The sequence below is a fragment of the Hakea prostrata genome, chromosome 11, assembly GCF_041222555.1.
Source record: "Hakea prostrata isolate BN-2017 chromosome 11, UWA_Hpros_2, whole genome shotgun sequence".
In the NCBI taxonomy this organism is placed as follows: Eukaryota; Viridiplantae; Streptophyta; class Magnoliopsida; order Proteales; family Proteaceae; genus Hakea; species Hakea prostrata.
Genome location: NC_142610.1, coordinates 6,371,782 through 6,491,043, shown reverse-complemented (window position 1 = coordinate 6,491,043; position 119,262 = coordinate 6,371,782). Strand labels below are relative to the sequence as shown.

The following is a 119,262-nucleotide window of genomic DNA, read 5'->3' as shown; positions in this document are numbered from 1 at the left end:
CATTTGCACATTACAAAAATCACAAATGAATCCATAGATTTCATTCCATAAATTTAGATTAACCAAACAGTGATTGTATGCCACCTGGCAATTTACTATTGGATGTTAATAATGTATCCTTATATATAAATAGAAGGGAAAGTCCTTGTAGTGATTGTATGCCACCTGGCAATTTACTATTGGATGTTAATAATGTATCCTTATATATAAATAGAAGTAAAATCACTTCAGATATTATTATTGTTGGTGCAACCTAGAGGGGGTTGATTAGGTTGTACCTCGTGGATTTTACTAAATTCTCGGTTTAATTGCAATTTCAAGGTAAATTGATAATTTAAATGAAATTCAATAAGTCAAGCAATCACAACACAAAAATTTATAGTGGTTCGACTTTACGAGTCTACGTCCACTCCTCTCTTAGCCTCAAGAGAGTATTCCACTAATGAATCTCTTTCAATACGATGGGTAGAGAGTCAAACCCTTACAATCTTTGTTACGGGGCAAGAGTACCCTTTACAATCTTTGTTCACGAGCAAGAGCACCCAAGTAATCTTCGTTCACGGGCTAGAGCACCCAAGAGACAAATTCTAATCAACCTAGACTAGAATTCAATAACCAATTCAAATACAAGAAGTGTTAGATATTACCTAACAAGGAGAGTGACACTTTACCCCTTCTGTGTGAGTGATGCAATGAATGAATGCTTCAAGAACATCAATGCATCAATAGAGACTCTAATGGTCTTCAATAACTCCAAGCTTTGCTTCAATGAACTTTCTTATTAACTTTGGAATATCCCTCAAAGTTGAATGGAGTTGGGAAGACAATAATGGTGCTAAAACACCAAATATTGGCTCTTTCACTTGTGAGTGAGTATATGCTTGATGGGGGAGAGGAATAATTCTCAAATGGGGGTAGTTGAGCTTTTATAGACCTCAATTCAATGCCCTCCCCATTTCCCCAACGGATATAAAATCTCAATGAGATTTTACTCTAGACGGTCGTCCGTCTGCCTAGACGGTCAGCGTCTCAAAACTATCCGTTGAAACACAGCTGTTGAGAAATAGCCATTTAAAACTAGCCGTTACACTCAAGTCAAGGCCAGACGATCGTCCGTCTGGCTTGGACTAGCCCAAACGGAATTCCGTCTGGCCTTCTGTTTCTGAGAAACTCAGAAAACACATAACAGATGGTCGACCGTCTGAGCTCTGTTCTGCTGAACAACTTTGGGGCTGAGACATGGCTTGGGTTTTTGGACTTTTTGGTCAACCCTAAGCATTGTACACCTCACTAACATGTCCTAGGTCACTCTAGTAACATGAATTACATATTAGTGATGCATTTACATTAATGTGTATGTGAGAGTGTCCTAAGCCCTAATTTAGCCTAAGTCTTGATAGTCGACTTGACCTTCGGCTTGATCTTGAGCAACGGTCTTGATACTCATCTTGACTTTGGTTCTTTGTCTAAAATGGTTTGAATTGAGCTGGACTCTCTGGTAATTCTTTGATCCGGTTATTTTTCAACGAGATTCACTGTAGTGGTGAGCTAGACAAAACACATCTACATGGAATCATTAGTAGAGTGTTTGTCATCATCAAAACTGATTGGAGACCAATGTGGCAAATGCTGACATGGCATTTCCCAACAATTATGATGGGATAAATACTGTTGTCCCCTTGTATTCTGATTTTATTACTATATTATCCCATGTACTTTTTAAAATTGCTAATCTAACATTTAACTTTGTCTAAAATTACCATTGCCCCCTTGCCCCCTTGCCGTTAAGCTATGTTAGTTTATTGATGATATGGCATCAATATATATTTTTTCAAAATCCCAAAAATAACCTTGCAGTTATCTCTTTACACTTCAAGAAAACGGAACTACGGCAGCGTTTTTTGGAAATGCCGCTGTAAACCTTTCCTGGCACTTCGAAAACGCCGCAAAAAGAGCCAGCAAAAGCAGCCGCTGTATACATTTTTTGCCGGCATTTTTAGAAAACACCGTTAAGAGTCGCTTACTGAATTTTTATTAAATGCTGTCATATGTGACATATGCTGGCATTTACAAAACGCCGGGATAAGGTTTTTTTAATAAAAAAAAAAAATTGGTTCAAAAAAGCCAAATTCAATTTTACAAATGAATATTCAATTCCATCAATCCAAATTCAATTTTACAAATGTAAATGTGCCACTTTCCATTATACATATACCAACAATCCAAAATGTATAGTTGAATCATGTAATCAATAATCCAAAATGTACAGATTAACCATTAGAAGGAGGTAATAAGATAGCAGTAGGCTTCAATCACTCCTCTGACAGTAATCCAACTGCTTCTCTCTTTCATTCTTCATCACTTAAACTGTATAGTTCTGTTGAATTGTGTCAATGTAGATTCGCTTCAGCTTCACCATAGACTCAACGAATCAGACTTCGTTCACCTTCAAACACCTGGTAAACATCATAAATTACAAATCAAATCTGTATAAAATGAATGTTACATATGCAAAATTTCATGTTCCGCAGATAAAATCTGGGACAAAGAGGTCAACCCTTTTTCCAATCAACTCGATAGAATGATGAAAACCATTGCCAACATTCTAGTGTTGTGTAAACAAAGCAAGGTTAAATCCTAATACTTTTCCCATGTAGTGGTAAGAATGGAGGAAATCATGGTTACCTGAATGGAGACATTTGTCTGCTGGTCCTGGTAAGTGGTGAAAACCTGAGACTTCTTGGTTGGAATAACAGTGTTTCAATACCAAGAGTAAGGGGAGCAACATCCAAAAGAAGAATATCTGCACCTAAGAAGCAATTTGGTCAACTACAAAGGCAGAGGCTGACATTCATTCTTAATAAATCTTACTTTCAATTAAATTTTAACATTGATTGTTCACATATACTAAATTTAGTTTCAACAAGCATAACCATCTAACAACAGCTCAGGATTCATAACCATCAGCTCTCAGGAACCTAGACATAATATCTCGGGTAACAGAAATATCTAGGCTAACAGGAGCCTGTTCCTTAAGAAATTAAATCAAGTTCAGCAGGAAAAATTGCAAGTATCAGTCAACAAAAAAAATTCTCTTATTTCCCCCCCCTTTAATTCTCGATCATGAGCTTGCAACTTGAGGAATTTTACAGATTACAGGATTGTTTTAGGTACCTAGGTTCAATTATAAGTAAAAGAGGTGATTTAGAGGATGAGGTTTCCCAAAGAATTAAAATAGGGTGGATGAAGTGGGGGTGCATCGGGGTCTTATGTGATCTTAGTTAAAGGAAAATTTTACAAACTTGTGGTTCTTAAAAAGAATCATATAGATAAACTCAGTGGCAGAAATGAGGATGCTAAGATGGATGTGGCGAAATAGGATGGATAAGATAGAACGATATATTAGAGTTGATGGGGTTGTATAGTGATGTTAGAGAAAGTGTTGAGGTGGAGAATTCAAGGAGACTATAAATGCTCCTGCTCGGAGAAGTGATATAATCCATATTGAAGGAACTAGAAGAACTAGGGATAGACCTAAGATAACCTTAGGAGTAACTGGTCCATGTCTAGTTGATAGAACTCACAGTAATCAGTCCAAATGGCGGGGGGGGTTACAAACTTGGGTTCTAGAGAAAATTGAGGGCAATAAATGTTTACCAAGATTCATCAGAAGGAATTTAATAGATACATCATGACCATAGAGGAGTAACTGGTCCATGTCTAGTTTATAGAACTCACAGTAATCAGTCCAAATGGCCATGATTGTGACACCTAATTCCTTGGCTTTTATTGGTGCTCATTGTCTGCTCTCTACCTAACCACTGTTAATAAATAGCACTGATAAAATGCCCATTGTGCCTATCTCACCAGAAATTGAACCACCATTACCATCAGTTTTAAGGATTAGCTACAGAAGTAATGGAATGATGACCTTAGAACCATTTTCAATCCTTCTAGCTGCCAAGATTTTATAAGAAGAGGAACAGAATGAGTTACCAACTAGTAGAGAAGCTCTAGCATGAGTTGCGAATGTGATCTTCCTATTCTCCTAATTCTCTTAGTGCAACCCACCTCAGCAAGCCTTTCAGGTTCTGCGTTACTTATGGTGATTATTTTTGGGTCTCGTAGTTCAAGCAGAGGTGTACTAGATTCCATAGTCAGAAAAACACTGGCAGCTGAGATGCTCCTTTCTTTTCTTGTTCTAAAGCAATGTTCTGCCTTAAAAGTTGACACCAAGACACCTAGCTTATCAATCAGAAGCCTCTAGTAGCAGTTCAGTTGAAATCTAGACACAAGAATCTCTACCTCATGTAAGAAACACAACCTAGAACTGCAAATCTTCAACATAAGAAAAAATACAAAAAGGAAAAGGACACATGAACTAAACATATCTATCATCTGTGAAAGTTAAGTTAAAAACGGGTGCAACTTACAGAGCTGATCATAAGAGTCATGATCATCAACACCTATTCGGCACTTAACACTGACTGAGCATTGGAATTGGCAGCAATTGCTTGACATAGCCTCCCCAACAAACTACCCTTACAAACACCAGAATGCATCAAGGTTAACTAACAAAGACAAATTGACAATCTGAAACATCTAAAGTCATGACTGCAGTGTTCGAAATAGCAATTTAATCATATAAGTAATTTGCACCTTTGGATCAAGCATAAGACGCACACCAAAGCACCCATGACATGCCACTTTTCCACTAGGGCAACCACAGTTGTTTCATCAACTCTTAAGTGTTTCAAATCATGGACAAAAAAAGAAAAAATGTAAAAATCAATAAGTGGAAGGGTATGGGTACAAACTTGAGATTTATCTCATCATATACTGATATGCATTTGCAAGTTCAGCAGCTTTTGCCAAGTTACCCAAATTACTCCCACCAATCTGGAGGGCAATAGGGTGTTGCTCTGGAGGAAATGCCAAGAACCTGTTCTGAACAATCCCCCCAAATTGAGAAGGATAATCAGTCACATAAATTCGAAAATAGTTGTATACGAATCCAAATTACTAAAGAGAAGTATTACCAAATTATCTTTTTGTTAAACAATTGTTTCTGCAACAACCATCTCTGTGTAAAGCCATGCATGCTTAGATATTAGCCTCGCAAGAGTACGATAGTGATTATCTGTCCTTTCCATCATTGGAGCAACACTGCAGGACAATGTGACAGTAATGCTTAGATATTAGCCTCTAGTAGCTTATTAAAATCTATTGCTTATGTCTTAATGATTTGAACTGTTAATTCTCCAGTTAGGAATATGAGCAGACAACACTACAAAAGCAAATTTATAAGCACAATCCAACGTAATTTTACCAACAATCTGCAGCAGCAATACAATACAGCGACAACTAGTAGCACTGAAGTAAAGAATTTCCCAGGCATGACTTCTAATTAGCTTCTTTGCACATAATTCTTTAGTCAATTTACTTAGTAAGCTCTGTTAGACATAAGATCAAATAGATTGTGTTCAGTTTGAATTTAAATTCAAATCCCAAAACTAATCAAATCTTTCATAGCTGCCAATTCAGCACATAGATCTTCATCAGAGTACTTAGAAGCAACCATACTCGTCCCTCACTTACATTACGAGGCATTTCGATTTCTATGATTTATGACTTATAAATACCGGCGAAATCGCTGAAACTTCACCGGATTTAATTGCCTAAAACAGAGAGCATTGAGAGTCTCCAAGTATGTAATCTACTTGAAATTTCAACATCGAAGGAAGAATATATAGGCCATGAATTTCAGATAAACGACAGCAGAAAAAACGAAATTGCATAGAAAACGCCGCTATATCCTTATCCAAAGTGCCGCCGTAGGCCCGTTTTCTTGTAGTGTTACTTATTTACTCTTTTGTCAAGTTATAATACTACCCTTAATTAACCATGGAGAAATTGACGATAATTTAGTATTCAACAAAAAAAAAAACAGTATTTTGGAGTTTTATAATTTTATACAGTAATGATGCATGTGCATACGCATGTGAAATAATTTTAAAAAGGAAGATGCGTGAAGGAAATGACTCTAGAAGATCCTAGGATCGGTCTTGTTGAGCCTCGGGTGCCTCATGGGATATCTTTGGGTATGGGGAGTTTTTTCGTTCCTCCCTTCTCCTTGCGTGTTTCGCGGTTGTATCCGGATCGCTTCGTTTTTGTTGTTGGGGCTTTTGTCCTTGGTGTTGGGCTGTGGGTGTTGATTGTCTGGGGTGTTTTTCTTGGGGGGGTTTTCTCTTTCGTTTTGTGTTGCGGTGTGGTGGGTTTTGGTGTTGAGCTCTTGTTTTAGATGGGGGGTTTTATATCCCTCTCCTCAGTGTTGTTTCGATTTCCTCTTGGTTTGGATGGTGCTTCTTTCTTAGAAAATCTGTTGGGAGTTCTTGATGTTGCTGTTTGGTTCTTTGGTTTTGTTGTTTTGTTGTTGGAGTTTTTGTGTGGGTTGTTGGCTTGGGACTCTTCGTTTTTGTTTTCTTGGTTTTTGGGTGTTTTGAGAGGCCACCCGGGTCTTCTTGTGGTTTGCTTCATGATTCTGATGTTTGGTTCGCCTCTTCGTTCTAACCTCCGCGATTCCTTTGTGTGGGTTCGCGTGTGAGAGTGCGACTCCAGCTCACTCCAACATCGTTCGTGTGGCTCTAGAGGTGGCGGGTTTGGAGGACTCTGTTTCATCCAATGAGGGTGCAGCAAATTCAATTTCAAATTTCAAATCTACAAGGTTGGTTCCCTCGTGTGGTGATCGCGTCTAGCGAGAACTCTTCTCTTGATCTTTCTCTCTCCAAAGTGATCCTTTTCAACTTCAAAAATTTTAGATAAAGGCAAGAGTTCGATGTTGGTTGGTAATCTTTCAAAGAATGTAGTTACCTCTGTTGGTCCCACGACTAACCAACTTCCACCTAATTCGGCCACTAAGGATATTGGCTCTTTTGACGGTTTGAAAAGCTTCATGAGAGGCCTTGTGGGGCCCCGAATGGTTAGAGTGGAAGACTCTTCTACGAATTTTGTGGAAGACTTTTCTACGCAACAAAATTCGATTAGATTGAAAGAAACCGCATTGGACGTGAACTCTAGTTTGGAGCTTCAAGTGGGGTCATGCGGGGCCCAACGGATTTGAATAATTTTGAAGCGCTTCTTTGGTCTGGACTCTAGTTTTGAAATTCAAAATTCCTTAGATCCGGCAAAGTGTTTTAATCCAATTGGTAAACTTCCTTTGGGGAATTCACTAGTGGGACCTGCGGATAAGCTCGAGTGGTGGTCGGCCACTCCTTTTGAATTTCAAAAGTGCTTGTTGCGTAGAGTTCTATGCAAATTGGAAACCCTTCTCGGGTGTTCATTGGTAGGACCCGGTTGCAAATATTATTAGAAGTTTAGCCATTGAAGGAACTACGGAGGATGATTTGGACTATTGTGGGCCCGATCGAATTCGGCCGTGAGAGTTCGGCCAATGATGAAACTTTGCAATTGAAAGTAGTTCTTCCAATTTCGTCTTCGTCTATATCGGCTGCGGCTGAAGGTTCTCCTCGTCGAAACCCGGTCGTCCGAAGAAGAAGGCTCACGCAATGAAGAAGTAGTAACAAGTAAAAGGTTTCTATAGCGAGGAATTCGAGAGGTAGATGCGGCTTAGCGGAAGTATCCGCAGCTCGAGCCTCCCATTGGGAGAGGATAGTGCTGCTATGTAACTATTGTTATGAAGCTTTTCTTAAAGATTTTGATTTGGATGCATCTAGACGTTCTACATTTCGTTTCTGATGACTTAGTTGTTGTCAATTATGAGTAGGAACCAGTGAGGAAGGGTGTTTGGGGGCAACTGTTGTTGCGGGTGAGCAAGGTAGGTACTAATTGCTGTATTTCTCTTTTTTTTTCTTCTTATTTTCGTTATAAAATGACCCTTTTAGCGAAAAAAAAACTATGGAGAAAAAATTAACTTTAAATTAATTTCTCTTCTAAAAAGAAGCCATCGAATCAAGGAAATATTTGATTTTTCTTCTCTAAAAAGAAATCACCGAATAAAGGAAATATGTGATTAAATACAACTTAAAATAGCAACTAAATTAGGAAATATCAAATGTAATTCAAAGTTGGAAATTGAAAATCACCTAATATATGCTGAACATTATACATGTTACCAAATTTCTTATCAATTAGCATCATATATGCTAATTTGTTTGTAAAACTTCCATCATTGTGATTGTGAAAGTTTTAAGTAGAGCATGAGAGTTTCAACAACCATAAGTGTGTGGTCCCGCCAAAGTCAAAATTGATTTTAAAATATAAGATTTTTAGGATATAATTGACATTCAATATAGTTTCAATAAATGAGGGTAATGTCATTTTTTTTAACTTCTTAATTTTAATGAATGGCAAAATAGACATTACATATTTGATGTTAACAGCCACTTAAAAAAAAAAAAAAAAAGAAAAAAGTTTGACTTGTAATAAAACCAAAGTACAAGGGCAATAGTAATTATCCCTATTATGATCTGCAAATTTCTACATATATGTAGGGGTGCAAGTTTGGCCATAGCAGCCCTGACCTGCCCTAAGCCCACCTTGAGCCCGAATAGGGCTTGGCCTAAAGATTTTGGCCTTAAGAACGGGTTAGGGCCAAAATATTCTGGCCCTAAACTAGGGCCAAGGGCGGGCCCGGGATTACTCTCTGGCCTGCCCTGCCCATCCTAGCCCGTCCCTGATTTTGGCCCTAATCTTGACCCTGATCTTGACCTTGATCTTGGCTCTAATGTTGACTCTGATCTTGGCCCTGATTCTAGCTTTGATTCTGGCCTGATTTTGGCCCTAATCTTGGCCCATGATTTTAACCCTGATCTTGGCCTTTATTTGAGTCTGGACCCTCCACCCATATGGAGAGGAATTAATTCTAATCCACATGGGTGAATACTTGACACGTGTCAAATTTTAAAAACATGATCATGTTTTTTATAAAAATAAATTATATCCTCATTACCAATGTAGTAAGCATCCATCTGATTTTGGCCCTGATCCTAACCCTAATTTTGGCTCTAGTCTTAATGTTAATTTGACCCTAATCATGTACTAGATTTTTACCATAATCTTCATATTAACATTGATATAACTATAAATCTCAATTTTGACCTTCTGCCATTTTGATCACTATGAGTTCACTTTTTATATTATTTTTAAGGTAACTTTATTTTTCGAACCAAATCATTTTTAGTTCCCAAAAAACATTGACATTTTTTTTGGACTAAGGCGAGATAATATATTATAAATAATAAAAACTAGTACATAGAGAATTATTATCTAACAAACCTACACCCCAACTTCTCATCATGAATGTTGACATCTTTCTTTGGCCTCCAATGTGATATTTCAGATAAACTTATTAAGGACAGATAGCTGTGTTTTTAACTAAAATATCATTTTCTTTAACTACAAAAAAAATACAAATACTAAATTATAGTTGATTTACTTGTTAACAAGGTTTTGAATATGGATTTTTTTTTGTTGAATAAGGATATCAATGGGAGAGGTTTTCAATTTCCATCACCAAAGTAATGGAAGAGGTTTTCAATTTCCATCACTAAAGCAATGAGAGACTTTCAAAGCTCAATATAGAATTATGGAGTGTGAATTTCTTTATGTTTAAAGCAACACTATCAACTTATTGAATATTTTATCATTTTGTAGAAACTTGAATCATCTTATATTTCTATAAATTTTATTTTTAGTTTACTTGTGATACTTTTAGGTGTTTTTTTTTAATGAATTTACATTTGATATTTTAGGTCCAAGGATAGGACCAATTAAGGCTAGGGACAAGGCCAATCACGTCCAGGGCCAAGATAGGGTCAATCAGGGCTAGGGAGAGGGCCAATCAGGGTCAGGGCTAGGGATAGGGCCAATCAGGGTTAGGGCCTGGGCAAATCAGGGCCAACCCATCCCGACTCGGCTCAATTAGGGCCAATCAGGGCCAAAATGGGCTTGGGTTTGCCTTGTAGGGCCTAGGGCTAGGGACAATAATCCTTGGCCCTAAACTAGGGTCAGGGCGGGAATGGGCTCAGATTAGAACATATAGGCCTGGGCTTGGGATTGCAAAAGCCCAGCCTAGCCCTGTTGCAGCCCTACATATATGGTATCATCGAGTCGGTTCGGTATATTGCGTTTTCTTGGGTTCTTGAGTTACTTGTTTGGTTTCTTGAACTTTCCTTTTCTTGCCTAGGTTTTCACTATTTCTTGTAAACAAAGTCTTTATGTTTTCTTCACATCCCGCCGAGATCTAACTTTTCCTTTGTAGTACTCCAATAGCATCTGATTCCTCCAGCGCCAAATGTTTCTCTTCCTCCTTCGACCTCTTCTTCTCTACCGTTGTCTTTTGTTCATCATATTCGGATGCTGATTGGGCTGGTTGTGTTGATGACCATAAATCCACTTGTGGGTATCTTATCTACTTGGGGTCTAATCTTATTTTGTGGCAATCTCGGAAGCAATCTATTGTTGCTCGATCAAGTATCGAGAGTGAGTTGCATGCTCTTGCTTTAGCCACCGCAGAGGTCGTTTGGATACAATATTTGTTGCGGGAATTACATCTTTCCTTATCATCTCCAACGGTATTATGGTGTGACAATATCGGAGCTACCTACTTATCTTCTAATCCCGTGTTTCATGCACGAACAAAGCATGTTGAAATTGATTTTCACTTTGTTCGGGACAAAGTTTCTCTAGGAGATCTCCATGTCCATTTTATTTCTACTATGGAGCAACTTGCTAATATTCTTACCAAGGCACTTCCCACTCCACATTTTCATTTGTTACGTGCCAAAATCAATCTCTTCAATGGCTTGAGTTTCCGGGGGGGGGTGGTTAAGGGAAAATCCTAGTAGTGTTTGTATGCCACCTGGCAATTTACTATTGGATGTTAATAATGTATCTTTATCTATAAATAGAAGTAAAATCACTTCAGATATTATTATGATCTAAAGATTTCTTACAGAGTTCTACTCTACATACACACACAGAGAATATCTTTGATACTGAAATGTGGTGTTTAGATTTATATTTAAATATTAGGAATTGAATGAACTTCTCAGCCAGATATCATGGAGGGGGAGAGAAAGCAGGGGTTGTGATTGGCTTCTTCTGGCATTTCAAGGGAAATCGAATTATTGTAAATCTTGTTAGTGAATATCACTTTAGTTTTATTGCCAAAAGAAAAAACAAAGAATATCAAAATATCACTTTACTTTGCTATTTATACTTGCTAATGAATATCATTTTTTTTTCAATTAATAATCACTTTAATGGTTAGTCAAAAATAAAAATAATGAGTCTAATGAATCTTTTCTCTTGGTCAAAGAAAATTCATTCAGATAGATGACATGGATTACACATCGGTTGGGTATAGTACACCAAACACCACGGAATTGAATATGGCAAAACTATTTTATATGTCAGTAGAGGTCAATGCCAGCCAGGGTAGGGGATGGTTGAAACCAACAAAAACCATGCAAACATTGTTGTAAACATAACAATCTATATCAAGCAGGGAGCTGCAAATTCAACTTCCTAATGAGGAAAGCACAATGTACCAAAAACTACGAAACAACCTTCTTCTCAATCATTTCATTGAACACTTCCTGTGCAATTTCAATTTCATCGAACATCATCTCTTTAGCCATTGTGACGCCCAATTTTTGTTGGATTTTTTTTTGGAACAGGCGATTTTTTATATATTGGGGATGGGGATATTGCATAATATACCATCAAACATAATTGAACCCACAAACTCTTCACTAAGAGGTGTTGGACTAACCAACCTAGCAGCCTTGCGATGGTATTTGTTGGAAGTTTTGACCTATGATAAGCGAAAATTTGCGTGCATATGTTCGAACTGAATATCATTTAACTTTGTAGTTAATTAATAAAAACTATTAAAGGATATGATAAAATTCAATATCAATTCCCAACAAACCATGACTATTAATAAAGGATATGATAAGATTCAATACCAATTCCCAACTAGATGGTTAACCCTCACCTTGATTATGAAGGAAGTTTGAAGGTTCAACTCCCCACAAATTTGTTTGGGAGGCAGACTATATTTCTACATTGTTTGACCCTAAAAGATCCTCACCATGAACAAGAATCTTAGAATAAGAAAGGTAATATTGGGAGAATAATAGGATCTTTAGGGGAGAATATTATTGATATATATTAACTCAAGGAAATGTGAGAGAGGGGGGGGGGGAAAAGCCTACTAAGATTGAGACGGCATTCAGACAAATATAGAATGGGATGCAGTTAACAATGAAGCCCCTTTATCACAGGGAGAGATCTCCATGTATTACCATGACCTCATTTTGTAAGTACAATCATTATACATTATCAACACGAATTTCCTGCGTAATCGGAAAGGAGTCCATGCATGAAAGAGGGAGAGATTGAATTGAATATGAGAGAGAGCGAGAGAGAGAGAGGGGGGAGGAAACCTTTGAATTGCAAGTAAGAAAATCAGTTTAAGAAAGATAAGGAAGAGCAACTAGAAGAAGGAAGAGGCATGAAGAAGAGAGACAATCAAAGTCAATAGTGAAGCCCCTGTGTTTCAGGGAGAACTTTCGTGCATTACAGTGACCACATCTGCAAGTAATATCATTATAGATTACCAACATGATTTTCATGCGTAATCGTTTCATATTTGATGTATTTTATATGAATTTATTTCTTGGATTAAGTTTTTATTATAGATTGATCAATATTGTATTATATTGGATTTTTTAGTCATGTTCTTATTGATTTGATTATAATCATACAATTTTTTTTAACTCGAAAACGCATTAATTTCTATGTGGTTTGATATATGCCATACATTGGTCGTTTTTATGGTTATATATTAATTAAAATGAGAATGTTGTTGGTATATTGCTTCTATGTATTTTATTGATGCATGCCATGGTCATGATCATATTGTTGTATACATACGATATAAGGCATTGATGTCTTAGATGACATGGATGTGTAGACCATGTAATGGCATGGAAGAGCCATTGAATCTAAGACAATTGGTTTAGAGCAAACGGATGTTGAGCTTTGTAAAATGTGCAGCTCATGTAACTGTATGGGACATCTTATTGACCCCAGATCAGTGGGATAGTGGCTGGCTTAAAGTGAAGTCATGGACTTTGGAAATTTACATCGTGATATGGATCTTCGCAGACATGGAAACTTTGATTGATTATGATAACTAAGGATCTCTACACATATGAGAAGTAATCACTCACTATTTTGGAATTCTGTTCCACATTATACTTTTGTCTCTCAAGTCTGATATGGACCCTCCTCTTATAGTTCACTATATATTATCTCCTTTTGTGGAGTGTCAAAAACTTAATGCAAAGAGATAGATTAGGCACCATGAACTTGTCAGCCTTTAAGAGGAGGAACATTTAGCAAATCCAAAACAACAAGGCTAAAGGAAAAAATGAAAGATACATGATGATGATCATTGGAATAAGCATTTACATTGAAGGTAAATGAAGTGATCAATAGAAAAAGTAAGACATTGAGTCTTAGAAGTATGTATCTACAAGTGAAAGGGACATATGTGTAGTGAGGCTGATAATTAAGATAGTGCTATCACTATGTAGTCAATGAAATAGTTTGACTAGAAGTTGTGTCAAGCCTCAAATTACTAATGTGATGTCACTTGGAGGAATAAACTATAAAAGCCTATCTAAGGTCATGTGATGGACACCCAACCTATGTGAAGAGGTTTTAATTCTGAATTAGGTTCAAAGGGTAAACCACGAAGTCACAGGATGACTTGAGGAGTACTACTACGTTTATTCCAACATTAAGGTAGTAGTCCACAACAGGAAGAGGTTGGCAGAGGTTCTTATTGTTGAAACCTCGAATGTGGGGGTGTGTTAATTGTGGTGCACACTTAACCTGTGGATGTAGGAAATAAGGTCGCTTTCCAATGAGAATTATATAGGCGAATTCTCTAGACATCCATGAGACTAAAATCTGGGACATGGCCTGTTCTCTTTTATTAGAGGAAAAATGTCCAAAAGAATAAATTTGATAAAATGGTTTATCATGTAAAGTCGACTAATACGATATGCCTGATGAGCTTGTTAGCTACACATTGAGGAAAGGTTCAAGAAGTCTGACTTCACCCATACTCTGTAGCGAGGTTCATTAGACCTAGTATAGGTTCAAGTCCGAAAGACACCTATAACGACGTGTCCTATTGTGTCTAATATGTTCACTAGTTTAGTGTTTTGTTTTCCCAAAATTCTTGAATTTTGCAGGGGAGGGGGGTTGTAATTTTCGTAGTTTTATTTGAAAATTCAAATAATTTATTTTTCTAAAGGTTAAGTCTTTTTCTAAAGAACACCTAAATGGCCAATAGGTGTCTTTGCTAACAAACATGCCTTAAGGGAAGAGGTTTGTTCTTTGAGAGATAACCTTTGGTGGTGTCTCTTACTCTTCTATATAAAGGTGGGGAGACATTTTGTTTATGATCACGCAAAACATGTTTTTGAGAAGCGTTACTTTCCTTTAAATTGTGTCAATTGGTGAATGTAGCTTTACAGATCCCTTAGTCCATCAATTACGGGGTGCACCGTCTATGATGGAGGGGTTGACTGATCTTGGAGGTGAAAACGCATTCAGACCCGTGTGCACTATTCGGGGCATTTAAATACCTTAAAGAAAGTGTTGTTCCTGGCACGTTTCAACTCTGTCAATTTTCATTTATCAAAATGGTAGATGAATGTACGTAAGAAAGGTTTCGAAAAGGGTTTTGTTCAGCCATTTGAATCAAGATAAGTTTTCTAATTCTGCTTTATTTGTCTTATATGATTGCCCTGTGGTAATATATTTCCAACAGTAGATTCCATCCCATCTCGGTAAGGTCTCTTGACCATGTTCATAGCTACTGTTCAGATATTCACAGTCATATATTCTACGAAGGAATGAAAACATATATTCCAAGCTGTCAATCCATAAGCCAACAAATCAGCAAAAAAGGAAGAATGCTTCTTCAGCGAATGGGTCGATACAGCAATAACTGTATCTGATCTTCGACGCTTGAAGCTTCACTGTCATATCCTTTCTGATAAATAACTTGGGCAGTCCTTGAGAGGTTCAATGATGCTTTGACGATTGATAAAGGCATTCCTTCTGGATCTGCGAGGTGCCCATTGAGTTCAATCCATAAGTTGTGAATGAGTTGCTGTATGTAGTCACATGCTTCATCTACTGATGAGATATTAATATGTTCTCTCATGGCACACTCTATGCTCGACGCCACATCCCCCCTTTGTTGCTCCTCCTGAAAATGTTCATAAGCAAGTATAACTTTAAAAAGCTTGATTTTGTCTAAGTATGTTTTCTTATTTAATATACCCTCAATCTTGACTTACCCTCCATGTCCCTAAATCATCCCAAAGCCGAAGGATCATTCCTGAATGGGAAAACATCTTGGGATAAGGCTCCATCATCCTTAGGGTTTCCTTTGTAACTCCTTCTCCCATAAGAAAAAAGGCATGCACCAAGGCCATATATGTTCCTGCTGTGGTAACTCCATTCATCAAATGCTCCTCTTGTGTTGGCACATATTTCTTGTCAAACCATCTGGCTTCAGTTAGAAATCCTTCAAACATATCTATCCACTGTATCAGAATCAAAACTATGTCAATTTGTTGGACAAACCTAATTGTTTTCAATTAACATTAAGGTGTCAGATTAAGAACATTACAGTTCGCTTCAAATGAGGGATAATGCTCCATCCATGTTCTTTAAGGACCCTATATCCAATCTCGTTGGTAGTGTTGAACAAGGCCATATAACATATCTTCATGTATTCAGGAAGTTGCTCAATTGCTTCAAGATCCCATCTAATAGTATTTGTGTTTTTGGTTAAGCCAACATACATGTTTGAAATAAAACAGTAAAGAAATTAGCTAAGATAAAATTTCAAACCTTTGAACCGCTTGGTTGAAGAGAACAAGTTCTTCCATTGTACCGTAGGAGTCGAAGATGTCATCAATTACTAACAAGATAGCAACTGTTTTTGTTAGCTCAATTCGACATTTCGAGTGCTTTGGGTTTGGAAATATTCCTACAACCCAAAGGAAACACTCCAATGGTCGGTTCCGCGCAAAGCTTAGCTTCTCAACAAGCCCTAGATCTTTCCACCACCTATTAAGAGTGAAGCATTGTACGACTATTCATTGGTAATGAACTTTAAATAAGAAATCCCTTTTTAGAGCTTTTACAAATTAAATATTTGATCAATCAATCAGGTTTAGTCTATCAGTGAAATAGTCGATTTCAAATTTTTCCATGGAAAAAGCTTTTTTATATATATGATCGTTTACAAATTACTAACCTGATTACTTCTGCAATCTCCATTTGGTGTAGCAATTGAATGTTGTTAAAATCCAACTTTGCAAGCTCTAGAAGAGTTTTGCTTCCTTTGGGTTTTAAGGCATATTCATCAATATAACTTCTAGCTTCTAACCTTTTCATCCTTAAGTGCCTTGGGAGCTTCAAGGCTGATCCAACTTCTTGAGCAAGAGGAAAGTTCAAATATGGCATTGAAGTTCTCAATTTATTTTTTGAGAACTCCATAGCCTCTGATAATATTTCCTCTCCTCTTGCACCTAAATATGAAGCTTCATATAAACTTAAAATCCCCATTGTATCATTGCCAAGAGCCTCCTTGAATTTTCCTTCCTTGTTGATGAAGTTGTGAAACACACCTTCTACTTATTATTAGCATAAAAGAATAAAAATAAATGAGCAATAAGAGACTAAAGAAAATCTTATGTATAAAATTTTGATAAGCTACTTTTAAGTCACGTCCGGAGGGTAAACCCAATACACAAAGCTCTTGCTACCATCAAATCTATACATGAAACCTCATGGTGTGGACAGGGCTGAGGTTCTAGGCTTGAAGTGCCAAAGTTGGGCTTAAATTTGTCATGGTCCATAAAGCTAGCTCAGTATTGAGTCTGGATCACCTCTCTACTTCCGTCAAATTTTGACCATAGAAATAGAGGTGGGGTTCACTGAATAAACCATTTTAATTAAAATATAATATTAATCTAGTGAGCCCACCCATATTTATGTGATCAAAAACCGGTCAAGAAAGCACAATTTGAGAGAAGTGATCTGGACTTTTCAGGGTCAGTCAGATCCAATAGGTCTGACAAAGCCATAGAGATTCTACTTAAAGTTGCTCCTTATTGTGTGGGTGGCACCTCACATGGTTAGAGAACCCAAACCAGATGATTCGAGGGTGTTTTTCTGGGTTGGTGTGTCTAACGTGGTGGTGCCTATAGTGTCCTGTGTTGGATAGATGCCACGCGGATTTCATTAAATCTCAGCCGAACAAAAGAACACATGTAGATACCAACTTAAATGAAATAAACCAATTTTTCTGCGATCTTAGTAAACCATTTTCTTATGCTGCTGAGATTTAATGGAGCCCATGCACGTAACTTCCATCCAATGTTAGGAACCCCAAGCACCACCATGTACAACATCCAATTCAAGGTGAACACATGAATAAACATAAATGGCTACTTGGGTTTTTACCTGGACATACACGGTACCCATTATCTCTGAGTAATCTAAAGCGAAGAGCAGTGACAAAGAGGTCATCTTCGTCGCTATTCCTTGTAGATGTCAGGTCTAACACTGCATTAACCTCCTTATCAAAATGATATTCAATGCCTAGCCTCTGAAGGGTGTCGACCAGCTCCAAGTTCCTCATAGGATCACCAGGGTTTGTAAACATGCCATTCCGCACCTGTTCGACCAGTTCTTCGATCCTTTTACCTCCATCACTACCAGCAAACCCCTACAACAACAACCCAGAAAACATGGAACATGAGCAAGCAAACCCACATTGATAAAACGAGAGAAAGTAACGTAGTAGTAGCAGCAGCAGAGTCATACAGTGTTGCTAAGGGATTCCTCAACTTTGTGTATGAGAGATTGTCTCGCTTGTGACTGCAGAGAAGATGAAGTAGTAGATGCCGAGTAGTTTATTTTCCATGGAGAGACCTTCAGGGAAGAACTAGAAGGCACAAAAAGAGAGAATAAAGGTGAGGGAGAAGAAAAACTTGGCATGAAAGCAGCCATTAGAGAGATATTTCCAGCCTGTGCTCTACCAGTAGGGATTTGCTAATGCCTCGATGAGCCTTGCAATATATAAATAAATTTATGGCTGTGCTTGCATTAATGGAATGCTGTTTGTAGTCTTCCTAGAATTGCTGGTAGATGGAAAAGAGACATAATCAAAGAGCAATCGTTAAGTGTTGCGTCATTCTAAATGGACCAGTAACGACTGTCTCCCATTCATGCTACATCGCAACAAGCCTGGAAAGATCGGGATAAGCATTCTATTTGAAGAAATTTATCTAGTTCATTTCGGCCAAGGAAATGGACTTGTAGATATGTATGACATGTGTCTCAACGTCACACCAAATAATTAAAACTTATTTATAAATCACATCAAAGAGTTGTGACTAAATTTATAAAAAAAATAATGTGATTTGTAAATCGACATCAACATTTTGATGTGATGTTGGGACACATGTCACACACCTACAAGGAAATGAATGTCATAAATGGATGGATGTATGAGAAATTAATTGAAATTATATAAACGAGTCTCACCTGATCACACTGTTCCACCTAACATCATTTCATATTCAATGCAAAACCAAGACTAAGAGGCTGCCGAATTTAACATGAAAAATCAAAGGGACTACTGACCAGGCTGTAATCTGTATGGGTTTCGACAAGACCAATATCCAGTCCACTTCTGACAAAGCTGCAAGCTGTATGGGTTCCTTGTAGATGTGTGACATGCATTCCAACATCACTTCAAAAGGTTGAACTCCACCACGTACAAATCATATCATTTTTTTTTTTTAAATTCAAGCACAACTCTTTGATGTGATTTATAAATGTATTCCAACCATTTGATGTAATGTTGGGACACATGTCATACATCTACAAGGAAATGGATAGATTGGATAAATTTTTGGTTCTGACACAGGACTAGAAGTCAATAAATGTTTAAAAATAAATAATAAATCAGGTAGGATGATTTTACCAAAAATAGAATGGTAGGATGATGGACTAGCTAGGAATGTAACATGATACAATTCATTTTCAATTCATGTTTTAATTATAACATAATTTCTCATTCATTACAACTTGTTGAATATACTCAAATTCACCCAAATACCCTCCCCTAATGGCTAGTGGGATGTATTTAACAATAATTTTGGTCTCGTTCATGTTGATTTCTCTACGATTTATGTCAAAAATATATAAATTTGCATGTTTTACCTCTCGCTTAAGCCTTTGACTAAAACTCAATGGGTAGCTGCTGATGTATCTTGAGGTCGTCAGACCAATTCTATAAATTTGGGAGTCAGTTTGTAATTTGATGACATTGAGTATAGAAATTCTTAAATTTACTACTTGAAACCCTCCCCTTTAATTTATGATGGAGCACTGATATAAAGAACTAGTGAGTGATCAGTGTATTGGGGCCAACTATTGTTGTGAATTTAAGTATTTCATGTTTGTTGTAATCTTCTTTTCCCTTTTTATATATTAAAGTTGATTTATTATTCAAAAATAAATAAATAAAAAGGAGAGTGGACTAGTCAAAACCAATACATTTGGTTTAAGGTTATAACTAAATTGGGCATTTCCTTTCCTTGAGGCCCATTTTCAAAACCCACAAAAACACAAAGATAGAGACAACCTCTAATTTGATCACCATTGTGTTCTATTTCAGTGGATACAAATCATACAATAGAGAAAAGAAATCATCCGGTTACCAAAAAAGAAAAAATTAGAGAAGAAATCATCCACATCAACATCTGTATCCGAAAGAAGCTTTTGATGGTCTGAAATAATTGAATGTTTGGCGCTGAACCTGAAATAAAAGTGAATGTTTGGCAAAAACACCCAAATAACTGAATGTTTGGCGCGCTGAACTTGAAATAAGTGAATGTTTGGCCAAAAACACCCAACACAACCAGTAAACAAACAGCTTCCCACGGCACCATCTTTCTCCTTCTACAATTATCCCCAAGTGTAATTCTTATCCTTGAAATCAACTTAGAGAATAACGATTACATCAAAATACAACAACAACAATAAGCCTTGTCCTAATTAAATGGGGTTGGCTACATAGATTTGCTTCCCAATCAGTTATGTTCGAGGCCATGCTAGATACTAGGCCTAGGCTATGCATATCATTTCTCACTACTTCTCTTAAGGTTATCTTAGGTCTACCCCTAGCTCTTCTAGTTCCTTCAATATGGATTATATCACTTCTCCATACAGGGGCATTTATAGGTCTCCGTTGAATGTAGTCGTGCTACCTTAAATACAAATCCATGTAGCCCTGCCACCTTAAATACAAATCCATGTAGCCCTGCCACCTTAAGTATAGGGGCATTTATAGGTCTCCGTTGAATGTAGTCGTGTCACCTCAAACAAATTTCTCAAAGCTTATCACTTATGGAAGCAACTCTCAAACCTTATTAGATCATATCTTATCTTATCAAAATACATTCATAATATTGAAAAAAACAAAAACACGAAACAAAAGAATGTAAGATCAATATTATATAAATGATAATGAAATTAGTATACCTCTTCATTTGAGATAAAGAAAAAATGATTGATGTATGGTATCAAATGTTAAGAAAATCCAACGTATCTCTCAAGTTGTTCAAAGGATATCTTTTGGGTTGGAACCTATCAAGGATTCAAGATGTTTGATTCTTTCTAACCCTCTTAATCTATCAAATACTCAAATTAATGACGGGGAGAAGGTAGGAGGTTTAAGGGTTTGAATAGAGTAAAGCTTTCTCAGTTTAGTTCTACTCTACATATACACAGACAGAGAATACCTCAGATATTGAACTGTAATATTCGAATTTATATTTAAATATTGGAAAATGAATGAAATCCCTAGTCAAATATCATGTAGGGGACAAGAAAAAGTAATCGTGCTTTAGTGTTGTGCAAGGGGGTTGTGATTGGCTTCTTCTGGCACTTCAAGGGAAATTCTAATCACTTAAATTTGGTTAGTGAACACCACTTCAATTATATTACCCAAAAAAAGACTATCACTTTACTTTTCTGTCTATACTTGCTAATGAACATCATTTTATTTTACAATTAATTATGACTTTAATGGTTAACCAAAAAAAAAATGACTAGTGAATATCACCTTCTTCTTTTTTTCTTCTTTCTTTCTTTTTCCTTTTTTTTTAGTTTTTTATTATTTTTTTTAAAGAACACTCATTCAAATGGACGACATGGATTGGATATAGTATACCAAACACCACGTAATGGAATATCGCTAATATGTCCTACATGTTAGTGGGGGTCAATTCCTTAAAGAGAGGGGAAGGTTCAAAACCAACAACAACCCTACAAACATTGTTGTAAACAGTAAACTTAACATTCTATACCAAGTAGGAAGTTCCAAATACAACTTTCTATGATAAAAACACAATGTACCAAACACTGCGAAACAATCTTCTTCTCAGTCATTTCATTGAACACTTCCTATGCAGTCTTCATGCAATGGAGAATGGTAAAAACACAAAGCACTAAACACCACAAAACCATAATGTTCTTAGTCATTTCATCGAACACCATTTGTTTAGTCTCCACAACGCCCAATTTTTGTTGGAAGTTTTGACCAATGATGAGTGAAGAGTTGTGTGCATATGTTCGAATGGATGTCACTTGACTTTGCAATTAATAATGACTATTAAAGGGTGCAATAGGACTCAATACCAATTCCCAACAAACCTAAGTAACTAGATGGTTAACCCTCACATTAATTAGAAAGGAGGGTTCAATGCTCCATAGATTTGTGAAGGAGGCATACTATATACACTGTGTTGACCCTATCCTTCACAACAACCTTAGAGACTATGCTATGAACCAATGAAAGAAGATCGTCAGGTAACCAAGAATCTTAGAATAAGAAAGAATATTGAGAGAATAAATGGATCCTAAGGGGAGAATATTATTGATATTAACTCAAGGAAATGTGAGAGAGGAGGGAAAGCCTACTTAGATTGAGAGGGCATTAAGATAAATATAGAATGGGATGTGATACCGGGAGATTTCTACCCGACTGGCTTAAGCCCGGTCTGGGGCTGATCGTGATTCTCGGTCAGGACTGTTGCCGACCGGCAAAGTCAAGGCGTTACATATGCTGGACTTATTTGGCAACAACACTCAAGATGGAAGGTCAACAGATGATGATTGTGTGGGATCAACGACAGGGAAGCACAATCTCAGGAACTTACCAAATACAGAAAAGGTAATACATACAATATAAAAGCAATGACTCACCCCTCCGATAAGCATCTAATACATTCTGAACATAGTCTAGTATTGCTCTAGCACGAGATCTTAATCTATTCACTGTCTAACTTAGCCATCGGAGGCGGCTGCCCAGCACACAAGCCGGCCAGCGTCTAACCTTTCTTGCAGGGCTCATCGTCCTAAGAATGAGATGAGGCTTAGTCGGAACCAGAAATATAACTGTAACGCATCAAGATGTAGTTAAGAGTGCAGCCCCTTATCATAGGGAGAAATTTCCGTGCATTACCATGAGCTCATCTATAAGTACAATCGTTATACATTATCAACATGAATTTCGTGTGTAATTGGAAAGGAGCCCATGCGTGAAAGAGCGGGAAATTGAAATAAGAGAGAGAGAGAGAGAGAGAGAGAGAGAGAGAGAGAGAGAGAGAGAGAGAGAGAGAGAGAGGAAAACTTTGAAGCAAGTAAATAATCAGTTTAAGAGAGATAAGGGAAAGCAAAGGGTAGAAGGAAGAGGAAAGAAGAGAGGCAATCAAAGTCAAAAATGAAGCCCCTTTGTCTTTAAGGATAAATTTTCGTGTATAATCGTGACCGCATCTGTTATGTATGAATTTATTTCTTGGATTAAGTTTTTGCTACGGATTGATTAATACCATACAATATTGGATATTGAGTCGTGTTCTTATTGATTTGATTATAATCATATAATCGTTTTAAGAGGTTTTTTTTCCATGGCACCCACCATTATGCGGTGAAACTGGTGACCACCTACTATTATGCCATAATACGCCATAAATTACATGACATCTACTTGAAAATTTTCAAGTTGCCCACAGTGAAATTTTCTGGTAATTAAGTGAAGGATAAAATGACATAAATGTCCTTATTCACATTTAACTCATTTAAATTTTGAAATTTAAATTACCCAAATGCCCTTTGTGCAGGAAATTTACAATATTGCCTCATTTTGAAATTCAAATTACCCAAATGCCATTTTTCTGCACCAACCTCATGTCAACCAGGTTCTTATGTAAGCGTTCCCATACTCGAGATCTCTGCCATGAACTCCCTTAGCTCCTACACTGAGTCATGGTTGATATACTTGACTGCAATTTTTGTGTTGTTTGCTAGAATCCCCTTGAATACCTCCCCAAACCCACCTGCACCTAGTAGTTCCTCCTTTGAGAACCCCTTTGTCGCTTCTCTGAGCTCCTTGTAATTAAGAGAATCTATGAGGCTGGTACTCAAGTTACCATTCCTTGAGTAATTAAAAATAGGGTCCCAATTAAATAAAGGAGAGAGATAATTGAAATCCGGGTATTACTTGAGCAGAAAACAAAGAGAATGACAAATTTGATGTTTGGAAAACTGGCAATTTGGACGTCACTATGTCTTTTGTGGTTCCTTCATCACTGAAACTCCAAGCTAAAATCCTATGTGCCTCTGCAGAGGTTTCTGTAGATGCCGAGAACTCAATAAACATTTGGGGTGGCAAGTAGTTAGCTATGGTTTGGTTACAACATAGAAAGTGAATAAAGCTGGGGTTGGTCGAGCTAACTCTGTAGCAACAATGGCGATGGTGATTTCGTTTCTGGGTCCAACGAAGTCAATCCGAGCACGAATGTTTTGACTGTCTCGCATATTGATGGAGACAAAATAGCCAGAATCCTAGTAGCCAGGCCTTTGGGCCTCGGTGGATTTGACACTACTGGGGTTGATGCCTACGTGATTGTTGTCTGGATCATAAATTTTTTTTGTTTAAGCTAGTATCGAATTCAATGGCTATAGAAGGAGAAACGGGAGGATTACTGGTGTCATAGAAGATGTAAAAGTATCGACCATGGGTTGAGGTGGAATTGGAGAGAACAAAGGCAAGGTCATAGCCAGTGTTGGCAGAGGATTTCTGGTTGAGAAGGATGGAGAAGATGAACGAGGTGTTGAAGGAGGAACAGATAGACTGGGTGGAAGTTATGTTCACGTCCAGTGGAATTCTGGGTGGAAGAATTGGTTAATTTGATGACATGCGAGTCATCTACTAGGGCATCACCCATGAGCTTTAGGTTGGTGGTGGAAGAGTTGGAAGAGAAAACCGAGGCCCAAAGTTGCAGGAGATACAAAAACCCACATGATCAAGAGAAAGAGATGATGAAAAGAAACCATTGGGCATTGGTTGTTGTTACTCGTTGTTTAATTTTCTTCTCTATCATTGAAGCTGCTAAAAGTAATACCTTTGATTTTCAGTTTTGAGGGTCTTTCTCTGGTGCTTCTTTGGTTCATCAGGATTAAATTAAACGAGTTAAATGGGGTTAGGGCATTTATGTATTTTGCCGATTACTTAACAGAAAAAAAAATAACTCTAGGTAACTTATAATTTTTCAAGTGGGTGTCATGCAATATAGGACATAATAGAGGGTGGTCACTAGCTCCGCCCTAATAATAGAGGGTTTTATGTAAAAAAACTCTTCCGTTAATCTTGAAACACATAGTTTATAGTGGTTTGATATATACATTGATCGCTTTTATGATTTTATGTTAAAATGAGAATGTCAATGGTATATTTGCTTCTATATATTATATTGATGCATGCCATGGTCATATTCACATTATTGTATGCATTTGATATGAAGCATTGGTGTCTTAGATGAGATGGGTGTCAAGGCTGTGTAAGGCCCCCGCAAACCATTTAACGGCATTGAACATCCATTGAATCTGAGACACTTGGTCTAGGGTTGAAGGATGTTGAGCTATGTAAAGTGCGCAGCTCATGTAATGATATGGGACATCTTATCGACCCTAGATCGATATAGAATAGCGGTTACCTAAATTGGAGTCATAGACTCATGGAAGTTTGGATCGTGACATGGATCTTTACAGACATGGAAACTTGAATTGATTGTGAGAAGGATCTTTGCACATATGAGAAGCAATCACTCACCATTCTGAATTCAGTTCCACGTTATATTTTTTATTTATATAGTCCGATATGGACCCTGGTCTTGTAGTTCTCTATGTATTGTCTCCCCTTGTGGAGAGTAAATCTCCTCTTGTGGAGAGTAAAATCTTTAATGCACTCGGAAAGATTACATACCATGAGCTTGTCAGCTTTTAAGAGGAGGAATGTTTAGCTTCTCTTATCCTTACTTAAGTTGGATATTCATAAACTTTTTTACTCTCAAATGGGAGTAAATTGATTCACTTTCAGTTTTTATGTACTAGTTGAAGGTGAGGTTTCGTTTCGTTTCCTTTTATATCTATCTTATATTCCTTAATTGTATTCATACCACTCAATCTCCCTGAGGTCTCGATCTCTTGCCATTTTCATAACTAGTGTTCATATATTCATGAATAGTGTTAATCGCAGTGGGTGGGACCCACTACACTTTGCACCTAAGGTGGCAGCAAAATAGTTACGTATTTCTAAATAACTATTCATCTATTTGGTTGAGTCTAAGCTAGGGGTGTCAATTTTCAACCCGAACCGTTGAAACCGAACCGAACCAGTCCGTTATAGCCCGAACCGGCCCGAACCGAACCTTAATGGGCTGTGTTTGGGCTGAAGACCCTCAGCCCGAACGGTTTCGGGCTGGGCTGGGCCAGCCAGTGTGCGGCCAGCTAGCCCGAACGGTTTCGGGCCCGAACCCCAGCCCGTTAACCCGTTTGAATAAATAAAAAAATTAAAAAAAAAACCCTTATTCCTTACGGTTATGGCGCATTAACTCATTGTTCAACTTCAACCCACCCCACGTTTCATATTCTTGAGAATTTAAATTTTAAATTTCAAAATTTTCATTATTTTAATTTTTAAATTTTACCAAAACGGTAGCAAACCCTGTTTGGCTATTTCATTTAATTTTAGAAACCTACCGCCTTAGTTTTCTACCAAAAACTAAAAATAACCTAATGCCTTAATTCCTTAATCGGTTAATCCTTATCGTTTCTGCCTTTCTGGTTTCACTTTTAGTTGCAGAATTTCTTTCACTGTTTCGTAAAGGATTTTCACTTTTACAATTCTACTTTCTCTGTTCAGCTACTTTCACATATTACCACTCTCTAGCAAATCTATTTCTTATCACAAGTGATTTTAAGTTGAACCTTCATATAAATCTAATTTCATTGGGTGAAGATTGTAAGGTTGACCTACACATGATAGAAGAATCTAAATTTTTTATTTTTTTGGGGTTGGGGGTGTTTGGATCAAGGCATCAAGCTAATGCCATCACTAGATTTACTTGGAGTCTTCTTCCTCTCTCTATCTTAGTTTTATGTGTAAAGAGTTGAGGAAAAATCTTTTCCTGACATGTGCTAGTACTTAGACCAAATGGTGTTGGTGAGAATAGTGACTTAATCCCCAGCCACAATATGATGTGACCTAATCCCATTGCTACGAAGAACCCAAAAAAAGTAACCAGTCCTTAAAGGAGAGTGACGAGACTACCCAAGAGGCTGGAGTTATGACTCAATGTGTGTCTACCATAGAGCCTACACTTAATAGAGTTTAGGAACATATTTGTATATTCATTATCTCATTATTTATTTATATATTGTTTATCGATGTACGTGACGGTTGCACGGTATATGATTATGTTGACCTCACTAAGTTCTTTGGAACTCATTCCTATATATATATATATATTCTTCTTAAATTATGTTACCAAGTTATGAGGACACCGTTACCTAGAGAGTTAGACAACGTCCGAGTCTTACAAGGGACCGCGAGCAAGGACACCGAGGTACTAGGAGAGTTATGTCCTTGCTCGAATTGTGCCTATGGAGTCCAGCCTTCCTGAGGCCATAGAGATTTTCCTTTGAGAAAGTAGTTGCCATACTTTTGATTAGTTACATTGTTTACTTATTTGTTAGGCAGTGGAACTACTTATACTCTTAACTTCATTCGAAAACATTTAGACTTCCACTGTTAAACAGTTTCTTCCGTTCATACTTTGATTTCGAATTCATTAACTTGATTAATACTTTGAGGATGACTATAATAACATTTGATATTTAGTACTTTAATAACTTTGCTTTTGGATTATGCTAGGTGTACATATTGTATTGTTATGGATTGGCCGAGAACCTGATCCAATAGTGTTATCACCCACATGGGTATTCAGGTGTGTCCAAAACCGGCTGGGTGGGGTGCAACATGTACCATAAGGATCCCAAACACACCATGCTTGAGCACCTAAGGATTATAAAAGACAAGATTAGGAAAGTGGATGATGTTGGGAACACCCTTACAAGATGAGCAACAAGTTCAAGTAGTCATTAAGACACTACCTGATTCTTGAGCCCAATAAAAATGATTCTCACACATAATAGTTACATTAAAATTTCAATGATGTCACCGTGGAACTAGAGGTAGAGCGCCAAGAGGCAACCCTAAAACAAATCCTTGTCTCCAAAAAGGGGCAGTGTAAGACATCTCAATCTAAATACAAGAGATAAGGTAGAGTAGAAAATCAGGTTAAGGCTTTGAACCCAACACTAATTGGTGGCAAATTTACCAAGCAGCAAAGAGGCAAGTGTGGTAGAAAGAGAGTCCTTGCAGAGTCAAGTGCTATAACTGTCAAAAGATGGGACATTCCACTCATGACTGCACTGAGCTGAAGAAGGTACCATTCTAATCCCTCTCACTGTATACTATTATGTGTATGTGATGCGTCCAAAAATTGTTCAGCCCTTGGATCGCTGATGAATGACCTGCAAAATAAAGTTAGACGTGGCCTGACCCTGGGGTCAGGAGGCCACCTCCGAAGGCTAAGTCAATAATTGGAACACCATAGAGCTCTGGCGAGTTGCAGAGCTTAACTGAGAAATATAATGGAAGAGGAACGATTGAGTTACCTCTATTGGGCATAAGGCTTTAGTTTATATAGGATTTACCTCTCTTCCTTGACCGTCAGATTAATTCATGATCCTTCTTGGTGGCCGTCCGATTGTAGGGTTTTCCCCCTTTTCTCGAGGGTGGAAGCGGTTTCCATGATCAACACGCTTGCCCACTCCTCAAGATAGTTGTAACCGTATATAACTCAATCACGTATCCCGAATTTCTCGGGATTGTGTTTATCCTTGGAACCATAAGGTTCCTTCCTCATCACGCTACCATGATGGTTGATCCTGACCGTGATGGCCGAACCCGACCGGGGTTAAAGACTGAACCGAAGATGGACCTGGTTCAGTAATATTTTATCCGCAACATAAGCCCCCCAAGCCAAGTGTTCGGGAGAAGCCCCTAGACCGAATGCTTGGCTTGCTTGATCAGATGGAAATGTCCTCTCATTCTTTGAAGAAATCATATTTATTGCCACTGCACCTCTGCTTCAATGCTGTGCTACCAAGTGTTAGGAGGTCTTATTTGGGCATGGTCGATGCCTATATGGGGTCTTATTCGGGAAATCCGAAGCCCTTGTAAAAGATCATTAGTCGATCGGAACCGAAGCCTTTGCTTTGGAAAGTCTTAGTCGATCGAAACCGAAGCCTTTGCTGGAAAGTCTCACTCGAGTTTTAAACCGATGCCTTGTAGAAGGTCTCACTCGGGTTTTAAACCGATGCCTTGTAGAATGTCTCACTAAGGTTTTAAACCGATGCCTTGTAGAAGGTCTCACTCGGGTTTTAAACCGATGCCTTGTAGAAGGCCTCACTCGGGTTTTAAACCGATGCCTTGTAGAAGGTCTCACTCGGGTTTTAAACCGATGCCTTGTTGAAGGACTCACTCGGGTTTTAAACCGATGCCTTGTTGAAGGACTCACTCGGGTTTTAAACCGATGCCTTGTTGAAGGATTCACTCGGGTTTTAAACCGATGCCTTGTTAAAGGTCTCACTCGGGTTTTAAACCGATGCCTTGTTGAAGGTCTCACTCGGGTTTTAAACCGATGCCTTGTTGAAGGACTCACTCGGGTTTTAAACCGATGCCTTGTTGAAGGTCTCACTCGGGTTTTAAACCGATGCCTTGTAGAAGGACTCACTCGGGTTTTAAACCGATGCCTTGTTGAAGGACTCACTCGGGTTTTAAACCGATGCCTTGTTGAAGGACTCACTCGGGTTTTAAACCGATGCCTTGTTGAAGGACTCACTCGGGTTTTAAACCGATGCCTTGTTAAAGGTCTCACTCGGGTTTTAAACCGATGCCTTGTAGAAGGACTCACTCGGGTTTTAAACCGATGCCTTGTTGAAGGACTCACTCGGGTTTTAAACCGATGCCTTGTTGAAGGACTCACTCGGGTTTTAAACCGTTGCCTTGTTGAAGGACTCACTCGGGTTTTAAACCGATGCCTTGTTGAAGGTCTCACTCGGGTTTTAAACTGATGCCTTGTTGAAGGACTCACTCGGGTTTTAAACCGATGCCTTGTTGAAGGACTCACTCGGGTTTTAAACCGATGCCTTACCAGCTAAGTTTTTGAAGGTAATAAATTCCCGATTCACTCGATCATTGTAAATTCCCGATCCACTCGATCATTGTAAATTCTCGATCCACTCGATCATTGTAAATTCTCGATCCACTCGATCATTGTAAATTCTCGATCCACTCGATCATTTTAAATTCTCGATCCACTCGATCATTTTAAATTCTCGATCCACTCGATCATTGTAAATTCTCGATCCACTCGATCATTGTAAATTCTCGATCCACTCGATCATTGTAAATTCTCGATCCAATCGATCATTGTAAATTCTCGATGCACTCGATCATTGTAAATTCTCGATCACTCGATCATTGTAAATTCTCGATCATTATCACGAGCAACACGATCATTATCACGAGCAACAAGATCATTATCACGAGCAACACGATCAACATGATCATTATCATGATCTTAGTCTTTTTTCCGCTCCCACTGATGATCTTGATCTTGATCACGAACATCGCGATCTCTGTTGTATTCTTTCTTAATTTTTTGTACAAATTCGCCACTGGGGATGCATCACCATCATTGTAGAATATCTTCTGAAGCTTTGAGGTCTCTTAACCTCACTTGACACTAGTTTGCTCGCGTTCGAACTTTCAAACTTGGCTTTGATTGCTCTGATTTTTCTTGTCCTCTTCTTATGTTTGAGAGAACATGATATAGATGGGCTCATCGGAGGCCATTAGATTCAATTCCAGCAAACTAGTTGCAGAAATATTGAATGCATTGTAATTGTAGAGAAGCTCTTGCAGCAAAAACTTCTTGTTTGAGGTGTTGAACATCCTCCGGAATTATCTCCTCAGTCTTGGCAAGCTTTTGCCATTTGTACACTTCATTAGAAGGACTCAATCGGTCAAAACCGAAACCTTTGGAATTGATTGTGTTGTACTGCTATACCCTTCATACGGCCCCTCATTCAAAAGAGGTTTGGTTTCTGGAACGTGAAGTGTATGGGTCAATAACCTCACCAATCTAGCATCTATAAAAGTTGCTGAAGATTCAGCTCATCATATCACAGCCGGATGAATAGTAGGTTCTATCATTGTGTATAAGAAGCTTTTTTCCTGTGTGCGCCTGAGTTTGATGAAATACCTCTAGGTTTGTTTACCCTGCACTCTGTCAGTTGTCAGTAATCACCTGAACCTTTTAAGTTGTACAGGTTCGTCATGAAAGATGTGTCACCACCGTTGCTAGAGTGGTGGAAACATATGAATGTGGTTGATTGCCCCATTGTTTTACCATCTGAAATCTTCCCTCTACAGAGAGGTTAGGCTGGATAATAGTCTGAGCACACAGTATATCGAAGTGAGCATCTTTTCCCCATATGGATGGCAAGAGCAGCCATCTTTGCAAGCAACAAGATGTAGGATATGTCGGGGGGGGGGGGGGGGCGGCGGCCGGGGGTGGGGGGGGGGGGGGGGAGCGGGCGCAAGCATATATGGAGAGGGGGGAGAGGGGTTGGACCATCCCCCCAGACACAGATGATGCACACACACGCACCCTCCGGCGGCTGGTTATATTGTTTGATAGTGCTGCCTTTCTCAATGTATCATAGAAAAGAAACAAAAACAAAAAAAGAAAAATGTGTGGGTGCGGTCGTTCTTGCTCTTAACACTACAACAAAAAGGGCATATAACCGCGGAATTTTCCGTAGTAAAATGTACCGAAATCCGTAGTTATAGCTTATAGCTACGGATTACATGCGGTTTATTATCTGTCGCAACAGGCTCCGTCGCAAACGCAGTAGCTACACATAAAATACTGCATGTACAAGGTTGTCCATAGCTATGGTTTTTTAGTTACAGTATTTCGTAGCTATATCTATAGCTACGGATTGTTAGTTGCAGATGTTTCCACATCCAACTTCTAGCTACACATATTGAAGCGATGGATATTTTTGTGGTTATATATCATCTAGCTGCGGATGTTTCCGCGACTACCCTATAGCTACGAAAAAAATATAACCGTGGATATTTCCGCATTTAACTTCTACCTACACATATAGTAACGACAGATAATTCCATGGTTATAAATCTTCTATCTGTGGAAAGTATAACTACATAAGTTACCGCGGCTACCCTATAGCTACGAAAACTATAATTGTGGATATTCTCCATGCTAACTTCTAACTACACATATTGTAGCGCCGAGATGTTTCCGTGGCTATATATCTTTTAGTCATGGATGTTTTTGCATCTCACTTTTTGGTATACACATTGTAGCGACTGATATTTCCGTGGCTAATCTATAGCTACGATATATTAACTACGAATGTTTCTGCTATAATGCTTTAGGTGTGGAAATTTATTTGTAGGTATTTCATCCACAATGAAGATGTGGCTACAGATTTTATTCTACAAATGTATTCACAGGTCATCTATTGGATATACATTTCTTCGCAACATATATAGGAACAAAATATATATTTACTGAATTCAGTATTATCTGAAATCCATACACATCAATTAAAAATAAAAAGAAAGTTACTTGTCATCCAACTGACTCAAACTAGAATAATTGCAAATTAAAACTTAATTTTAGATAAAGGGTCTGATGCTAAAGTTCCAAGTGTACTTGAAAAAAAAAACACTAGAATCAACTAGTCGATCCAAGCCTCTGTGCTTTATGTTATGTGGAACTCTGCAATGCTTGAATCAGCTTCTTAATAAATTATCCTGCAATCAATATAAAATTAAATAAATAAATAACAATTAACAATGTTATAACAAAATTTCATAAGAAGCCCATAGCTTAGAGTATCACATTACCTTCATGAGAACAAGATGCATCATTGCTCCTAGAAGAGTGATTTCCTTCATGACTATTAAATTGATTAAGCCCCTATCTCAGGGATACAATATTTGCAAAATTAATAACAAGAAGAATCATAAAATTTAGGAATAGAATAAGCTTTAGAGATTGATAAAATTTAGTAACATTACCCGTTCCTCAGTTGAAAAATCTTCTATCTGACAATCTGGATTTGATTGCTTAACAATCGAGAAAATCTTGGTGACTTGAGCTTCTAACATATTAACTTTATTTTTCAGGAAAGCAACTTGTTCAGGATCATCTTCTCTTCTGTTTTCCTTAGAGGCAAGCCTAGCTCCCAATCATAGCCCTTGAACGCGTCTACGTTTATCTTTCTTTAACACTTGAGAAAAGATGTCGGTGTCCCAATTATTACTCTCGCCATTACCTTGAGAGGCATCAATTTCTGCTTTCTTTTCCTTGATTTTTTCCTGCAATTAACATATAAAATATACATATCATACATATTTATTATGCTTAATTTTATTTAGAAACAAAAAAGTAGCTGACTGGTATTTTGATTCAAAAATAAATAAAAAATAAAGGAAAACATACAATTGTTTTTTGTGCAATCTCATCAATTGAACGTCCATCTGCATGTTCATGAGTGATTATGTACAAACCAAGACGGTCTAGTTGTACTCAGCTTTCTTTCAACTGCTTTAACATTGTAAATATCATAGTTAAATATTTGATACTATAACATTTATAAATATATAAAATGTAAGAGTTCTATAGTTAGCGTTTTCAAATATTACCTTTTCATGGCGAATTCGTGCAAAACTCTTCTGACCTGCAGTATGTGGTGTAATCAGACACATACAAAAACAAGCACGGTACTACTTACCATGACAAATGAAAGAAATGAAAATGAAAAGTGGGTGCAATCAGACACATATACCAATGATTAGAAATAGAAAACATTGAAGATATGTATGGTTGAGACTCCATGAAATGAAACACTAACAAAAACCAAAACAAAAAAGTGACCATTTTACCTTAAATATCACCGTATTTAAGAAAGTTTGTAAATGCAAATAAATGGTCTTGGAAAGTGAGCAATGTAGTGAATTTTGTCGAGATTCAATGGGATTAAGAACATATTATACATACACCTCCATGTTCTCTCGAAAAAGAATATAATAAAGGCAAAGTAAAAACAGGAAAACAATATTATATTTATACATATTAAAAAAAAACCTGTTCCTTTTGTGGGTTTTACCCAAACCTCAGATTAAACCCCCTATTTGGAACAAGCATGAAGATAGGATTTAAGCAGAGAGACACGACAGAGACAGAGACAAAGGGAGACGAGACAAAGGGAGACAGAGCAAAGAGAGAGAGAGAGAGAGAGAGAGAGAGAGAGAGAGAGAGAGAGAGAGAGAGAGAGAGAGAGAGAGAGAGAGAAGGGCTGAGAGGGCGTGTGCATTTGAGATAGAGGGGGGAAGGAGAGTTTTCTCTTCCTCTTCTTCGTCTCACTCTCTCACCTTTGGAAGTCACAATCACGACCTCCCCCATTTCCAACCTTTCTTGGAGCCGAATAATCGAAAAAATCTAGAACACATTGTTTCATTTTAATACATGTAGAGAGGATCAATTTACCAAAAAACAATGCAGGGATCAAAAAAGCACCTCGATCGATCTTCTGCTCTCCACATCAAACCTATGTTTCCCAACTATTGTTTACTTGTCTCATTGCCCATTCTATTCACAAGAGAAGAGATGCATATTGGGGAATTTTCTCGGTTTTTTTTTTTTTTGTGGGAGAAACGTGGTTTTTGGTGTGAAAATGTTGATCTTTTTCAAAGAAAACGATTTCTCAAAAAATCGTTAGAAACTAAATCCAAATATAACTTCTTCCATTTTTATTGGGTAGAAGAATCCAAATATACCACTTTAAATCCAAAATATTACATAAAATCCAGTTTTTCTTCTTTCCTTAATGTTTCAATAATTTTTCCTTATAAATATATTTTGTTTCTTTATTATAATTTCTTTCTCTAGCAGATTTAAGTTTATATTTTGGGGTTTTTGTTAAATAATTTAAATCATCAATATTTTCATTTTAGGGGAAACATTTTTCTAGAAAATTTTGTTTATTTTTTTGTTTAATTCGTTTGATGTTTCATGTTTTTCTCCTTTCATATGTCATTATAAAAATTTTAATTTAATACAATTCCATAATTCAAAAAATATAAGTTGATGTAGAAAGAAAGAGACTCTCAATACTTATAAACTCTAATTTTCGAATTTGATTATCATCCATTTTCGGAAAAAAATGTTGTATATTTTACTCTATCCGATATTATCCAATCCGTGCAATTATCCAAATCCATCCGGTTCTTCCACACCTTTTTTCGGATCGTACCCTTAAACATATGTCATTTAGGCGATTTCCTATCCATTTCGTCTGGAAAAAAGAAATTTCTATATCTCCATGGGTGAAGCTACTTGGGGCGGCCATCCCCCCCCCCCCCTGTTTGATTTTCTCCATCCTTATAAAATTTTTTTTCCTTTGACTTTTCATGTTGAATATGGGTTCATCTTACTCCCAACCCTAACCACCGGCTCCGTCCCCGTTGGGTTAGAATGATCCTGGATTGGATATACAGTATCCAATCCTTAGCAAACCGCTATCCAATCCGAATAATCCGATTTAGAGAGACATCGATTCAAATCCACTTTATTGAATATTCGATAATAATCGTCCGATAAACTATCGTTTTGTTGTGATTGTCTTCTTTTTTATTTGTTTTATCTACCGCTTAATCATTATCAACCCTTTTTAGAGAAAATTGCTAAATACTTTACTCCGATAATTTCATTTCCATTATCCATTACTAATTATCGTTTCAAATCGATTATCATCCATTTTTCAGAAAAATTTGATCTTTATTTTATTTTTATCCGAATATTATCCGATACGTTAAGCAATTATTTGAATCCGAATCTGGTTGCTTAACGGATGAATATGGATATTTTCCGGTAAGAAAATTTTCAAATACGGACACCCTTAAACGAATATGAATTTGAATTCGATGGCAAAATTTAGCTATCCATTTACAGGTCTATTACAAAATACTTGACCTTGGTAGGGTCTGGTTGGGCTTGGGTTCCACCCTCGAGCCTGCAGTTTTATTCTAGTATAAAGTTAAAAAACTCAATGTTGCTACATTATTAATTACCACATCAATATGTTTCTCATATTATTAGAATTCCTAATTTTAGTGTTGTTTCTGTAGTTATTATTTTTTTTATTTAATTGTTGTGGTTTAATACTATAATCTAAAATATCTTAAATTACAACAATACATAACTTTAATAATATTTCTAAAGTTAGAGGGAATATGTTTACTACCATTTTTAACCGCAGTTGTTTCCGCAACTAAAAAGAAATTGTTACTACATTTTTAAATATTACAGCTATTATATAAATTGTATTACTACAATTCCAAATTGCAGTTCTATTTTAGTAGCCAAAAAAGTTGACATTGTTACACTTTTAATTCCGTAGTAATAAGTTCCATTTATTACTACACTTTTTAGTTGTAGTTTTGTTTCTGTAGTTACAGTGTCTTTTTATTACTATGGTTTTAAATATCGTAGTTAAAAATATTTTAAATTACTACAATACATAATTGTAGTTGTATTTTAGTAGCCAAAAAAGTTGACATTGTTACACTTTTAATTCCATAGTAATAAGTTTCATATATTACTACACTTTTTAGTTTTAGTTTTGTTTCCGTAGTTACAGTGTCTTTTTATTACTATGGTATTGAATATCGTAGTTAAAAATATTTTAAATTACTACAATAGATAACTGTAGTTATATTTTTTGCAATTAAAGGTAATATATTAATGCGGTTTTGAATACTGTAGTAAAAGGTTGTTCATATTACTACACTTTTTAGTTATAATTTTACAAGCACATCTATAAATATATTTGTTAGTGTAGGTGCTACATGTTGCAGCAATAACTATTTAATATTACTACACATAGAAAAACTGTAGTTAGAAGAGACTAATAGCTTCGGTTAAAAAAAGTGTAGTTAATTATCTGTAACTATAAGGGGTTTTTGTTGTAGTGGAAAGTCCCTTGATCAGTAAGCGCCTTTCTTACAGCCAAGGCATTTATTATAAGCACATCTTGTAATGAATATAGTGAGTGTAATGAACTCAATGTATCCCTTTTTGGCGAACTGGCAGCATCATTTTTCAGCTTTTCAAGACTAGAGATAGTCGCAGCAGCAGGTAATGAAGTGGAGGACTCTCCACCTTTCATTACGAGTCTTTCGGAACATCACTCCCAAGACTCATGTTGTCAAATAAACATATGCTGTCTTTTTTCTCAAAACGAACATTCTCGTTAGCACATATAATTGAGTATCAAACATTTATGATCATTGTATCTCTTAGTAAATCTTCATTAACTTTTGATGTTGATCTAAGTGCTGTGCATTTAAGAATAACAAATATGCATGTTTGGAGAACTACTACCAAGTTATTTTTAGTCACAGCAATAACTGTAGGGTGATCAACCAGATACTTGGATCTTGGAGATGAATTAGAAATATCTAACCATTTTAACTTGGAAAAATAAGTATGCCTCAAAGCTTAGGATGAACATACTTGATTTAATTTGTCTCGCCTTTCCATCTACTTGTGGGCCAGAGCAAATCGATTTTCTCGAAATTGCAATTATAAAAATTATGCACAGCTTCCCCCTAGTTCAGTTCTAAAACGAAAGGTAATTAGAGGATCAAACTTTGAAATTAGCTAGACTTACCCGTCTATGTTGTGCACGCCCACCGGTACTGAAGATGATGCAGCAGCAGCAGTGTTTTCTCTAATTTCTTAGCTCTTGCACCACATACTTGTCTTTTTCACAGTCTTTCTTGAAGTAAATTACTTCAAGTATTAAGAAGCAATTTTGTCCCTTTCTTAGTGAAGAATCCACTACTGACAAATCTCCATGCTTTGGAAGTCATGCATGACTACCAAGCTATTCTAGGAACCACGTATTGAAATTGGAAGATACATAGCACGGTGGCCTTCTGATTTTATGAGTTTATTCCGGAACTTGTTGAGTTCTCCATTAATGAGAAACTAGATCAGGCACATCATTATCATGCTGGATAACCAGCTTCCTCTGCATTTTCAGGATCTGCAGAACGGAGAGCCCGATCGGAGAGGACTAGTAGCCAACATTAAACTCGGCGAGAATATCGGACAAACAACGGCAATAGTCGATCCACTGCGTCACTAGGCTTTTGATTCACAATGGGACCAATTCGCTGTTCCTGAATCTCGTAGCGTTCGAGCAATGCTTCACCATCGCGATATCATCGAGCATGGGCTTGGGAGCGACGCAGAGGTGGCGGAGCATAATCACAGGTGGAATGCGTGGAAAGCTAGCTTGAAGCATAATTACTTCAATAATCCCTGGGCCATCATCTCCATCCTTGCTGCCGTGTTCTTGTTGCTTCTCCTACGATCTCATCGTGATAAAATCGCTGCATCCTTATAGTAGGATCAAATGAGAACGATGAGAGTAAAATAGGTAATTATTGGAGCTGGGGTGATGGCGCTGCCTTCTTTTTACGACGGTCTTGAAGAGTATAAGATCATCTATATGCGCCATGGAAGATCAAAGATGTTGTATATGCTTCTCCATACTCGAACATGTTAATGGATGTCATTCCAACATCTTCTATCATGTTGTAATATTAGTCCCACATCGATTAATGTGGGAATATGTGGAGAGGAAGAGGCTATAAAAGAATGCCTCTTCCTTCTTCTTTAATCATCCCAAATATCTTCTCTCTTGGATATTTATTTATTTATAGTGGAGTTTTCTCTCTTGCCCATATATTATTGTGTCTTTCTTTTCTCTTAGTTGTTATTATTGTGTTCTTCTTTTCTCTTATTTGCTGATTGTTCTATTCGGTGGGTTCTTCATAACCCGACATATCATACACCATCTTTTGCCAAGAGTCCCTCTGATGGGGCGTCAATTTCGTATCTGAAGTTTCTTCTCCTTCATCTTCATTGGAAAGATTTGAAGATTTTGTAAGCATCGTTTGAGAAGAAGACAAAATGGAGAAGGATCTTTCCCAACAGCAGGCTTAATACGGTGCTAGTGTCCATTAATTGCTGCGTTCATACTCCATACAGCAGGCTTGATACGATTGAGAACCTCATCGTTGGAGCAATTTCTGGCAACTGCTTTAATGCCTACCTCAGCTATAATCATTTGATTCTTGCATTCGCAAGTATTAGACAGAAGCAAGATCTTTAGGATGTCGAAGCGTGTGAAGCTAGATGGAAGACTCTGAACTGGAAAGAATCTTGAAATAGCCAGAATCTCATGAAACACAAGCAGACTTTACGATTTAAGATTAGCTTCAGTTTGCATTTTTGCTCAATCCAAGCCAAAGAAAACAATAATAATCATATAAAATGCTCAATCAGATCATCTCCAGGCAAACATTACAATCTACGATTAGATTCAGCTTTCATGTCCACTTCATCTAAACAGAAGAATTAAACTAAAATCATACAGAACACTTGATCGATCCGATCTTCTCAAGCCATGCAAACATTATGACTTAAGGTTGGCTCAACATCTAAATCATATAAAATGCTTGACAGGATCATAACAAGTACTCATAATCCCAGAAGAGGACTAAGTACAGTGAACTTTTTAATTTGCTAAGCACTCGAGGATTTTCTCCGGTTTTGTTGAGGAGGGAAGAGCGTAACATTTCAACGCCGTGATCTGTGGTTTTAAGCGTTGCCTATCCTGGTAGTTGCAACCTCTAGAGAACTCAGTTCTTCCTTGGTTCCTTTTGTTTTTGTTTCAACCAAGTTTTGTATGGTCAGAATGAAAATTCGTAAATAAGAACGTTAAAACAAGATCGTAAAGAACCTTCATTAAGGATATTCAGTTCTCCTTTCTGTTGTTTTTATCAGATCATCGCTAGTTGAAATAACAGATCTTTCGATCAGAAAACTAAAGAACAAACTAGACCTTGCCTATGGTTTTGCGGATCAGAATTTATAAATATCAATACGAGCTATAATGATCATGCCAATCTCAAAAATCACTATAAAACCAAACAATTTTGTTGAATGCATTTGCTGTTTATGGCCATTGTTTCTTAATTGCATTAAAAGAAACCAACTAAGTTAATTGTGATTTTCGAATCATTAGGAAACACCTCAATGCACGTAAATTAATCATTGTTCTTGTGAATGAAAACATACCATATAGTTGAATTATCCATGAACGGGATTAAACGCATATATACTTGAATCACGCGAATTCATCAATTTGAAAATAAAATACCGTAAGTTGGTTTGTATTCCGATTTGATTTGCCATGACTTTTTGATCAAGATTCCCCGCGCCCCAAATGATGCGTCCAAAAATTGTTCAGCCCTTGATCGCGATGAATGCCGCAAAATAAAGTTAGCGTGCCCGCCCCCGGTCAGGCCCCTCGAAGGCTAAGTCAATAATTGGAACACCATAGAGCTCCGGTCAGCTACCGAGAAATATAATGGAAGAGGAACTTGATTACCTCTATTGGGCATAAGGCTTTAGTTTATATAGGATTTACCTCTCTTCCTTGACCGTCGATTAATTCATGATCCTTCTTGGTGGCCGTCCGATTGTAGGTTTCCCCTTTTCCGGTGGAGCGGTTTCCATGATCAACACGCTGCCCACCCTCAAGATAGTTGTAACCGTATATAACTCAATCCGTATCCCAATTCCGGGATTGTGTTATCCTTGGAACCATAAGGTCCTTCCTCATCACGCTACCATGATGGTTGACCCGCCGTGATGGCCGCCCCCGTAAGCCACCAAAGATGGCCTGGTTCGTTTTTACCCCATGCATGTTTTGGTTGCTCATATTCAGTCTGAATGGATTGTGTTTCCAGAAGCAACAAAACATATTGCTAGAGATCGAAGGGGACTTATAGATTACAGGATTTTTTTGGATAGCTCCCAAACTATCTACATGGGAATTAGCATGAATTAAGTAGAACAATGGGGGTGGTACCCTTAAACTCGCTTTGCACCCTAAGATGCACCTTACTTCTCCATGACATGTTGAAAACATCATAAATCCAATGTAATCTAGTTTCAGTTATAGCACTTTCTTTTGTCTTTGTTAAATTCTTTAATCTTTTATAGTTGTTTTGGAAATGTGTTCTAGTGGTAGTTTGTTTGGACATTGTGACTTTAGAATGGTTTCATCAAGTCAGGTTTATTTAATCTAGCAATTTCTACTTTATCTTTTGTGATCCATATTTATTGTGATCTTGTATATAGTTCAAACATGCTAGATTAGGACACACAAATCGTGACAGGATTGCCAACTATCTTGAGAAGGTCTTTTTAACTCACTCGCTAAGGCCAATCTTTCGATTTGTGGGCCTTGTTTAGCTAGCAAGGCTCGTTGGAACGGTTTAGAAAGGTATCTCAGTCCCTTGAGCTTATCCCTTATGGACATTGTAGACAATTAATGTGAAGGCAATTCGAAAATTCTTTCTAGCGTATAACAAAAATAATGTAGCAAGAATTCGAAAAATAATTTCACTTTCAAAGATGGTTAGGATGATGATGGCGCAGGCCTGGGGGGACTCTTTTGTGATTGTAGCCTGCATCCATAACAATGTGCAAACATAGACAATTTGCTCCACTCCCTATGAATTTTGAAAAGGCACAAAGCTCATCTTAGGGGATATGTAAGTGATAGTCATCAAACCTCCTACAAGTGTAGGAGACTTAGCCCTAGAGCCAAAAGAACTATCTTTATTAGATACTCTAATGGCTCAAGACGATATGTTTTAAGATGAATAAAAAGTGGGAGGAATAACACAGATAAATTCTTGCAATGCTCATTTTCTTGAGACTGATTTCCTTACATAAAAGATACTAGCATGGACCTTGAACATATGAGAAGAGATTAATGAAAGTATCTCACCTACTCTAGGCAAGTGTGGGAATTAAAACCCATTCTCGTAATCATCGAGAAGATGAGATTGATCATCAATCCAAAGGAAGTGCGCTACCACATGGGGACATACAACCAAATACTCAAGATCCCTTTGCCCGTAGAAGTACATAAGAACACATTCATATTTCATCCTTTTTAGGTTGAAAAGAATGCTATTAGTCGTGCTTGATGAGATGAGAAAGAGTCCGCTTCAATATGTGAAACGCGCCCTTTAAATTAAGGAAGTACGATAAGCTTCTATGGAAGATGAGGTCCATCTTCTAGTGCATGCCTTGCGGCATAGGGATATGCCCATATAGAGGGTGTAGACTACGGTGTAGGCTACAAAAGGGCAATCTCCTTTGTGTGAGAATGACCTCATTTTGCCTCATCCTTGTCACAAAATTGGATTTGGAAATCTACTAGATGGACATTGATAATATCTTTTCCTCAATGAAGACCTAGACAATCAGTCCTTTATGACTCGACCAATGGGTTTTGTGGTCAAGATATAAGAGCGCAAAGCATGCTGTCTCAAACATACCTTCTATGATCTTAAACACCGCCTAGGCGATGATACATGTATGAAGGAAGGTTTCCTTATCCAATTATGTTAAAAATATCCTATATGCTGGAGATAAAGGGCATGGGTTGGGCTAACTTCTTGTTGTGCCTGAATTTTGTAAAGGATTGCATTAGGAGAGTTTCCTTGGTATGGTAGGTCTTACCAGACTCATGTAAGGAAAATCCCTTGAGCGATTCCATATGAGCAACTTGAAACCCATAGACACTCCAATGGGCAATGCATGTAGTTTGAGCCTAAACCAATGTTTCGAGATTGATGAAGAGAAACATAAACCATATGTCCAAGGCATCCAATCCAATATGCAGTCTAATGCACGTGATGATGTGCGTGCATAGAGGTATATGTTGTGCAATTGGGATGGTTATTCATTACATATATGCTATGCAGTTGGGATGGTTATTCATTACATAGTATTTTAGGAATAGGGAGCAAAAAGGAGAATCCTATAACATCTTTGTAGAGCTATAGACCTCAAGCTCCCCTACAATGGTTCACATTTGAGACTGAGAGGTTAAGTATTTTGGCCGGTAAAAGTGATGGTGTAAGTCCATATTGGGATTGAATTTTGTCCTGAGAGACTAGATTGTTGCTTGATGTGGCAGGAAATAGACCCACATTGCCCTATCTGTGGTATAATCAAAGTATATTGCTAATTAGCAATGACTTCTGATACCATTTTACTTAATAGTTGGTCACTCGAGCAACACTATGCTTGTCACACCCCGCCCGCCAGGCCCGGTTAACCGCCCGACAACCCGCGGATGTGAACCGTCACAGGATCCATGGTTTTAGTCTATCAATAATAATAAATACAAATACAGATAATCAAGAGCAAGAATAGTGCAATAATTAATAAACAGGTTACAGGAGTCCAAATACTCCAATAAAAATCCAAGAACGAACGAAAGAAGGAAGATCAAGAATCAAAAGTAATATCGAGTTCAGCGGAAGCAAAATAAGTAACTAAATAGTCTTCATCTTCGGAGGCTTCATGCTCGCAAGTTCATGTATCACCGTCTGTGCCACATCGGCTTCAAACGAGAGGCTCTTTCATACGAATCATCTCCAACTTCGACGTTGTGCAACCATCTGTACAGCTTTATATAATACATACAATGAAAGGAATGAGTTCCAACGAACTCGAAGCAACAAGCAATTCTCATATATATGTCAATACAATCCACGAATGCACATATGAAATGATATGGATGATATGCGAATATGAATGCTACTAAGATTTAACTATGCAAGTCTCTAAATGGCTGACATGCTTTAAGATATACACCAGCCCTCCTCTGGGTAAGTCTCATCACTCGATCCGGCAAGGACTGGTTACCTCGTAGGGATCCGGGCAAAGGGGTAAGTCCACACCGCTCTCAAACCGTGGTGGGGGTTAAGTCAACACTCTCTCACCACGACCATTGGCAATGAGTACCGGCGCATGTCGGGGTTTCTAATCCAATGCAAGGTCATAATGGTAACATACTATATGAAGTCCAGATACTTCCCCTATGGCACCAACCAACTCGGTTCGGATCCTTCGCAACCTAGGAGTGAGAATCCTCACGGATCGGCTACCTCTCGTTGGACTCCACTCCTTAACCCTATGGTCATCCACATATTATTGGGGCGGATGCTCTCATGACTCCTCGCGACACCCGGTCCGCTCCTTGGACGTCCATGAGCCCAACCCTAACATATGCAACCCTACCATTACATGACCAATAGTGGACCACCGAGTCTCCGCACGGACTGGTTACCGCTGTTGGATGAAACATAGTCACGTCACCATTGTCACGGGTCACCCGGCTTCAATTCCCCTGCCGAAGGGTAATAGCATGTGGGGTACCTAGCCATGCAATTCTAGACTCCCTAAGTATGTCATCAAGTAATCATGATAGTGTTGGAGACATCAGCAGGCATGTGTCCCATTCCACAGTCCTTCGATATCCCAAGCCAAGATATCCCAATGGAATACCCCTTCCATCACAATCACACTACAACACTCTTTATCATACCATGAGCAGTTGTGCAATATCATGAAAGATGAAGTACATCAAGGAATACCACAAACAGCAAGTGTACAATAAGATTCACATACTTTATACAATTACAGCAAGTTACATGATCAAAGAATAGTAAATAGAACAACGAATCATCATGTATATGTAATTGCATATAAATAAGAATGCATGTCCTTACCTGTAATTTAGTAGAAGTCCTCTAACTTGCAATCCAAAAACTATTATAAGACTTTTATTTGAAACAGAGAACACCTAGGCATAGGGTTACAAGAATGTATAAGAGTCAAGAGTCAAAACAATTCAAAAATCAAACCTACACATTTCGGAAACCAGCCGGTTGCTTGTGGCGGTTGCTTGTTGCGACCTCCACAGCGACCGCCTGTTCTTGCATGTTTCCAACTCCGAAAATCAGACTTTTTATCATCCGATTTCAATCCGTTTTGGGATGATCTTAGTCCGAAATTCAAGCTTAATAAGTCTAGAACAAGGGGGTAACAAGAAACCCTAGAATTAACAAAGATTTATTACCCAAATCATTCCCTTGATGGGATCCATCCATTAAACAAATGCGGGGATTCGTTTCGACAGGATCTCATCAAGAACATTGAAAAGGGAGATACAACAAATCAATTGGGTAACCACTAACAAAATGGGGATGGGTTCATATCAATCGAGGTTAAAAGAAGAGAATAGAAGATGGAGATTCATTACCTTAATAAGAATCACCAAGAATAGAAGAGAAAATGTTTCATATCATTAACAAGACTTCTGGACCTGAATCCGACGATTCCATCGCTCGCCTAATCGCCCAAAATAGCAATCCCGAACATAATAATGCATTAATAGGGCGAGGGATGCTATTTATAACGAACGGGGGCAAAAGAGGGCATTTTCCCGCAAGCGAACCCGGTCGCTTAGCGTCGCTTGGTTTAATCAACCGCCACTAGTAACCGCCCCCAAGTATATTGCTATACAAGGGTGCTTTGCTCATGGGGTTGAAGACCAAGTACAACCTAACCCAAATGAAGACATGGGGGAGATCATAGTCCGAAAAATCAATCATAATAGGTTTGTAACAAAGAGGTTAGGGTTTCACCATAACATATGGCTCATGAAAAGGTTATGATCACGGAAAGAGAGGGAATGATTGTTATCAAGAAAATAACAAGAAATCATAGGAAATCTAGTTTATGTTAACAGAAACATTACCCATGAGGTTTCCCGCACATGGAAGGTTACAAGAGGTTTCCAGAAAGATCATTCAAGGGTTAGGGTTTCAAGGAATTTACAATCAAGAAAGGTTTTGGGGAGAGTCCAATGAATTAATAGAAAATAAAAGGGTTGCCAATTGTTCCAAGGAAAAACAAGGATCAACTCCTCAATCATGAGGACACAAGGGAAGGTCATGGTAATAATATGAGACTTTCCCCACAATAATAAAGATAGGTAGGAAATTAGGGAAAGTATCATTAAGAGCTTTGGTGGAATCAAATTCAAGGATCATCGCCATATGGCTTCAAGATCATAGAGTGAATTGGGGGATTCACTCTAGGGCTAAAAGAATTAAAGAAGAGGTCATTACGTGTAATACCTTTCTCAAAATCAGAATATCAGAAGTAGAGAAGAAAGAATGAATTAAAGAAGAAGCGAATTGAATACCAACCTTTTAGAAGAGGAATCGATGAAGAAATCTGAACAGATGCTTGAGGATCTTTCTTGGCTTCGAAGGAGAGGTTCTAGGGATCTTCCCACGTTCTCCAAGGCTTATAAACAGATTGAGAATGAAACACATGGAGTTCCCCCTTTTTAAAATGCACAAAGAGTTCAAGAGTTACTAGGGTTTCACCAAACTGACCAAACTGACCCTGTTGGTTGATTGGTTGCCAAAGAGGAAGTTCAAAGGTCGATCCCACACTATCTAGAGGTTTAGAAACATGGTGGGAATAGTTTACCACGAAATTAAAAGAAATAAAGCTTTTGAAAACCTTCAAAACAGATATTTACCAAAATGCCACTGCCTGGACAGCTTATTCAAAAATAGGGATTTAATGGGCTAAACTTCAATATTTTTGGATGGGCTTCTTTCAATACATCGTACTACTTACCTAGTATGGAGGGGTGTCTTCAAACTAGGTCCAACTAAGCTTTAGGTCCATCAACCAAGTTCTTCTTCACAAATAAATAGTTCAACACCAAATCAAATAAGGTTTCCATAAGGAAACACCATCATCAATATCCATGGGTTTTGGGTCAAACACCATATCTTCTACTGAGATGGCCCACAAAGACATCTTCCTAAGATTTTCAAAGATAGTAAAACTGAAATCACGGTCAAACTTCAAAGTCAACATTAAACAAAACCTACTTCACGCAAAACAGATCGGGTTTCCGGGCTAGATTTGGGCTAGGTGTTACAATGCTCATGCACTAAGGAAGCACAGCAACACTAACATGAGATCCATGAATTCTATAGGAAGGCCGAACATGTTTGACATCACCACATTCAAGATATGGTTGCACAAATATGAAGTGGTCCTAAAGTATATCTATGCTAGTAATGTGTTGCCTAAACCTCTTGATGAAGCCCATTGCTAGAGATGTTTTTCCCTATTCCCAAAAGGAACTTGGGATTGAAGAGAGTTAGATATGTATCTTCTTTATTGGACACTTCTATTGATGGATGGACATTTAATTGTTTCACATACATTGAACACATTCAAAGTGATATTGTTTGCACACATTTATTTATGTAAAGTTGTCACCAAGTATGGAATTAACCCATTCACATAGGTAATTGGCCTTGGCAATTACAGATAGCGAGCAAGATGAGCCTATAGATTTATGAGGCTTTAGGAGGCTTTCAAACCAATTAGGGGTGCCTTAGTAAGGATTAAGATGAGACATCTCTGGTCGAGCATAGAGAAACCACATGTCCATGTTACTTGTGTTGTAGAATGTGAATCTTTTACAATTAGTTATTGGACAACTAGTTGTAAAAGAATTAAGTCGGGTGCTTTAGGTAGTGGCTGAACCAAGATTCATATAGCATTTTTTTTCTTTTGTGACATGCCCAATTCAGTGGTACTGATGCCATAGCATGCATGTTTGTTGCATGTGTTGAAGTCAACCGACGATGAGAGTGAAAGAATGGATCCCTGATTCATCACTGTGTAAGCCATCAGGATCACATTAAATTGATCCTACTTGTTCCCTTCACCTTAGACTATACCATAAAGAGGACACCCAATGATGCTATTTTGGCTTGTTCTTTAGGATCAACGATGATGCAATCTCATAGGTCAAGACTGGGAAAGCAGTTGGGGATAATCCAAATGGCATGAGGCCTCTGGGAAAACTTTTTGTTACATACCCTATAGTGATATGACTCATTGCCCGGGCAACTTGTCATATTGACAAAGTCATAAGTACATCATATGAGATTGGTTCACACTACTCACTATGAGGGATCGAGAGTGTGGAACTGGGTATAGTTGAATTGTTTAGGGTATAATGAGCTAATTATGAGTGATGTGCTATATTGGTTAGATGGAGACTTGATATAGCACTCATGCCCTAGATACATCTCTTAGGTCGCACGTTCCATTTCCACATTGAAAGGATTAGAATTGATGAAAGCATTTGAATAGCTCTGCCACTCTGTGACGAGTGGGAGATGTTAATCATATAGGGTGGGGATCCACTACACTTTATGCCAAGGTGGCTGCAAAGCGGTTACATATTCCTACATAACTACTCCTCTATTTTGTTGAGTCTAAGTAGGACTCTAATATTATTTTCCCTCACTTAGTTGAGTCTAAGTGAAATTCCAATTAAGGAATTAGGGTTGAGGTAAAGAATATTATAAATAGACGGATGGAATACGAAATAGACAACTGGAAACAATTTGTATACTCTCCCTTGCTCTCTCTGTGACTTCTCTCTAAAAAGAAGTTAATCATGAACCTCAATCACTTTGGTTCACCGATTTGGAAGTGTAGAAATAACCTGCAGGAATACAAGAAGGCAGATCAAGGAAATGGGGACGCAAAGAGGCACCTCTTGTGTTCAAATCCATTGCAATCAAGATCACTAAGGTATATGGTCTTGAACCCATCTTCGCACTAATTGTTTAACATATAGTGTCAAGGAATGAAGACTATGTTCTAAGTTGTTAATGCATAAGCTAACAAATCAAAGAAAAAGAAAGAAGCTTCTTCAATGAATGGGTCGATATAGAAATAACTGTATCTGATCTCCAACGCTTGAAGCTTCATTGTCATATCCTTTCTGATAAAATACTTGGGCAATCCTTGAGAGGTTCAATGATATTTTGATGATTGATACAGGCAATCCTCCTGGATTTACTAGGTGCCCATTGGGTTCAATACATAAGTTGTGAATGAGTTGCCGTATGTAGTCACATCCTTCATGTACCAATGAAATATTAATGTGTTCTCTAATGGCACATTCTATGTTTGATGCCACATCTCCCCTTTGTTGCTCCTCCGGAAAATGTTCATAAGCAAGTATAACTTTAAAAAGCTTGATTTTGTCTCTAAGTATGTTTTCTTATTCAATATACACATAATCATATGACTTACCCTCCCTGTCCCTAAATCATCCCAAAGCCGAAGGATCATTCCAAAATGGGGGAATATCTTGGGATAAGGTTCCATCATCCTTAGGGTTTCCTTTGTAACTCCTTCTCCCATAAGAAAAAGGCATGAACTAAGGCCATATATGTTCCCGTTGTGGTAACTCCATTTATCAAATGCTCCTATGTGTTGGCACATATTTCTTGTTAAACCTTCAAGGTTCAATTAGAAATCGTTCAAACATATCTAACTAGTGCGTCATAATCAAAATTGTGTCAATTTGTTGGAAAAACCTATTTGTTTTCAATTAACAACAGAGTTTGAGGTTAAGAACATTACAGGTTCGCTTTAAAGGAGGGATGATGCTCCATCCATGTTTAAAGGACTCTATATCCAGTCTCGTTGGTAGTATTAAACAAGGCCATATAAACATATCTTCATGTATTCAAGAAGTTGCTCAATTGATTCAAGATCCCATCTAGTAGTTTTTTGCTTTTCAGCTTACGCCAAGATACATGTTTGGAATAAAACAAGAAAGAAGTTAGCTAAGATAAAATTTTGAACCTTTGAACCGCATTGTTGAAAAGTGTTTACAAAGAAGGGATCATGGATATGGAATAACATTACGAATATCATTCCTCAATTGAGGAGAATGATGATGAGAAAAGTCGGAATGGGTGGAGAACATCCTTTTGGTTCGATCCATGGGATCACCTACAAGCATACAAGATAACAACAGACCAAGAATTCACAAGATGGCATCGGCAGGTAATAGTGGTAGAAGAGTTACGAAGTCGAACAGGAGTTAATCTCAAATCCTATCACGGGGATAAATTCCCCAATCCCTCTTTTAGATCAAGAAGATTCTTGGTCCGCATTAATTTCTTCAAATGGAGATTTCTCGGTCAAAATGGCTTTCTGGGAAATTATTAAACAACGGTCACAAACCAAGAATACCAATTCACGAATTGGTAGAACCATATGTGGAAGTTACCAATACATCCAAAATTTAAAGTTTTCTTTTGGCCTGTCTTAAAAGCAGGATTGCCGGTCTGCACAAAACTTGCTCAATGGTCACAAATGCAGCCGGAATGTGCAATATGCCGAAAGGAGGAAGAAACAATTTGGCACATCTTAATCTCTTGTGACTGGAGAAAAAGAGTTCATGTGGCTGGACCTTTGGGGCTACGTACTGAAAATTGAGCAGATACATATCTTCTGAGATGGTGTCACGAGATGATCTCAAAATTAAACAAGGCTAATTTTCGGTGGTTCATGTCTGTCTTCATAATAACATGTTATTTCATCTGGAAAGAAAGAAATGAAAGGGTGTTTAACCAAAAAACATCCAACCTCTTGCGGGTGTTAGGAAGCATTAATCATTGGATTACGGCTTTAAAATTACAAAGGGAGGATGAAAACTTACCAATACCCAATCACGTAAATTGTGTAAATTATCATGAACTAGAAGAAAATTGGTGTAGAAATATACTACAATTTAACAAAAAATATTTTACTTTGTACAGGGGTATCTAACCAGTAGCTAGGAGCGACAAGATGGAGCATTGGGATATGCAGAGATGGACATCTACAGTCCATCAATTTTGGAAAAGGAAAAACTAAGGGTATTTGGAGGCAATGCTTTGTGGTCTACAACTAGGGATGGACAAAGCAGCAAGAAGTGGAAGAAGGATAGAAGAAATTTGGACTAACAATCAAGGTTTAGTAGATCTATTACCATGGCCTTCAAAAGCAAAATGGCCTCTTGTGGAATTACCTATGTTGATGGAATTTTCTATGATAACAAAACATGTGAAGTATGATAAATTCCCAAACCCAGTGCTCCTGATGTATTTTGAAAAATATGCAAACATAGCAGCGAATCAAACGGGTGACTGTAATAGTATAATATCTAGTACTTGTAAGTGCTTTCAGCACTAACACTTCTATTTCTAATTTGATGTTAACCACCAAAAATAAATAAAAAAATTTCTTCCACTGAACCATAAGAGTTGAGGATCTCATCAACGACTAAGGCTCTTTCTGGTATCAATTTTCATTCTCTATTATGCCTATTTAAAAATAATAATAAGTACAAGAATTCATTATTGGTCAAGAATAAAAAATGGTTTGGTGAATTTTGTTGAAAATAAATTATGAAATGAAAAATAAGTTTGGTGTCAAAATAAAAAATTGTTAAGAAATGATAGTAAGCAAGTGAGAAAAGAGGGAAAAGTATGATTTTTATAAAAGAATGTGTACTGACTATTTAACCCTCATCTTAACTATAAAACTTTAAGTAAACTTGAACATAAATGAAGAGAATGAAATCCTCACCATAATCCATAATAGACAAAAAGTCTATTATGGGTTTTGGAGGTTTTTCTATTATTTTAAATAAAAATAAAGCTGAGAATAGATGCCAAACAATTTGAAATAATGAAAAATTCTCATAATTGAGAATGATAATTGATACCAAAAAGAGCCTAACAAGATAGCAATTGTTTTGGTTATCTCAAATGGGCATTTCGAGTGCTTTGGATCTGTAAATATTCCTACAGCCCATAGGAAACACTCCAATGGTCGATATGCACAAAGCTTAGCTTCTCACCAAGCCCTAGCTAGTTTCACCACCTATTAAGAGGATGAAGCATTGTACAACTATTCAATCGTAATGAACTTTAAATTAGAAGTCCCTTTTTTAGGGCTTTTACAAACTAAATGTTTGATCAATCAATCGGGTTTAGTTTATCAGTGAAATAGTCGATTTTGAATTTTCCAATGGAATAAGCCTTTTCCCATATATGATGTCGATCAATTACTAATCTGATTACTTCTGCAATCTCCATTTGGTGTAACAATTGAATGTTGTTAAAATCCAACTTTGCAAGCTCTAGAAGTTTTCCTTTGGGTTTTAGCTAGGGCATATTCATCAGTATAACTTCTAGCTTCCAACCTTTTCATCCTTAAGTGCCTTGGGAGCTTTGAGGCTGATTCAACTTCTAGAGTAAGAGGAAACTTCAAATATGGCATTGATCTTCTCAATTTATTTTCGGAGAACTCCATGGCCTCTGATAATGTTTCCTCTCCTTTTGCACTCAAGTAGGAAGCTTCATATAAACTTAAAATCCCCATTGTATCATTGCCTAGTGCCTCCTTGAATTTTCCTTCCTTGTTGATGAAGTTGTAAAACTCACCTTCTACTTATTATTAGCCACACAAAAAAATGATGTCTTAGATGACGTGGATGAGAATGTTGTTGGTATATTGCTTCTATGTATTTTATTGATGCACGCCATGGTCATGTTCATATTGTTGTATACATACGATACAAGGCATTGTTGTCTTAGATGACATGGATGTTAATCATGTTACGGTTGTGTAAGGCGCGTAGACCATGTAATGGCATGGAAGATCCATTGAATCTGAGACAATTGGTTTAGAGCAGATGGATGTTGAGCTGTGTAAAATGTGCAGCTCATGTAATGGTATAAGACATCTTATTGACCCTAGGTTGGTGGGATAGTGGCTGGCCTAAAGTGAAGTCCTGGACGTTGGAAATTTACATCGTGATATGGATCTTTGCAGACATGGAAACTTAGATTGATTATGATAAGGATCTCTACACATATGAGAAGTAATCACTCACTATTTTGGAATTCTGTTCCACATTATAGTTTTGCCTTCTGAAGTCTGATAGGGACCCTCCTCTTAAAGTTCACTATATATTATCTCCTTTTGTAGAGTGTCGAAACTTAATGCACACAGATAGATTAGGCACCATGAACTTGTCAGCCTTTAAGAGAAGAAACATTTAGCTTTTCTACTTCTTAAGTTGGATATTAATAAAGTTTTTACCACCAGATGTGAGTAAATTGAGCCACTTTCAATTTTTATGGGTTTAGTTGAAGATTAGGTTTAGTTTTCTTTTATATCTATCTTATATTCTAAAAATATTGGAATCCAGATCTTTTCTCTCCTATCCTAAACAAGGGAATTTTTTTTAGACTAATACGTTATACGTGTCGAGCATCCAACCATTTGAATTGGAAATTTTCTTTTCCATGAGCATAGATGATGCAAATTCCATCCCATCCCGGTAAGGTCTCTTGACCATGTTCATAGCTACTGTTCATATATTCACACACATATATTCCACGAAGGAATGAAAACATATATTCCAAGCTATCAATCCATAAGCCAACAAATCAGCAAAAAAGGAAGAATGCTTCTTCAGCGAATGGGTCGATACAGCAATAACTGTATCTGATCTTCGACGCTTGAAGCTTCACTGTCATATCCTTTCTGATAAATAACTTGGGCAGTCCTTGAGAGGTTCAATGATGCTTTGATGATTGATAAAGGCATTCCTTCTGGATCTGCGAGGTGCCCATTGAGTTCAATCCATAAGTTGTGAATGAGTTGCTGTATGTAGTCACATGCTTCATCTACTGATGAGATATTACTGTGTTCTCTCATGGCACACTCTATGCTCGACGCCACATCCCCCCTTTGTTGCTCCTCCTGAAAATGTTCATAAGCAAGTATAACTTTAAAAACCTTGATTTTGTCTAAGTATGTTTTCTTATTTAATATAATACCCACAATCATGACTTACCCTCCATGTCCCTAAATCATCCCAAAGCCGAAGGATCATTCCTGAATGGGAAAATATCTTGGGATAAGGTTCCATCATCCTTAGGGTTTCCTTTGTAACTCCTTCTCCCATAAGAAAAAAGGCATGCACCAAGGCCATATATGTTCCTACTGTGGTAACTCCATTCATCAAATGCTCCTCTTGTGTTGGCACATATTTCTTGTCAAACCATCTGGCTTCAGTTAGAAATCCTTCAAACATATCTATCCACTGTATCAAAATCTAAACTATGTCAATTTGTTGGAAAAGCCTAATTGTTTTCAATTAACATTAAGGTGTCAGATTAAGAACATTACAGTTCGCTTCAAATGAGGGATAATGCTCCATCCATGTTCTTTAAGGACCCTATATCCAATCTCGTTGGTAGTATTAAACAATGCCATATAACATATCTTCATGTATTCAGGAAGTTGCTCAATTGCTTCAAGATCCCATCTAATAGTTTTTGTGTTTTCGGTTAAGCCAAGATACATGTTTGAAATAAAACAGTAAAGAAATTAGCTAAGATAAAATTTCAAACCTTTGAACCGCTTGGTTGAAGAGAACAAGTTCTTCCATTGTACCGTAAGAGTCGAAGATGTCATCAATTACGAACAAGATAGCAACTGTTTTGGTTAGCTCAATTCGACATTTCGAGTGCTTTGGGTATGGAAATATTCCTACAACCCAAAGGAAACTCTCCAATGGTCGGTTCCGCATAAAGCTTAGTTTCTCAACAAGCCCTAGCTCTTTCCACCACCTATTAAGAGTGTGAAGCATTGTACGAACATTCATTTGTAATGAACTTTAAATCTCCCTTTTTAGAGCTTTTTGACCAATTTAAATGTTTGATCAATCAATCAGGTTTAGTCTATCAGTGAAATAGTCGATTTCAAATTTTCCAATGGAAAAAGCTTTTTACCATATATGATGTTTACAAATTACTAACCTGATTACTTCTGCAATCTCCATTTGGTGTAGCAATTGAATGTTGTTAAAATCCAACTTTGCAAGCTCTAGAAGAGTTTTGCTTCCTTTGGGTTTTAAGGCATATTCATCAATATAACTTCTAGCTTCTAACCTTTTCATCCTTAAGTGCCTCGGGAGCTTCAAGGCTGATTCAACTTCTCGAGCAAGAGAAAAGTTCAAATATGGCATTGATGTTCTCAATTTATTTTTCGAGAACTCCATAGCCTCTGATAATATTTCCTCCCCTCTTGCACCTAAATACGAAGCTTCATATAAACTTAAAATCCCCATTGTATCATTGCCAAGTGCCTCCTTGAATTTTCCTTCCTTGTTGATGAAGTTGTGAAACACACCTTCTACTTATTATTAGCATAAAAGAATAAAAATAAATGAGCAATAAGAGACTAAAGAAAATCTTATGTATAAAATTTTGATAAGCTACTTTTAAGTCACGTCCGGAGGGTAAACCCAATACACAAAGCTCTTGCTACCATCAAATCCATACATGACACCTGGTGATGGTTTTTGCCCAGTTTTGCAAAACCCAATAAGCTAGAGATAAATATTCCAACAAACATCTAGATATATCATATATGTCCTGGTGTGGACAGGGCTGAGGTTCTAATCTTGAAGTGCCAAAGTTGGGCTTAAATTTGTCATGGTCCATAAAGCTAGCTCAGTATTGAGTCTGGATCACCTCTCTACCTCCGTCAGATTTTGATCATAGAAATAGAGGTGGGGTTCACTAAATAAACCATTTTAATTAAAGTATAATATTAATCTAGTGAGCCCACCCATATTTATGTGATCAAAAACCGTCAAGAAAGCACAATTTGAGAGAAGTAATCTGGACTTTTCAAGGTCAATCAAATCCAATAGGTCTGACAAAGCCATAGAGATTCTACTTAAAGTTGCTCCTTATTGTGTGGGTGGCACCTCACATGGTTAGAGAACCCAAACCAGATGATTCGAGGGTGTTTTTCTGGGTTGGTGTGTCTGACGTGGTGGTGCCTATAGTGTCCTGTGTTGGATAGACGCCACGCAAATTTCATTAAATCTCAGCCAAACAAAAAAAACACATGTAGATACCAACTTAAGTGAAATAAACCAATTTTTCCGATCTTAGTAACCCATTTTCTTATGCTGCTGAGATTTAATGGAGCCCATGCACGTACCTTCCATCCAATGTTAGGAACCCCAAGCACCACCACGTACAACATCCAATTCAAGGTGAACACATGAATAAACATAAATGGATACTTGGGTTTTTACCTGGAGATACACGATAGCCATTATCTCTGAGTAATCTAAAGCGAAGAGCAGTGACAAAGAGGTCATCTTCGTCGCTATTCCTTGTAGATGTCAGGTCTAACACTGCATTAACCTCCTTATCAAAATGATATTCAATGCCTAGCCTCTGAAGGGTGTCAACCAGCTCCAAGTTCCTCATAGGATCACCAGAGTTTGTAAACATGCCATTCCGCACCTGTTCGACCAGTTCTTCGATCCTTTTACCTCCATCACTACCAGCAAACCCCTACAACAACAACCCAGAAAACATGGAACATGAGCAAGCAAACCCACATTGATAAAACGAGAGAAAGTAACGTAGTAGTAGCAGCAGCAGAGTCATACAGTGTTGCTAAGGGATTCCTCAACTTTGTGTATGAGAGATTGTCTCGCTCGTGACTGCAGAGAAGATGAAGTAGTAGATGCCGAGTAGTTTATTTTCCATGGAGAGACCTTCAGGGAAGAACTAGAAGGCACAAAAAGAGAGAATAAAGGTGAGGGAGAAGAAAAACTTGGCATGAAAGCAGCCATTAGAGAGATATTTCCAGCCTGTGCTCTACCAGTAGGGATTTGCTAATGCCTCGATGAGCCTTGCAATATATAAATAAATTTATGGCTGTGCTTGCATTAATGGAATGCTGTTTGTAGTCTTCCTAGAATTGCTGGTAGATGGAAAAGAGACATAATCAAAGAGCAATCATTAAGTGTTGCGTCATTCTAAATGGACCAGTAACGACTGTCTCCCATTCATGCTACATCGCAACAAGCCTGGAAAGATCGGGATAAGCATTCTATTTGAAGAAATTTATCTAGTTCATTTCGGTCAAGGAAATGGACTTGTAGACGTATGACATGTGTCTCAACATCACACCAAATAATTGGAACTTATTTATAAATCACATCAAAGAGTCGTGACTAAATTTTAAAAAAAAATAATGTGATTTGTAAATCAGCATCAACATTTTGATGTGATGTTAGGACACATTTCACACACCTACAAGGAAATGAATAGTTCATTTCCATGTCATAAATGGATGGATGTTTGAGAAATCAATTGGAATTATATAAACGAGTCTCACCTGATCACACTGTTCCTAACATCATTTCATACTCAATGCAAAACCAAGACTAAGAGGCTGCCGAATTTAACATGAAAAAACAAAGGGACCATTGACCAGGCTGTAATCTATATGGTTTTTGACAAGACCAATATCCAGTCCATTTCTGACAAAGCTGCAAGCTGTATGGGTTCCTTGTAGATGTGTGACATGCATTCCAACATCATTTCAAAAGGTTGAATTCCACCACGTACAAATCATATCATTTTTTTTTTTTAATTCAAGCACAACTCTTTGATGTGATTTATAAATGTATTCCAACCATATGTGTAATGTTGGGACACATGTCATACATCTACAAGGAAATGGATATATTGGATAAATTTTCGGTTTGAGCACGGGACTAGAAGTCAATAAATGTTTAAAAATAAATAATAAATCAGGTAGGATGATTTTACCAAAAATAGAATGGTAGGATGATGGACTAGCTAGGAATGTAACATGATACAATTCATTTTCAATTCATGTTTTAATTATAACATAATTTCTCATTCATTACAACTTGTTGAATATACTCAAATTCACCCAAATACCCTCCCCTAATGGCTAGTGGGATGTATTTAACAATAATTTTGGTCTCGTTCATGTTGATTTCTCTACGATTTATGTCAAAAATATATAAATTTGCATGTTTTACCTCTCGCTTAAGCCTTTGACTAAAATTCAATGGGTAGTCAATGGTGGGTTAATAAAGCGGTTAAAAGCCCAGACTCCCATGGGGAGGTCTTGGGTCCGCACCCATTCGGCGACAAATTCTATAAATTTGGGAGTCAGTTTAGTCTACTTATGCATAACTTATAATGACTTGCTTGCTTAAAAAAAAGGAAAGAGTGGGGAATACACCACAAACATGTGAATTTATTTAGCTAAAAATAAAGAGAATTTCTTGTAGTTTAAAATAAAAAACTGGATTGAGCCAATGCTTCAAATCTGGACCAATTTAAGTTTGTAGTTGATTTAATACAAAATCCTCCCCTTAGACACCACCAACTATGTCAAAGCAAGGCAATGGTTTTAATAATTCAAGGCTCATATAACGTAGTTTACAAAGAATTTAGGCAAACTGGCCTATCTTGTAATCGAAATGCTCATTTCCTTCAAAAATGAACTCATCAATTGCTATTTATAATGATAGAAAAGCTTCGAAAAGTCCAAATTTTCTTAGGGTTTGGAATATCAATACCCAAAAGTCCTTCAAAAGGATCTTAGTTTAAGTAATTAATGCAAATTGAACCACGACCAAGAAAATCGCAGAAAATTCAGAACACTATGCTATACTCCCTCACCCTCCTCCCTCCCCTCCCAAAAGAAAATAAAAAGCCTTCCTTTTATTTCACCAATGAATTTTGTTCCTTGCTTTAGATTGATTTCTCAAGTACGTACAACTAAGTTCATCTATTTTGGCAAGTACTATTGTGTTGGTCAATAGTATTACAAATTCTTACAAATACAAAAAATGGAACAATCGGAAATTGAAGATCCTTAACTGAGCTAGAGCTTAATGTTGTAATCGAACGGACCACCAATGGATGAGATTGAGTCGCACTTTGATGCTGCCTTTAAGGTAATTGATGCACCTTGCTACCAAGGATTCTTCTGCACCACCTCCAATTAGAAGATGAAGCAATTCTTCTAGTCCCTCCAAGGAACCAAAAGGTAAAGTACATTCTTTGGACTAATACGTTATACGTGTTAAATTGTCACAATCGTTGAACTTTATTTTGATAAATTCCATCCAATCATATAAATTTGTCCCTAAGAAATCAAATGTATTAATCGGAGGGATGATAGTCTCCAACACTCCTTTGCATGAAAACAGAAATACAAAGCATTACATACATTCTTTGGACTTTGGCCGCCACAGATTAAACAGAGGGGTAAGTGAAACATTCCTTGAAAAGAGAGAGCTCCCAATTGCAATAAACTCATATAAAGATCACCACAAAAAAGGTAAACAATGATCAAGATCATGAAGGGCCTCCTAAAATCATAGATGCCTGATTACCATCCATAACTCACACACAAGCAAATCAATTAAAATATAAAAAAAAATACAAAAACAAATTTTTAAACTTAATATAAAATATTGAGATCTACTTCACTACCAAGGTAAATGTTATCATTGTTTGCGATTATTCAATGCATTCTTATGTGTTGGGAGTTGTCAAAATAAGTTATATACTAGTTTCAATTAATTTGGTAGGTTTACCAATGATTCGAAGATCTAAGTATATAATCGTAGTAATGGTTGGCAGTATGCTGAGTTGTTTTGTATGCCTTTGGTAACGTTTCGTTGGCTGTTCTTGCCGTTTTTGTTCGGCCGCGCTTGTGCTTTGATCCCTTTTTCACTTTGGTGTTGGTGTTTTTTTTTTGGGTTGTGTTGGTGTTTGATCTTGTTTGCTTCTTTGCCTTTTACCGTTCGTTCTTTGGTAAAAACATCTTTTTATGATCTGCAAAAAGCGTTATTTAGAACACTTTTCGACCGGTTCTCTTAAAGAACGAGGAGAATGAACCGTTTTATCAAACGCCTCTAACCCGTTCTTCCGTTCCCAAAGAACAGAAGAACGCCAAAAACGTTTCTTAAGAACGTTATCAAACGCACCCTTTATGATTTCCTGATGGTGATAGCAGATCCAACCCCTAATGAGGGCCTTCAAACTTGCCACCCTGCCCTTAGAAGCCTAGATGAAGGCCTAGGCTTGCTGCCTAGCTAGTAGCACTTCAAATTATTAATGTTTCTTTTATTTAGGTATTTCTCTTATTGTAATTTTTTATTCTAGGTAGTTCTCTCATTTATTGTAATATTCTATTCTAGGGTAGGTCTCTTTTCTTATGGAAAAAGTTTATCTCCCATTCTTGCACTTATGTGCATTCATTTCTCAATAACATACGCCCAATATTCAACAAATTCTAAAGTTAACAACATTCATATAGAATTCACCAGATTTGAGTCACATGTAATAGATTCCATCTGAATGTGTCACAACCATTCATGTAAGCAAGTGTGAATGAAAATAAGACACGCCAATGATTTTGTCAATGATGGGTTACTAAAGCGGTTAAATGCCCAATTTCCCTAGGGGAGGTATTGTGTTTTTTTTTTTTTTTTTTTTTTTTTTTTTTTTTTTTTTTTTTTTTTTTTTTTATTATCTCCTTGAGGATGTAATCGTGGTGCGCGTAAGCTGGCTTGGATGAACCTCATCCAAAAAAACATTCACTTTTATTTCAGGTTCAGCGCCAAACATTCAGTTATTTCAGACCATCAAAAGCTTCTTTCGGATACAGATGTTGATGTGGATGATTTCTTCTCTAAATTTTTTTTTTTTTTTTTGGTAACCAGATTATTTCTTTTCTCTATTGTATGATTTGTATCCACTGAAATAGAACACAATGGAGATCAAATTTGAGGTTGTCTCTATCTTTGTGTTTTCTGTCTTTGCAGATTTTATCATATATAGTCTGTGAGGTCAGTTTTCCTAAAGAGGGACATTGGGTTGGGAATCATTTTTTAGACTAAGTTTACCACTTGATAAAGAACTAGTGAGTGATCATTTATGTATTGGGGCCAACTATTGTTGCGAATTTAAGTGTTTCATGTTTCTTGTAAAATTCTTTTCCCTTTTTATATATTAAAGCTGATCTATTATTCAAAAATAAATAAATAACCAATACATTTGGTTTAAGGTTATAACTAAATTGGGCCTTTCCTTTCCTTGAGGCCCATTTTCAAAACCCACAAAAACACAAAGATATAGACAACCTCTAATTTGATCTCCATTGTGTTCTATTTCAGTGGATACAAATCATACAATAGAGAAAAGAAATCATCCGGTTACCAAAAAAAAAATTAGAGAAGAAATCATCCACATCAACATCTGTATCCGAAAGAAGCTTTTGATGGTCTGAAATAACTGAATGTTTGGTGCTGAACCTGAAATAAAAGTGAATGTTTGGCAAAAACACCCAAATAACTGAATGTTTGGCTCTAAACCTGAAATAAGTGAATGTTTGGCCAAAAACACCCAACACAACCAGTAAACAAACAAACTTCCCACGGCCCATCTTTCCCTTCCATGTCTCGGTTACCCACCGTCCTGCTTGTTGGGTATGGGTCGGTTCCTCCTTGTCGGGCTTTTGATGGTCGAATACGAATCTTTGGTGCTTGAACCTGAAATAAAGTGAATGTTTGGCAAAACACCCAAATAACTGAATGTTTGGCTCACCTGAATAAGTGAATGTTTGGCCAAAAACACCCAACACAACCAGTAAACAAACAGCTTCCCACGGCACCATCTTTCTCCTTCTACAATGATTCTCAAGTGTAATTCTTATCCCTGAAATCAACTTAGAGAATAACGATTACATCAAAATACAACAACAACAATAAGCCTTGTCCCAATTAAATGGGGTCAGCTACATGGATTTGCTTCCCAATCAGTTATGTTCGAGGTCATGCTAGATATTAGGCCTAGGCTATGCATATCCTTTCTCACTACTTCTCTTAAGGTTATCTTAGGTCTACCCCTAGCTCTTCTAGTTCCTTCAATCTGAATTATATCACTTCTCCATACAGGGGCATTTATAGGTCTCCGTTGAATGTAGTCGTGCAACCTTAAATACAAATCCATGTAGCCCTGCCACCTTAAGTATAGGGGCATTTATAGGTCTCCATTGAATGTAGTCGTGTCACCTCAAACAAATTTCTCAAAGCTTATCACTTATGGAAGCAACTCTCAAACCTTATTAGATCATTTCTTATCTTATCAAAATACATTCATAATATTGAAAAAAACAAAAACACGAAACAAAAGAATGTAAGATCAATATTATATAAATGATAATGAAATTAGTATACCTCTTCATTTGAGATAAAGAAAAAATGATTGATGTATGGTATCAAATGTTAAGAAAATCCAACGTATCTCTCAAGTTGTTCAAAGGATATCTTTTGGGTTGGAACCTATCAAGGATTCAAGATGTTTGATTCTTTCTAACCCTCTTAATCTATCAAATACTCAAATTAATGACGGGTAGAAGGTAGGAGGTTTAAGGGTTTGAATAGAGTAAAGCTTTCTCAGTTTAGTTCTACTCTACATATACACAGACAGAGAATACCTCAGATATTGAACTGTAATATTCGAATTTATATTTAAATATTGGAAAATGAATGAAATCCCTAGTCAAATATCATGTAGGGGACAAGAAAAAGTAATCGTGCTTTAGTGTTGTGCAAGGGGGTTGTGATTGGCTTCTTCTGGCACTTCAAGGGAAATTCTAATCACTTAAATTTGGTTAGTGAACACCACTTCAATTATATTACCCAAAAAAAAACTATCACTTTACTTTTCTGTCTATACTTGCTAATGAACATCATTTTATTTTACAATTAATTATGACTTTAATGGTTAACCAAAAAAAAAATGAATAGTGAATATCACCTTCTTCTTTTTTTCTTCTTTCTTTTTCCTTTTTTTTTGTTTTATTATTTTTTTTAAAGAACACTCATTCAAATGGATGACATGGATTGGATATAGTATACCAAACACCACGTAATGGAATATCGCTAATATGTCCTACATGTCAGTGGGGGTCAATTCATTAGAGAGAGGGGAAGGTTCAAAACCAACAACAACCCTACAAACATTGTTGTAAACAGTAAACTTAACATTCTATACCAAGTAGGAAGTTCCAAATACAACTTTCTATGATAAAAACACAATGTACCAAACACTGCGAAACAATCTTCTTCTCAGTCATTTCATTGAACACTTCCTATGCAGTCTTCATGCAATGGAGAATGGTAAAAACACAAAGCACTAAACACCACAAAACCATAATGTTCTTAGTCATTTCATCGAACACCATTTGTTTAGTCTCCACAACGCCCAATTTTTGTTGGAAGTTTTGACCAATGATGAGTGAAGAGTTGTGTGCATATGTTCGAATGGATGTCACTTGACTTTGCAATTAATAATGACTATTAAAGGGTGCAATAGGACTCAATACCAATTCCCAACAAACCTAAGTAACTAGATGGTTAACCCTCACATTAATTAGAAAGGAGGGGTCAATGCCCCATAGATTTGTGAAGGAGGCATACTATATACACTGTGTTGACCCTATCCTTCACAACAACCTTAGAGACTATGCTATGAACCAATGAAAGAAGATCGTCATGTAACCAAGAATCTTAGATTAAGAAAGATAATATTGAGAGAATAAATGGATCCTAAGGGGAGAATATTATTGATATGAGAGAGGAGGGATAAGCCTACTTAGATTGAGAGGGCATTAAGATAAATATAGAATGGGATGTGATACCGGGAGATTTCTACCCGGCTGGCTTAAGCCCAGTCTGGGGCTGATCGTGATCCTCGGTCAGGACTGTCACCAACCGGCAGAGTCAAGGTGTTACATATGCTGGACTTATTTGGCAACAACACTCAAGATGGAAGGTCAACAGATGATGATTGTGTGGGATCAACGACAGGGAAGCACAATCTCAGGAACTTACCAAATCCAGAAAAGGTAATACATACAGTATAAAAGCAATGACTCACCCCTCCGATAAGCATCTAATACATTCTGAACATAGTCTAGTATTGCTCTAGCACAAGATCTTAATCTATTCACTGTCTAACTTAGCCATCGGAGGCGGCTGCCCAGCACACAAGCCGGCCAGCGTCTAACCTTTCTTGCAGGGCTCATCGTCCTAAGAATGAGATGAGGCTTAGTCGGAACCAGAAATATAACTGTGACGCATCAAGATGTAGTTAAGAGTGCAGCCCCTTATCATAGGGAGAAATTTCCGTGCATTACCATGAGCTCATCTATAAGTACAATCGTTATACATTATTAACATGAATTTCATGCATATTTGGAAAGGAGCCCATGCGTGAAAGAGCGGGAAATTGAAATAAGAGAGAGAGAGAGAGAGAGAGGAAAACTTTGAAGCAAGTAAATAATCAGTTTAAGAGAGATAAGGGAAAGCAAAGGGTAGAAGGAAGAGGAAAGAAGAGAGGCAATCAAAGTCAAAAATGAAGCCCCTTTGTCTTAAGGATAAATTTTCGTGTATAATCGTGACCACATCTGTATGTATGAATTTATTTCTTGGATTAAGTTTTTGCTACGGATTGATTAATACCATACAATATTGGATATTGAGTCGTGTTATTATTGATTTGATTATAATTATATAATCATTTTAAGAGGGTTTTTTTCCATGGCACCCACCATTATGCGGTGAAACTGGTGACCACCTACTATTATGCCATAATACCCATAAATTACATGACATCTACTTGAAAATTTTCAAGTTGCCCACACTTAAATTTTCTATTAAATGAAGGGTAAAATGATATAAATGTCCTTATTCACATTTAACTCATTTAAATTTTGAAATTTAAATTATCCAAATGCCCTTTGTGCAGAAAATTTACAATATTGCCTCATTTTGAAATTCAAATTACCCAAATGCCCTTTTTCTGCACCAACCTCATGTCAACCAGGTTCTTATGTAAGCGTTCCCATACTCGAGATCTCTGCCATGAACTCCCTTAGCTCCTACACTGAGTCATGGTTGATATACTTGACTGCAATTTTTGTGTTGTTTGCTAGAATCCCCTTGAATACCTCCCCAAACCCTCCTGCACCTAGTAGTTCCTCCTTTGAGAACCCCTTTGTCGCTTCTCTGAGCTCCTTTGTAAGAGAATCTATGAGGCTGGTACTCAAGTTACCATTCCTTGAGTAATTAAAAATAGGGTCCCAATTAAACAAAGGAGAGAGGTAATTGAAATCCGGGTATTACTTGAGCAGAAAACAAAGAGAATGACAAATTTGATGTTTGGAAAACTGGCAATTTGGACGTCACTATGTCTTTTGTGGTTCCTTCATCACTGAAACTCCAAGCTAAAATCCTATGTGCCTCTGCAGAGGTTTCTGTAGATGCCGAGAACTCAATAAACATTTGGGGTGGCAAGTAGTTAGCTATGGTTACAACATAGAAAGTGAATAAAGCTGGGGTTGGTCGAGCTAACTCTGTAGCAACAATGGCGATGGTGATTTCGTTTCTGGGTCCAACGAAGTCAATCCGAGCACGAATGTTTTGACTGTCTCGCATATTGATGGAGACAAAATGGCCAGAATCCCAGTAGCCAGGCCTTTGGGCCTCGTTGGATTTGACACTACTGGGGTTGATGCCTACGTGATTGTTGTCTGGATCATAAAATTTTTTTGTTTAAGCTAGTATCGAATTCAATGGCTATAGAAGGAGAAACGGGAGGATTACTGGTGTCATAGAAGATGTAAAAGTATCGACCATGGGTTGAGGTGGAATTGGAGAGAACAAAGGCAAGGTCATAGCCAGTGTTGGAAGAGGATTTCTGGTTGAGAAGGATGGAGAAGACGAACGAGGTGTTGAAGGAGGAACAGATAGACTGGGTGGAAGTTATGTTCACGTCCAGTGGAATTCTGGGTGGAAGAATTGGTTAATTTGATGACATGCGAGTCATCTACTAGGGCATCACCCATGAGCTTTAGGTTGGTGGTGGAAGAGTTGGAAGAGAAAACCGAGGCCCAAAGTTGCAGGAGATACAAAAACCCACATGATCAAGAGAAAGAGATGATGAAAAGAAACCATTGGGCATTGGTTGTTGTTACTCGTTGTTTAATTTTCTTCTCTATCATTGAAGCTGCTAAAAGTAATACCTTTGATTTTCAGTTTTGAGGGTCTTTCTCTGGTGCTTCTTTGGTTCATCAGGATTAAATTAAACGAGTTAAATGGGGTTAGGGCATTTATGTATTTTGCCGATTACTTAACAGAAAAAAAATAACTCTAGGTAACTTATAATTTTTCAAGTGGGTGTCATGCAATATAGGACATAATAGAGGGTGGTCACTAGCTCCGCCCTAATAATAGAGGGTTTTATGTAAAAAAACTCTTCCGTTAATCTTGAAACACATAGTTTATAGTGGTTTGATATATACATTGATCGCTTTTATGATTTTATGTTAAAATGAGAATGTCAATGGTATATTTGCTTCTATATATTATATTGATGCATGCCATGGTCATATTCACATTATTGTATGCATTTGATATGAAGCATTGGTGTCTTAGATGAGATGGGTGTCAAGGCTGTGTAAGGCCCCCGCAAACCATTTAACGGCATTGAACATCCATTGAATCTGAGACACTTGGTCTAGGGTTGAAGGATGTTGAGCTATGTAAAGTGCGCAGCTCATGTAATGATATGGGACATCTTATCGACCCTAGATCGATATAGAATAGCGGTTACCTAAATTGGAGTCATAGACTCATGGAAGTTTGGATCATGACATGGATCTTTACAGACATGGAAACTTGAATTGATTGTGAGAAGGATCTTTGCACATATGAGAAGCAATCACTCACCATTCTGAATTCAGTTCCACGTTATATTTTTTATTTATATAGTCCGATATGGACCCTGGTCTTGTAGTTCTCTATGTATTGTCTCCCCTTGTGGAGAGTAAATCTCCTCTTGTGGAGAGTAAAATCTTTAATGCACTCGGAAAGATTACATACCATGAGCTTGTCAGCTTTTAAGAGGAGGAATGTTTAGCTTCTCTTATCCTTACTTAAGTTGGATATTCATAAACTTTTTTACTCTCAAATAGGAGTAAATTGATTCACTTTCAGTTTTTATGTACTAGTTGAAGGTGAGGTTTCGTTTCGTTTCCTTTTATATCTATCTTATATTCCTTAATTGTATTCATACCACTCAATCTCCCTGAGGTCTCGATCTCTTGCCATTTTCATAACTAGTGTTCATATATTCATGAATAGTGTTAATCGCAGTGGGTGGGACCCACTACACTTTGCACCTAAGGTGGCAGCAAAATAGTTACGTATTTCTAAATAACTATTCATCTATTTGGTTGAGTCTAAGCTAGGGGTGTCAATTTTCAACCCGAACCGTTGAAACCGAACCGAACCAATCCGTTATAGCCCGAACCGCCCGAACCGAACCTTAATGGGTTGTGTTTGGGCTGAAGACCTCAGTGAACGGTTTCGGTTGGCACTTGCGTCTAGGGTTGAACGGGGCCCGAACCCCAGCCGTTAACCCGTTTGAATAAATAAAAAAATTTAAAAAAAACCCTTATTCCTTACCGTTATGGGCATTAACTCATTGTTCAACTTCAACCCACCCCACGTTTCATATTCTTGAGAATTTAAATTTTAAATTTCAAAATTTTCATTATTTTAATTTTTAAATTTTACCAAAACGGTAGCAAACCCTGTTTGGCTATTTCATTTAATTTTAGAAACCTACCGCCTTAGTTTTCTACCAAAAACTAAAAAGAACCTAATGCCTTAATTCCTTAATCGGTTAATCCTTATCGTTTCTGCCTTTATGGTTTCACTTTTAGTTGCAGAATTTCTTTCACTATTACGTAAAGGATTTTCACTTTTACAATTCTACTTTCTCTGTTCAGCTACTTTCACATATTACCACTCTCTAGCAAATCTATTTCTTATCACAAGTGATTTTAAGTTGAACCTTCATATAAATCTAATTTCATTGGGTGAAGATTGTAAGGTTGACCTACACATGATAGAAGAATCTAAATTTTTTATTTTTTTGGGGTTGGGGGTGTTTGGATCAAGGCATCAAGCTAATGCCATCGCTAGATTTACTTGGAGTCTTCTTCCTCTCTCTATCTTAGTTTTATGTGTAAAGAGTTGAGGAAAAATAAAAATAAGTTTCAAGATTGATTTTTAATTTAGTCCAAACCGTTAGCCCAAACCGCTAACCAACCCGAACCCAAACTGCACCAAACCGAAACCGCACCGAAACCATTATCTTTTAAATATGTTGTGTTTGGGCTGGGGGGTTTTCAGCCCGAAACCGTTAAGCCCAGCCCGAAACCGCTCCAAACCGCACCGTTGACACCCCTAGTCTAAGCAGAACTCTAACATTGTTTTTTTCTCACTTATTTCAGTCTAGGTGAAACTCTAATTAAGGAATTAGGATTGAGGAAAAAAATATTATAAATAGAGGGATAGAATACGGAACAAACAACTGGAAACAATTCATATACTCTCCCTTACTCTCTCTGTGACTTCTCTCTAGAAATAAATTAATCATGAATCTCCATCACTGTGGTTCACCGATTTGGAAGCGCAGACCTAACTTGCAAAAATACGAGAAAGTAGATCACGAAAACGGGTACGCGAAGAGACAGCTCTGTGTGCCTAAATCTATTGCAATCAAAATCACTAAGATATATGATCTTGAACCCATCTTTGAACTGATTGTTTAACATTGGTACATATTGTGGTTAGGATCGCTGGCAATGGCTGACTTTTTATATAGATGTTGATTATATATGGTGAGATTCGTGGGGTGTTATTTGTCTTTTTTCACCCATTTGCTATTGGGCGCCAAAGTGTTGCTCAGCATGTCGTCAATGCCATAGAATGGTTGACTGATTGACTTTTTTTTTTTTATTTGGATCTCATTCAATCATTGCTAATTGTCTGACCTTAATCCGATCTAAATATGGAATTAATTTCATTGTTGATTGATTAGATCACTTTTTTTTTCCTCTTTCTTTTGACCGTGTTTAAATGTTGATGGAAAGAAAGGTTTTTTCTCATCTGTTTTTCTTTCTCCCACTATCAACAAAGAAAAATAAGTTTATTTGTTTAAGCAATTAAAAAAAGTTTAACTCATTTACGTCTGGTAACCTTTTTTCTTGAAATATTATTCATTAAAAAAGTGCATTGAAGAGACGTGACCGATTTCAATACAATGATGTGTTTATCTTGTAATCAGAAACATTATTAAATAAAAATAAAAATAAAAATAAAAATAAAAATAAAAAAACACCAAAACAGTTCTTTTGATGTTTTTTTTTTTATTTTTTTTTTTTTTTTTTTTTTTTTTTTATTTTAAAATTTTTTGTGTGTTTTTTTTTTTTTTTTTTTTTTTTTTTTTTTTTTTTTTTTTTTTTTAGGGGTTGTTTTTTTTTTTTTTTTTTTTTTATTATTTAAATTTTTATATATATTTATTATGGATGTCCATTACCCCAAAGAGATTGTACTTCAATTGAAGATCTCAATTACCTCAGATGAATATTGGTGAGATACAACCATCTCATTACACAATATTGGCTTATTTCCATTCTATGACCTTCTATCTTGGGTGGATCTATCTTTCCATATCAGAATATCTTATTGTGTGTGAATCATATATTGTATTTCATATCAGTAGATGCTCCTTCTACTATAAATATGTAATGCACTCAACTGAATGAATTAGTTTGATTGAATCATCTTGTCTTTCTTCTTTGTATCTAATATATTTTCTCTGTATTTTATAACACGTTATCGCGATTGTCGCTGTCGTTTGTGTTTTGGCGACTATGTATCATTATGTTTTTATTCCAAAGTGAAAAGAATGATCCTTGCTTTTTGTAACAATGGAGTTTACTTTGTCCATCTTGAAATGTAAGTGCATCATGATAAAAAGGTATGTGTTTTATTGAATCTAAGAATCAATCAAATAATAAGATATTATGTTGCTTTAACGATTGTGGTTTTATTTATTGTATATGGTGGTTGTAGCTTTGCACACAAATATTGTTAAATGACCTGTTGCAAGATGTTGCAAGATTTGAATGTAAATGAATACGTTCTGGATGCACATGAAGTTGAAGATTTGAAATCTGTTATGTTCTGATGCATTGAAGTTGAAGATTTAAATCAAATATCGTTTCGAGATGACTTGAAGTTGAAGATTTAAACGTGAATAATCGTTTCAGATGACATGAAGTTGCAAGATTTGAAATGCAAGATTTGAAATCGTAAATAAATACGGTTGTAGTTTTTGAAAATAATTTCTTTTGAAATTTTAAGGAGAAATATTATTCATGAAAATATCAAATTTTCAAGTTTAGATTTGTTGTTACAATAGTAATATTGTAAAGGAGTTTTAAGAAATACTCAATGATATCATGCCTATTTGTGGTGAATAAAATAATGGACTATTAATGAAAAGTCATGAGCTGTTTATTGGTTTGTTCCATTCCCTAGTGAATGCAACAATTCATGATATGTCTGAAAGAGGCAAATTAAAATTATGGTCATGATTGTGGAAGGGATGAGCAAAGACGGAATAATTCCGTCATTATTATGGAAATAAATAAGAGAATAATAAGGATTCTCAATATAACAATTCAAGGAGTGAAGATAATAATTCTTACCGATGTGGTATGAAGCTATTAGACATGTATCTGTTATACTACAATATTTAATTAAGTTTTGTCAGCCTTAATTAAAGAAATAAAAATAATGTGGAGATAAATTGGATTTTCCAAAATCATGATACTTGAGCAATTTTTGCCTATTAAAGTGATGATTTTAATGGCCTCACAAATACTACACATCTAGATGCTACAAACTCTTTTGAAGATAATAGTTGAAGATTTGATTATGTAATTCTTTTATCTTCAAATCTCATCTCATATGTTAGTTTATCTTAAATTTAATCTTTTTCTTCTATAATTTTTTTATTGACTTTTTATATATCTTTTAATATATTTTGTTTCATTTTGATGAAGAATGTGAATATTCTTTTATATGTCGTGACGCATATTATACTGGAGAAAATATACATATTTCTCTTATTTGATGATGGAGTCAATGTTCATATAAAATCGGTAGTACAACATTGATTGAAGTCAGAGCTAATCTATTATTATCTGGGAGATAAATTGGCTATGAATAATTCATTATTTTGTAGTAAGTCTCAAAGAAACTTATTAAGTTTCAAAGCTATTTGCCAAAATGATTATCGATTGAGACTACAAATAATGATATAAGTAAATATCTATACAAAGGTATTAGATATTTCTCCCAATTTGTACTAACTTAATATCGCATGGTTGAAACACATGCTTGGGTAAATCAAATGAACATTGATTCTAATAATTTTATTATTTGGCATGACCGGTTGGACCATACCGGATCAAGTATGATGCGAAAATTATTGAAAATTCAATTGTCATCCATTGAAGAACCCGAAGATTCTTCAATTAAGTGAATTTTCTTGTATTGTTTGTTCTCAAGAAATATTTATTATTAAATATTCACCAGCTAAAGTTGAGATTGAACATTCTACGCTTTTGAAACGATAGAGGGTGAAATGTATGGGCCCATTCACCCATCATGTGGACCATTCAGATAATATATGATTTTAATAGATGCATCTATAAAGTGGTCACATGTATGTTCATTATGAACTCGCAATTTGGTGTTTGCAGATTGTTTGCTCAAATAATGAGATTAAGAGCATAATTTATGAATTATAAGATAAAGACAGTTTGTCTTGATAATGCTCGTGAATTTACATCTCAAGCTTTATGATTATTGTATAACAACCGAGATCACGCTAAATAGCTCGTTACTCATGTTTATATCCAAAATGGTTTGGTAAAATTATTTATTAATTGTCTCCAATTAATTGCTAAACCATTGTTTATGAGAACAAAGCATCATTTGTATGCATGAGGCCAAAAGGTTGTCATAAATTCTCCCTATTACAATTGGCTTATGGTCGAAGCCAAATATTTCTCATCTTAAAATTTTTGGATGTACGGCTTACGCTCCAATTGCTCCACCACAACAGACAAAGATGAGTCCCAAAATAAAGTTGGGAATATATGTTGGATATAAATCTCCTTATATAATTCAATATATTGCTAAGGATAGGAGATTTATATAATGCAATACTTGCTAAGTATTATTTTGATGAATTAGTTTTTCCAACATGAGGGGGAGAGAATAAACAGTTGGAAAAAGAGATTGATTGTATGCATTATCATTATCTCATTAGATCCTCAGATCGAGCACCGTGAACTTGAAGTTCAAAGGATAATGCAATAAATATTATAAATCAACTCGCCGATTTGTGACTCGCTAAGAGTTACTAAATCTCATATTCCAGCTGTAAATGCTCCAATTAGAATTGATGTCCCAAAGAGGATAATCTATCGCGCAAATGAAATTAAACTACGCTTAAAACGTGGAAGATCAATCGGTTCCAAGGATAAAATCCTAGAAAATGAAAGGAGCAAATGATCAAGATGGTCATAATATGGAGACAATTGATTATGAAGATCCCGAAGACATAACTTTCATAAAACCCCGGAAGAGGTTCAGGTACCTGAAAATAATGAAGAGATCTCGATTAGTTATGTCATTGCAGGAAAAGATGGAACCAAAAGATAAAGTTGTCGACAACATTTTTGCATATTATGTTATTGTTGAAATAATACATCAAGACGAGGATCTTGAATATAAATTTGTTGATGAATATAAATCAAGAAATGATTGGCCAAAATGTAGAGACGCAATTCAAGCGATTGAATTTGCTTGCAAAATTAAAGTTTTTGGACCCGTAGTCCAACATCTCAAGGTATAAAGCCGTGGGGTACAATTGAGTTTTCTCGTAAAAATGAAATGAGAAAAATAATGAAATCGTGATATATAAAGTATGAGTTATGGCACAAGAATTTTCGCAGATGCCTGGCATTGATTACATGGAAACATGTTCTCTTGTGGTGGATGCAATCACCTTCGATATCTTATTAATCTGGCAAAGATATGAAAATTTTGACATGCGTCTAATGGATATTATTACAGCCTATTTATATGGCTCACTCGAGTGTGAAATATATATGAAAATCCTTGAAGGATTCAAAATGACTCAAGCATATAAAAATTCCTAGGAAGTTTGTTCAATAATGCTTCAAAGATTATCAAGGCATATATGGTAATCTCCTTAGTGGATATTTACTAAATGAAAAGCATAAAAATGATCCAATTTATTATTGTGCCTTTATTAAAGGATATGGATCTAATTTTAGTAAGTATATATGATGATGATTTAATATCATCGAAACTCCAAGAGTTTCCAAAAGTAGTAGATTATTTTAAGAAAGTTGAAATGAAAATCTTGAAAAGACAATGTTTTGTCTTGATTTATAAATTGAGCATTTGACGAATGAAATATTCGCTCATCAATCAACTTATATAGAGAATATTTTGAAGAGATTTTATCTAGATAAAATACATCCATTGAGTACCCCAATGGTTGTGAGATCGCTCAATATAAAGAAAGATTCATTTCGACCCCAAGAAAACGGAAGAATTTCTTGGTCCAAGTACCATATCTTAGTGCTATTGGGGCATTAATGTATCTTGCTGATAATACACAATCGGATGTAGCATTTTCTATAAGTGTATTAACAAGATTTATTTATTCTCCAATACGAAGACACCGAAATGTTATAAAACATATATTTCAGGATATTCGAGAAATTATTGACATGATATTAATTTTATGAATGTAGATATCAACTTACTAGTTTTGCAGATGCAGGATATTTATCTGATCTATATAAAACTAGATCTCAAACATGCTATTTATTTTCAAGTGAATGTTAGCTATTTTATATTTGGTTAAGATCAATGATACAATACATTCATGAAGCATGTAGTCTTCTACTAGAAGAAGGAATTTCGCAATATTATATGAAGATTATGCGCATGCAAAGCTCAATTGAAGGGATGATACATCAAAGAAGATAGAACGAAGCATATTTCACCAAATTCTTCTTCACTCTTGATTTTCAATGAAATGATGAAATATATGTTTATTGAATTCGCTCAAGTGATAACTTGACGGTTTATTTATTGAGGCGTTGCCTACTTCAAATGTTGAGAAGTTGGTATATGATAATGGAATGTACGTATTCAAAGATACTCAATGATGTTATCATCGGGGGAGTAATACGTGCGCACTCTTTTCCCTTAACCAAGGTTTTGTCCCACCGGGTTTTCCCGGTAGGTTTTTAATGAGGCAGCTACCAATCGTATTATTTAGATATGTATACTCTTTTCCTTCACTAAGATTTTTCCCACAGGTTTTTCTTAGTAAGGTTTTAACGAGGTACATTATCTATTGATGGACATCCAAGGGGGAGTGTTATAAATAATATTTATTATGGATGTCCATTACCCCAAAGAGATTGTACTTCCAATTGAAGATCTCAATTACCTCAGGATGCAATATTGGTGAAGATCACAACCATCTCATTACACAATATTGGCAGTCAATATTTCCATTCTATGCACCTTCTATCTTGGGTGGCAATCTATCTTTCCATATCAAGAATATCTTATTGTGTGTCGATCATATATTGTATTTCCATATCAAAGTAGATGCTCCTTCTACTATAAATATGTAATGCACTCAACTGAATGAATTAGTTCTGATTGAACTCATCTTGTCTTTCTTCTTTGTATCTAATATTTTTTTTTTTTTTAATAATTATTTTTTTTTTATAAAAAAAAACAAAAAAAAAGGATTTTTTTTTTTTTTTTTTTTTTTTTTTTTTTTTTTTTATTTTTTTTATAAAAAGATTATGGTGTGTTTTTTTTTTTTTTTTTTGAGGGGGGGGTTTTTTAAAAAAAAAAAAGGGGGGGGGGGATTGGTTTGGGGGGGATTTTTTTAATTTTTTTTGATATTTTTTTTTGTGGGGTGGTTTTTTTTAAGATTTGGATGTTATGTTGCCATGTTTATGTAAATTTATGTCGACAATATTATACCCTTCTATGACGATTTAGACCTTTGATTCACTCCATCTGTTGGATGCAAAATCGATCTCTTCCAAACAAACCATAAATATTTATTTAATTATTTTTTGAAAAAATCTTATTTTGTTGCTAGTGAAATGACAAATTCTTATTAGAATTTGTATTTGAAAGTGATGCAAAGTGTGGTACACACTAGTAGTGTTGTAATAGGATTTTATTTGATGTAATTAGAGGGTTGTAAATTTAAGATTTTTGAAAGTCATGTAAAAGGTTGTCACCACACTACATGTCACAATCTTATACTAACTCGATGTGTCATTTCAAGTACCAAATTTTGGGCTCCTCTAGTAGGACCCGTGCACAGCTGTATATATGGCACAATCTTGTGGTTGTGAAATCTTAATTTTCTACTTTTTTGCTCGAAACTAGTTGAAATTATATATTCTCAATTCACTCTTGTGAGATATGATTATGAGTTTAGCGAGTTTTTGGTTTCACTGTGTGGGTAGGTAACCATTAATTTTAATTAGGACTTCTTGAGCAACATCTATACTAAATGTCCTATTGTGCATTGGTGAACGTAGTGATGGCCAACCTGAATGAAATAGCAGACCTTGACAAATGTTGTAAGTTGGATGAGACCAACTATAACATATGGCATCGTAGGATTATATACATGCTCAATGAACAAGGTTACCTAAACTTCCTAATCTTTGAATTAAAGAAACCCGAAGAGGGTAATACTGTCCAACACTGTCAAGAAAAAGATGCCATGAAACTTGATTTAAAAATGATCAATGGAGACGCTATTTCATACTTAGCAGTAAGCAAGAAGACTTGATTAGTGTTGTTGAGAAACATTCTATTGCCAAGTCTATGTGGGACCATGCAAAATTAGAATATGGAGGTACATCAACTACTAGTTTAGCGGCCATGACCTTGAAGTTGGGCATGTACTATAAAATCTCCTAAAATCCTAACCCGATAACCATCGTTTCATGTCCGCAAACTTGGAGTGCTAGTAGAAGGCAACTTTGGACCATTCAAGTTGAGCCCAGAAGTTCAAAAATCAAACTTATGGACTCGGATGAACTTGAAGAAGACCCGGCCACCCTTTCTGACTTCAAGAGGAGAGAGACAATCAGTCCAAAAAGCATAAAAATGAGATTTTGGCATGCACAAAAAACAATGCTAGAGGACTCCAATGCCAAGGTAAAGTATACCATTGATTCAAGCATGTTTAAAGGAACCTACCCTCTGAAACCCGTCGAAAAAGGCTTTAGCATTTGAAAGATATAGGGCCGGTTGATTGGGGAGGGTGATTAGTTGACCGATCACCCCCAACCGAGAAAAGGGCAGTTTCAGGAATTTGAGTCAAAGAAACCCTATTGTATTGCTTTTTCACCTCATAAATGAATTGTTTATCTTAGTGGGAGGCTGAAACCTTGGAGAGAAGAAGAGTTGGGAGATTTGAGGAACCTTTGCTCAATTGACAGCACCGAAAAGCGAATCACAAGGATAGTCGGGTGTTGAAGTAAGAGGAATCTAAAAACCCTATTTACAACTATTCTATCATCGCATTTATGGTGAATGTTTGCAATAATGATGGTGTTTGTAGAAGTTGGGATGAATTGAATGTTCAGTCTTGTTCCACATTATGTTTCCCAACCCTATTAAGCGATGAATCATATTATCTTTTCCATTCCAACCCAATTCATCCTCTATGAGATGCCCACGAGCGGCTCTCTAAGAACTAAATTGGGGCTTTTGTATTGAGGACTAATTAAGTCGTTTAGAAGATGTTTTTGGGGCAATACTATTGTTCCATTGAAGTCCCCCCCCCCCCCCAAATGAGTTGAATTTGAAAAGAACTTGAGATAGGGCATTTTGGTCGCAACCAAGGGGTGGTCTGCCCAGGTGAGTCTGACTTGCCACCTCTGTACGGGTGAGCAAGTTGGGTCCATTGATATCTGGTTCGATTTTCCGACTTAAAACCTAACTTAGTCCTTATGTTTTCTAAGATTCTTTTGGATTGTTTGCACTCTTAAATTTGTAGATTCTTGTCCATTGAAAATCATTCTTGTCATTGACAGGTGAGGAAAGACATTATCATGTATATTGTATTTGATTTTATTCTATTTCTTGTGATTGCAAATGTTATTTCCTATGAACTGTTGTAGGACTTTACACGGATACAAGGTTATTTGATGTTTTATACTTATGCTATTATTCAATTCATTCAAATGATGTTTGAAAATGCGATGTGTGATGGAGTTGGGTGGTATGGTACTACCATGTATATATATATATATATATGTACCAACGCAACCCAGAATTGTGGGTTCACCCATTACCCCTGGTACCTATGCATTTACTTACGATCTACTTAGATTTATCATGTGCAAGTAAGTAGGTGTCTAAATGCATTGTCTAGTAAGCCCTGATGAGTGCTACTACCCATTCGGCATGGGTATTGAAGCCGAGTGACCCATGATTGGCAGTGGTTGGGTCTTGATGTCATTCAACATGATGTGTGATTTTCGTGGGGAGGCTCAGCCTCACTGTCATCATGCAATTGGGAAGGTTGCATATGTATAGTATTGGATTTGTGGTATTTTGAGCACGATGTGTGATTTTCGAAGGGAAGCCACGAGAGCGTCTACCTATGCACATATGGACAACCATAGGGTTACAAAATGTTAGTCCAGTACGATGTACAATTTTTGTGGGGAACAACATCCCTAGGTGAGAAGGATACGTGGACCAAAAGGACATTAGGCATGAAGGAAGGTATCCGGATCACATGTAGCATGAGACATAGCTGACTTTGCATTGGGTTAGACTTATTCCTGACATGTGCTAGTACTTAGACCAAATGGTGTTGGTGAGAATAGTGACTTAATCCCCAGCCACAATATGATGTGACCTAATCCCATTGCTACGAAGAACCCAAAAAAAGTAACCAGTCCTTAAAGGAGAGTGACGAGACTACCCAAGAGGCTGGAGTTATGACTCAATGTGTGTCTACCATAGAGCCTACACTTAATAGAGTTTAGGAACATATTTGTATATTCATTATCTCATTATTTATTTATATATTGTTTATCGATGTACGTGACGGTTGCACGGTATATGATTATGTTGACCTCACTAAGTTCTTTGGAACTCACTCCTATATATATATATTCTTCTTAAATTATGTTACCAAGTTATGAGGACACCGTTACCTAGAGAGTTAGACAACGTCCGAGTCTTACAAGGGACCGCGAGCAAGGACACCAAGGTACTAGGAGAGTTATGTCCTTGCTCGAATTGTGCCTATGGAGTCCAGCCTTCCTGAGGCCATAGAGATTTTCCTTTGAGAAAGTAGTTGCCATACTTTTGATTAGTTACATTGTTTACTTATTTGTTAGGCAGTGGAACTACTTATACTCTTAACTTCATTCGAAAACATTTAGACTTCCACTGTTAAACAATTTCTTCCGTTCATACTTTGATTTCGAATTCATTAACTTGATTAATACTTTGAGGATGACTATAATAACATTTGATATTTAGTACTTTAATAACTTTGCTTTTGGATTATGCTAGGTGTACATATTGTATTGTTATGGATTGGCCGAGAACCTGATCCAATAGTGTTATCACCCACATGGGTATTCAGGTGTGTCCAAAACCGGCTGGGTGGGGTGCAACATGTACCATAAGGATCCCAAACACACCATGCTTGAGCACCTAAGGATTATAAAAGACAAGATTAGGAAAGTGGATGATGTTGGGAACACCCTTACAAGATGAGCAACAAGTTCAAGTAGTCATTAAGACACTACCTGATTCTTGAGCCCAATAAAAATGATTCTCACACATAATAGTTACATTAAAATTTCAATGATGTCACCGTGGAACTAGAGGTAGAGCGCCAAGAGGCAACCCTAAAACAAATCCTTGTCTCCAAAAAGGGGCAGTGTAAGACATCTCAATCTAAATACAAGAGATAAGGTAGAGTAGAAAATCAGGTTAAGGCTTTGAACCCAACACTAATTGGTGGCAAATTTACCAAGCAGCAAAGAGGCAAGTGTGGTAGAAAGAGAGTCCTTGCAGAGTCAAGTGCTATAACTGTCAAAAGATGGGACATTCCACTCATGACTGCACTGAGCTGAAGAAGGTACCATTCTAATCCCTCTCATTGTATACTATTATGTGTATGCATGTTTTGGTTGCTCATATTCAGTCTGAATGGATTGTGTTTCCAGAAGCAACAAAACATATTGCTAGAGATCGAAGGGGACTTATAGATTACAGGATTTTTTTGGATAGCTCCCAAACTATCTACATGGGAATTAGCATGAATTAAGTAGAACAGTGGGGGTGGTACCCTTAAACTCGCTTTGCACCCTAAGATGCACCTTACTTCTCCATGACATGTTGAAAACATCATAAATCCAATGTAATCTAGTTTCAGTTATAGCACTTTCTTTTGTCTTTGTTAAATTCTTTAATCTTTTATAGTTGTTTTGGAAATGTGTTCTAGTGGTAGTTTGTTTGGACATTGTGACTTTAGAATGGTTTCATCAAGTCAGGTTTATTTAATCTAGCAATTTCTACTTTATCTTTTGTGATCCATATTTATTGTGATCTTGTATATAGTTCAAACATGCTAGATTAGGACACACAAATCGTGACAGGATTGCCAACTATCTTGAGAAGGTCTTTTTAACTCACTCGCTAAGGCCAATCTTTCGATTTGTGGGCCTTGTTTAGCTAGCAAGGCTCGTTGGAACGTTTTAGAAAGGTATCTCAGTCCCTTGAGCTTATCCCTTATGGACATTGTAGACAATTAATGTGAAGGCAATTCGAAAATTCTTTCTAGCGTATAACAAAAATAATGTAGCAAGAATTCGAAAAATAATTTCACTTTCAAAGATGGTTAGGATGATGATGGCGCAGGCCTGGGGGGACTCTTTTGTGATTGTAGCCTGCATCCATAACAATGTGCAAACATAGACAATTTGCTCCACTCCCTATGAATTTTGAAAAGGCACAAAGCTCATCTTAGGGGATATGTAAGTGATAGTCATCAAACCTCCTACAAGTGTAGGAGACTTAGCCCTAGAGCCAAAAGAACTATCTTTATTAGATACTCTAATGGCTCAAGACGATATGTTTTAAGATGAATAAAAAGTGGGAGGAATAACACAGATAAATTCTTGCAATGCTCATTTTCTTGAGACTGATTTCCTTACATAAAAGATACTAGCATGGACCTTGAACATATGAGAAGAGATTAATGAAAGTATCTCACCTACTCTAGGCAAGTGTGGGAATTAAAACCCATTCTGTAATCATCAGAGAAGATGAGATTGATCATCAATCCAGTGGAAGTGCGCTACCACATGGGGGCATACAACCAAATACTCAAGATCCCTTTGCCCGTAGAAGTACATAAGAACACATTCATATTTCATCCTTTTTAGGTTGAAAAGAATGCTATTAGTCGTGCTTGATGAGATGAGAAAGAGTCTGCTTCAATATGTGAAACGCGCCCTTTAAATTAAGGAAGTACGATAAGCTTCTATGGAAGATGAGGTCCATCTTCTAGTGCATGCCTTGCGGCATAGGGATATGCCCATATAGAGGGTGTAGACTACAGTGTAGGCTACAAAAGGGCAATCTCCTTTGTGTGAGAATGACCTCATTTTGCCTCATCCTTGTCACAAAATTGGATTTGGAAATCTACTAGATGGACATTGATAATATCTTTTCCTCAATGAAGACCTAGACAATCAGTCCTTTATGACTCGACCAATGGGTTTTGTGGTCAAGATATAAGAGCGCAAAGCATGCTGTCTCAAACATACCTTCTATGATCTTAAACACCGCCTAGGCGATGATACATGTATGAAGGAAGGTTTCCTTATCCAATTATGTTAAAAATATCCTATATGCTGGAGATAAAGGGCATGGGTTGGGCTAACTTCTTGTTGTGCCTGAATTTTGTAAAGGATTGCATTAGGAGAGTTTCCTTGGTATGGTAGGTCTTACCAGACTCATGTAAGGAAAATCCCTTGAGCGATTCCATATGAGCAACTTGAAACCCATAGACACTCCAATGGGCAATGCATGTAGTTTGAGCCTAAACCAATGTTTCTGAGATTGATGAAGAGAAACATAAACCATATGTCCAAGGCATCCAATCCAATATGCAGTCTAATGCACGTGATGATGTGCGTGCATAGAGGTATATGTTGTGCAATTGGGATGGTTATTCATTACATATATGCTATGCAGTTGGGATGGTTATTCATTACATAGTATTTTAGGAATAGGGAGCAAAAAGGAGAATCCTATAACATCTTTGTAGAGCTATAGACCTCAAGCTCCCCTACAATGGTTCACATTTGAGACTGAGAGGTTAAGTATTTTGGCCGGTAAAAGTGATGGTGTAAGTCCATATTGGGATTGAATTTTGTCCTGAGAGACTAGATTGTTGCTTGATGTGGCAGGAAATAGACCCACATTGCCCTATCTGTGGTATAATCAAAGTATATTGCTAATTAGCAATGACTTCTAATACCATTTTACTTAATAGTTGGTCACTCGAGCAACACTATGCTCATGCACTAAGGAAGCACAGCAACACTAACATGAGATCCATGAATTCTATAGGAAGGCCGAACATGTTTGACATCACCACATTCAAGATATGGTTGCACAAATATGAAGTGGTCCTAAAGTATATCTATGCTAGTAATGTGTTGCCTAAACCTCTTGATGAAGCCCATTGCTGGAGATGTTTTTCCCTATTCCCAAAAGGAACTTGGGATTGAAGAGAGTTAGATATGTATCTTCTTTATTGGACACTTCTATTGATGGATGGACATTTAATTGTTTCACATACATTGAACACATTCAAAGTGATATTGTTTGCACACATTTATTTATGTAAAGTTGTCACCAAGTATGGAATTAACCCATTCACATAGGTAATTGGCCTTGGCAATTACAGATAGCGAGCAAGATGAGCCTATAGATTTATGAGGCTTTAGGAGGCTTTCAAACCAATTAGGGGTGCCTTAGTAAGGATTAAGATGAGACATCTCTGGTCGAGCATAGAGAAACCACATGTCCATGTTACTTGTGTTGTAGAATGTGAATCTTTTACAATTAGTTATTGGACAACTAGTTGTAAAAGAATTAAGCTGGGTGCTTTAGGTAGTGGCTGAACCAAGATTCATATAGCATTTTTTTTCTTTTGTGACATGCCCAATTCAGTGGTACTGATGCCATAGCATGCATGTTTGTTGCATGTGTTGAAGTCAACCGACGATGAGAGTGAAAGAATGGATCCCTGATTCATCACTGTGTAAGCCATCAAGATCACATTAAATTGATCCTACTTGTTCCCTTCACCTTAGACTATACCATAAAGAGGACACCCAATGATGCTATTTTGGCTTGTTCTTTAGGATCAACGATGATGCAATCTCATAGGTCAAGACTGGGAAAGCAGTTGGGGATAATCCAAATGGCATGAGGCCTTCTGGGAAAACTTTTTGTTACATACCCTATAGTGATATGACTCATTGCCCGGGCAACTTGTCATATTGACAAAGTCATAAGTACATCATATGAGATTGGTTCACACTACTCACTATGAGGGATCGAGAGTGTGGAACTGGGTATAGTTGAATTGTTTAGGGTATAATGAGCTAATTATGAGTGATGTGCTATATTGGTTAGATGGAGACTTGATATAGCACTCATGCCCTAGATACATCTCTTAGGTCGCACGTTCCATTTCCACATTGAAAGGATTAGAATTGATGAAAGCATTTGAATAGCTCTGCCACTCTGTGACGAGTGGGAGATGTTAATCATATAGGGTGGGGATCCACTACACTTTATGCCAAGGTGGCTGCAAAGCGGTTACATATTCCTACATAACTACTCCTCTATTTTGTTGAGTCTAAGTAGGACTCTAATATTATTTTCCCTCACTTAGTTGAGTCTAAGTGAAATTCCAATTAAGGAATTAGGGTTGAGGTAAAGAATATTATAAATAGACGGATGGAATACGAAATAGACAACTGGAAACAATTTGTATACTCTCCCTTGCTCTCTCTGTGACTTCTCTCTAAAAAGAAGTTAATCATGAACCTCAATCACTTTGGTTCACCGATTTGGAAGTGTAGAAATAACCTGCAGGAATACGAGAAGGCAGATCAAGGAAATGGGGACGCAAAGAGGCACCTCTTGTGTTCAAATCCATTGCAATCAAGATCACTAAGGTATATGGTCTTGAACCCATCTTCGCACTAATTGTTTAACATATAGTGTCAAGGAATGAAGACTATGTTCTAAGTTGTTAATGCATAAGCTAACAAATCAAAGAAAAAGAAAGAAGCTTCTTCAATGAATGGGTCGATATAGAAATAACTGTATCTGATCTCCAACGCTTGAAGCTTCATTGTCATATCCTTTCTGATAAAATACTTGGGCAATCCTTGAGAGGTTCAATGATATTTTGATGATTGATACAGGCAATCCTCCTGGATTTACTAGGTGCCCATTGGGTTCAATACATAAGTTGTGAATGAGTTGCCGTATGTAGTCACATGCTTCATGTACCAATGAAATATTAATGTGTTCTCTAATGGCACATTCTATGTTTGATGCCACATCTCCCCTTTGTTGCTCCTCCGGAAAATGTTCATAAGCAAGTATAACTTTAAAAAGCTTGATTTTGTCTCTAAGTATGTTTTCTTATTCAATATACACATAATCATATGACTTACCCTCCCTGTCCCTAAATCATCCCAAAGCCGAAGGATCATTCCAAAATGGGGGAATATCTTGGGATAAGGTTCCATCATCCTTAGGGTTTCCTTTGTAACTCCTTCTCCCATAAGAAAAAGGCATGAACTAAGGCCATATATGTTCCTGTTGTGGTAACTCCATTTATCAAATGCTCCTATGTGTTGGCACATATTTCTTGTTAAACCTTCAAGGTTCAATTAGAAATCGTTCAAACATATCTAACTAGTGCGTCATAATCAAAATTGTGTCAATTTGTTGGAAAAACCTATTTGTTTTCAATTAACAACAGAGTTTGAGGTTAAGAACATTACAGTTCGCTTTAAAGGAGGGATGATGCTCCATCCATGTTTAAAGGACTCTATATCCAGTCTCGTTGGTAGTATTAAACAAGGCCATATAAACATATCTTCATGTATTCAAGAAGTTGCTCAATTGATTCAAGATCCCATCTAGTAGTTTTTTGCTTTTCAGTTACCCCAAGATACATGTTTGGAATAAAACAGTAAAGAAGTTAGCTAAGATAAAATTTTGAACCTTTGAACTGCATTGTTGAAAAGTGTTTACAAAGAAGGGATCATGGATATGGAATAACATTACGAATATCATTCCTCAATTGAGGAGAATGATGATGAGAAAAGTCGGGAATGGGTGGAGAACATCCTTTTGGTTCGATCCATGGGATCACCTACAAGCATACAGCATAACAACAGACCAAGAATTCACAAGATGGCATCGGCAGGTAATAGTGGTAGAAGAGTTACGAAGTCAGAACAGGGAGTTAATCTCAAATCCTATCACGGGGATAAATTCCCCAATCCCTCTTTTAGATCAAGAAGATTCTTGGTCCGCATTAATTTCTTCAAATGGAGATTTCTCGGTCAAAATGGCTTTCTGGGAAATTATTAAACAACGGTCACAAACCAAGAATACCAATTCACGAATTGGTAGAACCATATGTGGAAGTTACCAATACATCCAAAATTTAAAGTTTTCTTTTGGCCTGTCTTAAAAGCAGGATTGCCGGTCTGCACAAAACTTGCTCAATGGTCACAAATGCAGCCGGAATGTGCAATATGCCGAAAGGAGGAAGAAACAATTTGGCACATCTTAATCTCTTGTGACTGGAGAAAAAGAGTTCATGTGGCTGGACCTTTGGGGCTACGTACTGAAAATTGAGCAGATACATATCTTCTGAGATGGTGTCACGAGATGATCTCAAAATTAAACAAGGCTAATTTTCGGTGGTTCATGTCTGTCTTCATAATAACATGTTATTTCATCTGGAAAGAAAGAAATGAAAGGGTGTTTAACCAAAAAACATCCAACCTCTTGCAGGTGTTAGGAAGCATTAATCATTGGATTACGGCTTTAAAATTACAAAGGGAGGATGAAAACTTACCAATACCCAATCACGTAAATTGTGTAAATTATCATGAACTAGAAGAAAATTGGTGTAGAAATATACTACAATTTAACAAAAAATATTTTACTTTGTACAGGGGTATCTAACCAGTAGCTAGGAGCGACAAGATGGAGCATTGGGATATGCAGAGATGGACATCTACAGTCCATCAATTTTGGAAAAGGAAAAACTAAGGGTATTTGGAGGCAATGCTTTGTGGTCTACAACTAGGGATGGACAAAGCAGCAAGAAGTGGAAGAAGGATAGAAGAAATTTGGACTAACAATCAAGGTTTAGCAGATCTATTACCATGGCCTTCAAAAGCAAAATGGCCTCTTGTGGAATTACCTATGTTGATGGAATTTTCTATGATAACAAAACATGTGAAGTATGATAAATTCCCAAACCCAGTGCTCCTGATGTATTTTGAAAAATATGCAAACATAGCAACGAATCAAACGGGTGACTGTAATAGTATAATATCTAGTACTTGTAAGTGCTTTCAGCACTAACACTTCTATTTCTAATTTGATGTTAACCACCAAAAATAAATAAAAAAATTTCTTCCACTGAACCATAAGAGTTGAGGATCTCATCAACGACTAAGGCTCTTTCTGGTATCAATTTTCATTCTCTATTATGCCTATTTAAAAATAATAATAAGTACAAGAATTCATTATTGGTCAAGAATAAAAAATGGTTTGGTGAATTTTGTTGAAAATAAATTATGAAATGAAAAATAAGTTTGATGTCAAAATAAAAAATTGTTAAGAAATGATAGTAAGCAAGTGAGAAAAGAGGGAAAAGTATGATTTTTATAAAAGAATGTGTACTGACTATTTAACCCTCATCTTAACTATAAAACTTTAAGTAAACTTGAACATAAATGAAGAGAATGAAATCCTCACCATAATCCATAATAGACAAAAAGTCTATTATGGGTTTTGGAGGTTTTTCTATTATTTTAAATAAAAATAAAGCTGAGAATAGATGCCAAACAATTTGAAATAATGAAAAATTCTCATAATTGAGAATGATAATTGATACCAAAAAGAGCCTAACAAGATAGCAATTGTTTTGGTTATCTCAAATGGGCATTTCGAGTGCTTTGGATCTGTAAATATTCCTACAGCCCATAGGAAACACTCCAATGGTCGATATGCACAAAGCTTAGCTTCTCACCAAGCCCTAGCTAGTTTCACCACCTATTAAGAGGATGAAGCATTGTACAACTATTCAATCGTAATGAACTTTAAATTAGAAGTCCCTTTTTTAGGGCTTTTACAAACTAAATGTTTGATCAATCAATCGGGTTTAGTTTATCGGTGAAATAGTCGATTTTGAATTTTCCAATGGAATAAGCCTTTTCCCATATATGATGTCGATCAATTACTAATCTGATTACTTCTGCAATCTCCATTTGGTGTAACAATTGAATGTTGTTAAAATCCAACTTTGCAAGCTCTAGAAGTTTTCCTTTGGGTTTTAGCTAGGGCATATTCATCAGTATAACTTCTAGCTTCCAACCTTTTCATCCTTAAGTGCCTTGGGAGCTTTGAGGCTGATTCAACTTCTAGAGTAAGAGGAAACTTCAAATATGGCATTGATCTTCTCAATTTATTTTCGGAGAACTCCATGGCCTCCGATAATGTTTCCTCTCCTTTTGCACTCAAGTGGGAAGCTTCATATAAACTTAAAATCCCCATTGTATCATTGCCTAGTGCCTCCTTGAATTTTCCTTCCTTGTTGATGAAGTTGTAAAACTCACCTTCTACTTATTATTAGCCACACAAAAAAATGATGTCTTAGATGACGTGGATGAGAATGTTGTTGGTATATTGCTTCTATGTATTTTATTGATGCACGCCATGGTCATGTTCATATTGTTGTATACATACGATACAAGGCATTGTTGTCTTAGATGACATGGATGTTAATCATGTTACGGTTGTGTAAAGGCGCGTAGACCATGTAATGGCATGGAAGATCCATTGAATCTGAGACAATTGGTTTAGAGCAGATGGATGTTGAGCTGTGTAAAATGTGCAGCTCATGTAATGGTATAAGACATCTTATTGACCCTAGGTTGGTGGGATAGTGGCTGGCCTAAAGTGAAGTCCTGGACGTTGGAAATTTACATCGTGATATGGATCTTTGCAGACATGGAAACTTAGATTGATTATGATAAGGATCTCTACACATATGAGAAGTAATCACTCACTATTTTGGAATTCTGTTCCACATTATAGTTTTGCCTTCTGAAGTCTGATATGGACCCTCCTCTTATAGTTCACTATATATTATCTCCTTTTGTAGAGTGTCGAAACTTAATGCACACAGATAGATTAGGCACCATGAACTTGTCAGCCTTTAAGAGAAGGAACATTTAGCTTCTCTACTTCTTAAGTTGGATATTAATAAAGTTTTTACCACCAGATGTGAGTAAATTGAGCCACTTTCAATTTTTATGGGTTTAGTTGAAGATTAGGTTTAGTTTTCTTTTATATCTATCTTATATTCTAAAAATATTGGAATCCAGATCTTTTCTCTCCTATCCTAAACAAGGGAATTTTTTTTAGACTAATACGTTATACGTGTCGAGCATCCAACCATTTGAATTGGAAATTTTCTTTTCCATGAGCATAGATGATGCAAATTCCATCCCATCCCGGTAAGGTCTCTTGACCATGTTCATAGCTACTGTTCATATATTCACACACATATATTCCACGAAGGAATGAAAACATATATTCCAAGCTATCAATCCATAAGCCAACAAATCAGCAAAAAAGGAAGAATGCTTCTTCAGCGAATGGGTCGATACAGCAATAACTGTATCTGATCTTCGACGCTTGAAGCTTCACTGTCATATCCTTTCTGATAAATAACTTGGGCAGTCCTTGAGAGGTTCAATGATGCTTTGACGATTGATAAAGGCATTCCTTCTGGATCTGCGAGGTGCCCATTGAGTTCAATCCATAAGTTGTGAATGAGTTGCTGTATGTAGTCACATGCTTCATCTACTGATGAGATATTACTGTGTTCTCTCATGGCACACTCTATGCTCGACGCCACATCCCCCCTTTGTTGCTCCTCCTGAAAATGTTCATAAGCAAGTATAACTTTAAAAACCTTGATTTTGTCTAAGTATGTTTTCTTATTTAATATAATACCCACAATCATGACTTACCCTCCATGTCCCTAAATCATCCCAAAGCCGAAGGATCATTCCTGAATGGGAAAATATCTTGGGATAAGGTTCCATCATCCTTAGGGTTTCCTTTGTAACTCCTTCTCCCATAAGAAAAAAGGCATGCACCAAGGCCATATATGTTCCTACTGTGGTAACTCCATTCATCAAATGCTCCTCTTGTGTTGGCACATATTTCTTGTCAAACCATCTGGCTTCAGTTAGAAATCCTTCAAACATATCTATCCACTGTATCAAAATCTAAACTATGTCAATTTGTTGGAAAAGCCTAATTGTTTTCAATTAACATTAAGGTGTCAGATTAAGAACATTACAGTTCGCTTCAAATGAGGGATAATGCTCCATCCATGTTCTTTAAGGACCCTATATCCAATCTCGTTGGTAGTATTAAACAATGCCATATAACATATCTTCATGTATTCAGGAAGTTGCTGAATTGCTTCAAGATCCCATCTAATAGTTTTTGTGTTTTCGGTTAAGCCAAGATACATGTTTGAAATAAAACAGTAAAGAAATTAGCTAAGATAAAATTTCAAACCTTTGAACCGCTTGGTTGAAGAGAACAAGTTCTTCCATTGTACCGTAAGAGTCGAAGATGTCATCAATTACGAACAAGATAGCAACTGTTTTGGTTAGCTCAATTCGACATTTCGAGTGCTTTGGGTATGGAAATATTCCTACAACCCAAAGGAAACTCTCCAATGGTCGGTTCCGCGCAAAGCTTAGTTTCTCAACAAGCCCTAGCTCTTTCCACCACCTATTAAGAGTGTGAAGCATTGTACGAACATTCATTTGTAATGAACTTTAAATCTCCCTTTTTAGAGCTTTTTGACCAATTTAAATGTTTGATCAATCAATCAGGTTTACTCTATCAGTGAAATAGTCGATTTCAAATTTTCCAATGGAAAAAGCTTTTTACCATATATGATGTTTACAAATTACTAACCTGATTACTTCTGCAATCTCCATTTGGTGTAGCAATTGAATGTTGTTAAAATCCAACTTTGCAAGCTCTAGAAGAGTTTTGCTTCCTTTGGGTTTTAAGGCATATTCATCAATATAACTTCTAGCTTCTAACCTTTTCATCCTTAAGTGCCTCGGGAGCTTCAAGGCTGATTCAACTTCTCGAGCAAGAGAAAAGTTCAAATATGGCATTGATGTTCTCACTTTATTTTTCGAGAACTCCATAGCCTCTGATAATATTTCCTCCCCTCTTGCACCTAAATACGAAGCTTCATATAAACTTAAAATCCCCATTGTATCATTGCCAAGTGCCTCCTTGAATTTTCCTTCCTTGTTGATGAAGTTGTGAAACACACCTTCTACTTATTATTAGCATAAAAGAATAAAAATAAATGAGCAATAAGAGACTAAAGAAAATCTTATGTATAAAATTTTGATAAGCTACTTTTAAGTCACGTCCGGAGGGTAAACCCAATACACAAAGCTCTTGCTACCATCAAATCCATACATGACACCTCGTGATGGTTTTTGCCCAGTTTTGCAAAACCCAATAAGCTAGAGATAAATATTCCAACAAACATCTAGATATATCATATATGTCCTGGTGTGGACAGGGCTGAGGTTCTAATCTTGAAGTGCCAAAGTTGGGCTTAAATTTGTCATGGTCCATAAAGCTAGCTCAGTATTGAGTCTGGATCACCTCTCTACCTCCGTCAGATTTTGATCATAGAAATAGAGGTGGGGTTCACTAAATAAACCATTTTAATTAAAATATAATATTAATCTAGTGGGCCCACCCATATTTATATGATCAAAAAACCGTCAAGAAAGCACAATTTGAGAGAAGTGATCTGGCCTTTTCAGGGTCAGTCAGATCCAACGGGTCCGACAAAGCCATAGAGATTCTACTTAAAGTTATTCCTTATTGTGTGGGTGGCACCTCACATGGTTAGAGAACCCAAACCAGATGATTCGAGGGTGTTTTCCTGGGTTGGTGTGTCTGACGTGGTGGTGCATATAGTGTCCTGTGTTGGATAGACGCCACACAAATTTCATTAAATCTCAGCCGGACAAAAAAAACACATGTAGATACCAACTTAAGCGAAATAAACCAATTTTTCCGATCTTAGTAACCCATTTTCTTATGCTGCTGAGATTTGATGGAGCCCATGCACGTACCTTCCATCCAATGTTAGGAACCCCAAGCACCACCACGTACAACATCCAATTCAAGGTGAACACATGAATAAACATAAATGGATACTTGGGTTTTTACCTGGAGATACACGGTAGCCATTATCTCTGAGTAATCTAAAGCGAAGAGCAGTGACAAAGAGGTCATCTTCGTCGCTATTCCTTGTAGATGTCAGGTCTAACACTGCATTAACCTCCTTATCAAAATGATATTCAATGCCTAGCCTCTGAAGGGTGTCGACCAGCTCCAAGTTCCTCATAGGATCACCAGAGTTTGTAAACATGCCATTCCGCACCTGTTCGACCAGTTCTTCGATCCTTTTACCTCCATCACTACCAGCAAACCCCTACAACAACAACCCAGAAAACATGGAACATGAGCAAGCAAACCCACATTGATAAAACGAGAGAAAGTAACGTAGTAGTAGCAGCAGCAGAGTCATACAGTGTTGCTAAGGGATTCCTCAACTTTGTGTATGAGAGATTGTCTCGCTCGTGACTGCAGAGAAGATGAAGTAGTAGATGCCGAGTAGTTTATTTTCCATGGAGAGACCTTCAGGGAAGAACTAGAAGGCACAAAAAGAGAGAATAAAGGTGAGGGAGAAGAAAAACTTGGCATGAAAGCAGCCATTAGAGAGATATTTCCAGCCTGTGCTCTACCAGTAGGGATTTGCTAATGCCTCGATGAGCCTTGCAATATATAAATAAATTTATGGCTGTGCTTGCATTAATTGATTAGATTACGTTTATGGAATGCTGTTTTTAGTCTTCCTATAATTGCTGGTAGATGGAAAAGAGACATAATCAAAGAGCAATCATTAAGTGTTGCGTCATTCTAAATGGACCAGTAACGACTGTCTCCCATTTATGCTACATCGCAACAAGCCTGGAAAGATCGGGATAAGCATTCTATTTGAAGAAATTTATCTAGTTCATTTCGGTCAAGGAAATGGACTTGTAGACGTATGACATGTGTCTCAACATCACACCAAATAATTGGAACTTATTTATAAATCACATCAAAGAGTCGTGACTAAATTTAAAAAAAAAAAATAATGTGATTTGTAAATCAGCATCAACATTTTGATGTGATGTTAGGACACATTTCACACACCTACAAGGAAATGAATAGTTCATTTCCATGTCATAAATGGATGGATGTTTGAGAAATCAATTGGAATTATATAAACGAGTCTCACCTGATCACACTGTTCCACCTAACATCATTTCATACTCAATGCAAAACCAAGACTAAGAGGCTGCCGAATTTAACATGAAAAAACAAAGGGACCATTGACCAGGCTGTAATCTATATGGTTTTTGACAAGACCAATATCCAGTCCATTTCTGACAAAGCTGCAAGCTGTATGGGTTCCTTGTAGATGCGTGACATGCATTCCAACATCATTTCAAAAGGTTGAATTCCACCACGTACAAATCATATCATTTTTTTTTTAATTCAAGCACAACTCTTTGATGTGATTTATAAATGTATTCCAACCATATGTGTAATGTTGGGACACATGTCATACATCTACAAGGAAATGGATATATTGGATAAATTTTCGGTTTGAGCACGGGACTAGAAGTCAATAAATGTTTAAAAATAAATAATAAATCAGGTAGGATGATTTTACCAAAAATAGAATGGTAGGATGATGGACTAGCTAGGAATGTAACATGATACAATTCATTTTCAATTCATGTTTTAATTATAGCATAATTTCTCATTCATTACGACTTGTTGAATATACTCAAATTCACCCAAATACCCTCCCCTAATGGCTAGTGGGATGTATTTAACAATAATTTTGGTCTCGTTCATGTTGATTTCTCTACGATTTATGTCAAAAATATATAAATTTGCATGTTTTACCTCTCGCTTAAGCCTTTGACTAAAATTCAATGGGTAGTCAATGGTGGGTTAATAAAGCGGTTAAAAGCCCAGACTCCCATGGGGAGGTCTTGGGTCCGCACCCATTCGGCGACAAATTCTATAAATTTGGGAGTCAGTTTAGTCTACTTATGCATAACTTATAATGACTTGCTTGCTTAAAAAAAGGAAAGAGTGGGGAATACACCACAAACATGTGAATTTATTTAGCTAAAAATAAAGAGAATTTCTTGTAGTTTAAAATAAAAAACTGGATTGAGCCAATGCTTCAAATCTGGACCAATTTAAGTTTAATACAAAATCCTCCCCTTAGACACCACCAACTATGTCAAAGCAAGGCAATGGTTTTAATAATTCAAGGCTCATATAACGTAGTTTACAAAGAATTTAGGCGAACTGGCCTATCTTGTAATCGAAATGCTCATTTCCTTCAAAAATGAACTCATCAATTGCTATTTATAATGATAGAAAAGCTTCGAAAAGTCCAAATTTTCTTAGGGTTTGGAATATCAATACCCAAAAGTCCTTCAAAAGGATCTTAGTTTAAGTAATTAATGCAAATTGAACCACGACCAAGAAAATCGCAGAAAATTCAGAACACTATGCTATACTCCCTCACCCTCCTCCCTCCCCTCCCAAAAGAAAATAAAAAGCCTTCCTTTTATTTCACCAATGAATTTTGTTCCTTGCTTTAGATTGATTTCTCAAGTACGTACAACTAAGTTCATCTATTTTGGCAAGTACTATTGTGTTGGTCAATAGTATTACAAATTCTTACAAATACAAAAAATGGAACAATCGGAAATTGAAGATCCTTAACTGAGCTAGAGCTTAATGTTGTAATCGAACGGACCACCAATGGATGAGATTGTGTCGCACTTTGATGCTGCCTTTAAGGTAATTGATGCACCTTGCTACCAAGGATTCTTCTGCACCACCTCCAATTAGAAGATGAAGCAATTTTTCTAGTCCCTCCAAGGAACCAAAAGGTAAAGTACATTCTTTGGACTGATACGTTATACGTGTTAAATTGTCACAATCGTTGAACTTTATTTTGATGAATTCCATCCAATCATATAAATTTGTCCCTAAGAAATCAAATGTATTAATACGGAGGGATGATAGTCTCCAACACTCCTTTGCATGAAAACAGAAATACAAAGCATTACATACATTCTTTGGACTTTGGCCACAGATTAAACATAGGGGGTAAGTGAAACATTCCTTGAAAAGAGAGAGCTCCCAATTGCAATAAACTCATATAAAGATCACCACAAAAAAGGTAAACAATGATCAAGATCATGAAGGGCCTCCTAAAATCATAGATGCCTGATTACCATCCATAACTCACACACAAGCAAATCAATTAAAATATAAAAAAATACAAAAACAAATTTTTAAACTTAATATAAAATATTGAGATCTACTGCACTACCAAGGTAAATGTTATCATTGTTAGCGATTATTCAATGCATTCTTATGTGTTGGGAGTTGTCAAAATAAGTTATATACTAGTTTCAATTAATTTGGTAGGTTTACCAATGATTCGAAGATCTAAGTATATAATTGTAGTAATGGTTGGCAAGATGCTGAGTTGTTTTGTATGCCTTTGGTAACGTTTCTGGTTCGAGAAACTAGTTCTTATGCAAAACCGCTTTTTAATGTTTCTGTGCTAAAATACCGTTCTTTGCTTGAAAATGACGTTTGATAAATCCGTTCTAAAAATATTTTCAAAACACTAATAATGGAATAAGTTGGTGTTTTTTTTCTTTTTTGGGTTGAAAAATAAAGTTGGTGTTTGATAAACTTGTTTTAAAGCTTCAATTTGAACCAATTTTATCACGTTCGTTTCTGTTCTTTGGTAAAAACATCTTTTTTATGTTCTGCAAAAAGCGTTCTTTAGAACACTTTTCTGACCGGTTCGTTCTTAAAGAACAGAAGAATGAACCGTTTTATCAAACGCCTCTAACCCGTTCTTCCGTTCCCAAAGAACAGAAGAACGCCAAAAACGTTTCTTAAGAACGTTATCAAAAGCACCCTTTATGATTTCCTGATGGTGATAGCAGATCCAACCCCTAATGAGGGCCTTCAAACTTGCCACCATGCCCTTAGAAGCCCAGATGAAGGCCTAGGCTTGCTGCCTAGCTAGTAGCACTTCAAATTATTAATGTTCCTTTTATTTAGGTATTTCTCTTATTGTAATTTTTTATTCTAGGTAGTTCTCTCATTTAATATTGTAATATTCTATTCTAGGGTAGGTCTCTTTTCTTATGGAGAAAGTTTATCTCCCATTCTTGCACTTATGTGCATTCATTTCTCAATAACATACGCACCAATATTCAACAAATTCTAAAGTTAACAACATTCATATAGAATTCACCAGATTTGAGTCACATGTAATAGATGCCATCTGAATGTCTCACAACCATTCATGTAAGCAAGTGTGAATGAAAATAAGACACGCCAATGATTTTGTCAATGATGGGTTATTAAAGCGGTTAAATGCCCAATTTCCCTAGGGGAGGTATTGGGTTCGCACCCGTTCAATAGCATCCCTTGAGGATGTAATCGTGGTGCGCGTAAGCTGGCTTGGATGAACCTCATCCAAAAAAACATTAACTTTTATTTCAAGTTCAGCGCCAAACATTCAGTTATTTTAGACCATCAAAAGCTTCTTTCGGATATAGATGTTGATGTGGATGATTTCTTCTCTAAATTTTTTTTTTTTGGTAACCGGATTATTTCTTTTCTCTATTGTATGATTTGTATCCACTGAAATAGAACACAATGGAGATCAAATTAGAGGTTGTCTCTATCTTTGTGTTTTTGTGGGTTTTGAAAACGGGCGCAGTTCTATTTTTCTTTTGCTGCTGTCTTTGCAGATTTTATCATATATAGTCTGTGAGGTCAATTTTCCTAAAGAGGGACATTGGGTTGGGAATCATTTTTTAGACTAAGTTTACCACTTGATAAAGAACTAGTGAGTGATCAGTGTATACCAACTATTGTTGCGAATTTAAGTGTTTCATGTTTCTTGTAAAATTCTTTTCCCTTTTTATATATTAAAGCTGATCTATTATTCAAAAATAAATAAATAACCAATACATTTGGTTTAAGGTTATAACTAAATTGGGCCTTTCCTTTCCTTGAGGCCCATTTTCAAAACCCACAAAAACACAAAGATATAGATAGCCTCTAATTTGATCTCCATTGTGTTCTATTTCAGTGGATACAAATCATACAATAGAGAAAAGAAATCATCCGGTTACCAAAAAAAAAATTAGAGAAGAAATCATCCACATCAACATCTGTATCCGAAAGAAGCTTTTGATGGTCTGAAATAATTGAATGTTTGGCGCTGAACCTGAAATAAAAGTGAATGTTTGGCAAAAACACCCAAATAACTGAATGTTTGGCTCGCTGAACTTGAAATAAGTGAATGTTTGGCCAAAAACACCCAACACAACCAGTAAACAAACAGCTTCCCAAGGCACCATCTTTCTCCTTCTACAATTATCCCCAAGTGTAATTCTTATCCTTGAAATCAACTTAGAGAATAATGATTACATCAAAATACAACAACAACAATAAGCCTTGTCCCAATTAAATGGGGTCAGGTACATGGATTTGCTTCCCAATCAGTTATGTTCGAGGTCATGCTAGATATTAGGCCTAGGCTATGCATATCCTTTCTCACTACTTCTCTTAAGGTTATCTTAGGTCTACCCCTAGCTCTTCTAGTTCCTTCAATCTGAATTATATCACTTCTCCATACAGGGGCATTTATAAGTCTCCGTTGAATGTAGCCGTGTCCCTTAAATACAAATCCATGTAGCCCTGCCACCTTAAGTATAGGGGCATTTATAGGTCTCCATTGAATGTAGTCGTGTCACCTCAAACAAATTTCTCAAAGCTTATCACTTATGGAAGCAACTCTCAAACCTTATTAGATCATTTCTTATCTTATCAAAATACATTCATAATATTGAAAAAAAACAAAAACACGAAACAAAAGAATGTAAGATCAATATTATATAAATGATAATGAAATTAGTATACCTCTTCATTTGAGATAAAGAAAAAATGATTGATGTATGGTATCAAATGTTAAGAAAATCCAACGTACCTCTCAAGTTGTTCATGAAGGATATCTTTTGGGTTGGAACCTATCAAGGATTCAAGATGTTTGATTCTTTCTGACCCTCTTAATCTATCAAATACTCAAATTAATGACGGGTAGAAGGTAGGAGGTTTAAGGGTTTGAATAGAGTAAAGCTTTCTCAGTTTAGTTCTACTCTACATATATACGTCACGAGAATACCTCGGATATTGAACTGTAATATTCGAATTTATATTTAAATATTGGAAAATGAATGAAATCCCTAGTCAAATATCATGTAGGGGACAAGAAAAAGTAATCGTGCTTTAGTGTTGTGCAAGGGGGTTGTGATTGGCTTCTTCTGGCACTTCAAGGGAAATTCTAATCACTTAAATTTGGTTAGTGAACACCACTTCAATTATATTACCCAAAAAAAACTATCACTTTACTTTTCTGTCTATACTTGCTAATGAACATCATTTTATTTTACAATTAATTATGACTTTAATGGTTAACCAAAAAATAAAAAGTGACTAGTGGCTTCTTCTTCTTCTTCTTCTTTTGGAAGAACACTCATTCAAATGGATGACATGGATTGGATATAGTATACCAAACACCACGCAATGGAATATTGCTAATATGTCCTACATGTCAGTGGGGCTCAATTCATTACAGAGAGGGGAAGGTTCAAAACCAACAACAACCTACAAACATTGTTGTAAACAGTAAACTTAACATTCTATACCAAGCAGGAAGTTCCAAATACAACTTTCTATGGTAAAAACACAATGTACCAAACACTGCGAAACAATCTTCTTCTCAGTCATTTCATTGAACACTTCCTATGCAGTCTTCATGCAATGGAAAATGGTAAAAACACAAAGCACTAAGCACCACAAAACCATAATGTTCTTAGTCATTTCATCGAACACCATTTGTTTAGTCTCCACGACGCCCAATTTTTGTTGGAAGTTTTGACCAATGATGAGTGAAGAGTTGTGTGCACATGTTCGATTGGATGTCACTTGACTTTGCAATTAATAATGACTATTAAAGGGTGCAATAGGACTCAATACCAATTCCCAACAAACCTAAGTAACTAGATGGTTAACCCTCGCATTAATTAGAAAGGAGGGTTGAAGGTTCAATGCCCCATAGATTTGTGAAGGAGGCATACTATATACACTGTGTTGACCCTATCCTTCACAACAACCTTAGAGACTATGCTATGAACCAATGAAAGAAGATCGTCACGTAACTAAGAATCTTAGAATAAGAAAGATAATATTGAGAGAATAAATGGATCCTAAGGGGAGAATATTATTGATATTAACTCAAGGAAATGTGAGAGAGGAGGGAAAGCCTACTTAGATTGAGAGGGCATTAAGATAAATATAGAATGGGATGTGATACCGGGAGATTTCTACCCGACTGGCTTAAGCCCGGTCTGAGGCTGATCGTGATTCTTGGTCGGGACTGTTGCCAACCGGCAGAGTCAAGGCGTTACATACACTAGACTTATTTGGCAACAACACTCAAGATGGAAGGTCAACAGAGGATGATTGTGTGGGACCAACGACAGGGAAGCACAATCTCAGGAGAGACAACAGCCCTCGTCTGGAAAACTTACCAAATCCAGAAAAGGTAATACATACAGTATAAAAGCAATGACTCACCCCTCCGATTCACCCCCTCGATAAGCATCTAATACATTCTGAACATAGTCTTGTATTGCTCTAGCACGAGATCTTAATCTGTTCACTATCTAACTTAGCCATCAGAGGACGCTGCCCAGCACACGAGCCGGCCCGCGTCTAACCTTTCTTGCAAGGCTCATCGTCCTAAGAACGAGATGAGACTTAGTCAGAACCAGAAATATAACTGTGACGCATCAAGATGTAGTTAAGAGTGCAGCCCCTTATCATAGGGAGAAATTTCCGTGCATTACCATGAGCTCATCTATAAGTACAATCGTTATACATTATCAACATGAATTTCGTGCGTAATTGGAAAGGAGCCCATGCATGAAAGAGCGGGAAATTGAAATAATAGAGAGAGAGAGAGAGAGAGAGAGAGAGAGAGAGAGAGAGAGAGAGAGAGAGAGAGAGAGAGAGGAAACCTTTGAAGCAAGTAAATAATCAGTTTAAGAGAGATAAGGGAAAGCAACGAGTAGAAAGAAGAGAAAAGAGAGGCAATCAAAGTCAAGCGTGAAGCCCCTTTGTCTTAAGAATAAATTTTCGTGTATAATCGTGACCACATCTGTATGTATGAATTGATTTCTTGGATTAAGTTTTTGCTACGGATTGATTAATACCATACAATATTGGATATTGAGTCGTGTTCTTATTGATTTGATTATAATCATATAATCATTTTAAGAGTTTTTTTTTTACATGGCACCCACCATTATGCGGTGAAACTGGTGGCCACCTACTATTATGCCATAAATTACATGACATCTACTTAAAAATTTTCAAGTTGCCTACAGTTAAATTTTCTGTTAAATGAAGGGTAAAATGATACAAATGTCCTTATTCACATTTAACTCATTTAAATTTTGAAATTTAAATTATCCAAATGCCCTTTGTGCAGAAAATTTACAATATTGCCTCATTTTGAAATTCAAACTACCCAAATGCCCTTTTTCTGCACCAACCTCATGTCAACCAGGTTCTTATGTAAGCCTTCCCATACTCGAGATATCTGCCATGTAGGCCTGTAAACGGACCGGATTCGGCTCGGATACACCAGTATCCGAATCCGAATCCGATTAGCAAATCCGCTATCCGAATCCGAATCCGAATCCGGCAAAAATTTAGAGAAGGCATCCGAATCCGAATCTGAAACTTTATCGGATATCCGATAATAATCCGATCCGATAAAATATCCGATTATTGATTGATAATTGTCACTTTTTTACATTTTTTATTATAAATTTATAATTTCTGATTACCAAATACCGCTATCCGAATCCGATTACCGGTATCCGAATCCGATTATCATCTATTTTTAAAGGAAAAATGTTAATACTTACTCTATCCGGATAAAAATTTATCCGGATATTATCCGATCCGATAAGCAATTATCCGAATCCGAATCCGGTTACTTAGCGGACAGATACGGATATTTTCCGGTAAGAAAATTTACGGATTCGGATACCCTTAAACGAATACGAATGCGAATTCGGAGGCGGATTTCGGCTATCCATTTACAGGTCTACTGCCATGAACTCCCTTAGCTCCTACACTGAGTCATGGTTGATATACTTGACTGCAATTTTTGTGTTGTTTGCTAGAATCCCCTTGAATACCTCCCCAAACCCACCTGCACCTAGCTAGTAGTTCCTCCTTTGAGAACCCCTTTGTCGCTTCTCTGAGCTCCTTGTAATTAAGAGAATCTATGAGGCTGGTACTCAAGTTACCATTCCTTGAGTAATTAAAAATAGGGTCCCAATTAAATAAAGGAGAGAGATAATTGAAATCCGGGTATTACTTGAGCAGAAAACAAAGAGAATGACAAATTTGATGTTTGGAAAACTGGCAATTTGGACGTCACTATGTCTTTTGTGGTTCCTTCATCACTGAAACTCCAAGCTAAAATCCTATGTGCCTCTGCAGAGGTTTCTGTAGATGCCGAGAACTCAATAAACATTTGGGGTGGCAAGTAGTTAGCTATGGTTACAACATAGAAAGTGAATAAAGCTGGGGTTGGTCGAGCTAACTCTGTAGCAACAATGGCGATGGTGATTTCGTTTCTGGGTCCAACGAAGTCAATCCGAGCACGAATGTTTTGACTGTCTCGCATATTGATGGAGACAAAATGGCCAGAATCCTAGTAGCCAGGCCTTTGGGCCTCGGTGGATTTGACACTACTGGGGTTGATGCCTACGTGATTGTTGTCTGGATCATAAAATTTTTTTGTTTAAGCTAGTATCGAATTCAATGGCTATAGAAGGAGAAACGGGAGGATTACTGGTGTCATAGAAGATGTAAAAGTATCGACCATGGGTTGAGGTGGAATTGGAGAGAACAAAGGCAAGGTCATAGCCAGTGTTGGAAGAGGATTTCTGGTTGAGAAGGATGGAGAAGACGAACGAGGTGTTGAAGGAGGAACAGATAGACTGGGTGGAAATTATGTTCATGGTAATTGGAGAAAAGTAGAAAGCTCGTCCAGTGGAATTCTGGGTGGAAGAATTGGTTAATTTGAAGACAAGCGAGTCATCTACTAGGGCATCACCCATGAGCTTTAGGTTGGTGGTGGAATCGAAGGAGTTGGAAGAGAAAACCGAGGCCCAAAGTTGCAGGAGATACAAAAACCCACATGATCAAGAGAAAGAGATGATGAAAAGAAACCATTGGGCATTGGTTGTTGTTACTCGTTTAATTTTCTTCTCTATTATTGAAGCTGCTAAAAGTAATACCTTTGATTTTCAGTGTTGATTGTCTTCCTCGTTGCTTTCTTTGGTTCATCAGGATTAAATTAAATGAGTTAAATGAGGTTAAGGGCATTTATATCATTTTGCCCACTACTTAACAGAAAAAAAGTAACTCTAGGTAACTTATAATTTTTCGAGTGGGTGTCATGCAATATAGGACATAATAGAGGGTGGTCACTACTCACTAGTTCCACCCTAATAATAGAGGGTTTTATATAAAAAAAAAAAAAAAAAAAAAAAAAAAAAAAATCTTATGTTAATCTTGAAACACATAGTTTATAGTGGTTTGATATATACATTGATCGCTTTTATGATTTTATGTTAAAATGAGAATGTCAATGGTATATTTGCTTCTATATATTATATTGATGCATGCCATGGTCATATTCACATTATTGTATGCATTTGATATGAAGCATTGGTGTCTTAGATGAGATGGGTGTAAAGGCTGTGTAAGGCCCCCGCAAACCATTTAACGGCATTGAACATCCATTGAATCTGAGACACTTGGTCTAGGGTCGAAGGATGTTGAGCTATGTAAAATGCGCAGCTCATATAATGATATGAGACATCTTATCGACCCTAGATCGATGGAATAGTGGTTACCTAAATTGGAATCATAGACTCATGGAAGTTTGGATCGTGACATGGATCTTTACAGACATGGAAACTTGGATTGATTGTGAGAAGGATCTTTGCACATGTGAGAAGCAATCACTCACCATTCTGAATTCTGTTCAACGTTATATTTTTGCTTTATATAGTCCGATATGACTGGTCTTGTAGTTCTTCTCTATGTATTGTCTCTCCTTGTGGAGAGTAAATCTCCTCTTGTGGAGAGTAAAATCTTTAATGCACTCAGAAAGGGAATCACATCCTCTGTAATTCCTTTCCCTACAATTCCCTGTAATTCCCTCATAGGATTGTGCCATGTGGCATTTAAGTGATCCAACGGTTACTCAATTTAAACTAAATTTGAATTTTATTTAAACCCACTCATAATTTTGAATTTTATTTAAACTAAGGCCATATATGTTCCTCTTGTGGTAACTCCATTTATCAAATGCTCCTCTATGTTGGCATATATTTCTTGTTAAACCATCAAGCTTCAGTTAGAAATCGTTCAAACATATCTAACTAGTGTGTCATAATCAAAATTGTGTCAATTTGTTGGAAAAACCTATTTATTTTCAATTAACAACAGAGTTTGAGATCAAGAACATTATAGTTCGCTTTAAAAGGAGCGATGATGCTCCATCCATGTTTTTTAAGGACTCTATATCCAATCTCGTTGGTAGTATTAAACAAGGCCATATAAACATATCTTCATGTATTCAAGAAGTTGCTCAATTGACTCAAGATCCCATCTAGTAGTTTTTTGCTTTTCAGTTACGCCAAGATACATGTTTGAAATAAAACAATAAAGAAGTTAGCTAAGATAAAATTTCAAACCTTTGAACTGCATTGTTGAAAAGTGTTTACAAAGAAGGGATCATGGATATGGAATAACATTACGAATATCATTCCTCAATTGAGGAGAATGATGATGAGAAAAGTCGGGAATGGGTGGAGAACATCCTTTTGGTTCGATCCATGGGATCACCTACAAGCATACAGCCTAACAACAGACCAAGAATTCACAAGATGGCCTCGGCAGGTAATAGTGGCAAAAGAGTTACGAAGTCAGAACAAGGAGTTAATCTTAAATCCTATCCCTGAGATAAATTCCCCAATCCCTCTTTTAGATCAAGAAGATTCTTGGTCCTCATTAATTTCTTCAAATGGAGATTTCTCGGTCAAAATGGCTTTCTAGGAAATTATTAAACAACGGTCACAAACCAAGAATACCAATTCACGAATTGGTGGAACCATATGTGAAAGTTACCAATACATCCAAAATTTAAAGTTTTCTTTTGGCCTGTCTTAAATGCAGGATTGCCGGTCTGCACAAAACTTGCTCAATGGTCACAAATGCAGCCGGAATGTGCAATATACGGAAAGGAGGAAGAAACAATTTGGCACATCTTAATCTCTTGTGACTGGGGAAAAAGAGTTCATGTAGCTAGACCTTTGGGGCTACGTACTGAAAATTGGGCAGATACATATCTTCTGAGATGGTGTCATGAGATGATCTCAAAATTAAACAAGGCTATTTTCGGTGGTTCATGTCTGTCTTCATAATAACATGTTATTTCATCTGGAAAGAAAGAAATGAAAGGGTGTTTAACCAAAAAACATCCAACCTCCTGAAGGTGTTAGGAAGCATTAATCATTGGATTACGGCTTTAAAATTAAAAAGGGAGGATGAAAACTTACCAATACCAATCACATAAATTGTGTAAATTATCATGAACTAGAAGAAAATTGGTGTAGGAATACTACAATTTAACAAAAATATTTTACTTTGTACAGGGGTATCTAACCAGTAGCTAGGAGCGACAGGATGGAGCATTGGGATATGCAGAGATGGACATCTACAGTCCATCAATTTTGGAAAAGGAAAAACTAAGGGTATTTTGGAGGCAATGCTTTGTGGTCTACAACTAGGGATGGACAAAGCAGCAAGAAGTTGAAGAAGGATAGAAGAAATTTGGACTAACAATCAAGGTTTAGCAGATCTATTACCATGGCCTTCAAAAGCAAAATGGCCTCTTGTGGAATTACCTATGTTGATGGAATTGGCTATGATAACAAAACATGTGAAGTATGATAAATTCCCAAACCCAGTGCTCCTGATGTATTTTGAAAAATATGCAAACATAGCAGCGAATCAAACGGGTGACTGTAATAGTATAATATCTAGTACTTGTAAGTGCTTTCAGCACTAGCGCTTCTATTTCTAATTTGATGTTAACCACCAAAAATAAATAAAAAAATTTCTTCCACTGAACCATAAGAGTTAGGATGTCATCAATGACTAAGGCTCTTTCTGGTATCAATTTTCATTCTCTATTATGCCTATTTAAAAATAATAAGTACAAGAATTCATTATTGGTCAAGAATAAAAAATGGTTTGGTGAATTTTGTTGAAAATAAATTATGAAATGAAAAATAAGTTTGGTGTCAAAATAAAAAATTGTTAAAAAATGATAGTAAGCAAGTGAGAAAAGAGGGGAAAAGTATGATTTTTATAAAAGAATGTGTACTGACTATTTAACCCTCATCTTAACTATAAAGCTTTAAGTAAACTTGAACATAAATGAAGAGAATGAAATCCTCACCATAATCCATAATAGACAAAAAGTCTATTATGGGTTTTGGAGGTTTTTCTATTATTTTAAATAAAAATAAAGCTGAGAATAAATGCCAAACAATTTGAAATAATGAGAAATTCTCAAAATTGAGAATGATAATTGATACCAAAAAGAGCCTAACAAGATAGCAATTGTTTTGGTTATCTCAAATGGGCATTTCGAGTGCTTTGGATCTGTAAATATTCCTACAGCCCATAGGAAACACTCCAATGGTCAATATGCACAAGGCTTAGCTTCTCAACAAGCCCTATCTAGTTTCACCACCTATTAAGAGGATGAAGCATTGTACAACTATTCAATCGTAATGAACTTTAAATTTGAAGTCCCTTTTTAGGGCTTTTAAAAACTAAATGTTTGATCAATCAATCGGGTTTAGTTTATCAGTGAAATAGTTGATTTTGAATTTTCCAATGGAATAAGCCTTTTCCCATATATGATGTCGATCAATTGAATGTTGTTAAAATCCAACTTTGCAAGCTCTAGAAGTTTTCCTTTGGGTTTTAGGGCATATTCATCGTATAACTTCTAGCTTCCAACCTTTTCATCCTTAAGTGCCTTGGGAGCTTTGAGGCTGATTCAACTTCTCGAGTAAGCGGAAACTTCAAATATGGCATTGATCTTCTCAATTTATTTTCGGAGAACTCCATGGCCTCTGATAATGTTTCCTCTCCTTTTGCACTCAAGTGGGAAGCTTCATATAAACTTAAAATCCCCATTGTATCATTGCCTAGTGCCTCCTTGAATTTTCCTTCCTTGTTGATGAAGTTGTAAAACTCACCTTCTACTTATTATTAGCCACACACAAAAAATGATGTCTTAGATGACGTGGATGAGAGTGTTGTTGGTATATTGCTTCTATGTATTTTATTGATGCACGCCATGGTCATGTTCATATTGTTGTATACATACGATACAAGGCATTGATGTCTTAGATGACATGGATGTTAATCATGTTACGGTTGTGTAAGGCGCGTAGACCATTGAATCTGAGACAATTGGTTTAGAGCAGATGGATGTTGAGCTGTGTAAAATGTGCAGCTCATGTAATGGTATAAGACATCTTATTGACCCTAGGTTGGTGGGATAGTGGCTGGCCTAAAGTGAAGTCATGGACGTTGGAAATTTACATCGTGATATGGATCTTTGCAGACATGGAAACTTAGATAGATTAGGCACCATGAACTTGTGTCTTATGTACCATGAACTTGTCAGCCTTTAAGAGGAGGAACATTTAGCTTTTCTTCTTCTTAAGTTGGATATTAATAAAGTTTTTACCACCAGGTGTGAGTAAATTGAGTCACTTTCAATTTTTATGGGTTTAGTTGAAGATTAGGTTTAGTTTTCTTTTATATCTATCTTATATTCTAAAAATATTGGAATCCAGATCTTTTCTCTCCTATCCTAAACAAGGGAATTTTTTTTTTGACTAATACGTTTTATATACTTGTCAGGCATTCAACCATTTGGATTGGAATTTTTCCTTTCCATGAGCATAGATGATGCAAATTCCATCCCATCCCGGTAAGGTCTCTTGACCATGTTCATAGCTACCGTTCATATATTCACACATATATTCTACGAAGGAATGAAAACATATATTCCAAGCTGTCAATCCATAAGCCAACAAATCGGCAAAAAAGGAAGAATTCTTCTTCAGCGAATGGGTCGATACAGCAATAACTGTATCTGATCTTCGACGCTTGAAGCTTCACTGTCATATCCTTTCTGATAAATAACTTGGGCAGTCCTTGAGAGGTTCAATGATGCTTTAACGATTGATAAAGGCATTCCTTCTGGATCTGCGAGGTGCCCATTGAGTTCAATCCATAAGTTGTGAATGAGTTGCTGTATGTAGTCACATGCTTCATCCACTGATGAGATATTACTGTGTTCTCTCATGGCACACTCTATGCTCGACGCCACATCCCCCCTTTGTTGCTCCTCCTGAAAATGTTCATAAGCAAGTATAACTTTAAAAAGCTTGATTTTGTCTAAGTATGTTTTCTTATTTAAGACACCCACAATCATGACTTACTCTCCATGTCCCTAAATCATCCCAAAGCCGAAGGATCATTCCTGAATGGGAAAACATCTTGGGATAAGGCTCCATCATCCTTAGGGTTTCCTTTGTAACTCCTTCTCCCATAAGAAAAAAGGCATGCACCAAGGCCATATATGTTCCTGCTGTGGTAACTCCATTCATCAAATGCTCCTCTTGTGTCGGCACATATTTCTTGTCAAACCATCTGGCTTCAATTAGAAATCCTTCAAACATATCTATCCACTGTATCAGAATCAAAACTATGTCAATTTGTTGGACAAACCTAATTGTTTTCAATTAACATTAAGGTGTCAGATTAAGAACATTACAGTTCGCTTCAAATGAGGGATAATGCTCCATCCATGTTCTTTAAGGACCCTATATCCAATCTCGTTGGTAGTATTGAACAAGGCCATATAACATATCTTCATGTATTCAGGAAGTTGCTCAATTGCTTCGAGATCCCATCTAATAGTTTTTGTGTTTTCGGTTAAGCCAAGATACATATTTGAAATAAAACAGAAAAGAAATTAGCCAAGACAAAACTGCAAACCTTTGAACCGCATGGTTGAAGAGAACAAGTTCTTCCATTGTACCATAAGAGTCGAAGATGTCATCAATTACTAACAAGATAGCAACTGTTTTGGTTAGCTCAATTCGACATTTCGAGTGCTTTGGGTTTGGAAATATTCCTACAACCCAAAGGAAACACTCCAATGGTCGGTTCCGCGCAAAGCTTAGCTTCTCAACGAGCCCTAGATCTTTCCACCACCTATTAAGAGTGAAGCATTGTACGACTATTCATTGGTAACGAACTTTAAATAAGAAATCCCTTTTTAGAGCTTTTACAAATTAAATATTTGATCAATCAATCAGGTTTAGTTTATCAGTGAAATAGTCGATTTCAAATTTTCCCATGGAAAAAGCTTTTTATATATATGATCGTTTACAAATTACTAACCTGATTACTTCTGCAATCTCCATTTGGTGTAGCAATTGAATGTTGTTAAAATCCAACTTTGCAAGCTCTAGAAGAGCTTTGCTTCCTTTGGGTTTTAAGGCATATTCATCAATATAACTTCTAGCTTCTAACCTTTTCATCCTTAAGTGCCTCGGGAGCTTCAAGGCTGATTCAACTTCTCGAGCAAGAGAAAAGTTCAAATATGGCATTGATGTTCTCAATTTATTTTTCGAGAACTCCATAGCCTCTGATAATATTTCCTCCCCTCTTGCACCTAAATACGAAGCTTCATATAAACTTAAAATCCCCATTGTATCATTGCCAAGTGCCTCCTTGAATTTTCCTTCCTTGTTGATGAAGTTGTGAAACACACCTTCTACTTATTATTAGCATAAAATAACAAAAATAAATCAGCAATTAGAGACAAAAGAAAATCTTATAGGCATGTATAAAATTTTGATAAGCTATTTTTTGTCGTGTCCGGAGGGTATACCCAATACACAAAGCTCTTGCTACCATCAAATCTATGCATAACACCTCATGATGGTTTTGGCCCAGTTTTGCAAAACCCAATAAGCTAGAGAAAAATATGCCAACAAACTTCTAGATATATCATATATGTCCTGGTGTGGACAGGGCTGAGGTTCTAATCTTGAAGTGCCAAAGTTGGGCTTAAATTTGTCATGGTCCGTAAAGCTAGCTCAATATTGAGTCTGGATCACCTCTCTACCTCCGTCAGATTTTGACCATAGAAATAGAAGTGGGGTTCACTAAATAAACCATTTTAATTAAAATATTATATTAATCTAGTGGGCCCACCCATATTTATGTGATCAAAAAACCGTCAAGAAAGCACAATTTGAGAGAAGTGATCTGGACTTTTCAGGGTCAGTCAGATCCAACGGGTCCGACAAAGCCATAGAGATTCTACTTAAAGTTGCTCCTTATTGTGTGGGTGGCACCTCACATGGTTAGAGAACCCAAACCAGATGATTCGAGGGTGTTTTTCTGGGTTGGTATGTCTGACGTGGTAGTGCCTATAGTGTCCTGTGTTGGATAGACGCCACGCGGATTTCATTAAATCTCAGCCGGACAAAAGAACACATGATACCAACTTAAGTGAAATAAACCTATTTTTTATGCGATCTTAGTAAACCATTTTCTTATGCTGCTGAGATTTAATGGAGCCCATGCACGTACCTTCCATCCAATGTTAGGAACCCCAAGCACCACCATGTACAACATCCAATTCAAGGTGAACACATGAATAAACATAAATGGATACTTGGGTTTTTACCTGGAGATACACGGTAGCCATTATCTCTGAGTAATCTAAAGCGAAGAGCAGTGACAAAGAGGTCATCTTCGTCGCTATTCCTTGTAGATGTCAGGTCTAACACTGCATTAACCTCCTTATCAAAATGATATTCAATGCCTAGCCTCTGAAGGGTGTCAACCAGCTCCAAGTTCCTCATAGGATCACCAGAGTTTGTAAACATGCCATTCCGCACCTGTTCGACCAGTTCTTCGATCCCTTTACCTCCATCACTACCAGCCCTGAAACCAGCAAACCCCTACAACAACAACCCAGAAAACATGGAACATGAGTAAGCAACCCACACTGATAAAACGAGAGAAAGCAACGTAGTAGTAGTAGCAGCAGCAGAGTCATACAGTGTTGCTAAGGGATTCCTCAACTTTGTGTATGAGAGATTGTCTCGCTGGTGACTGCAGAGAAGATGAAGTAGGAGATGCCGAGTAGTTTATTTTCCATGGAAAGACCTTCAGGGAAGAAGAAGAAGAAGAAGAAGGCACATAAAGAGAGAATAAAGGTGAGGGAGAAGAAAAAGCTGTCCTGAAAGCAGCCATTAGAGAGATATTTCCTGCTTGTGATCTACCAGTAGGGATTTGCTAATGCCCTCGATGAGCTTTATAGGCAATATATAAATAAATATATGAATATGCTTGCATTAATTGCTTAGATTACGTTTATGGAATGCTGTTTGTAGTCTTTCTTGGATTGCTGGTAGATGAGAAAGAGAGATAATCCAAGAGCAATCGTAAGTGTTACATCATCCTATACGGTCCAGCTACAACTCTCTCTCCCATGCATTCGGCATTGCAGCAAGCCAAGAAAGATCCAGATAAGCATTCTATTTGAATATGAGAAATCAATTGGAATTATATAAACAAATCTCACCTCACATTCAATATCATTTCATATTCAATGCAAAACGAAGACTTTGAGAGGCTGCCGGAATTTAATATGAGAAATCAAAGGGACCACTGACCAGGCTGCAATCTGTATGGGTTCTGGCATGGGTCTGGAACTCAATAAATGTTCAAAAATAAATAATAAATAAATAAAACCCTAAATTGGGTCACTTGGTAGGATGATTTTATGGACCAGGAATGTAACATGAAATACAATTCATTCTCAATTCATGTTTTAATTATGGCATATAATTTCTCATTCATTACAACTTTTTCAATATATAAAAACTATACATCTATGGGGTATGAGTTGAAATTTTCACATATATCTCGATATGTCGATGATTTGACCAAACAAACTCGACCAATCCTTCCTGACTGGGACATGACACAAATCGTACGTAAAAATGAGTTGATAATTCTAAAGATATGACTGAGAAATCACAAATCCAATTTCAATTTAAGAAAGAAAAAAAATTAACTTTTCCCACGCATAAAAGTCAAATCTCCTATTTTTGTTTAATTTATTCCATTCAGCCAAATACCCTTCCCTAGTGGGATGTATTTAACAATAATTTTGGTCTTGTTCATGTTGATTTCTATACCATTTATGGATCTTGAGGTCGTCATACCAATTTTATAAATTTGGGTGTCAGTTTAGCCTACTTATGCGTTACCTAAAATGACTTGCTTGCTTAAAGTAATATTTTTATCTTGGAAAGAGGAAAATAGTGGGGAATACGCCTCAAACATGTGAATTTATTTAACTAAAAATAAAGAGATTTTTCTTGTAGTTTAAAATTAAATTAAAAAATGGGATGTATAGAGTATATAATGGGAGGATCAATCAACCAAACTTACGACCTTCACGAAATAGGTGAGAGGTTGGAGGTTGGATGAACCTGATCTATTTCAGTTTCAGCATATGCAAAATCATTTGGAAAAAAAGCCCTAGCCCATAATAAACTTCAGTTCTGAAATAGAGTTTTCATACCCTTCCATTCTGGTGACGGCGAGTGAAATTCTCACATTTTGCATGTTAATGAAGACCATTTTTTGGATCTTATCAGCAGTCAGCTCTGAATTCTGACCAGCTCATCTTTGACTTCTCGTCCACTCGACTTTTTTAAAGTATAATGCATCATCCAGTTAGGGGAAAAAAAAGGGGGGGGGGGGGATGCTTCTTGTGTGCCTGAGGTTATCTAGCTTATCAGAGCTAATTGGGAGTCTCTTCTTTGCTCAACTTGATATTTTGATATAATTTAGGTGTTTAAATGTTGATGCTTGGGTTCACCTCCATATGTAAAATGGAGCAGTGGAAGATCCTCTCGTGTAATCAGCTAGGGCATTAGAGATTGTTCTTAATTGGGGTGTAGACGCAAAGAAAAGGTCAGGTTACTGTTGCATCTTATCATCTCTTATTATTTAGATAGGTCTTTGGGGATAAAAGTTTTACTTGTATGATGGGAATTTCATACTGCTTATGTGGTGTGTTGTGGTGAAGACTAGTTTTTACTTGTCCTAAAACATAAGTTGAGCACAAGAACTCTCATAACTAATTTTTTTAATTATATTTGTTAATGATAAAAATGGTCATTCTACATACTCTTGTCTAAACCGGTGACTGAACAGTCCGATCAGCATTCTTGCGTAGAACGGTTCGACCAGATTACCTATGGTAGGGCCGACCACTTCGTTAAGGGAGCCCGGTCAGAGTAAACTTCTATCATCTATCAACTTCCTGGAAAGATAGATCAGGTAAAGAACTCTTTGTAGAGTTACTTTCCTTAGACAACTCTTCTCAGAGTTATACTTCAAGTCGATCTCTAATATCTTTCACTATATAAACACCTCAGGTTAACACAATGGGGTAGGTATTCATATTCTGTGTGATCAATTATTTGAATTCTCTATTGAGTAGTTGAGATCATATCATTGGTACTGACTTGCTCGTTGGAAACGTACCTTGACCCCCAAGGTCAAGCACGTGTTTTGCAGGAACGTGATAGGGAAGGACGAGCAGGATTTCGTATCAACAATATTGATTGAGCCAATGCTTCAAATCTAGACCAATTTAAGTTTGTATTTGATTTAATTCAACTTATAGTTGCAAAATAATCTCTTAGAGGTCATGGTCATTTGGCCCTCATCCAATTGAGGCAACACAACAACCCCCCGTGAAATGACCATCACAAGCTGCAAATTCCCCCCCCCCCCCTCCTTAGACACCACCAACTATGTAAAAGCAAGGCAATGGTTTCAATAATTCAAGACTCATATAACGTAGTTTATAAGAATTTAGGCAAACTGGCCTATATTGTAATCGAAATGCTCATTTCCTTGAAAAATGAACTCATCAATCGCTATTTATAATGATAGAAAAAATAGAATTGCAATACAATCAGAAACTGAAGATCCTTAACTGAGCTAGAGAACTTAATGTTGTAATCGAATGTACCACCAACGGATGAGGTTGAGTCACAACTTGAGTGCTGCCTTTAAGGTAATTAATTGTTGGGGTAATTGTATTACAAATTCTTCAAACATACAAAAATGAAATTGCAATACAATTGAGAGATGAAGATCTTTAGACAATCCGGAGAACTTGAAGTTGCAACCGAACGAACCACCGAACAATGAGGTTGAGTCACACCTTGAGTGCTGTCTTTAAGGTAATTGATGCACCCTACTACCAAGGATTCTTTGCACCACCACCTCCAAGATAAAGCAACCTCCAACTAGAAGATAAGGTAGTTCTTCTAGTCCATTCAAGGATCCAAAAGCTAGAGCACAACACTTGGACAAATTCAAAGAAAGAAATTAACTTTGTAACACAAATAATGCAAGTGTGAGAAGTGTCTCAATTGCACACCACATGCACGGAAGGGTTGGGTTTATATAGGCCCAAACCTCACCTTACACCCCTTAGGATTCTTAAGGCAATGAATTGGAGAATCAATTCTCCACCAATGGAGAATCAATGGCTTGTCCCTCCTCCACTAATGAGAATAAACCACCTTGACCTAACCTCCCCACTACTTGAAGAAGTAACTCTCATATTCACTCCTTTGGAATGAATTGGATTTAATCCATTCAAAGACATTAACACCACTCATGGTAATGGCCATGAATGGTCATGAAGTTGAAATGAGAAATGAAGGTCAAGAGTTAGAATTTGAGTAAATTCCACCATTCAAGTAAGCCCACCTCATCACCATGACGAAGACCTTTAAGACCCATGACCAATGTCATGAAGAGCCTCATAACCAAGATCATGAAGGGCCTCCTTTACTCATGATGCCTCATTACCACCCTTACCTCATGGTTCCCACACACTAACAAAATAATTAAATATAAGAAATGCAAAAAACTAATTTTGAAACTTAATATAGATTTTTAATAAAAAAAAAACCTAACATTAATGCACCTTGGTACCAAGGTTCTTCTGCACCACCACCTTCAAGATAAATCAACCTCCAACTAAAAGATGAGGCAGTTCTTCTAGTCATTCCAATGAGCCAAAAGGTACAGTACAACACTAAGATAAACTCAAAGAAAATGAAAGAATTTTGCAATGAAGTAAGCAAACAAAATTGCAAGTGTGTGTTGTATAGTATGAATTGCCTATATATTGTATGGAAGGAGTTGGGTGTATATAAAACCAAGACCTTTTTTTTTTTTTTTTTGCCAAAACATAAGAGAATATATAATTAAATAAAAGAGTTTAGGTCAAAAGACCTACACAAACAACAAGAATCCACAATAAACAAATGGTGGTATACACCCACCAAGTTTTGTTTAAGGAGAATCTACAAGCACCCCTAGTAAGAAAATTAGCAAAACTATTACCAACCCTAGGAATATAACTAAACGAGATCCTACTAAACAAATAATAGAGTCTTAAAATATCCATAACTAAACTGAAACTCATCCAACTAAAGATGATTGTAGACCTTGGAGAGAAAAATCACACGTAAGCAATCTGAATAGATATGCAAATCAACAACTCCTAAAGAAAAGTGTAGAATAATACCATCTCTAATGGCTTCAAGTTCAACAATAGCTGCCGAAGAACTATGTCCACGTTTGCTTTGAGCATCCACAAAACAGTCATTGTAATCCCACATAATGCAACCTCTACCTCCTTTGTGTGAAGTACTATCTCATGATCCATCTACAAATATTTGAAAGAGAGCAAGTTCCTCAATAATGACATGATTTGGCCTTGGATACAGTTCCCCACAAGCCCTTTGAGACTCCATAATGTGAAGATGTATATTGCACATAGATAAGAAAGGGCAGTCATTGTATGTATTATGGAAGCATCAACCCCTCTAAATAGAGCTACATTCCAAGTATTCCAAATGCATCAAGTTAAGGCACTCCACATATCATTCACTAAAGTTAAATTGTCACAATCGTTGAACTTTATTTTGATAAATTTCAGCCAATCATATAAATTTGTCCTTAGGAAATTAGATGTATGAATACGGAGGGAGGATAGTCTCCAACACTCCTTTGCGTGAGAACAGAAAAACAAAGCATAACATACATTCTCTGGAACCATGGTCATAGATTAAACAGAGGGGGGGTAAGTGAAACATTCCTTAAAAAGAGGAAGCTCCCAATTGCAATAGCCTCATAGAAAGATCGCCGTAGAAAATGTTTAATCTTTGGTGGGGTAGGATCTTCTAAATATATTTCCAATACTTAGATGAGGAGGAAGAAGAAGCTACATTACCTTGGTCATAAGCCATAGCTAAACATTGATGATAAGCAAACTTCACAGTGAACTTACCATATTTTGCTTTGTCCCAATTCCAAGGGTCTAAAGTATTATGAGACACTATAAGTATAGTTAAAATAGCTTGAACCTCACCTAGAGAAAATAAAAATTAAAGCAAAAGTAATTTCCAGAGACGAGTATCCCAATCAATAAGCTCGTGCGCCCAAGTCGGGCTATGTCCAAAAGGGAGACTACTAATGCAATAGAAAGGCAAATAAGGGATCCATGGGTCCCTAAAAATATTCACATAATCACATTAGCATCATTAATTTTCCATTTGTCTAACAATGCCCTATCTAAGGATATCTCTCCCAGACATAATATTTCTCCAACCCCATGAACAATTATTTTAAGCATGACATTCAAAGAAAAAAATAGTCTTAATGTATTTTGCATGCATTACTTGGGCCCATAATGAATTTGGGTTGGTCAAGAATCTCCAACTTTGTTTGGCAAGGAGAGCTTTGTTGAAAAAGTATATATCCCTAAATCCCAAGCCTCCATCTCTTCTATCTTTGTATAGGATTTTCCAAACCCAATTAATTCCCCTATCCTGGTCATTTTTCCACCAAAATTGTTGAATCATGTGGTTCATTTGATTATAGAGTTCATCTGGTATGAGAAAACATGAGATAGCATAGACAAGGAGAGAAAAAGCCACTATTTTGATTAAAGTCTCATTCCCAACTTGAGATAGCAATTTCCCCTTTCACCTGGACAATTTAGAATCTAGACGCTCTAGAATGAAAGAAAATGTCGGAATTTGAGATGAGAAATCAAAGGGACCACTGACCATGCTACAATTTGTATGGGTTCCGGCATGGGATCGACTGGAAGTCAGTAAATGTTTAAAAATAAATAAAACCCTTAATTGAGTCACATGGTAGGATGAATATAAAAAAGATATTGAGGATTCCCATCTTTTACTTTCTATTCTAAATAGGATACAATTCATTCTCAATTCTAAACAGGATACAACCCTTACTCTTGGTTCTCGGGATCCAGAGGTTTATGCTAGGGGTGCCCACTTAACCCAAACCTCTTTTTATTAATCATGGAAGTCCTGTCTCGGCTACTTGATGAGTATAAATCACTAAATCTTATTAGTGGTATTAGAGTAGGGAGGGGGCACCGGATATTACACATATTTTTTTGTGCAGATGGCACGTTCATTTTTTGTAAAACTGATACTAAGAAGTGTTGGCTTTAAAGGTGGTGCTGGAATTTTTCTCGGATTTGACAGGGCAGGAAATTAATTTTGAGAAAATCGAGAGTACTATTCAGCCGGAATGTACCCAGAGAAGACAAAAATACGATACTCTCCATTTTAAGGGTATAAAAAATTAGAGGGGAAACGACATATCTGGGTATAAAACTAACGGTCGGGAGAGGAAAGGCAAAAACACTGCAGAGTTTACTGGACAAAATGACCAAAAAGATGGCAAGTTGGAAAGCTACAAATCTCTCTTTTACGGGAAGGAGTGTTCTGATGCAGGCAGCATTGCAATCTATGGCTCTGTATCAAATGCAATGTCTAAAATTCCCCAAGACAATATGTGCAGAAATTGATGCAATTTGCCAAAGATTTTGGAATGGGCAACCCAACAAGAAAAAGCAGATGAATCTTATTTCATGGGGAAAATACTGCCAGCCAAAAGCCCTGGGAGGGATGGGTTTTAAAAGAATGGAGGACTATAATGATGCTCTATTACTAAAACAAGGATGAAAGATTATAGCTCAACTTGATGCCTTATGGGTCCGGGTTCTGAAAGCCAAATATTTCAGGAATCAGTCTCTTTTTTATCCTAAAGTAGGTGCAAAGAAAGGATCATGGATATGGAATAGCATTGCGAGCATAATTCCTCAGTTAAAAACGATGGTCAAACGCAAAGTCAGGACAGGAACACAAACTTCATTTTGGTTTGATCCCTGGGCGCCAACACAAATGCTGAGTTTGACATCAACACAAGACTTCTCCACTTGGCCACGACAAGCAATTGTGGCAGAAGTTCTCAGCAACATCCAAAGCATCAACAGGGAGTTATCTGCAAACTCATCATATTCATAACCTTGCTTTAACAATACCAATTACCTTGTCAGACCAAGAAGATTCATGGTCCTCTTCTCTTTCTCCAAATGGAGAATTCACGGTCAAAAGAGCCTTCCGTGAGATAATTACACGACGTTTTCCCCCACAAGGATTCCAATTTACGGATTGGTGGAACCTATTTTGGAAATTACCAATTCACCCTAAATTTAAGGTGTTCTTCTGGCGTGTCTTGAACGATGGATTACCGGTCCAGTCGAAATTAGCTAGGTGGTCCAACTGCCAACTAGAATGTGCCTTATGTGGGGCAATAGGTGAAACAATTTGGCATGTTTTTATTTCATGTGAATGGGCAAAAAGAATTCATGCAGCTGGACCGTTGGGATTACGTACTGAAAACTGGAGTGACTCTTCACTCCTGAACTGGTGTCACAATCTTAGGTCGTCGCTCTTGAATAAACCGAAGTCTAAATGGTTTCTTTCTGTCTTTATTATCTCATGCTATTATATATGGCATGAAAGGAATTTGAAGGCCTTCCAACAAAAAACGCCTAATCCCTTGAAGGTCCTTAAAAGACTGAACCATTGGATTGTAGCTCTAAAGTTACAAGAGGAGGAAGTTAGTACCCACAACCCACTCTCACAACTCAATGATGGAATAGTACTAGACAAAAATTGCTGCTCTAGTATACCAAGAACTAATAAAATGTTTTAATGTGTGCAGGGGTATCTAAATAGCAACTAGGGACTGTAGCATGGAGCGTTGGGATATATAGAAAAGAACATATACAGTCCATTGATTTTGAAAGTATGCAGATGACAAACATCTTAGAGGCAATACTTTTTGGGATCCAAGCTGGAATAGAAAAAGCAATAGCTCAGGGTTTTGAAATAGGAAAGATATGGAGCAATTTACAAGAGCTACCAAATCTCCTACCAAAACCAAATTTTGGGACATGGCCTCTAAATCACATAACTATGTTAATGAAGGTTGCTAAGGCAACCCAATCTGTAATATTTGATATTTTCCCATCCCCAATGCTCCAATCTTTTTTTGAAGAAGCAGCTACATCCTTATCCACCACAAGGGAAGAGGGTACTGTTTCAAGTATCTATGGTTGTAAGTGTTTTTAGTCTTAATGAATATTTTCTTTTATCAAAAAAACAATTCATGTTTTAATTATAGCATAATTTCTCATTCATTACAACTTTTTTAATATACAAAAACCATATATCTATGCGGACATGATTTGAAATTTTCACATATATCTGGACATATCTATGATTTGACCAAACAAACTCGACCAATCCTTCCTATACGCAAGGGTGAAATATTGACTAGGACACGACACAAATCATACGTAATAAAATGAGGTGATAATTCTAACCATTGGATAAATTAAAGACAAGACTGAGAAATCACAAATCAGATTCAAAAAAATATTTTAACTTTTCCCGCATAAAAGTCAAATCTCCTATTTTTTTTTTTATTCCATTCAGCCAAATACCCTTCCCTAGTGGGATGTATTTCTATACCATTTATGGATCTTCAGGTCGTCATACCAATTTTATAAATTTGGGAGTCAGTTTAGTCTACTTATGCATAACTTAAAATGACTTGCTTGCTTAAAAAAAAGGAAAGAGTGGGGAATACACACAAACATGTGAATTTATTTAGCTAAAAATAAAGAGAATTTTCTTGTAGTTTAAAATAAAAAAACTGGATATATAGAATGAAAATGGGAGGATCAATCAACCAAACTTACGACCTTCACAGAATAGGTGAGTATGGAGGTTGGAGGTTCAATGTTGAATGAACCAGACTAATTTAACGAGGCTACACTAGTGATGCTCAATCCTACGACTACAATTGAGGGTAAACTTGTAATTTGATGACACTGAGTCACAAAATTTTTAAATTTACTACTTGAAACCCCCCCCCCTTAATTTATGATGTTCACTCATATAACCCTTGTTTTCAGTTTCAACATACTGAAAATCATTTGGAAAAATGCCTTAGCCCGTAATAAACCTCAGTTCTAGAAAGGGACCATATTTCTTCTTCACTAAGAGGTGTTGGTTTCACCACTAGAACAGCTGTGCATTGGCGACTTTTCTCCCACTCTACTCGGTTAAAGTATAATTCATCATCCAGTTAGGAAAAAAAAGGGGAAGGGGGGGGGCTTCTTGTGGGCCTGAGGTTACCTAGCTTACCAAAGCTAATTGGGAGTCTCTTATTTGCTCAACTTGATCTTTTGAATATAATTTAGGTGTTTAAATGTTGATGCTTGGGTTCACCTCCATATGTAATATGCATCTAAACCTATGAGGTCATAGAAGATCCTCTCGTGTAATCAGCTGGGGCATTAGAGTTTAATATCCTAGGGGTGTAGACGCAAGCAAAAGGTCAGGTTACTATTGCATCTTACCATCTCTTACTATTTCTGCAGAGATAGGTCTTTGGGGATAAAAGCTTTACTTGTATGGTGGGAATTTCATACTGCCCTTGTAGTGTGTTGTGGTGAAGACCAAGTTTTACTTGTTCTAAAACATAAGTTAAGCACAAGAATTCTCATACCTAATTTTTTTAATCATATTGATTGAGCCAATGCTTCAAATATGGACCAGTTTAAGTTTGTAGTTGATTTAATTTAACTTATAGTTGCAAAATAATCTCTTAGAGGGGTCACGGTCATTTGGCCCTCATCCAATTGAGGCTAAACAACAACAACCCCCTCGAAACGACCATCACAAGCTGCAAAATTCCCCCCCCCCTTAGACACCACCATGCAACTGTGTCAAAGCAAGGCAATGGTTTCAATAATTCAAGACTCATAATGTAGTTTATAAGAATTTAGGCAAACTGGCCTATCTTGTAATCGAAATGCTCATTTCCTTGAAAAATGAACTCATCAATCGCTATTTATAATAATAGAAAAGCTTCGAAAAGTCAAAAATTTCTTAGGATTTGGAGCATCAATACCCAAAAGTCCTTCAAAAGGATCTTAGTTTAAGTAATTAATGCAAATTGAACCACGAGGAAGAAAATCGCAGAAACTTCAGAATACCATAATGCTATACTCCCTCACCCTCCTCCCTCCCCTCCAAGGGCAGAACCATAGTGGGGCCGAGGTCCATGGCCCCCGGATTTTTTTAAAAAAAATCTATTAATTTCTTGTTTTAAATAATATTTATTTATGGATGTCCATTACCCACAAAGAGATCATACCAAAAGATGTAACTTCCAAATGAAGACCTCGCCATCTCAAGATGCAATCTTGGCGATCCACATTCCCATATTAACCGAAGATCTTAGCAATCCGTCATTCCATATCAGGATCATCTTATTGTGTGTGAGAATCATATATTGTATTTCTTTGTATACTCTGATATTTTCATATCAGAGAAGATGTTAATTCTATTATAAGTATGTAATGAATAACTCAATAGAAGAGTTGAACTCATCTTGTTTTATTCTTTGTATTCAATA

General features: G+C 36.7%; 4 protein-coding genes and 2 pseudogenes across 5 annotated transcripts; all 6 read right to left on the bottom strand.

The window, feature by feature from the left end:
• Positions 1–14,896: 14,896 nt before the first annotated feature.
• LOC148999795 (putative terpene synthase 11) lies at positions 14,897–18,878 on the bottom strand. Its single transcript, XM_089139090.1, has 9 exons — positions 18,772–18,878; positions 18,673–18,690; positions 17,950–18,070; positions 17,587–17,851; positions 16,376–16,751; positions 15,967–16,185; positions 15,743–15,881; positions 15,408–15,656; positions 14,897–15,316 (listed from the first exon to the last, which is right to left on the bottom strand). Exons 1-9 carry the CDS (start codon positions 18,876–18,878, stop codon positions 15,026–15,028), a joined length of 1,785 nt encoding a protein of 594 aa, XP_088995216.1. The 3' UTR covers positions 14,897–15,025.
• A 29,539-nt stretch (positions 18,879–48,417) lies between these two features.
• Positions 48,418–52,914, bottom strand: LOC148999794 (putative terpene synthase 11; annotated as a pseudogene).
• LOC148999793 (putative terpene synthase 11) lies at positions 52,899–82,762 on the bottom strand. Its single transcript, XM_089139089.1, has 9 exons — positions 82,654–82,762; positions 64,618–65,024; positions 60,859–60,978; positions 55,675–55,939; positions 54,383–54,758; positions 53,975–54,193; positions 53,751–53,889; positions 53,416–53,664; positions 52,899–53,321 (listed from the first exon to the last, which is right to left on the bottom strand). The coding sequence occupies exons 1-9, from the start codon at positions 82,760–82,762 to the stop codon at positions 53,031–53,033; spliced, it is 2,175 nt and encodes a 724-aa protein (XP_088995215.1). The 3' UTR covers positions 52,899–53,030.
• A 101-nt stretch (positions 82,763–82,863) lies between these two features.
• On the bottom strand, positions 82,864–87,362 carry LOC148999792 (putative terpene synthase 11; annotated as a pseudogene).
• On the bottom strand, positions 87,346–90,672 carry LOC148999791 (putative terpene synthase 11). The gene is made up of 7 exons (XM_089139087.1): positions 90,487–90,672; positions 90,124–90,388; positions 88,831–89,206; positions 88,423–88,641; positions 88,199–88,337; positions 87,864–88,112; positions 87,346–87,769 (listed from the first exon to the last, which is right to left on the bottom strand). The coding sequence occupies exons 1-7, from the start codon at positions 90,670–90,672 to the stop codon at positions 87,479–87,481; spliced, it is 1,725 nt and encodes a 574-aa protein (XP_088995213.1). The 3' UTR covers positions 87,346–87,478.
• A 14,574-nt stretch (positions 90,673–105,246) lies between these two features.
• LOC148999790 (putative terpene synthase 11) lies at positions 105,247–108,837 on the bottom strand. 2 transcript variants are annotated; one of them, XM_089140170.1, is made up of 7 exons: positions 108,400–108,837; positions 108,023–108,299; positions 106,726–107,104; positions 106,318–106,536; positions 106,094–106,232; positions 105,759–106,007; positions 105,247–105,667 (listed from the first exon to the last, which is right to left on the bottom strand). In XM_089140170.1, exons 1-7 carry the CDS (start codon positions 108,592–108,594, stop codon positions 105,377–105,379), a joined length of 1,749 nt encoding a protein of 582 aa, XP_088996296.1. In that variant the 5' UTR covers positions 108,595–108,837; the 3' UTR covers positions 105,247–105,376. The 2 variants fall into 2 exon arrangements, with proteins under 2 accessions (XP_088996296.1, XP_088996298.1); XM_089140172.1 differs by having other exon boundaries at positions 106,726–107,101.
• Between the last annotated feature and the right edge of the window lie 10,425 nt (positions 108,838–119,262).

What these genes read in the sequence shown, in the direction of transcription:
- LOC148999793 (XM_089139089.1), bottom strand. Translation starts at nt 82,762, where the DNA reads ATGGGTTCAAGACCATATACCTTAGTGATCTTGATTGCAATGGATTTG. An exon ending in GCCTTCTCGTATTCCTGCAG is followed by an intron (nt 65,025 to 82,653) that starts GTTATTTCTACA and finishes TTTATGATCCAG; the next exon opens with ACAACAATCACGTAGGCATC. An exon ending in TCCCTCATTTGAAGCGAACT is followed by an intron (nt 53,665 to 53,750) that starts GTAATGTTCTTA and finishes ATTTTGATACAG; the next exon opens with TGGATAGATATGTTTGAAGG.
- LOC148999795 (XM_089139090.1), bottom strand. Translation starts at nt 18,878, where the DNA reads ATGTTGGAATGCATGTCACACATCTACAAGGAACCCATACAGCTTGCA. An exon ending in AGGAATCCCTTAGCAACACT is followed by an intron (nt 17,852 to 17,949) that starts GTATGACTCTGC and finishes TTGTTGTTGTAG; the next exon opens with GGGTTTGCTGGTAGTGATGG. An exon ending in ATGATTTAGGGACATGGAGG is followed by an intron (nt 15,317 to 15,407) that starts GTAAGTCAAGAT and finishes GAACATTTTCAG; the next exon opens with GAGGAGCAACAAAGGGGGGA.
- LOC148999790 (XM_089140170.1), bottom strand. Translation starts at nt 108,594, where the DNA reads ATGGCTGCTTTCAGGACAGCTTTTTCTTCTCCCTCACCTTTATTCTCT. An exon ending in GAGATTGCAGAAGTAATCAG is followed by an intron (nt 106,537 to 106,725) that starts GTTAGTAATTTG and finishes CACTCTTAATAG; the next exon opens with GTGGTGGAAAGATCTAGGGC. An exon ending in TCCCTCATTTGAAGCGAACT is followed by an intron (nt 106,008 to 106,093) that starts GTAATGTTCTTA and finishes ATTCTGATACAG; the next exon opens with TGGATAGATATGTTTGAAGG.
- LOC148999791 (XM_089139087.1), bottom strand. Translation starts at nt 90,672, where the DNA reads ATGGCTGCTTTCATGCCAAGTTTTTCTTCTCCCTCACCTTTATTCTCT. An exon ending in TCCCTCATTTGAAGCGAACT is followed by an intron (nt 88,113 to 88,198) that starts GTAATGTTCTTA and finishes ATTTTGATACAG; the next exon opens with TGGATAGATATGTTTGAAGG. An exon ending in ATGATTTAGGGACATGGAGG is followed by an intron (nt 87,770 to 87,863) that starts GTAAGTCATGAT and finishes GAACATTTTCAG; the next exon opens with GAGGAGCAACAAAGGGGGGA.